Source organism: Stegostoma tigrinum, chromosome 7 (assembly GCF_030684315.1).
Source record: "Stegostoma tigrinum isolate sSteTig4 chromosome 7, sSteTig4.hap1, whole genome shotgun sequence".
In the NCBI taxonomy this organism is placed as follows: domain Eukaryota; kingdom Metazoa; phylum Chordata; class Chondrichthyes; order Orectolobiformes; family Stegostomatidae; genus Stegostoma; species Stegostoma tigrinum.
Genome location: NC_081360.1, coordinates 41,870,515 through 41,992,140, shown reverse-complemented (window position 1 = coordinate 41,992,140; position 121,626 = coordinate 41,870,515). Strand labels below are relative to the sequence as shown.

At 41.4% G+C, this 121,626-nt stretch overlaps 1 protein-coding gene across 4 annotated transcripts; it reads left to right on the top strand.

Annotated features, from left to right (window-relative positions):
* Window positions 1–477: 477 nt before the first annotated feature.
* On the top strand, window positions 478–118,634 carry ppp1r1c (protein phosphatase 1, regulatory (inhibitor) subunit 1C). 4 transcript variants are annotated; one of them, XM_048534613.2, is made up of 8 exons: window positions 483–964; window positions 1,186–1,243; window positions 4,580–4,630; window positions 45,729–45,766; window positions 58,915–58,975; window positions 81,285–81,536; window positions 94,133–94,297; window positions 118,119–118,634. In XM_048534613.2, exons 1-8 carry the CDS (start codon window positions 884–886, stop codon window positions 118,217–118,219), a joined length of 807 nt encoding a protein of 268 aa, XP_048390570.1. In that variant the 5' UTR covers window positions 483–883; the 3' UTR covers window positions 118,220–118,634. The 4 variants fall into 4 exon arrangements, with proteins under 4 accessions (XP_048390572.1, XP_048390570.1, XP_059503646.1 ...); XM_048534615.2 differs by lacking the exon at window positions 4,580–4,630 and having other exon boundaries at window positions 478–964; XM_059647663.1 differs by lacking the exon at window positions 81,285–81,536 and having other exon boundaries at window positions 484–964.
* Window positions 118,635–121,626: the final 2,992 nt, after the last annotated feature.

Below are 121,626 nucleotides of genomic sequence, written 5' to 3'. Positions count from 1 at the left end.
GTTGAAATTTACTTGAGATTGTCAAAGTAAAGTTAATTGTTCACTTTATAATCAAAATAAAACCTTTAGCCGTAGTTAGACTTGCCATAGCCACATTTGATTAAGATTTTCCAGTTTCTACCTGTGGTTGTAGGTGCATGCTATTTGAATAAGTGAGCAGTGTTCTCAGAAGTGAAAGCTTGATAGAGTGCATACACCTGAAGCAAAGAATTGGTTTGAGTGAGTCTGACATTGAATCTGAGCCAAGCTCAAACTAAAAAAGATTCATGTTTGTGTCTAAATTTTGAGGAACAAAAATTATTTAGCTCTTGTACCTCTGCTCATGTCCAAAATACATGATGCAGAATTTAAGTTATGATTCCCCCACTAAGCAGTTAGGTGAATGTGCAGTGAAATCCATTCCATCAAATATAAGAAAAAAGCTTCCTGAGTTGTGCTTATCAATAATTAACAGTACATCAGCAGAGTCCAAAGGGAGCTTATATTGCACATTTGAGTAGACTACTAATAATATATAGTAGATGGATTGGTGTTTTCAAATCCCAGGACACAAAGCCATTCAAATCCAGCATTGCATTTTAAATTAGTCTGTGGATAAATGCCTGGCTATTGTGGAGTTGGGCTAGTGTACAATTAGCTCATTGTTTTCGATGGTTTGTATTGAGGGCACTGTAGGATTGCAAGAGCAAAGGCAAACATGCTCCTGGATGTCTAATGAGGGAGTTGTTCAGTACAGTAGTCGCAGCTCAGAGGACCTTCATTCATTAACTGGGAGACTTTGGGAGAGGCTGCAACAACCACGGTGTCTTTAAGGAGTGACGGTGGATAACAACAGGAGCTCATTTCTGCTTTCAGGATTGTTGGAGTCTCCTGTGCTAACAGTATGGAGCCAAACAGTCCAAAGAAGATTCAGTTTGCAGTGCCTTTATTTCAAAGTCATTTAGACCCTGAGGCAGCTGAACAGGTAAAGAAGAGACTTTCACAAGATATTTGGAAAAAGAAGGCATTAATATCAAATGGGTTTTATGCATGCTGAAGCAAATCTTATTTTAGTTCTTTGTTCTTTCCTCACGATTGCATTCGATTTAAAATCGAAAAGGTAGTTTAAAACATTTGAGGTTGATTTTAAAAGTTTGGGTGTTTGTGGCAAAAACAATGAGTTCTGTTTTGATTGCATTTCTACAGATCAGAAGGCGAAGACCTACTCCAGCTTCACTTGTTATTCTTAATGAGTCATCACCAGGTAATGGATAAATGATCGAAATCACATCGGCTAAGCATGAATTTACAACAACAAGTTAAGCAATAGGTTTTCTTGTGTGCTCTGTTATGGTTGAAATAATGACTGCTGATATTCCTAAATTATTTGCACATAAGCACAAAGAAAGTAACAGGCAATATGACATCAATACCAAAATTTCAGAGAAGGACGGTTTTGTTTGAAACGTATACTTGTAAAATTCATGAAATATGTAAGTTAATTTTCTGTGATTTCCTGAAATTGTTTCCAAATCTCTGCTAGCTCAATGTTACTTTAATAACTCACCAGATCTGCTTTATTGTAATGCTGGAGACACTCAGCTGTCTTTTACTACCAGATAGTGGTGACTTCATAGCACTGATAAAAAGGAAGCACCCTGACAGAGACAGTCAATGCTAAAGATGTATATTTAACCTATCATTATTGAAGATTTCACTTGAGTGGTTATTTGGGATCTGATACAGTACTAGTTTGAAATTATTACATTCATGGTGCATACAGACTGAAAACCCAATGGGACCGAGCAGGAACATGTTTGATCAGCAGGCAGAAAATCTAATGCTTTCGGCTTTTCTGCAGCTGTTTCCCACATTTGTTCCTGCTGGTATCTTTGAGCTTTGTCCTTGTGAAGTGTAAACAGATTACAAGATAAAGAAATCTGACGTACAAAATGGACATTGTAATGACACTGCACACATGCATCTTTTGACCTTGAGATTTTTAAAAAAAATTGGCTATGGGACTTATTATTAGAATGCGTCAGTAAAGTCTGGTTGCACAATTTTATCCTTTAACCTGCCCTTGTGCGCGTAGATATGTATTTATATATATTGCACCGTTCCTTACTTTCCTGAGGAAGATGCATCAGCATATTTTTAAAATTAAATTCACTGAGTGATATAAATAAGATCTGATCAGAAATAAACTGAAACATTCTGGAAGCATACAGTTGTAAAGCAACTCTCAGGAAATGACTCACCAGCCAAGATACTGCAAAAGTCATAGGGCAGCATTGTAGGCTCCAGAAATTACAATATTAGTTTCCGTAGAAATATATATATATAACAAGGACAGACTTTGATGTGTAGAATTCACTAAAGACTTTTACGTACCATGTGAATATGACTTGATGTATTTCAATCAGGTGATTTGTGAATTACAGGATTTCTGCAAAAGCCTTCAATTTTCAACCTAATTATGTGCAGTCTTTTGAGGCAGGTGAATCACTCAGAAGAAACAATGTCAATTTATAAGCAGATTTATTCTGTGCATTTGAAGGGCATTTCAATGAGCATTTACTCAGAGCACATTGGAAGCAATTGTGGTGACCCAACTGTGCTATTTATTGTGGCTTCATCCCAATAAAAATATAGATGTAATTGTTGCACAAATTCAAACAATTAAGTTGATCTTTAACAGAGCTGTCCACTAATTTAAAAATCTGCCATCCCTATGTAACTATTTATGTGTTTACCATTTTCTACCTTTCTCTGCCTTTTTGTCTTTTTGCTTATTTTCCATACTTTCTCTCAATAGCTCTCATTTGCTTTCTGTTATTGTTTTCATTTCTTTTGCCCACAATCCTTTCTCCATTTCTGAGCAGTGTTACTTCACTGTATCTCCACATTTCTTAATACCTTACAGGTCATCCTTCATAGATTGGCTGAACTTTTTTGCATATTTTGAAGGCTAGAGTCTGAAATAAAACGCATGTAAATGGGATTGAAAGAGCAGTCAGAGAGAAATGAGGCTTGGGCTGGCAAGGAGTATGGAAGTGGATCTTCTAAGGATGAACTGTGGATGATTCTCCAGATATTGTGGTGGATAAGTTGATATTACAGATATAATGTATGCCTTCCACCGGTTTAATGGTAATGGTAGTGAGGACAGACAGAAGGCTTTTACCAATAATATGTGAGGCTGGATTCCTGTTCATTTTTGCCTTCTCTGTATTTCAGTCATCACTTCTGTAGCACTTACAATGAAGTAGTAGCAGTAAGTGATCACAAATGCTGTGTTTGGTTTCACTACCATTGCAGCAAAGCTGGCCATTTGGGATTCTAGAATATAATTGGCATCTAGTGCTGCTAGGCAATGTTTAATATGTACTAAATAAAGGATAAAGGACTAAAAAACGTGGAAGATTTTTGTATTTTTATATTGAAAAAATCTTTGATGGAGGCAACAAGGTGTGCCTTTTCCCCCTTTATGCAATTATAGGCATGAAACTCTTGCAGAAAAAGCACTTCCAACATTCCTTCCACTCTGAGCTGTGTGTTAAAGGTGACAACATTTTTAGCAACCCAAGTTAGCTATGTGAATTCAGTTAATACCAATGAATTTGTTAAGGTCAATGCTAAGTAATTCAGGCTGCCCTGGCTGACATCATCATAGAGGATAATGTGGAGTAATATCTTTAATAATGCAGATAAATATTCCGAGTAACAAAGCTGCACAACACACATTTAAAACAAACTGTAGTAAAACATTCATAGCAAAAAAAATTTATAAAAGCGAGGTCCCTCCCACTCTGACACAAAATCTCTTCCTGTTCCAGCTTCAGCCTCTTATAGGCCTTTGTTTCTGTTGATGTCTTTCCCCTGATAGTCTCTGGCGCAAGTTGTTTAGCCCATGTGCCCATCAAAATCGGTCGTCACAATGATACAAGAAATGTAAAGATCACTCAACATATTTGTGTCTTCAAACGAACTATTTCCCCCGAAAGCAGACAATAACTTTCCACAGCATCCATTAAAATCCTGGGAAGTAAGTTACAATTACAGCCAGTCAGGGCAATATGGATGGCAATTCCTCACACAGTGAGTCTCTGCTTTCTCACATTCCAGGCCTCATCCTCAGCCTCTTGTCCAGTTGTCTATGTTACACTTTGTATGTGTTTAATGGCTGGTACATATTACAGTAGAAGCAAGTTACAGCAGAGATAGCGATCACTGGACTCAAGCATGCCAATTAGTATACAATATGTCTGTATATGTAAATGTAACTCGTTCCTCCAAACATATGCTTTTCCACATTTAAAAAAAAATGAAGCTTGCACGGATTATCATTTGCAGTTCTAAGTTACAGAATGTAGATAATCAACAAAGAAACATTATCATTCATGAACTTTAACAATTGTATTCTATCCTACTTTCAATCTATTTTTCTAATCCACCTATTAGAGATGTTATTATATATCTCCAGAGCAGGTGGGACTTGAACCTGGGTTCAATAGTCATTGTTAAGATTTGCCTTTCATCTATTACGTCCAAAGCATTTAGGTCTTTTAATGACACGCCTACATGTTGTTCTTGACAGATTGCCTGGTGTCTGCTCATTCCAGAGATGTTGTTCTTTCCCCGAAGAAAGGTCAGTGCTTGATCAGTGTAAGATGCATGTCTTTCTGATTTATTGTGCAGAACCTTATAGCAGTCAAGTGACATAGGCAATGGCAAATTGCGTGGCATATCCAGTCCCATTTCAGGTCAGGAGCAGCCTCAGGCCATCTTTTATGCTTTTCACAAACAATATTGCAGCCTTCGCATGGTGTAGTGTTGAGTTGCCAATTAAGAGAGTTATTGATTGTTGAAAGCCCAATTTGTCTTATTATATATTCAGCTTCCTATCTTACCAATCACTTTATATGTTGAGAAAACTAGACATGTAAATCAGAATGTAGCTGGCAGATTTAACTGGCCACTTGCTCTGAATGGCTTCCATGCAGCATATGCCAAAACTGTCGCCCGCAACAGGATCCAGCCCACAACATGAGTAAGCCAGATGGCCACATGATTCACTGCACTGCTGAGCAATGGAGGGTCATTGTGTCTCACATAAGTGTTGCTGCTCTGCTCCCTCACTCTGTATGTGGATGAAATCTCTGATTTCCATTGTCACAGTGTTCTCTCCCGTCCCTGGGGCCGAGCAGGTATCTGGAACCTGGAAGTTCTCCGAGTCCTCGTTCTTTGGTCAACAGCAGAGCTGTCAGAATGTGGTACTCACCAGATTGCACTTTCTAAGTCTAATGTTCCCACTGCCATGTTCAGATTCTGTCTGTCAATCAGCAGGGCAGTTTTAGAGTGCCTGTGCTCATCCAGGTACACAGTGGCCTCTCCCCTCTTGGCAGATGTGCTGTCACTGCAGGATTTCTTAAGACTAAGGCCATCTTAATTCTATTGAGATCATCTATCTGTTGTCCAGACTCTCATATTCAACTGAATCCTATCATTGTCATCATATTCTAATCGAAAGTTCCACTTTCCCCACAGTTCTAATGTTGAACACATCTATACATAAGTAATATTAATACACAATTCAGAGTATGTCTTCAAAGATTTCAAATTTTGGCCTGTCCGTGTTCCCTTCTCTTCTATGAGGCTTAGGCTGCGATATGTCTTATAGAATTCTTTCTCCAACAATTTCAGCTGGCCACTCCTGACAGCAATGTTTCAAAGTGTATGCTTAATGGCTTCACAAACTAAATTGAAAGCAAGTCACAGTAAAGATAAAGATTACACGACTAAAGCAAGCTAGCTGGTATATTATGTACAAAAACCTTTCTCCAAAAATGTCACCTACGCTATTTGTCATTGTCCAGCTTTTTGAGCTTCCCACTCTCCAAACCAGGGAAATGTTCTTTCTTTTGGGTTCCACGGCCATTAAAAACTAAAAGAAACTGCAAATTCAATGAATCAATAAAGGAATCAGTAAGGTTATAATATAAAGATGTAGTTCAGAATTTGTTTCCCTCCCTCCCCCTAATTTTAAACTACATTGATTTTAAAATATCCTTTTTAGTATAGTGGTATTAATAGGCAAAGTCAGATATTGGTTCAATCGCCCAGCATTTCCATTTGTCTCCTATTTCTGGGCTGTGTAAAGGCAGAGCTGCCAGAGCAGACACTGGAATAATTTGATGGTCAAACACCTCTGATCAAGATGTCCTGATGCCTAATACTTAATCATTTCATGGTGAGCTAATGAACCATACAGACCAGATCTGATAATTGGTTCATTTTGAGCTGATGTCAGCAAGGATGTACCCAATAAGGAGGCTGCAACTTTGATTTAAGTAGAAAACGTACAGTTGAATCTTTTGCAGAGAAGGAGGTAATTTGGTTGATCACATCTGTGCTGATTCCTCTCACTTCATCACATCCTCTTGCAATTTTGCCCTAATCTTTTGATTTTTCCTTTATCCATTATTTCGCTTAAAAACTATTTCAGGTTTTATTTCCAACACATGGAGTATCCCACAAGTTAATAATGCTGAATTAAAAGAGAAAAAAAAATCCTGACCTCTCTCTTTAGTCTTTGCTAATGATCCTAATTTTATGCTATCCAGTCACTGACCATTGAAAACAATTTCTCTTCATTAAACTACCAAGACTGAAATAAAGCTTAGACTCCTATATTTTGGATAAAGTTCCCTAACATGGAGATTTCAACTCCTGGTATTGTATATTTAAAAATTTATAAGCTGACCATTTATAATCCAACAATGCAAATATTTTATGATTGTGACAGACAATAGACAATAACTGAAATATCAATTAAAGGAGTTTAAGTGATAATCAAGAGCACGAAATTGAAAGGATACATGCAGCCCTTCTAGTGTGAATTATGTTATAAAGGAGAGGGCTCCAAGACAAGAATCTCATTCAGCTATATACTTTCTAGATTCGAACAGCCCGTCGGCACCAACTATCTAGGGCCTCACTTTTAAGATTGTCTGTTCGCTTAAATATTGGATTTCTGCCAATACCTCTGGAACCAAGCTCCTAAGTGAATCAGCAACTTAAGGAGTGGAGATGGAAAATGGAATACAAAAATGTATCTGATCATAATTGTTGTAATTTAAAAATTAATGGAACATAATTTGGAAAATTATTGAACTTTCAATGTGACATTTCCACTGAAGAACAGAAATTCTTTAATATGTTTTTAATACCAGGAATGTGACGAATAATTTGCCCCAGTCTCCACTGAAGCACAATCTCTCATTGAGCACATTTAGCAAAATGTCTTGTACATAATATTCTGAGAAGTGAAACCTATGGAAAAGGGGGTGTTGAGGGTAGGGGATGGGATTTACACGAACATAATCATGTCACTTATTGACAGCAACTAGGCAGAGATCCTTAATGCAAAAGTCCTGCTGTCAGAGTCAAAATCAAGGTTTAAATGAGTAATGGAAAAAGATAGAAAAATAATAATAGTCTTATCAATAGAAAAATAACACTGGCTTTGCAAAGTGTAACAAAATAACCTGAATTATCAACGAAAATAATAATGTGAATATTTAATAGAAGAAAAAATATCCTGGCTGCACACTATGTGTGGTAAAATGGTAAATTGTCTTTCTGAATGTATAATCCATGCAATTGTTTCCCAAAGGATGCTTGTGCATGCTTGACAATGCCCTGCATATATTATTCATTCTAGCTTTTTTGCTCATGGATGTGCATTGATTTTCAAAATTGACACAAGTTTAAATAGTTAAAATAAACACATTTTACAATGACAATTACGTTACAGAATAGAATGATGACAATATGTAAGATTTTAGGTTAGAACACCTGGCATCCGAGTTCTTTCTTTTTTATTGAAAATCAAGGTTTTTGAGGAGACAGTTGTTTAGTGGGTGATGTCACTCTACTAGTAATCCAGTCCACCAGGCTCTGGGGACAAGGGATTAAATCCCACCATGGCAGATGGTGAAAGCTGAAATTAACGGCTAGTCAAATGGCCACAATGATTAGTGGTGAGCATGTAACTATTGCTACTTGTTGTAAAACCTGATTCGCTAAGGTCCTTCAGTGAAGGAAATCAACCTTTCTTACCTAATCTGGCCTACTCGTGAGGCCAGACCTATTGCAATGCAGTTGACTCTTTACAGCCCTCTGAAATGGCTAAGAGAGCCAATCTGTTCAAGGGCAAATAGGGATGGGCAATGGATGCTGGCCTAGCCAGAGATGAAGCATCCCACACAGTTTCCTTTTAATAGGTAGAGTCTCTCAAACTAAATAAATTTATTGTGTTTTTTTCTTTCTCTTTCTCCCTTCATCTCCTATTCAGGCTCAGTTTATTTAGTCTAACATTGAGTGGCAGGAAGCCAAGGGTGATAGATGATTGATATTTTGATGACTTCCTTCCTGCTTCCACTGGGGTTCTGCAAGGATCAAAATTGGGGCCCTCGCTGTTTGTGGAATATGCAAGCAACTTAGAATTGAATATAGTACAATTGATCAGTGAGATCATAGATGATACACAAATTGGTGGCGTAGTAAACAGCAAGGAGTATAACCGTAGATTACAGAAGGATAAAGACAGGCTGGTCAGATAGACTGATCAATGGCAGATGGGTTTTATCCAGATAAATGTGAGATAATGCAACTGGGCAGGGCAAACAAGACAAGGAAATACATGGGGAATGACAGGATCCTGGGAAGCACTGAAAATCAGAGGGACCTTGGTGTGGATGTCTGTCAGAACATAAAGGTAGTAGTACAGGTAAATAAGGTGGGATATGGGATACTTGCCTTTATTAGCCCAGGCACATAGTTGGGAGCACAAAGGTTATGCTGGAACTGTACAAAAAGTCAGTTAGGGCACAACTAGTGGTGCATTTCTGGAATCCACATTATAGGAGGGATGTGATTTTACTGGAGAAGCTGCGGAGAAGATTTACCAGACTGGGAAGTTTCAGTTATGAAGAGATCACATAGACTGGAATTATTTTCCTTGGAGCAGTGGAGAATGAGGGGGCATGACTGAGATGTATAAAATTATGAGGGGAACAGATAGGGTAGACACGAAGAAACTTTTCCCTTTGGTGGAGTGATCAATGATCAGGGAGTATAGATTTAAGGAGGGGCAGGAGGTTAGCAGGGGACACGAGGAAAAATCTTTTCACTCAGAGGGTGGTGGAAATATGAAACTCACTGCTTCGGAGAGCGGTTGAGGCAGAAACCCTCATAACATATAAGAAGTATTTAAAAACATATTTCTGATGCCAAGGCCATGAGTCAAGTGCTTGAAAAAAAGATTTTGAATAGTTAGGTTGCTGTTTGCAAGTGGAGCAGTCCCCATGACCCCTTTCCCAATGAAAAAAGGCCTTTTTCTGTGCTTTGATTTCAATGAGATATAACTGTTTGACACAAAAAATGTCCTAATTCAATATTGTTAACGCTGGTTTGGAAAGTTGAAGAGTCACAAAGATAAGCAATTGAAAAGGTGATATTGGTGAACTTTTATACTTTCTCAGTACAATGAGTTCTGGGTTATGCCTGAAAAGGGAGTGTTGACATTGAGACTGGGTTTAAAGTCTCGGTTGCTGAACAAATTTATTGTTCTTCAGCTTCAGCAAACATTTCTAAAAAGTTTGATAATGAGTTTGTGCTTGATTCAAAAGAAAACGTACAACTAAATGAATTATTACTAGCACAGACCTTGGGAAATACTGTTCTATTTACACTGTTTTACAATCTTTGTCGAATGCATAATTAAATTGTACAGACTTAGAATATGAAAACATCAGAATGATAAAGTTTAAATATTGCTAAATGGAGACACAAAGTCGAAGCTTTTTGTCTAAATGCTCATCAGGATTAAGACACAAGAATACAAACTGGGAAAAAGAAAATGGATTTACATAGCATGAGAAAAAGGTGCTGATTGGTTAGATGATGTTTGGCATGGAGATGCAAAGGAACATTTAGTTCTCAGACCAGGCAGGTAGAATCGGATTGGTTAGTGTGTTGCCATGGCCTGAAACTGAGTGTACCTTGGCAAGTAACAGGGCTACATTAGAAAAACCATTAAAAAAGACCATTTTTAAAGATATAATAATTAATAGTGTAGCCCTGAAGTCAAAATCCTAGTTGAAGCAAAATCTGGTAATGCAGCAGAAATTGACAGTCCCCAAGAACCCTTTTCCAATGAAAAAGATGCATGGTATCTGCAAATTTATGCAGTCAGTTCTGGGACCGTTGCATTTCCTCAATTGTATTAAAGATCTACATCTTGGTCCGTTAGGGACAATTTCAAAGTTAACTGATTAAATGGGATTTGGAAGAATTGCAAACTGTGAGAAGGACAATATAGGACTTCAATAGGACATAGACAAATTGGTTCATAGGCAAATAAGTGGGCAGATGGGACTCAATGCAGCGAGATGTGAGGTAAGGCATTTTGGTAGAATCAACATTGAAAGACAAATTAAAATAGGGAGCACAATCCTAAAGAGGGTGCAATGAGACCTGGGTGTCTATGTGTACAAATCACTTATGGTGGCAGAACAGTTTGAGGGAACAATTAAAACATATAGCATTTTTTGTCTTTTTAATAGAGCAATAGAGTACAAGTATAAGGAAGTGATGTTGAACATGTACAAGATACCTGTTAGACCTCAGCTGGAGTATTGTGTACAGTTTTGCGTGCCAAATTATAGGAAGGATGTAAATGTGCAGAATGGTTCCAATGATGAGATATTTCTAATGTATGGATACATTGAAGAAGTTGGGTGCTGTCCTTCCTGAAGAGTAGAAAGCCGAGAGGAGATTTGATGGAGATTTTCAATATCATGAGGGTGCTGGATAGAGCGGATCATAGAATCGTAGAGTCCCTAAAATGGGGAAGCTGACAATTTGACCCATGAAGTCCACGCTGACCCTCTGAAGAACATCCTACCCAAACCCAGCCCCCCACCCCATTCTTGTGTCCCTGCATTTCCCACAGCTATTCAACCTAGCCTGCAAATCTTTGGACTGTGGGAAGAAACCAGAGCACTTGGAGGAGACCCATATAGTTTAGGGGAGAATGTGCAAACCCCACACAGACAGCCACAGAGGGTGGAATCAAACCAGGGTCCCTGGTGCTGAGAGGCAGCAGTGCTAACCACCGAACCCCCATGCTGTAGATAGAGAGAAATTGTTCTACTTGTGAAAGGACCAAAATCCAAAAGTTATAGATTTAAAATGCTTTGCAGAAGAAGCAAATGTAATGTGAGAAAAAAAGAAACATTTCCACACAGTGAGTTGTTAGGATATGAAATGCAATATCTGGAAGTGCATTGGGGTCAGCTTCAATAGAGACATTCAAAAGACTTTTGGATGATTATTTAGGTAGAATTAATGTGCAGGGGAATGGCAGTCGGTAATGATCCTCGTTTGAAGAGTTAGTACAGACACCATGAGCCACAGGGCCTCCTTCTGCACCATAAAACTTAGTGATTTTGTGAAATTCTCTTTGGGCCCTGTGTTTTAATAAATGTGGGTTCTAGAATGCTTAAATGCACTACCCTGTGAGCCTGGCTGATAATCAACAATTGTTTTCTGGTGTAATTCATGATTGTTGAGTAAATATTGTCCAATAGTAGAATCACAACTCGTGGGGAACGTATTGTTCTGAAGCTTGTATGAATGGGCTGTTTAAACACAATTGGCATGTTGTCTGTTGTGCATGGGAAATAGGATGTGTTGTTTGACACAGCCCACTGGTGGACTGGACATGCAACCTATATACCTAACATTACATCAACATGGAAGTTCATGTATCACATTAGTCTCTTGTCTGATAGGCAAAACAACTTTTTGGCTTGATGGCCTCATCCTGTTAGTGTAGGTAATCACTTGTATGTTTACCCAAAAGAGCAGCATGAGGTAGCTGGTTATGTCTGTCGTTCAAATGAGAAGAGGAGTTTGAAATCCTTTGTTACCAGTATCTCACCACAAACCAATGTGCAACGACAATGCTGAGGCCATGAAAGTACGTCCAACAGATGGAGCCCATGCATATTGTGGAAAACCTAATGACAGATTTTCATTTGCAGTGCAAATATGTTGCATAATCTGATGGCAACCTTTGACACATATATATGTAAACCAGTCAAAGCATCCTACAAATTGAGAGCAACAGCTTGTCCAAGTTTTATTTTTAACTTATCTAGCTTATTTGTCAACATATCATTCAATAAAACCATTAATATTTGCACAATGTCATTACATCACATGAATCTAGGCGTTTTCGGACATCTTGATTCACTCCACATGATACCAAGAAACGATTGAAGGCATTGGATACTGTAAAAGCTATGGACCCTGCCAACATTCTGGCAATAGTACTGAAAAACTAGCCATGGCCCTCTACTATAGCCTGCAGTATAGCTAAAAAACTAGCATTTAACCAACTATGTGGAAAATTGTCCAGGTACGTCTTGAGCCCAAAAAGCAGGACTAATCCAACTCCACTCTACCGTCCTATCAGTCAACTCTCAATCATAGAATTTCTGTGGAAAGAGGCCGTTCAGCCCTCTGATGAGCATCCCACCCAAATGCAGCCCTTCACTCTTTCCCTGTAACCCCTCATTTGCCATGGCCAATCTACCTAGCTATGCATATCCCTGGACACTTTAGTGTGGCCAATCTACCTAAGCTGCATAGCATCAAACTGTAGGAGGAAACTGGAGCACCAGAGGACACTCACACAGACATGAGGAGAATGTGCAAACTCCACATCAACAGTCACCTGAGGCTGGAATTGAACCCAGGTACCTGGCAGTGTTAGGCAGCACAGTGCTGAGGTAGCGCTGAACACTATACCACTGTGCCTCCTTAAAGTAGTTATGTAACCTGCAAAGTAATAGATGGGTTCATTGACAGTGCTATCAAGGGTCACCTGCAAATGAATAATCTGCTCAATTACACACAGTTTTGGTTCTGCCAGGGCACCACTCATCTCCTGACCTCATTAAAGCCTTGGTCCAAACATAGACTGAAGAGCCAAACTCCAGAGGTGAGGTGAGAATGACTGGCCTTGGTATCAAGACAGCATTTAAGCAATAATGGCACCAAGGAGCCATAGAAAAACTGGAGCCAATGTTGACATCAGGAGGATGATCTCCCCTTGTTGGAGTTATGCATGGTACAAAGGAAATTGGTTATGGTTGCTGAAGGTCAATTTTCTCAGTCCAAGGACATTTCTACATGAGTTCTTCAGGATAGCGCCCACGGCCCAACCATCTTCAGCTATTTCAACAATGACACCTCCTTCATCTGGAGATCAGCAGTGGGATGTTCACTGATGATTGCACAATTTTCAGCTTTTTTGACACTGAAACAGTCCATGTCCTTATGCAACAAAATCCAGCTTGAACTGATAAGTGGTAAGTTATATCCACATTGCTAAGTATGAGGCAATGACCAGATCCAACAGAAGAGAATCTAACCATCAGCCTTTGATGACCCCACCACCAAAGACATTTTTCCCTCCCCACCTTATCTGCTTTCCGGAGGGACCACTCTCTCCAGGACTCCCTTGTCTGCTCCACACTCCCCTCCAGCCCCACCACACCCGACACTTTTCCCTGCAACCACAGGAAGTAATACACCTGCCCCTACACCTTCCCCCTCACCCCAATCCCAGGCCATAAAAAGACTGTTCACAAACAGATGTTCACCTGCACATCAGCTAATGTGGTATACTGTATCCGTTGTACCTATTGTGGCTACCTCTACATTGGGGAAACGAAGCAGAGGCTTGAGAACCGCTTTGCAGAACACCTCCACTCGGTTCGCAATAAACAACTGCACCTCCCAGTTGCAAACCATTTCAACTCCCCATCCCATTCCTTAGACAACATGTCCATCCTGGGCCTCCTGCAGTGCCACAATGATGCCACCTGAAGGTTGCAGGAACAGCAACTCATATTCCGCTTGGGAACCCTGCAGCCCAATAGTATCAATGTGGGTTTCACCAGCTTCAAAATCTAGCCCCCCCACTGCATCCCAAAACCAGCTCAGCTCGTCCCGGCCTCCCTAACCTGTTCGTCCGCTCATCTCTCCCCTCTTCCCACCTCAAGCCGCACCTCCATTTCCTATCTACTAACCTCATCCCGCCCCCTTGACCTCTCCGTCCTCCCCTGACTGACCTATCCCCTCCTACCGCCCCACCTATACTCACCTCTACTGGCTCCATCCCCGCCCCTTTAACTTGTCTGTCTCCTCTCCACCTATCTTCTCCTCTATCTATCTTTGATCTGCCTCCCCCTCTCTCCCTATTATTTCAGAATCCTCTCCCCATCCCACTTTTCTGCTGAAGGGGCTAGGCGCGAAATGTCAGCCGTTGTGCTCCTAAGATGCTGCTTGGCCTGCTGTGTTCATCCAGCTCCACACTTTGTTATCATTTGTGAAGTTCCCCTTTATGAACCTTCTCTCCCTCAGGACGCAACGACTCTGACTGCGCAACTTCTCATAATTCCTTTTCTATTGACCAACCAATAATACCTAGTTCACTGATTGGCCGCTTGTTGGAAAGTACCCAGTGTTTTAGATTTCTGAGTCATTCACACAATCTTCTACATGTTTAACCTTTTTAATAGACTTGCACATTGCCTCCAAAAGCTCCTGTCACCTTCCTGTGAAACAGAAAAACTGACCTTTTCCTGAGAGATTAGCTACCTATCCCTACTCACAAGAGTTTGATGTGCTCCTCTGTCTGTCTCTGTTTGAGTTCTGTGTTCAGCACCTGTGTGTGATCACCTTTACTCACCATCTCTCCTGTTTATTGTTCTCCTTTGAGTCTGACAGCCAAAATCTTCATTAAAAGCAGATGCTGAAAATCTGAAATAGAAACAGAAAATGCTAGAGAAATTAGTAGGTGCAGCAGCATCAGGAGACAAAGAAACAGAGTTAACATTTTGAGTCCATGGATTCTTATTTGGAAACAAAGAAGAGTCTTTGGACTGAAAATGGTATATCTATTTCTTTCTCCACAAAGCCTTAACTTCCTTCCTACTGATACTACTTCCAGATCAGAGTCATAGAGATGTACAGCACCGAAATAGACCCTTTGGTCCAGGTCGTGCATGCTAACCAGATAGCCTCAATTAATCTAGTCCCATTTGGCCCATATTGCTCTCAACCTTTCCTATTCGTGTATCCAATCAATATGCCTTTTAAATATTGTAATTGGGCCGGCATCACCACTTGCTCTGGCAGTTTATCCCATAAACTCACTACACTCTGCATGAAAAAGTGGGCCCCTAAGGCCCCCTTTATATCTTTCCCTCTCATCTTAGGCCTGTGCCCTCTAGTTCTAGACTTCCCTACCTTTGGACAAAGACCTTGGCTATTCACCCTATCCATTCCCCTCATGATTTTATAAACCTCTACAAGGTCACCCCTCATTCTCAACGTCCAGGGAAAATAACCCCAGCCTACTCACCCTCTTACACCTCCAATCCTGCCAATATCCTTGAAAATATTTTCTGAACCCTTTCAAATTTAACAACATCCTTCCTGCAACAGGGAGACCAGAATTGAATGCAGCATTCCAAAAATGGCCTAAACAATGTCCCGTACAGCTGCAACATGATCTCCCAACTCCTATAATCAAAGCACTGAATTGCCCAATAAAGGCAAGTGTGTCAAATGCCTTCTTCACTATTCTGTCTACCTGCAACTCCATCTTCAAGGAACTTTGAGCGTGCATCCCAAGGTCTTTGTGTTTGGCAGCATTCCCTGGGACTCTACCATTAAGTGTACAAGTCCTGCCCTGATTTGCCTTTCCAAAATGACAAGGATCATCCTGCCAAATGGGCCAGTATTTCTTATAATTCAAATGCAATTGGACATTTTGCAATTGATGCAAACTCTCAAAAGTACATTTCAAACATTGTCCAAAAATATTACAGTTGTCACAGATCTTTTAAAAAATTTTTCAAAAATCCAAACAGTTCTATTACTTGGTCAAAGGTCTCACCTCCCTTCCATGAACACACAGATTCTTAGGGGTAATCCAATTCCTTTAGCATTAGTCGTGTTCTGGTACCGAGTAAAAGTGGCCATCATTCATCCATGAGTCTTGACTTGTAAGAATGAGCAAACTTTTCATATATAGGAGTCATCACAGCCAAACGCAATCCTATGCCTACATGTCTATGCGCTTCTAAAGAGATTGCTGCAAAGAATTCTACAGAATGAAGTACATCTCATAAACTTACATAAGTTGTCTCTTGCAAGACTATTTTAAAAGCAATTATACTTTGACGCTGCGATCAGAGATAATGGGAACTGCAGATGCTGGAGAATCCAAGATAACAAAGTGTGAAGCTGGATGAACACAGCAGGCCAAGCAGCATCTTAGGAGCACAAAAGCTGACATTTCAGGCCTAGACCCTTCATCAGAAAAGGTTTTCTTTCAGAAAAGAAAACCTTTTCTGATGAAGGGTCTAGGCCCGAAATGTCAGCTTTTGTGCTCCTAAGATGCTGCTTGGCTTGCTGTGTTCATCCGGCCCCATATTTTGTTATCCTATACTTTTACACTGCCACAGGCTGAGATCATCTAATGGGCCAAATATGATGGATTAAGCCTGCTCTTCCATGTTATGCACAAGATAATTTTGCTGAACCAGTTCTTTTAGAATTGATTTTATGTTTGATAAACAGTGATTTTGTGTTCTTCCCCTTTTTGTTACATACTCTTTAGTTAGTGACTAGCTTCTAATTTTGTCCCACACTACTGATTTATAAATCCTCATGTAATAGATTTGCTTAGAAAAATCTTGCTCATGACAACTTAATTCTCCAAATCTAAGATGAAACCTCGATTGTTTTATTTGTTGGATTAGTAACCCTGAAAGATAACGCTTCTTTATCATTTATTCATCTCATAATCAGTAAAACAAATCTAAATCCTGAGTAATTCTTTGGATTACTCACGAGAGTTACAATCGCTCAAACTAATTTGTCCAAAGAACTTCATGTATTCTTTAGCAGATTGCAATGGGGCTGAGTTATTTTGAGCAGAAGTAAAACTATTCTGGATTCACTAACCTTTCCCTGAATTGTGCCTCGTGTCAGCTGAAGGCATAGGAACATTAACAATGCCTCTGTGACGTGGAATTCATGGCTGAAGCATCCTATCCTAGCCTGAAACTGAGTGTACCTTGGCAAGTAACAGGGCTACATTAGAAAAACCATTAAAAAAGACCATTTTTAAAGATATAATAATTAATAGTGTAGCCCTGAAGTCAAAATCCTAGTTGAAGCAAAATCTGCCTGTAATATTTGTAAGTCAACACTTTTCACTTTACTCGTGACAATAATAGAGCAAAGCAAATCAAGTCAAATCAAAAAAAGAAGTTGACAGAAACAACCAGCATTGTTCGTAGTCATTAAATTGGAAGCTAGAAACAGTATAAGATTTCTAAACCTTTTATGCTGTCAATGATTGTTTCAGAATGAAAAGTGCTGCATGGATTAAGAAATTTTTTAAAAAGGAGAAAAATTGAGGTAATTTGTAAGCTGCTCTATCAATTATTTGCAGAGTTGACGAAATGCCTGTCATTCCAGTTTAAATTATGCACCATATTACCCATACAGAAATTAAATTACTTCCCCCAAGGTGTAAAATTGTGGAAAAAAACATGTAAGCACAGTAGGTGCAATCTGCTTTTTTAAAATTTTGCTTCTAAGAGGTCTATAACTTTAATAAATATAAATCAGCTTTACTTTGCTTTGAATTCTGAGGAAGGGTCACCAGACCTGAAACGTTAAATCAGACTTTTATCTTCACAGATGCTGCCAGGCCTGCTGAGCTTTTCCAGCAACTTCAGTTTTTGTTCCTGATTTACGGCAACTGCAGTTCTTTTGGTTTTTTAATGGGAACTGTTCGTGGCCAATGATGGGTTGTGTGTAATAGCAGACCACGTGATTACAAGGCCTGGTCTGTGGACACCAGGGTAAGGACACGAGAGAAGCTTAAAGCCCTAAAGTTTCTGATCTCAATATTGAGCCCAGAGGCTACAGAGTTCCTGAGTGAAAGTGGGTGACAGGTAGTTGATGAAAATGACTGAGAAGGGTGAAATAATTTGTCAATATACATGTATCTCCATGTGTGGTGGCAATATCTTTGTGGAAAAAAAAGGCTGAATTTTTACTCGAAGCAGGAAGTCTTACCACTGAGGATGAAAACAGAACTGCAAGCCCCCTCATACCCACCCCAGCATTTATCAGTGGCGATCAATTCTATGGTCACTGCTGGGCACACCATTCAATTGCCATTAGTGGTCCCTCAGATATTGTCAGATATTGCTGAGGCAGTAAACCTAGAATGAGGGCATCCCAGGGATGAAGTGCTCTGAAATACTTTAAGAGTATCACGGCAGCCAGGCTCTGCAATCACTGTGTTATGCCATTGAGACCAAGGTCAGAAAGATAGCAGTGGTGCCTCGCCTTAGGGGGATCCAGGTGGCCATCGTTGGACCTTTCAATGCCCCATTATGGAGTGTCATCCTGGAAGCTGTTGACAACATTGAGCCTTTAATTGGGTTACTTAAGGGATCGGCCTCCTCCATAATGGGCAGTGGCACCCCTAGAGCTCCCAACACCAGCAATATGTCTCATAATGATTGTGCCATCCTTATGCCACCCCTCAACATACTACCAGCCTTATCATTTTTCTAGTCTGCCTTCAATGAGATGGGAAAATTCAACTCATATTTCTAAGTGCAATGAGAAATGAATCTGATTTGGTACATAAACATCACCTCACCATGTGGAAGGGGTGAAATGGCTGGGCTTATTCCCTGTCTAATATTACTCCTCATTGGTTGTGATAGTGTGAGACCAGCATTGTACGTGATCCTGTAGGTTGCTTTACCAAGGTTGGTGGAGGGGATTAGGAATTAGGTTAAAATTGTTCTTCTTGATTTTAGCCATTAGGTGTTTTTTGCAACACTGAGAAAAGGTTGAACTATAGATGATAGACACTAGTAGATTAATCATATGTTATGATGAATAATCTGCTAAAGTTTCTCCTTTGATTAAATCAAAAACAGATCTTGTATCCACTTGCTAAATCATTTATAACTATATTCACATCCCTTCTGAAGTGGTAAGGGTACATACAACAGGTACAGCAGGACTTTCAGGATTTATAGCAGTTGAATGCTATTAATTCAAGTCACTTTTTCTTATTTTTTAATTCTGGGACTGCTGGAATGTAATTGATGATTGCATGATTGTAATCAATCTCATGCTAAAAAGTTATCTAGAATTGTCATAGTGGCAGGAAACAGCTAAGCAATAGTGGCGTTCTTTGCATTTCTCGTCGCATCTGTTGTGATGATGCCAAGGCCTTTGACAAGGGATCCTCCTAAATGTCCACCTTTTTCCTCAATCGAGGATTCCTCAGCACCGTCATGGACAGGGCCCTCAGCCAGGTTCAACCCAAATCCCACATTTTGGCCCTCATTCCTTCTCTTCCCTCCCACAACAGTGATAGAGTCCCCTCTGTCCTCACCTGCCATTTCACCAGCATCTACATTCAGAGGATCATTAACCACCATTTTTCTGCTTCCAGTGGGATGCCACCACCAGATATGTGTTGCCCTCTCCTCCCTTGTCAGCCTTCCGCAAGGACCGTTCACTCCAGAGCACCCTGATCCATTCCTCCTCCACTCTCAGCAGCACCCCTACAGCCCATGGCACCTTCCCCTGAAACCGCAGACACGTGCCCATTTACTTCCTCCCTCCCCATTATCTGAGGGCCCAAGCACACTATCCAGGTGAAGCAGTGCTCCTGTATACAAAAAAGACCCTGAACTTCCAATTGCTTGTCACTTCAACGCACCACTTTGTTCCTTTGGCCAACATCTGTCTCAGGCTTGCTGCAGTGATCCAGCAAAGCTCAGTGCAAGCTGGAAGAACAGATCCCATTTTCCAAGATAGTAGGAACTGCAGATGCCGAGCTGGATGAACACTGCAGGCCAAGCAGCATCAGAGGAACAGGAAGACTGACGTTTTGGGCCTAGACCCTTCTTCAGAAAGGGTCTAGGCCTGAAAAGACAGCCTTCCTGCTCTTCTGATGCTGCTTGGCCTGCTGTGTTTATCCAGCTCTTCATCTTGGTATCTCAGACCTGGTTTTCTGTTTGGGGACTCTAAAGCCTCTGGATTCAATATGGAGTTCAATAATTTTAAGGTTTCAGGCACCTTGTCCGATGTTCTTACCCCAACACCAACACCCACTTACCAGGCCTGGTTATCAGATGGTTTGCTATTAAACACAGCCTATTGTTAGTCTTAAATACTCCCCATTCATTCTCCTCGGCTGATTGTTATTCACTCCTTTGTCTGCCCAACTGTTCTCTCTCTTTGTGCTCTAACTCTAGTTATTGTTTACTCCCTCGCCCCACTGTTTGATCTTCTGCATTAAAATCAACATTTTCCCCAGCTACTATCAGTCCTGAAGAAGGATCACTGGACCTGAAATGTTAATTCAGATTTCTCTCCGCAGATGCGGCCAGATCTGTTGAGGTTTTCAAGCAACTTCTGTTTTTGTTTCTGATTTTGAGCATCTGCAGTTCTTTCAACATTTTATGGCATTCTTTGTGCCCGTTTTGCTCTGGATGCTGGGCATGACATTTAATACATTTTCGAGGCATTGCCACAAGACTAGAATACCTGCACATAAGTCCATGTAGTCAATGGCTGCTGTCATTACAGGAGGAGGGAATGCATAATGGAAAATCACAGAAAATGGTGATATTGGTGGGGAGACAGCAGAACAGCTCGATGTTTGATTTTTCACACCTACACAGATATGCATGGAATTGGGTGGACAGAGTTTAGAAAGCTAATTTATTTTTTAAAAAATGCCCCGACATGTTGTTAAAATTTGGTCTAAGTATGCCACAAAATTGCAAATTGCTTCTTCTACTACAAATATGTGAATAATAACAAAGTATTTTTTCAAAAAAAGTAATTTCCATATATCCCCTATTTATTTGTCATTGTAACTTTATGCTCTAAGCTCCCTGATTGCTTCCATAGTAATTCCTGGGGAAGCCAAAATATCAGGGAAAAAGGAAACACTGCCAACTTTAGAGAGAACAATCTCGAAACTCCCTCCTCAGCTAACCGAGAAAATCAGGGAAAGTGGCAGTGTGCAGTGATCATTCACCATGCACAGCAGAACATATTTGAGTTAACAGATTGTAAAAATAACCACCCCTCACCTCAATCACCTCCTACACCTTTCTTTAGCAACATGAGACTACTCAAGACTGGTTACTGCCATCAATGAGATACCAAAACTGCAGATGCTGGAGTCAGAGATAACACAATGTGAAGCTGAAGGAACACAGCAGGCCAGGCAGCATCAGAGGTGTGGGAAAGCTGAAATCTGAATTTTTTTGAAGAAGGGTCCAAACTTGAAATCCAGCTTCACACTTTATTATCTTGGATTCTCCAGCATCTGCAGTTCCCATTATCTCTCTCTCCAAACTTGAAATGTCAGTTTTCCTGTTACTCTGATGCTGCCTGGCCTGCTGTGTTCCTTCAGCTCCACACTTTGCTATCGCTTGTTACTGCCATTAATATTCCCTTTAACTTTAATTTGTTATGACAGGGGCAATTTCACTTCCCTTCTTTCTGCATTCAATGTGGCTTATTTTTGAAAAAAAAACAAGAGGAGAAAATTACTTACTTAATTTAAAGGCAATAGCAGCAGAATTTCAAGGAATTAAACAAGGAAGATTGTTTATTCACACACTCACCCTGTACAGTCTAATACTGTATCAATCTCACAACATACACGCTGCAAATGTATAATTAAAGAAGGTAGTAGACTTGTAGCAGTACAAAAACAAAACAAAATAAGTTGCAGTTCAAATGTCTCTGTGGGTACAGTGAAGGAGGGAGCTTTTTCCATTCAGAACGTGTAGGTATGTACACATGGCTGAGGTCAGACCTGAATCAACAGCAAGGTTGCATCAAAATGAAGATTGTTTGGCAAGTCATATAGACAGGCCCTAGTGGCTGTTGTAACTAGAGGCTTGACTTCCTTACAAGTGAGTTGGAGGTTTTGGTAACAGGTTGGAGGTGGCTTTTAAAGTACTTTTAAGATGATAAGAAATAAGAACAGGAATAGACAGTTCTGGCCCTCAAGCTTTAGAACATAGAACATAGAATATAGAACAATACAGCGCAGAACAGGCCCTTCGGCCCTCGATGTTGCGCCGACCCGTGAACTAATCTAAGCCCCTCCCCCTACACTATCCCATCATTATTCAGAGATAATGGGAACTGCAGATGCTGGAGAATCCAAGATAATAAAATGTGAGGCTGGATGAACACAGCAGGCCCAGCAGCATCTCAGGAGCACAAAAGCTGACGTTTCGGGCCTAGACCCTTCATCAGAGAGAGCATCATTATTCATACGCTTATCCAAGGATTGTTTAAATGCCCCTAATGTGGCTGAGTTAATTACATTGGCAGGCAGGGCATTCCACGCCCTTACCACTCTCTGAGTAAATAACCTGCCTCTGACATCTGTTTTAAATCTATCACCCCTCAATTTGCAGCTATGCCCCCTTGTACAAGCTGAACTCATCATCCTCAGAAAAAGACTCTCACTGTCCACCCTATCTAATCCTCTGATCATCTTGTGTGTAATATATTACTCTGCCATTGAATAGGATCATGCTTATCTGACACTCCTCATATGCACTTTCCCACCTTTTCCCTGTAACCTTATATTCCCTGACTGAATAAGAATCTATCTATATCAGCCTTAAACATACACAAGTACTCTGCCCCACACAGCTCTTTGTGGAAAGGAGTTCCCAAAGGCTCACTACCATCTGAGTGAAAAAATTCCCCCTCATCTCAGGCTCACATTGGTACCCCTTAATTCTGAGACTATGCCCTCTGGTCCTAGCCTCTCCCATGAGGTGAAACATTGTCTCGGCATGAAGCATTAAGCCTTGCCATTTTTGAAATGCAAGGATTCACAGGCATTCTCTCCAACTGTGGTATTGTCCACCTTGCTTTGCAGACTGCCTGGTTTGTTTTGGGTTTTGGAATAGAAGATTTTCAATATCAGAGAATAGTTTTGATCTCATGATGAATGACTACAGTTGGGGACAGTGGTTTTATTGATATAAAGATTAGATTTAATCACACTAAAGGTCATTGATAATCACTGGACATGAAATGGTGGTCTTTCACACTTTGCTCATGTATAAATAATCTTGATAGCTTCCCTTTGTTATACAGTGGCAAACCTGCAGTCATAGCCTTTGGGAGCCTGTTGTCTATGTTTTGTAGTGAGCTTCAATAGTGGCAAAGGGGAAATTCCACAGAGCTATGCTGTAAAGTCAACTCCGCTCAAACAAAAGATCCCATCCATTTTAATTTAACACAAACATTTCCACAAACTTGTTATTCTGTGGAAGTTGCAAAAGATCTGATAGCTTTCCAGACGCAACCAGCTTGATAATATTGAATCAATCAGAACTAATGAAGAGAACCCAGACTTGAAACATTGATTCTGTTTTCTTCCCATGGATGCTGTCAGACCTGCTGAGTTTTGCAACATCTGCACTTCTTTGCCTTAGTTTAACAATGTTTAACTTGCTTTGGATGAAGTTTGGATTTGAAGCCAAATGCTGAGGTCAATGCCCTCCCAACTGGTTATTGCTGTTCTGCCACTTTTGATGGATTTGTCTTGACAGTCGAACAGGAAATAGACAGGGCTGGTGGTACAGCAGAAATAATGGGAACTGCAGATGCTGGAGAATCCAAGATAACAAAGTGTGAAGCTGGATGAACACAGCAGGCCAAGCAGCATCTCAGGAGCACAAAAGCTGACGCTTCGAGCCTAGACACTTCATCAGAGAGGGGGATGGGGTGAGGGTTCTGGAATAAATAGGGAGAGAGGGGGAGGCGGACCGAAGATGGAGAGAAAAGAAGATAGGTGGAGAGGAGAGTATAGGTAGGGAGGTAGGGAGGGGACAGGTCAGTCCAGGGAAGACGGACAGGTCAAGGAGGTGGGATGAGGTGAATAGGTAGGAATTGGAGGTGCGGCTTGGGGTGGGAGGAAGGGATGGGTGAGAGGAAGAACCGGTTAGGGAGGCAGAGACAGGTTGGACTGGTTTTGGGATGCAGTGCGTGGGGGGGAAGAGCTGGGCTGGTTGTGTGGTGCAGTGGAGGGAGGGGATGAACTGGGCTGGTTTAGGGATGCAGTAGGGGAAGGGGAGATTTTGAAACTGGTGAAGTCCACATTGATACCATTGGGCTGCAGGGTTCCCAAGCGGAATATGAGTTGCTGTTCCTGCAACCTTCGGGTGGCATCATTGTGGCACTGCAGGAGGCCCATGATGGACATGTCATCTAAAGAATGGGAGGGGGAGTGGAAATGGTTTGCGACTGGGAGGTGCAGTTGTTTGTTGCGAACTGAGCGGAGGTGTTCTGCAAAGCGGTCCCCAAGCCTCCGCTTGGTTTCCCCAATGTAGAGGAAGCCACACCGGGTACAATGGATGCAGTATACCACATTGGCAGATGTGCAGGTGAACCTTTGCTTAATGTGGAATGTCATCTTGGGGCCTTGGATGGGGGTGAGGGAGGAGGTGTGGGGGCAAGTGTAGCATTTCCTGCAGTTGCAGGGGAAGGTGCCGGGTGTGGGGGGGCTGGAGGGCAGTGTGGAGTGAACAAGGGAGTCACGGAGAGAGTGGTCTCTCCGGAAAGCAGACAACGGTGGGAATGGAAAAATGTCTTGGGTGGTGGGGTCGGATTCTAGATGGCGGAAGTGTCGGAGGATGATGCGATGTATCTGGAGGTTGGTGGGGTGGTGTGTGAGAACGAGGGGTATCCTCTTTGGGAGGTTGTGGCGGGGGCGGGGTGTGAGGGATGTGTTGCAGGAAACGCGGGAGATGCGGTCAAGGGCGTTCTCGACCACTGTGGGGGGAAAGTTGCGGTCCTTGATGAACCTGGACATCTGGGATGTGCGGGAGTGGAATGCCTCATCCTGGGAGCAGATGCGGTGGAGGCGGAGGAATTGGGAATATGGAATGGAATTTTTGCAGGAGGTTGGTGGGAGGAGGTGTATTCTAGGTAGCTGTGGGAGTCGGTGGGCTTGAAATGGACATCAGTTACTAGCTGGTTGCCTGAGATGGAGACTGAGAGGTCCGGGAAGGTGAGGGATGTTTTGGAGATGGCCCAGGTGAACTTGACGTTGGGGTGGAAGGTGCTTGTGAAGTGGATGAACTGTTTGAGCTCCTCTGGGGAGCAAGAGGCGGCGCCGATACAGTCATCAATGTTACAGAGGAAGAGGTGGGGCTTGGGGCCTGTGTAGGTGCGGAAGAGGGACTGTTCCACGAAACCTACAAAGAAGCAGGTTTAGCTGGGGCCCGTGCGGGTGCCCATGGCCAACCCCTTTGTCTGTAGGAAGTGGGAGGAATCGAAAGAGAAGTTGTTGAGGGAGAGGACGAGTTCAGTGAGGCGGATGAGGGTGTCGGTGGAGGGGGACTGGTCGGGCCTGCGGGACAGGAAGAAGCGGAGGGCCTTGAGGCCATCTGCATGAGGAATACAGGTGTATAGAGACTGGGCATCCGTGGTGAAAATGAGGTGTTGGGACCAGGGAATTGGAAGTTCTGGAGGAGATGGAGGGCGTGGGTGGCGTCACGGACATAGGTTGGGAGTTCCTGGACCAAAGGGGAGAAAATGGAGTCCAGATAGGTGGAGATGAGTTCAGTGGGGCTGGAACAGGCTGAGACAATGGATTGAACAGGGCAGGCAGGTTTGTGGATTTTGGGAAGGAGATAGAAACGGCCCGTGTGGGTTTGGGGAATAATAAGGTTGGAGGCTGTGGTGGGAGGTCCCCTAAGGTGGTGTGGTCATGAATGGTGTTGGAGATGATGGTTTGGTGCTCGGGTGTGGGGTCATGATCGAGGGGGCGGTAGGAGGAGGTGTCGGAGAGTTGGCGTTTGGCCTCCGCGATGTAGAGGTCAGTGCGCTATACTACCACTGCGCCACCCTTGTCTGCAGGTTTGATGGTGAGGTTGGGGTTGGAGCGGAGGGAGCGGAGGGCTGCCCGTTCTGCGGGGGAGAGGTTGGAGTGGGTGAGACGGGTGGAGAGGTTGAGGCGGTTAATGTCTCAACGGCAGTTGGAGATGAAGAGGTCAAGGGCGGGTAGGAGGCCTGGGGTGGTGTCCAGGAGGAGGACTTGTGTTGGAGGTGGGTGAAGGGGTCAGTGGAGGGAGGGTTAGGCTCGAGGTTGAAGAAGTAAGTGTGGAGGCGAAGGCGGCGGAAAAACTGCCCTATGCCCAAACGTGATAATGAAATGTGAGGCTGGATGAACACAGCAGGCCCAGCAGCATCTCAGGAGCACAAAAGCTGACGTTTCGGGCCTAGACCCTTCATCAGAGATCATTATGTCCAAACGTGACTGATATTCGTTGATGTGTGGTTCCAAACGTTACTGGTATTCGTAGGTTGCAGGAACAGTAACTCATATTCCGCTTCGGAACCCTGCAGCCCAATGGTATCAATGTGGACTTCGCCAGCTTCAAAATCTCCCCTTCCCCCACTGCGTCCCAAAACCAGCCCAGTTCGTCCCCTCCCCCCACTGCATCACACAACCAGCCCAGTTCATCCCCTCCCCCCCACTGCATCACACAACCAGCCCAGCTCTTCCCCTCCCGCCACTGCATCCCAAAACCAGCCCAGCCTGTCTCTGCCTCCCTAACCTGTTCTTCCTCTCACCCATCCCTTCCTCCCACCTCAAGCCGCACCTCCATTTCCTACCTACCCACCTCATCCCACCTCCTTGACCTGTCCGTCTTCCCTGGACAGACCTATCCCCTCCCTACCTCCCCACCTATACTCTCCTCTCCACCTATCTTCTTTTCTCTCCATCTTCGGTCTGCCTCCCCCTCTCTCCCTATTTATTCCAGAACCCTCACCCTATCCCCCTCTCTGATGGAGGGTCTAGGCCCGAAACGTCAGCTTTTGTGCTCCTAAGATGCTGCTTGGCCTGCTGCGTTCATCCAGCTTCACACTGGTGATACAGCAGTCTGGGTAATTGCTCATCCATTGTGTTTTGCTAAGTACGACAATGTCAGGCTATTTTTAAAAGACAGTCTTCCAAAGTCTTTAAAGGTTATCAATGAGGACTGTGCAAACTTGACTGGGCAAGCTATGCCTTTGCAGTTTTTGATACCCCAGTCAATGTCGAATGACACATCCAATTTTATTCAAGTGATACATGTCAACATATTAGTCAATTTCAGAAGCCCAACAATGCCTCCAAAAATCAGGGTCAAGTTATACACTGAGTATAAAGTTGAAGCACTGATATGGGTGTGGGTGTGGATGTGGGTGGTTGCCATACTTGATATCCAGCACGCTAGATTTGCTCTGTGTGGGTATATTTTGAACTCCTGCACATACTTGCACACAAACACATGTTGCCAACTTGACCTCCTGCACCCAGATCTCCAGTAGCAGTTAGTAACACACCTATTTGTGGGTGAAAAGTTGGGACAGACTATTAATACAAGTATCACATGGCTGAACAAGAAAAGGTGGATTATGTGATCTACACCATTTGATTTCTTGTGGTTGTTTGATGCAGAGACTCGTTCAAAAATATCAGACAGCAGTTGAGTATAAATCACATCACTGTTGCCCAGGCCAGGTCAAGATGACAGATTTTGTTTCCTAAAGGGCATTCATGAATAGCACAGATTTCCCTGCTTTCCCTGAGCATTAAAAAAAATTGAAATGTTTGTAAATTACCAGTGTTAGGGGTGCTGATGCTGGATATTTGCTAGATGAAATCATTTTGTAAAGAGAGGAGGAAATAATTTAAATTTTCATCTAAAAGATGGTATTCCTTTGAAGTGTGAAGTGTGGAGGGGGTAGCATTTATGCAATAGTTGGGATGGAGTGCTGGGGAGGAAAGGGTGTTGGTATTTCAGATTAAGTGATCAGAGTGTGTGAATAACAGAACAATGGTGTGTCTAACTGCCGGACTGAGAAGAACAGACAGTCCTGCTGGAATGGGGGAGGGGAGACAGGACATAGTGACAGAAAATGTAACAAGCTAAAAGAAAAGGAAGGAATGGGAAAGGGGAATGCTCTCCCTCACATCGCCCCGCTCCAGTGGTTCTTCACAGGGTGGATCATGGGACCCCACCTGGTGTGCAGGCCACTGGCCTGACTTTGGGAAGCTGCAAGGATCCTAGATGTACCAGACCACAAACCTGCTTAATTGACTATCTTCTACTGGATAACAAGTAGACTTGCCATCCTCTCCCATCACAGCTCTGGGAAATGGCCCACGTACAGAAAGGAAGTAAGGCCTGAAATCCCACCCGTATTCATCCCCATGCCCAGCCTATGACTAAGCCCTGTATCAAAACACAGCTTGATGTCTCACTTAATTAAAGCATTTCCAATTTGCACTCTCTCTCAAAATAAATTGGAAAATTTTTTTTAGCATTGTTAAGTACTTTGTAAGTATAATTACGTCAAATGATTTAAATCCGTTTTAAAGCTGTTTTGCATTCAAATCAATACCAGCCACAATAGGTTGCGACCAATTTATTGGTTGGGACTGACATAGAAAAGTCTGGGAATTTGACCCTGCCAATAGGGTGAATATTTTAACATTTTAGGTTTGAGCTAGGAGAGTATACCTTGTCTCCTCTTGTAATAAGTAAACAGCAAATTACCTGAAATGGTGATCAATTACTTTGTAATGATTTACAATGTTTTTACAAGGTAAAGAATTTTAAATCCAACTCATAGCTGTTTTGAAGTGATCGGCAGTTAATTTCAAAAAGTGAAGATTTCTTCTTCCATGTCTCAATAATTTTCCCACCTTAATCTCTTCATAGACTGCTTGTTGGGCTGTACGTCTGCAAATATTCCATTACCTTACCCTTTTGACCAATTTTTTTACATGTGAGCTGGATCTGAGTGTCTAATACACATAAAGGGCATTGCAACTGAGTCAGAGGCTGTCCTCTAGGACACACACATGTGTACATCCAGCAGAGCCATTGTCTGGACTTTGTTGTATCAGTGATAATGTGAACTGCAGATGCTGGAGAATCCAAGGTAATAAAATGTGAGGCTGGATGAACACAGCAGGCCCAGCAGCACCTCAGGAGCTTTGTTCCCTGTTAAAGGGTTGCAAAAAAATTATGCCACTCCGGCCACTAGGAGTGCTATCACCAAGATGTCAAAGTATTACCTTTCCTTGCTCAAATTGCTTTTTGTAATTAAGCCACATCACTTAATATTTATCATGGGAAGTAGTAGGAACCATGATACAGTAATCTATGAAGTAAGATCATTGGTAGTTGTAGTGTAATATCAGAGAAGTCCAGAGGTGACTTATTCTTGATAACAAAGCGTGAAGCTGGATGAACACAGCAGGCCTAGCAGCATCTCAGGAGCACAAAAGCTGACGTTTCGGGCCTAGACCCTTCATCAGAGAGGTCTAGGCATGAAACGTCAGCTTTTGTGCTCCTGAGATGCTGCTGGGCCTGCTGCGTTCATCCAGCTTCACACTTTGTTATCTTGGATTCTCCAGCATCTGCAGTTCCCATTATCTCCAGTGACTTATTCTTGTCTTTTTTTTTATCATTTGGCATTGCTACAGTTGTTAACATCCTGTTCATTATTCGGTTTTGATATAATTCTGGTGAAGCTCCCTCTCAATTCAGACTAATTTTCTGGTCAAGGTGTGGAGCTGGGTGAACACAGCAGGCGAAGCAGCGTCTTAGGAGCAGGAAAGCTGACGTTTTGGGCCTAGACCCTTCATCAGAAATGGGAGAGGGGAATGTGGTTCTGAAATAAATAGGGATACAGCTGGAGGTGGATCGAAGTGTAAATGCTCCAATGCATGACCTAGGTAAGTTTATTTTCCTCAAGTAGGTAGCTGTTAGCTGAAATATTTCTTCACCAGTTGCATGACTTCGGAACTTCTTACAAAAAGAAAATAAGAATCTCTCTGATGAAGGGTCTAGGCCTGAAACGTCAGCTTTTGTGCTCCTGAGATGCTGCTGGGCCTGCTGTGTTCATCCAGCTCCACACTTTGTTATCTTGGATTCTCCAGCATCTGCAGTTCCCATTATCACTAAGAATCTCCTGAAAGGAGTTTCTATCAATGTACCAAATGTTGGCAAGTTGCTGGTGGTGTCCACATATATCAGTGAATTCATTGAACTCATCAACTGCAATGCAAATTTCCCACTGATAGCTGACCTCTCTTGCAGCACTTCCGCAGTATCAGCTGACATGTCAACAATTCACTGTTTAATTATATCTTCGGAATGAAATTTTGTCAATCTCTTTTGCAGCATCAGCTCCTGTCCACATTCCTACAATGTTTTTACTTACAGACATGATTAAGGTTTTGGCAGCAGTATGGGGCTGCGTTGATTTTGCTCCAAGCTCAGCCACCAGGTAATTAATCACTTGAGATAGAACTGTAGATGCTGGAGTCAGAGATAACACGTGTGAAGCTGGATGAAAGCAGCAGTCCAGGCAGCATCAGAGGAGCAGGAAAGCTGATGTTTCGGGTCAGCACCCCTCTTTAGAAATGGGGAGGGGGTAGGAGCTCAGAAATAAATAGAGGAGGGGTGGGGCTGGTGAAGGTAGGTGGGATGACGATAGGTGAGTGCAGGTAGGAATTGATCAGTGGGATAGAAATTGCCTCAGTGATAATGGGAACTGCAGATGCTGGAGAATCCGAGATAACAAAGTGTGGAGCTGGATGAACACAGCAGGCCAAGCTCCTGAGATGTTGCTTGGCCTGCTGTGTTCATCCAGCTCCACACTTTGTTATCTCGGATAGAAATTGCCGATAGGTGCATCGGGAGCCTACAGCCCGATGGCCTGAATGTGGATTTTACCGGTTTCAAAATTTCTCCAGCCCTGGCCTCATTCTCCGACAAACCCTCCTTCTCATGGCTGCCTCCTCAACCTCACACAACTTGTCCATCTTCTGTCCCACCTGTCCACACTCCCCACCTCACTGACCAATCCCCACCACTCCCTACCTGCATTCACCTATCACCGTTCCACCTACCTGTCCCAGCCCCACCTCTCCTCAGTCTATTTATTCGGAGCTCCTTTCCCAACACCCCACCCACGTCCCCTCCCCATTTCTGAAGAAGGGTCCTAACCTGAAACGTCAACTAATCTCTTGAGCCTTTTTCTGATACCTGCACATGGTCCATCAGATATTGGGTCTGCTTAATGTTTTGTTTTCTCAAGCTGTTGAAGTATTGAATGTGTTTGTTTGTAAGAGATGGATTTTTCTTTGGTAATTGGCATCTTAACTGTATTTGCCAAATTGGCTTTGCAGGTGAGATATTCAGGTAAAGGGCAAATGACATCCTCTATCCCTGAAACTCCAAAGGCCAGATAGCTCTTTCTACCTATAGCTGTCTGAATAGTTTTTGCTTTTTCTTCCTTTAGTTTAAGATGTTTTATCATCTGAATTAGCAGAGAAATTGCCTTGTTCAACAAATAACTTACCTGTTTTTTCCTTAGAAACTTTAGTATGATTTAGATCAGTGGTTTAACTGAAACAAATTCCAAAAATATTCACCTTAAAATCCATGCTAAAGTAGAAATGTGTCCAGGCAGACAGACCAGTTCAACAGTCAGTCAACATTTGCGTACTATTTTACTGTATGCATGGTATCTTCTCTTCCTGGAGCTATGATCCTTGGTCATTGCACATTGAACATGCTTAGACTGAATATTTGGGCTTGTGTGTGCATGAGCAGGCTATATAATGGGAACATAGCCCATCTTTCACTCGTGCACAGAGCTGAGTAACCATGAATGAAAGATATTGGAAGTCTATCTGAAGGATCGTTGTCTCCTAAAGATTTCGCAGCACACGTCTCACCTTGCTATAGCACATTGATTGAAAATCTCTGCCCTAGCTTATCCTGTAGCATTAAGCTAACTGCGGGACCTGTCATGGGCTTCTGGCAGTGTTTTCAGGCCTGCTTGATTAATTACAGTTGGTGGAAGAAGGAGTTAATAAATTGTTCTGGCACTTGCCACAGTGTTAAATTTGGCTCATAGTGGTATTTTATTAATGTAACTAAATGTAGGTTTTTGTTTTAGCTCTGGAGAGAATGCATCTTGCAACTCAGCTGATTGCTTTGCAATTAATTATCTTACTCCATTCTGACGTTTAAATTTTAAATATTGGCTCCCCTACCTTGATGATCCTGGGTACCAAGAATGTTTAGCAATCCTGATGCTCAGGATGGCTAAGGCTTCAATGACAGGAAATACATCATAAGGATATTTGTATCACTCACATTATATTTGGATTAGCCCACCCGACTGCTGTCTGTAATATTTAGCTACAGTTGTCACTAGCCAGAGAGGTGATGGCCTAATGGTATTATCACTGGACTGTTAGTCCAGAGACCCAGATAATATTCTGGGGACCTGGGTTCGAATCCCACCATGGCAGATGATGGATTTTGAATTCAATTAAAATATCTGGAATTAAGAACCTAACAATGTACACAAATTCATTGCCAATCATCAGGGGAAAAAAACCCATCTGGTTCACTGATGTCCTTCAGGGAAGGAAACTGCCATCTTTATCTGGTCTGGCCTATATGTGACTCCAGATGTACAGCAGTGTGGTGGACTCTGAACTGCCCTCTGGGCAGTTAGGGATGGGCAATAAATGCTGTCTGGCCAGTGATGCCCTCATCCCATTAACGAATAAAGGAATAAAATGATTGTGGTGATGGCTGAGCAGCCAAAGGAGGAGCTCCCTTTCAAACTCCATGCACTAATCTTCTGAAACCACCCTAAAATGAGTGTAAATATATCAGAAGGTTTGGATCATTTTGCCAGGCATTTCACTGAAAACTCAGCTCAAAATGGCAATCTAATATAATAAAATGTTAATCAGAATAAAGTGAAAAGTTAAAAATCACGTTTAATCCCAATTTGCATTTAATTGCCAATGCTACATTATGTGTAACCATGATTAAGCTGGAAGGCCAATTACTGTTGAATTTTTGATGTTCTTTAACCTTTGCCACAGATGTACAAAAAATGATTACAAAAGAGTATTCAGATTTTCACAGTGTGAATCATCTGAACAATGCTCAGTTTAAAGATACAAGTTTTTAAGACTGTGCCTATACTTGGAATAGGACATACCTTTTGAGTGGCAATTTTCACCCTCCTCTTTTGACCAGCTCTATGTCCTCTCACAGCAGTAGGACTATAATTTTATTGTCTATCCTGCTGCTATTATTACTACCTGTTCAAAATCATTTTGCACAATGTTTAGAAATTTACCCATCAACTTGAACTCCTGGATTCTTCCTAATCTATTGCACTGCTCTCCCCAATCTGGTGTTAATGTTTCTGCTAATATCATTCACCAGAATCTATTGTTGACTGCACATGTGTATTTGCCAAATCATGTGCATTTTCACAAATTAAAAGCAATTTCTTGACAAAATGGTTTTCATCAAATTACAATAGAGTCTGGATCAGACCTCCTGTCTTTGCTTAATTGCTTCAGTGCCAACCTGTTTCTCTACATGGGCAGGCTAATTCTAATTGGCAAAGACTACATAGAACAGAGTACATCACAGAAACAGGCCATTCGGTCCTCCATGTCTGTGCCAAGCATGCTGTCGTTCTAAACTAACTCCATCTCCTGCACATGGTCCATATCCCTCAATCCACTGCCTGTTCATATCTAAAGTGCCTAACTGCTTACTTACATGCATTATGAAGAAAAGTTTACTTGTATTTACCGGTACTCCTTCCTTATCTCTTTTACAGCCATCCGTTCAGAAAGCTTTTATAACCTTTTCGAAACAAAACAAAGCTGACACAACTGCAGAGGATTATTTGCAAACCCTGTGGGATTTTGGTATTTTTTGCTTCACTCAGTAAAATCTGCAACAATCTGTTATGTAACCTATCACATTGTTAGTAAATGGATAGCCCTTTCTTCAGCAAATAAGGCCCGAACTTGTGTTTCATAGCAGGGCCATTTGCACTTTTGATCACGGCTCATCTTTCCAGGCGAAGATCAATCGGAAAGCACACTTTCGGCTTCATTGTTTCCTTTTATCTTTACCTAACATGAAAGCAAGAGGCACATCTTGAGTGACCGGATAATCAGAACACATTTTTGAGGATAACAAAACATGGGGCTGGATGAACACAGCAGGCCAAGCAGCATCTTAGGAGCACAAAAGCTGACATTTCGGGCCTAGACCCTTCATCAGAAAAGGGGGATGGGGAGAGGGAACTGGAATAAATAGGGAGACAGATGGAGGCGGACTGAAGATGGATAGAGGAGAAGATAGGTGGAGAGGAGAGTATGGGTGGGGAAGTAGGGAGGGGATAGCTCAGTCTTGGGAGGAAGGACAGGTCAATGGGGCAGGATGAGTTTACTAGGTAGGAAATGGAAGTTTGGCTTGAGGTGGGAGGAGGGGATAGGTGAGAGGAAGAACAGGTTAGGCAGGCGGGGTCGAGCTGGACTGGTTTTGGGATGCAATGGGGGGAGGGGGAGATTTTGAAGCTGGTGAAATCCACATTGATACCATTGGGCTGCAGGGTTCCCAAGCGGAATATGAGTTGCTATGCCTGCAACCCAGAGGTGGCATCATTATAGCAATGCAGAAGGCCCAGAATGGACTCAAAATCTCCCCTCCCCCCACTGCATCCCAAAACCAGCCCAGCTCGTCCCCACCTGCCTAACCTGTTCTTCCTCTCACCCATCCCTTCCTCCCACCTCAAGCCGCACCTCCATTTCCTACCTACTAAACTCTTCCCGCCCCCTTGGCCTGTCCATCCTCCCCGGACTGACCTATCCCCTCCCTACATCCCCACCTATACTCTCCTCTGTACCTATCTTCTCCTCTATCCATCTTCAGTCCGCCTCCCCCTCTCCCTATTTATTTCAGAATCCTCTCCCCATCCCCCTTTTCTGATGAAGGGTCCAAGCCTGAAACGTCAGTGATGCTGCTTGGCCTGCTGTGTTCATCCAGCCCCGCACTTTGTTATCCTGGATTCTCCAGCATCTGCAGTTCCCATCATCTTTGATCACATTTTTGAGGAATCCAGTTAAATTATGTCAATATATGACAACCTCAGGGCATATCTTAATATTCATAGAGACCTGGGCTGATGTGCCAGTACCATCACCCAAGAGGAGCTGAGCTTGATTCATGCCCTGACGCCAGTGGTTAAAAATGTAATATCCACGCCATGATATAATTCACGTATCTTGGAGAAGCGAAAATGATCGCCAGAAATGTCTTACTTTGGAATTCGGTTCTGTTTCTGGTGGAGCCAGCACTGTTAAAGAGGTAGAGTGGGCCCTTTGCTGGGGGAACATCAATCTCGTTCTCTTGAGTACAAAACACGGCATTTCATGCACAGATGTGCTGCTGGAATTTTAGACAACCATTTTCCACAAATTACGATAAATTGAGGCCACAGTCACTGGTATCTCTTCTCCATCTGTTCAAGGCGGTAATATTCACACTGCCTGGAGTTTAAATTTAAACAATTAATTCCAAATCACCCAATAAAATAGCAGACATGGACGTTAATGCTAATGCTACAGTGTTCCCTAAAGAAGTTGATAGAAAATGTTCCTGTCCAAATGCTAATTAACAGGTGTTAGTTCAATTTTTTTGTGGGTGACGTCGATGTCTGCCATATTAATTAGTTAATTAAGACCGCAGTGAACATGCTCCACATCTGCGACAGAATTTGATGGCATCAAAGCTTGACATTGGAACTCTGGCATCATTGAATTCTGCCGTTTATAATCTTCAGCACAATCTGATGCAACCACAGGATTGTATTCTGACTATAAACTTTTACTCCTACAACTGTATCATGCTGATATTTCTAAAGTTGCAGTAAAGTTCTCCCAGTCCATTATGTATGCAACTGCCTAATGCAGGTGAAATCAATGTATTATAGAAATGTACAAAAGAAATAGTGCGAATTTTTCTTGGACCTCAATGAAATAACAAGGCACAGAGTTGTTGATCTATGTCATTTATCAATCTATGCTTTTATTGATGTTCTAATCCTCATTGCTACTCAGTTTCATTTTAGTCTCTGAAAGAAAGAAGTTTCTCCAGTCAATAATATTATAAGAGATTAGTCAGTATATAGAATGAGACTTCTTAGAGAACATGTTGGAAATTAAGTTTGATTTTATCTTTGAATATTGAGAGTGCGGGAACTTTGACATAACCAAATTGGGAGAATTTATAGAAGTCGATGGATTGCCTGATTTACAACTCGCCTGTTGATCTCAGAAGAAACTAACACTGTGCTGAGTGTAAAAGATGCAAAGATCTGATTCAGTCAGTCCGCTGCTGAGCTCCAGAGGTTGTTAATATTCATATTTCTAGGGGTTTCCTGATCGTCTGCTACAAATTTCACAGACGATTATTACAGATAAATAGCATAAATGCAGGAGATTGAGAGAATGCCCACAGGAATTACTAGCACTTTCTTCAAATTGCAATTCCTGCTTCTTAATGATATCATTGGTTTCCTGGACAACGGTTGCATTGAAATAAAGACAGAAAATGCTGACGGCGCTCTTTTGGCTAGGTCTGTATCCATGGATAGCGATCTGATGTTAAATTTCAGATCAATAACCTTTCAACAGAACCGAAAGGTGTTGACATAAACCCCTTTTAAACAAATACAGAACCAGGAAAATGCTGGTGGTGAACTACTGCTAGGAGGAGACAAAAGAACAAAAACAGGGATCTGTATTAAAAACAAAAAGCTCTGGAAATACTCAGCAGGTCAGGCAGCATCTGAGGAGAGCGAATCACTTAATATTTCAGGAAGAGATCTACAGTAGGGTGCAGGGTAGGAAAGTTTAAATAACAAAAAGAAACAATGGTTGAATACAGCAGGAGTGGCACTGGGACAAGAATGGAAAGAAACCATTTGTCGGAAATCATTGATCATAGATCATAGAATCCGTGTAGGGTGGAAACAGGCTCTTCGCCCAGCAAGACCACACCGAACCATAGAGCATCCCACCCAGACCCAAATGGAAAGGATTGCAATAGAATATTGAGGGGAAGGGGGGGCATGGAAAATCTGACAAAGTGGAGAGGCTTGGTGTGGGCCAGGAATGTTCCAGAAGGAGGACAGACGGATCTTGTGGGTATGGTACGCACTGCTACGGCTATACCAACTGGGGCATTTCAGAGTAGCACGGATCTAGACACTACTTAGACCTAGTGTCAGAGATAATGGGAACTGCAGATGCTGGAGAATTCCAAGATAATAAAATGTGAGGCTGGATGAACACAGCAGGCCCAGCAGCATCTCAGGAGCACAAAAGCTGACGTTTCGGGCCTAGTCTCTGATGAAGGGTCTAGGCCCGAAACGTCAGCTTTTGTGCTCCTGAGATGCTGCTTGGCCTGCTGTGTTCATCCAGCCTCACATTTTATTATCTTACTACTTAGACCTACCTGCCTTTCTTCCTTCAGCTTGCAACGGTAACAGACCTGGAAGGTAGGTTCATCAGCCTTCAAACATTGTGGGTCATTTGAGAGTGAGTTTGGCACAATATAAATACAGATTTGTTCTTAAGAAACTGTCAAAAAGAGAAAAGTACATACAAAGGTACACAATAGTGTATTTTTGAACTAGCAGTCTTTTCTGTACTCCTGCTCCTGCACTTATAATCATAGAATGCCTGCAGTGTGGAAGCAGGGCATTCAGCCTACCAAGTCTGCCCCAACCCTCTGAAGAGCATCCCAATAGACCCACCCTATCCCCATAACTCTGCGTTTCCTCTGTCCAATCTAACTAACATGCACATCTTTGGACTTTGCGAGAAAACTGGAGCACCCGGAGGAAACCTGAAGAGTTTGCTCGCTGAGCTGGAAGGTTAGTTTTCAGACGTTTCATCACCATTCTAGGTAACATCATCAGTGAGCCTCTGATGAAGCGCTGGTGTTATGTCCTGCTTTCTATTTATCTGTTTAGGTTTCCTTGGGTTGGTGACATAACACCAGCGCTTCATCGGAGGCTCACTGATGATGTTGCCTAGAATGATGATGAAACGTCTGAAAACTAACCTTCCAGCTCAGCGAGCAAACTCACATCCAGAAACTCAACCTGAGCTACAAATCTTCTCAAAACTCGCTGAAACCTGAAGACTCGGGGAGAATATCCAAACTTCACAGAGACAGTCACCTGAAGCTGGAATGAAAGCTGGGTCCCTGGTGCTGTGAGGCAGCAGTGCTAACCACTGAGCCAATGTGCCACCCTGATTGTCTGTGTCGATGATTAATTTTACCAACATCAATGCTACAGTCATAAACTTTCTTTTTGGTCTTACTCAATGAACTTCAAAAGGTTACAAACACTTCATCAGTTCAAAGAAGCATAAAGTGCTTCGTACTTTACGAAAGTTCTTGAAATGCAGAGGGAAAATTCAACAATCATCTTGAGTACAGCAAAACAACACAAAGAGCAATTAGATGAATGTTCCACTTGTCACAGAATCTCTTTAAATGGTGATATGGCTTTTTAACTTGATCCAGCGAAATGGACAGATGGATCTCAGCTTCCTCTAAAACATTGTACCTTTGATACTGCAGGATTTCCAAAATCCTGGGGGTATAAGATGTTACAAATTTAAAGTATTAAAATAGCTTTTGTGTTTCTGACTGTCTTGCTCAGAGGTGAAACTATTATCAACTGAACCAAACTGACATACACAATGGACAAAGCAAATAAACTTTTTACTACATGCTGTAACTCATGGTAAAGGTCAGATTTAGTTGCATTTGTTTTGTTATGGATAGAATGTATTTATGTAACTGCTGCTTATAGTTGTGACCTACATGTAACTCATTAACTCAACTTACATTCTTTTTGGAGCAATTGCTAAGTGTAAAAGTATGATATGTTTGAGAACAGAAAGCAGAATTGGAATTCACATGTTTGTTGTGAAAATGAGACTTGTGTGATAAAGCTGATTTGTAGATGCACAACTGACACACTGTTCCACTGGGATCTAATTAAGCTGTCACTGTATCAGAGACAGTAGGAACTGCAGATGCTGGAGAATCTGAGATAACAAGGTGTAGAGCTGGATGAACACAGCAGGCCAAGAAGCATCTTAGGAGCAGGAAAGCTGACGGTTCGGGCTTAGACCCTTCAGGGGTCTACACGTCGTTATCTAAGCTGTGACTATATTGCTAGTTTATTTGTTTAGTAGCAGTATTGTGAAACTGGTTTTCATGCAGCTCTGTATTTTTGTTCTAAAGGAAGACTGGAACAAAAAGTGATGGATAGAAACAAGTAATACAAACAATAAAAATTTAAAATTAAAATAAAAATTAAAGGTGAAGTGGAATGCCTGACTCTTAAACAACAGCTTATTTTTTTTTAGCTCCTGGAACATATTAAACTGTCCAAGTTGCTTCAGAGGAGCATTTTAAAAATCAACGTGATGCAGAGCTACAGGAGATATGTGCCCGGATCTTGCAGACAGTGGGGAAGCACTGCTGACTTCATTCGTTCACAGAAGTTCACAGAATCCCTACAGCGTGGAAACGGGCTCTTCGGCACAACAAATCCACACCGATCTTCAGAGCATTCCACTCAGACTCATGCCACTATAACCCATCTAATCTGCACATCCCTGAATACTAAGGATAATTTAATATGACCAATCCACCTAACCCGCATATTTGTGGGCTGTGGGAGGAAACCAGAGTTCCTGGAGGAAACCCACGCAGACACAGGAAGAATGTACAAATTCCAGACAATCACCTGAGAGTGAAATCGAACGCGGTTTCCTGGTGCTATGAGGCAGCAATGCTAACCATTGAGCTACCGTGCCACCCCAAATATTTAAAAATATGTTCTTTCCATTTTAGTAGGCTATTGCAAGAACTTGATCTTCTGGCTGCAGCATGGATGCACCATGGATACACTGGGGAGGTAAGGGTCTAGAGATATATTTTGGGGACCCAAGTTTGAATCTTGCCACAGTAGATGGTGGAATTTAGATTCAATGAAATCAACTTTGATTGTCAGAAGAACCCATCTGGCTCACTAATCTCCTTTGGGGAAGGACCAGCCTGCATGTGACTCCAGAGCCACAGAATGTGGTTGACTCTGAAAGGCCCAGCAAGCCAGTTATACACATTATAGCAATGCAGATATATCAGTCGCTACAAAGCCTCAGCAAAGAAGTGAAACTAGATGAACCATCAGATAATTGGCCTAAGCACCAGAAAAGACAACGGTAGGAACAGCCCTGTCTATCCTGCAAAGACCTCCTTACTAGCATTTGGGACCTCACGCCAAAATTGAGAGAGCGGTCTCACAGTCTAGCCAAGCAACAGCCTGACATAGGCGCAGAATCATATCTTGCAGACTTTGTCCCAGTCCCCACCAGCACCATGCATAGATATGTCCTGTCCCGCCAGCAGGACAGACCCAGAAGAGGTTGTGGTGCAGTGATACACAGTCAGGAGGGAGTTGCCTTGGGACTGCTCAACGTTGCCCTGTAGCCTGTGAATTGTCATGCTTTCGGGTTAAACATGGTCAAGGAAACCTTCTGCCATGTTTATCAGCCAAGGGAGGATGGTATCAGTACTCCTCCATTTTCAGCAATACTTGGAGGGGGCAACAAAGTTGGCAAATGTGAAAAGTGTATCCTGGGTAGGGGATGTCAATTCCTACCTCCATGCGTGGCTTCGCAGCAGCACTATGGATTGGGCTAGTCAGATCTTAAGGAACATTGCTGCCAGACTGGCTTTGCAACAAATGCTGAAGGAACCAACAAGTGGGAAAATTGTGAGAATTCTTCTCACTTGCATGGATGGGCAACAACATAAAAGAAATTTTGTACTATCCAGGACAAAGCAGCCCAGAAGCATCCATCCCCTTTACCGATGACACTCAGTAGCATCAGTGTGTACTATTGAGAAGATCAACTGCAGAAATTCACCAAATGACCTCAGGCGGCACCTAAAAACCTATGACCTTTTCCATCTGGAAGGCCAAGGGTAGCAGATACATGGGAACACCATTGCCTGCAAGGTCCCCTCTAAGCCATTCAACATCCTGACTTGGAAACATATTATTGTTTCGTCACTGTCATGGGGCAAAAATCCTGGAATTCCCTCCCTAAGAGTGTTGTGGGTCAACCTACAGCACCCAGGTTGCAGTGGTTCAGGGAAGTAATCACCGCCGTAACCACTTTCTCAAGAGACAGCTAATAAATGCTAGTCAGCCAGCAACACCCATGTCCCACCTCCCACGTCACACAAGCAAATAAAAACTTCTCGTATGTTGCTTTTAACTTTTCTGACCTCGCACTGCCTATATTGAAATTCATTTGCCACAGTTTTTGCCCATTCACTCAATCTTGTTCTCAAAGAAATTCAATAGTGATGATTTGATAATGATTGGGAGTGGATATCTTGATTTATTACACAGGATTGCTGAAGCTAAATCCAGTGCCTCTACCTCCACTGTGGATTCAACATATTTTATTGACCTACCAGCTAAATAAGAAGGTTACTTACTCCAAAGTCTCTCTCATCATTGTCATATAACAGTTATGAGAAAATGCATAAGGAACATGCAGGTTGGAAACCCAAGAAGTCTCAAATTTGTTCAGACATCTCAGGTGCAACTTCAACATCTGATTGTTTGTTTAATTTTATCCCTAATGGCCCAATGGCTCAGTCTGAGATATCAGGTCTGGTTCCTAATTAACTCTATAATACTGGTCTCCAAGGAACCAACTTAGCTCTGGTTCAAGGTATGAAGAATTCAGGAAGGCTTGAACTGTGCAGGATGAAGACAACATGGCAGCTCCCTGAAAATCAGTTGATATTCCTTGTGACCGTACACATGCCTTTTATTGAGACATCGAAGTTCTTGCAGTTGACAAACCCTCTGTGCTGGTGATGTGTGCATTCACATGTCTGTGTTGTCAATGACTCTCTGTTGCTGTGGAAAGTCAGCCATATGGTAAAGCTGTCCTTGCTGAATGCCTAAATTGTGAGCATTAAAACAGTAATGCACAACCAACAAATCATTAACAGGATCATCAGTACTAACAATGCTGCACAATATTTCTTGATGAAATTGCACTTTACTGAACAATGGGCTTTGGAAATTCAAATTTCACTCTCTCACTTTATAATCTGGTGACTGTGCTCTGATTATTTACAATTAATTTTTGAACAACAGAACTTCATCAATCTAGAAAAGTACCCTGCGCACTCTCAACTTGAAAAGAAAACACACAAGCATTAGCTTAGTAATATTTCTGGAGGGCATAACTTTTTCTTTAAAATGTTGAACTGCATGACAAATGAAATTCCAAAAGGAGTAAAAATTGACTGTCAAGCTGGACTATGTGTTTCAAAAAAGAGTTTGTTATTATTCTGTGAATATCGTTGAAAAGAAGAGCAGGCATAGTGAGGCCACTGCTAGTGTGAGCCGTTTTTACCCCAGTGAAACCTGAAAGAATGAATGTTCTGATATCTACACTAGGAGATCGACAACAGGAGGCTGGTTAAATGATTGAGAAGTATTAGAGGATCAAAAATACAAAATTACATTTTTGTTATGCTGGACTTGAGTAAGAAAGAATCTGTACAAGGAAACAAATACATACATCACAGCAAGCAAAAAGAACATTTCCCTGTGGAATTCTTGATTTGGAACTTTGTAAACACACAGACATGTTTGTATGCCTTAAACATTGTTTGTTCTAATGGTCTTGTAAGAGGTAAACCATGCTTGACAAATGTACTTCAGTTCCTTGAGGATGTAAAATGTAGGCTAGGTAATGGGAATCCATTACCTGTAGATATAGTACATTCAGATTCCTATGAGATTTGCAATAAGGTGTCATATAAAAGGTTACCATGCAAACGTAGAGTTCATGGTTTTGGGAGTTATATATTAGCAGTCATAGGGTGTTGGCTAACCTAAAGGAAACTGAAAATTCATTTAATGAGTCTTTTCATGTAGTCAAATAATAGTGTCATAGTGATCAGTACTGGGGCCGCAATGACTTGCAAGCTACATTTATGCCTTAGATGAAGGAACTGAGAGTATTGTAGCTAAATTTGCTGATGGCACAAAAGAAAAGAGATACATAGCAAGTTGTGAGGAGGATGCAAAGAGCCAGAAAAGGGATATAGGTAAGTTAAGTGAATGGGCACAAATTTGGCAGGTGGACAATAATGTGGAAAGTGTAATGTAATCTACTTTGGTAGGGAGATTAGAAAAGCAAAAAAAAACTTTAAATGGAGAGAGCGTGCAGAATTTTCAAGTGCAGGAGGATTGAGATGAATCTGAAGGAATCACACAAAGTGAGTATAAGAGATAACAAGGTGTAGAGCTGGATGAACACAGCTGGCTAAGCAGCATCAGAGGAGCAGGAAGACTAATGTTTTGGGCCTAGACCCTTCCTCAGAAATGGGCAAGGGGAAGGGGATTCTAAAATAAATAGGGAGAGAGGGAGATTCCTTCCCAAAATCCCCAAAACTTACTGTCCTGGTCGACCCATTGTCTCCGCCTGCTCCTGCCCCACCAAATTTATCTCCACCTGTTACAACTCAATTTTCTCCCCCTTGGTCCAGGAACTCCCTACCTATGTCCATGACACCACCCATGCCCTCCACCTCCTCCAGAACTTCCAATTCCCTGGTCCCCAACACCTCGTCTTTACCATGGACATCCAGTCCCTTTACATCTGCATTCCCCATACAGATGGCCGAAAGGCCCTCTGTTCCCTCTCCCCCATATTTATTTCAGAACTCCCTTCCCCTCCCCCATTTCTGATGAAGGGTCTAGGCCCGAAATGTCAGCCTTCCTGGTCCTCTGATGCTGCTTGGCCTGCTATGTTCATCCAGCTATACACCTTGTTACCTCAGATTCTCCAGCACCTGCAGTTCCTACTATCTCTGAAGAAAAGGGCGAGCATGCAAGTGCAGCAAGTAATCTGGAAGGTAAATTAAATGTTGGCCATTATTGGAATGGGGGCAGAATATAACTGCAGAGAAGTCCTGGTGGTGAGACCACACCTGAAGGACTGTGTATGCATTTGGTCTCCTTTTTTAGAAAGTTGGAAGCTGTACAGAGAAGGTTTATTAGGTTGAATCTGGGATGTATGGATTGTCTTATAAAGTAAGGTTGGACCTGCCGGAGTTTAAGACATTGAGGGGCAATCATGTTAAAATATAGAAGATTAGATACCGAGAAAATGTTTCCACTTATGCTGAAATCGGGAATTAAAGGTTTCAGATTTAAAATAAAGATGAGGGGGAATTTCTTGTTTCAGAGAGTTTTGAGTTTTTGGAATTCTCTTCCACAGAGAATACCAGAAGTTGGGTTGTTGAATATATCCATAGAAATAGACTAAATTGTGATCTACAAAAGAATCAATGGTTGTACAGGGCAAATAGGAAAGTGAAATATGAACTACAACTAGCTCAGCCATGAGCTAACTAATTAGTGGAACAGATTTGAGGGGCAGAATGGCCTTTTTCTACACCTAGTTCTTATGTAGGAATGTACATCTGTGGTGGGGAAGAGTTATGAGAAGAATTGATATGCTTTCCTTGGCTGATTTAGAAAATCTTAAACACTTGGAATAAAGGATCAGGTTTGAAATTTCTATTTAGCCTTTTCAAATTCTAACGTTTATAGGTTTTGATGTGCAATTAAAGTGCAGTTTGATGAATCATCCTGATTAATTGTTGAATATTTGGTACTAAATAATCTCTTAAGAGTGAAACTAGTCATGAATTGTGTTAATAGCCCTTCAAAGTGGGATATATTCGTATTTTCTTCATATTGAGTAGAGCCAACAAGAAAGCTGCTTTATATTGAACAATCTGATTTGCTGCCTAGAATAGCTTTTGTTCATAATTATGTTCCACGCCGTGCATAGACAATAATGCAACATGATCTCATTTACTTATGTCATGAAATTTAGGCACAGAAGGGCAAATACTAAGGCACATCAGGGAATGCTTTTAACAACTGATATAGAATGCATCAGCATCACATGCCAACTCATCAATCATAATGGTGACATGTGGGAGCACACAACTCTTTTGCTGAAATGGACATCAGCAAACTGATGACAGCATATAGTAATAAAAGTCACCCATCCTCTGTCTATTAGACAAAGTTCAATTTCACTTGACAATTCAACATCCTGTGAATTGGCTAAACGAGATGATTGTAGATCAGAACCTGTCCTTCCATTTAAATATCGCGGTGACTTCTCAAAATTACCTCCTCATTTTGATCGACTTTAAAATGATTAATCCAAATCACATTTTATTGCAGGATGAAAAATGTGCTGGGTTTGACAGCTAGCAGAATTTAATGTAGTCATTAACTACAGTGTCACTCAAAATAGCCTCGATAGATGCCAAAGCACAGCTATTTGTACTGATTGTGTGCTGTTACGGACAAGACTAAACTAAGATAATTTAGAAGCTCTAGTAATTAATTTAAGACCTATATTAAATGAAACATTAATTACACATGCAATCTTATGTATCTATTGGTCTTTCTGTATTTTAATTTTTTCTTATTTTCTTATTCAGAAGTAGATGAAAAGAGGGAGAACAATCCACAAGGTGAGGTAGGTTGAACAACATTATTTACAATTTCCTGCAAAAATGGGTTGATCAAATTCCTGTTATTAAGTGACAACATTGAAATTCTAAGGCTCCTGTGGATAAACATTTTTATAGCTATTTTAAGAACTCCTTCACAGTGTTGTAAACTGTTAAAATTTGTGTACACTCATTTTACGCAAAGTGACATCTTATTCTAAAGCTATTATTTACCAGCTAAGCAGTAAATGCATAAGATAGAAAAATTACTGGGGGATAAAAAGGGTTTAAAATCAAAAAATATTGTTATGATTAAAATAACAAGCATCTGAAATATGGATTGAGGAGTTGGAAATTGCCGAGAACCAGCAAGTGTGATTGGTGAGGCATGAAAAATCCAACTCTGATGATATTCATGACAGGCCTTTGCTAAATGGGAAAAGATACCTAATTTTAAGATATGTGATGAGCACTCTGCAAACTGTTGATTGGCTGCTAGTTAATTTTTGTATGTGTGTGGATGGGAAAGGGCCAGAGATGTGATTGCCATTTATGTCAGTCAGCACTTCATGGAGCAGAGGTGCAATTAGCCCATTTTGGAATCATTCACTTTCAGGTAAAGGGGAATGTACCAGTTCAATAGCCCCCAGTTCTGTGACGCTGTGCAGGAGTTGTCGATGTCAGGGTGATCAGATTGACGAAGCTACAATCTCATTCCAGTAGGAAAAGAGTGTTTAAGCCATTTGTAGAATCATAATTAGAGGTGGTGTAGCTGGTGAATGCCAACTGCATTACACCTAAGACCTGGTAGCAATATCAAAAGGAATTCAATGGTATCTCCAGTACTGATAAGATTCTTATTCCGCACTCTGATCTGTCACCTTACCTCACACTACTTATTGTTTCAATACTCACAACCCTTACCTTCCCCATTCCCATCACTTTTTTTTCTAGCAGCAGCACCGATATCTTACATTTTGGCAGTGATTTGCGCTTTGTAAAATGTTCCAAGGGGCTTTATAGGAGACTTATCAAATAAAATTTGACATTAAGCTCCATAAGGAGAGATTCGAATAGATAACCTGAAACATCAAAGATAGAGGTTTTAAAGACTGAAAGGAAGTGAGAGATTTAGGGAGGGCATTCCAGAGCTTTGGTTCTAGGCAGCTGATACCGGTGGTGGTGAAATTAATGTTGTAGATGCTCAAGAGGCCAGAATTAGCTGGACGTAGATATCTTTGAGTGTTATGGATCTGATTACAGAGATACGAAGAGAATGGAGGAATGTGAAAACTAGGATCATAATTTTAAAATGAAAGCCCTAGTTGACCAGAAGAAAATGTAGATTAGTGAGCACAGAAATGAAAGGGGAATGATACTGTGGGAGTAAGGACGCAGATAGCAGTGTTTTGGACGATAAGTTAACGTGGCGTAGAGCATAAAAGCAGAGTAGGGTGCTCACTTTACTAATTTCCTTTGGGTGCTGCTGGCAAACTCTAAACCTGATCCTGCCTTTACAATCTACCTTTCCCACCCAATCTTGGCTCTTAGTTCTTCACTGTTCTGCCAAGTTTCCTGCAACATTATTCTGACATGATATCAATACCTTTATAACTTTTCACGAAGCAATAAACTGGTGCACAATATGGAACAGGAACATACTGGAGATATTTCTTCCAAGTCTTTTCCACATTAGGAAGGACTTGCCTTGGTTATTACAAACAGCACACAATGGAACCAGATCATCTGTTCCATCAAAGGTTTGATCATCTTACCCTCTTCTCAATAAATTCTCTCCCACATATACCATGCATGATAATGTGGCCCTGTTTTGCTCTCACATTACCCTCCCTGCCTACCCCTGTGACAAGCTGCTAACTTTTATCCCTCCCTAAACAGAAATAGTGTCCTCTGTTCAAAGTTTCGAAATCTCCCATCCCCCTTCCACATTCCAAAACCAGCCCTGCTTGTCCCCACCCCACTAACCTGTCCTTCCTCCCACCTATCCCCTCCTCCCACTTCCTCTCCCCTCCCCCAAATAGCAGTAGGGAGATCGAAGAACTCATTGGCCGGCAGATTGTTGAAAAGTGCAAACGTAGCAGGGTTGTTGTTATGGGTGACTTCAACTTTCCCAGTATTGATTGGAACCTCCTTCGTGCAGATGGTTTGGATGGAGCCGTTTTTGTCAGGTGTGTTCAGGAGGGTTTCCTTACTCAGTATGTGGACAGGCCAATGAGGGGGGAGGCCATTTTGGATTTGGTGCTCGTCAATGAGCTAGGACAGGTGTCAGATCTCCTGGTGGGAGAACACTTTGGTGACAGTGACCACAACAGCCTCACATTTACCATAGCCATGGAAGGGGAAAGGAGCAGTTACCAGGGGAAGATTTTTAACTGGGGAAAAGGAAACTATGACGCAATCAGGCAGGAGTTGGGAAGTACAGATTGGAGCAATTGTTCCACAGAAAGGGCACAGCAGAAATGTGGAGACTGTTTCAGGAGCAGTTGCTGCGAGTGATGCATAAATTTTCTCCTCTGAGACAGGTAAGAAGGGGTAAGATTAAGGAGTCTTGGATGACGGGAACAGAGGTGCCTCTCGTCAAAAAGAAAAAGGCAGCGTACGTAAGGTGGAGGAAGCAAGGGTCTAGCACAGCTTTAGAGGATTACAGGCTTGCTCGGAAGGAGCTCAAAAGTAGACTGAGGAGGGCCAGGAGGGGGCACGAAAAAGGCTTGGCAGGAAGGATTAGGGAGAACCCGAAGGCATTTTACTCATACGTGAGGAATAAGAGAATGATCAGGGAGAAGGTAGGGCCGATCAGGGATAGCGTAGGGAACTTGTGTGTGGAGTCTGAGTAGATAGAGGAAAGCCTAAATGAGTTTTTTGCTTCGGTTTTCACTAAGGAAAGGGACCTTGTTGTGAATGAGAACTTTGAGGAGCAGGAAAACAGACTTGAACAGATCAAGATTGAGGAAGTTGATGTGCTGGAAATTTTGGCAAACATTAAGATTGATAAGTCCCCAGAGCCAAACCAGATTTATCCGAGGTTGCTCCAGGAAGCGAGAAAGGAGGTTGCTAGGCCGCTGGCGAAGATCTTTGCTTCCTCACTCTCCACGGGAGTCGTACCGGAAGATTGGAGGGAGGCAAATGTTGTTCCTCTTTTCAAGAAAGGGAATAGGGAAATCCCTGGGAATTACAGACCAGTCAGTCTTACATCTGTGGTCAGCAAGGTTTTGGAAAGAATTCTGAGGGATAGGATTTATGACTATTTGGAAAAGCATAACATGATTAAAGGGAGTCAGCATGGCTTTGTGAGGGGCAAGTCATGCCTTACAAATCTTATTGAGTTCTTTGAGGAAATCACGAGACAGGTTGACGAAGGTCGAGCAGTGGATGTGTTGTACATGGACTTCAGCAAGGCATTTGATGAGGTTCCCCATGGCAGGCTCATTCATAAAGTCAGGAAGTATGGGATACAGGGTGATTTGGCTGTCTGGATTCAGAATTAGTTGGCTGACAGGAGGCAGAGAGTGGTTGTAGATGATTAGTATTCTGCCTGGAGGTCAGTGCTGAGTGGTGTCCCGCAGGGCTCTGTTCTTGGGCCTCTGCTCTTTGTAGTTTTTATAAATGACTTGGGTGAGGAGGTTGAGGGGTGGGTTAGTATGTTTGCTGATGACACAAAGGTTGGAGGTACTGTTGATAGTATCGAGGGCTATTGCAGGCTTCAGCGAGACATTGACAGAATGCAGAGCTGGGCTGAGAAATGGCAGATGGAGTTCAACCTGGACAAATGCAAAGTGATGCATTTTGGAAGGGTCGAACTTAAATCCTGAATATAGTATTAAAGGCAGGATTCTCGGCAGTGTGGAGGAACAGCGGGATCTTGGTGTTCAAGTGCATAGCTCCCTCAAAGTTGCCACCCAAGTGGATAAGATTGTTAAGAAAGCATATGGTGTTTTGGCTTTCATTAACAGGGGGAATCGAGTTTAAGAGCCGTGAGATTATGCTGCAGCTCTACAAAACCCTGGTGAGACCACACTTAGAATATTGTGTCCAGTTCTGGTCGCCCTATTATAGGAAAGATGTGGAGGCTTTGGAGAGGGTGCAAAGGAGGTTTACCAGGATGCTGCCTGGATTGGAGGGCTTGTCTTACGAGGAGAGGTTGACTGAGCTCGGACTTTTCTCTCTGGAGAGAAGGAGGAAGAGAGGTGACCTGATCGAGGCGTACAAGGTAATGAGGGGCATGGATAGAGTCGATAGCCAGAAACTTTTCCCCCAGGACAGGATTGACTGCCACAAGGGGTCATAGTTTTAAGGTGTTAGGAGGAAGGTATAGAGGAGACGTCAGAGGGAGGTTCTTCACCCAGAGAGTTGTGAGCGGATGGAATACTTTGCCAGTGGAAGTCGTGGAAGCGGAGTCATTAGTGACATTTAAGCGACTGCTGGACATGCACATGGACAGCAGTGAATTGAGGGGAATGTAGGTTAGGTTATTTTATTTTTGGATTAGGATTATTCCACGGCACAACATCGTGGGCCGAAGGGCCTGTACTGTGCTGTACTTTTCTCTGTTCTATGTAACTGGACTCAATATGGTGACAACTCCTCAAGACTGCTCACCACAGCTGACTTAAGACTTTTTGATCTTTGCACAAGGTTGATCTTTTAGTTTTTAATGAATCATTGCAAACACATTTAAAGTGCTCCAAGATTAACCACCTCACAATAATGGCCATATTTCCTTTGTGGCATTTTGAACACCCCATAGCTGTGTATAAAGATTAACTGTGAAGGCCAGAGGGATTACTGGGGAATTAGAAGGATGGTAGTGGAACAGATCCTTATGAATTAGTTACTGATGCAGAGCTAATACTGATGTAGCACTTCAAACTCATACTCTCCTCATTACCCTTCACCGACTGGCTCCCTCAACTTCTCAGGCTTCTCTATCTTCTTCACGAGTGGCTACAAGGACTGTCTGTTTTGCATGACAATTTGTGGGGAATGGAGGAAAACTAAGATGATTCTGGAGCTCCCTCAGGTATTCTGGAAGGGGCTTTTGATGGCAACATTGCTCAGCCTCTGCATTCAAATTCCTATGAAGCCACAGGAGTTTATATATCCTTGTCTTGAAGCAGCCAATCACTGACCTAATGGAATAGGTAGAAGGAAGAGACAACTGAAGGCTGGCATTGAATGAAAACTGCCAGGAAATGCACATATACCTTTATTTTCTTCATCCACTCATGAGCTGTGGGCATCACTTGCCGATTGCTGATTATCCCCTGATCTGTCTCGAGTTGTTTTCTAGGACTATTGCAGAGAGCAGTTAAGAGTCAACCACATTTCTGTGGGTCTGGAGTTGCATGTAGGCCAGACCAGGTTCCTTTCCTCAAAAGAGCATTAGTGATCCAACTGGGACAACGGACAACGGTTACCATTAGGCCACCTTTCCATTCGGACTCCTTTTATTGAATTCAAATTTCACCCATGCCACGCTGGGATGTGAACCCATTTCCCCAAAGCATTATCCTGGGGTCTTATTTACTAGCCCAATGATCTTGTGACAACACCATTGCCTCCTATGCATTATTTATTGCCTGTTGTCACACACCAGCTGCTCTTTTTGTCCAAGAATATTCTGAGTTCTTTGTACAGAGATTGAGAACAATTTGTCTGTCTTCAATTATTACCTGGACTCTTGCAGAGTCCCAGAGCTTTCTTTGTGGTTTGTTTGCTTTCATGGGGAAGATGACAGAATTATTCCGCTTGCGGAAGAGTATATTTGCTGCATGCTGAATAATGTAAATTCACCAACGTTGCAAGTGTTTTCTGATGCAGCGCACAATGACTCGATCCATTTAAATCTTAATAGTGAGAGGCACTGCTGCGTGTGCCCATCTGTGAGCATTTGCTGCTCAAGGTTAAATGCTCTATTTGTGGAAGTGAAGGCTCTGGGAACATTGTTCCACACTGCAACTAAAGCAATAGATCATATGTGGAAGAATTGAGTGCTGTGAGGGTTCCAGTGCTCAGTTTTTCTTTATATGCATCAGCAGTTGTCATTTTTTACTGTCATGTTCACTGCATCTCCTCTTCCTTTATCTGTAAGTGAGGATGCTGCAAAATATCCATTTTAAAAGCAACACATATGGTTGGCGATCTTGTATGATGTACTGAAGCTGTTAAAGTCTTTTTGCCTCATCAATATTCGGCGTTAGAGGCCAAAACATCTGCTGCAAGCATATTTACAGCATAAGATCATCAAACAGAGACTTAACTGCATACTGCCGAGGACCCCTTTAAAAACAGTGGGATGCAGTCAGTTTGCTGATTGATTGGAAAAAGAATCACAGGGCTGGGCTAGGAAGTTGAAAAAACCCAGCATTCCCACTTCCAGTTTGTGAAAGCTGAAGGACCTTTGTTTATATATTCCACTTAGTTCATTGCTTTGTTCAGAAAGTTGGCTTGTACCGTTTAATGCAAACTGAATCGACATGGTGAACACTAAAGTGCGGAAGACTCTATTGGGTGCAGAGTACTGCTGGCCCCAAATTACAACCCACTGCTTTTACACAGCCCGATCCAGTTTGATTCTTGATCTCTTCCAGTATCACTTTCCCTCACTCCCCATCCCACTCCATCACAACGTGTGCAAGTTTAGACTTAACAATAAAACATTATGTAACACCATCTTGCAATTCACCGTGTAACAGTAACTAAAATATTGATTCCTATGGATCAGAATTGTGCTGAGCCGTATTAATTCTGGAAAAAGTGAAAATGTGAGAGCAGGATTCAAATTTATTCATATTCTTGGAACACTAATATGATTTCTAGGAAGTGTTTATGCGCTAAAATTTATAAAAGGATTTCAAACTGAAAAAGAAATTTCACCATCGAGAACGTGAAGATGGTTCAGGTTTGTGAGATAAATGTGTGATCACAAATAACAGGATGTTTTTAATAGAACCACTGGGGTAGAATATTTCTTGCTTCTCACAGATTCATAGAGATGTACAGCAAGGAAATGGACCCTTTGGTCCAACTTGTCCAAGCTGACCAGCTATCCTAAATTAATCTCATCCCCTTTGCCACCATTTGGCCCTGATCCTCTAAACTCTTGCTATTTGTATATCCATCCAGATGCCTTTTAAAATGTTGTAATTGTACCAGCCTCCACCACTTCCTCTGGCAGCTCATTCCATACATGCACCACCTTCTGTGTGAAAATGTTGCCCCTTAGACCCCTTTTATATCCTTCCGCTCTCAATTTAAACCAATGCCCTCTATTTTTGCCCCCCCCCCCCCCCACCCTAGGAAAAAGGCATTGGCTAGTCACCCTATTCATGCCCCTCATGATTCTATAAACTTCTGTAAGGTCACCTCTCAAGCTTCTGATGCTCCAGAGAAAATAGTTATGGCCTATTCAGCCTCTCCCTATAACCCAGACCGTCCAAACTTGGCAACATCCTTGTGAATCTTTTCTGAATGAATTCAAGTTTTACAACATCCTTCCAATAGCAGGGAGGCCAGAACTGAATGCACTACTCCAAAAGTAGCCTAACCAATGTCATTTACAGCCACAACATAAACCTCCCAAATCCTTGTACCCAATGCACTACCGAATAAAGCAAGCATACCAAATACTTTCTTCACTATCCTGTCTAACTGAAACTCCACTTTCAAGGAACTATGAACCTGGACTCCAAGGTCTCTTTGCTCAGCAGCAGTCACCAGGACCTTGTCATTAAGTGTATAAAGCCTGCCTGATTTGTCTTTCCAAACTGTAGCACCTCACATTTGTCTAAATTAAATTCCATCTCCCACTCCTTGGCCCATCAGCCCATCTGATCAAGGTCCTCTGGAACTCAGAGAACCTTCTTTGCAAACCACCACCCATTTTAGTGCCATCTGCAAAGTTACTAACAACACCTGGAGATAGCAAGGACTACAGATGCTGGAAGTCAGAGTTGATAAAATGTGGAGCTGGCAGAGCACAGCAGTTCAGACAGCATCTGAGAAGCAGGGAATTCGCCGTTTTGGGTCAGGACTGGTGAGGGGGAAAGCAGCTCAGAAATAAATAGAGCGAGGGGGCTGGGGCTGGGCGAAGGTAGGTGGGATGGTGATAGGTGGATGCAAATAAGGGGTTGTAAAGATTGGCCTATGGGAAGGGTGGAGCAGATAGGTGAGAAAGAAGATGGCCAGGTTGTGTGAGGTCAAGGAGGCGACGATGAGGCTGGGGGTGAGGAAATTTTGAAGCTGTTGAGGCCATTGAGCTGCAAGGTCCTGAGGCAGAATATAAAGTGTTGCTCCCCCAGTTTACGAGTGGCCCCATTGTGACAGTGGAGGAGTCCCAGGATGGGCATGTCCCTAAGGGGGCGGGAGGGGGAGTTGAAATGGCTGGAAGCTGGAAGGTGTTATTGATTGGAGCATACAGAGTACAGATGCTCCATATATTGGTCATCAAGTCCGTGCTTTGTCCTTCTGATATAGAGGAGGCCACACCGGCAGCAAAGAATGCAATGGTGCATTACTAACCATACCTCATATTCATATCCAGATCATTGATATAAATGGCGAAAAGCAGGAACCCAGCATCAATTTCTGTGGCACACCGCTGGTCACAGTTCTCTAGTCAGAAGAGCAACCTTCCACCACCAACAAATTTTTTTCTACCTTCAAGCCAGTCCTATATCCAATAGTTAATTCTCCCTGTATTCTATATGATCTAACTTGCTAACCAAAATACCATGCGGAACCTTGTTGAATGCCTTACTGTAGCCCATTTAGATCATATTCACTGGTCAGTCTTCATCAATCCTCTTTGTTACTTCATCAAAAAATTCAATCAAGTTCAGGAGACATGATTTCCCACAGACAAAGCCATGTTGACTATCCCTAATCAGTCTTTACCTTTACAAATACATGTAAATCCTGACCCTCAGGCTCCCTTCCAACAACTTGCCCACCACTGATATCATGCTCACTGGTCTATAGATCTCTGGCTTTTCCATACTACCTTTCTTAAACAGTGGCACCGTGTTATCTAACCTTCAGTCTTCAGGCACCTCAACTGTGACTATCGATTATTCACTATCTCAGCAAGGGGCCCAGCAATCACTTCCCTAGCTTCCCGCAATGTTCTAGGGAACACTTGATCAGGCTTTGGGGCTTTATTCACCTTTATGTGGTTGACGATGTCCAACATCTCCTCCTGTGTAATATGGATATTTTTCAAGATGTCACTATTTATTTCTCCATGTTCCCTAGCTTCCACAACCTTTTCCACAGTTATCACTGATGCAAAATACTCATTTAGTTTCTCCCACATCTCCTATGGTTCCACACATAGATCAGCAAGGCTGTCTTTAAGGAGAAATATTCTCTCTCTAGTTTCCCTTTTGTTCTTAATGTATTTGTAGAATCCCTTTGGATTCTCCTTCACTATATTTGCCAAAGCTATCTCATGTCTGCTTTTTACCCTCCTGATTTCTCTCTTAAGAATATTTCTACTGCCCCTTTATACTCTTCTAGGGATTCACTTGAATTCTTCTGTTTGTGCCTGACATGTTTCCTTCTTTTTTTGAACCAAAACTTCAATTTCACTCATCATCCAGCATTCCCTACACCTACCAGCCTTGCTGTTCACCATAACAGGAACATATTGTATCTGGACTCTCATTATCTCATTTTTTTTTTAAGGCTTCCCACTTCCCAGTCATCCCTTTACCAGCAAATATCAGCCTTCAATCAACTTTTGAAAGTTCTTCGCTAATATCATCGAAATTAGCCTTCCTCCAATTTAGAACTTTAACTTTAAATCCAGTCTATCCTTTTCTATCACGGTTTTGAAACTAATAGAATTATGATCATTGGCCCCAAAGTCCTCCCCCACTGACACCTCAGTCACCTGCCATGCCTTATTTTCTAAGAATAGGCCAAGTTTTACTCCTTCTCTAGTAAGTACATCCACATTCTGAATCAGAAAATTTTCCTGTACACACTTAATTCCTCTCCATCTAAGGCCTTAACACTGTGGTAGTCTCAGTTTATGTTTGGAAAGTTAAAATCCCCTACCGTAACCCCCCTATTATTCTTACAGATAACTGAGATCTCCTCACAAATTTGTTTCTCAATTTCCTGCTGTCTGTTAGAGGATCTATAGTACAATCCCAACAAGGTAATCATCTCTTTCTTATTTCTCAGTTCCACCCAAATAAACATCACTGGATATTCTCCCAGTACTACGTTTCCTAAATCCAAATGTAATGTTATCACTAATCAAAAATATCATTCCCCCTCCTCTTTTGCCCACCCACTTTCTATCCTTTCTTTTACATCTGTACTCTGGAATATTAAGCTGCCAGTCCCGTCTATCCCTGAGCCATGTCTCTGTAATCACTATGATATCCCAATCCTATGTTCCCAACCATGCCCTGAGTTCATCTGCCTTTCTTGTTAGGCCTCCTGCATTGAAGTAAATGCAGTTTATTTTATCAGTCTTACCTCATCCTCTGTTTTGTTCCTGCCTGCTCTGGTTATTGACATCAAATGCCAACTCTCCAACACTTCCTCCTACCGCCCCCTTGATCATGACCTCAACACCGAGCACCAAACCATCATTTCCAACACCATCCATGACCTCATCACCTCAGGTGACCTTCCACCCACAGCCTCCAACCTCATTTCTCCCCAACCCCGCATGGCCCGTTCCCACCTCCTTCCCAAAATCCACAAACCCGCCTGCCCTGTTCGAACGATGATCTCAGCCTGTTCCTGCCCACCGAACTCATCTCCACCTATCTGGACTCCATTTTCTCCCCCTTGGTCCAGGAACTCCCCACTTACATCCGTGACACCACCCATGCCCTCCATCTCCTCCAGAACTTCCAACTCCCTGGCCCCCAACACCTCATTTTCACCATGGACGTCCAGTCCCTATACACCTGCATTCCTCATGCAGATGCCCTTAAGGGTCTCCGCTTCTTCCTGTCCCGCAGGCCCGACCAGTCCCCCTCCACCGACAGCCTCATCCGTCTAGCCGAACATGTCCTCACCCTCAACAACTTCTCTTTCGATTCCTTCCACTGCCTACAGACAAAGGGGGTGGCCATGGGTACCCGCATGGGCCCCAGCTATGCCTGCCTCTTTGTAGGTTACGTGGAACAACCCCTCTTCCGTACCTACACTGGCCCCAAACGCCACCTCTTCCTCCGTTACATTGATGACAGTATCGACGCCGCCTCTTGCTCCCAAGAGGAGCTCAAACAATTCATCCACTTCACTAACACTTTCCTCCCCAACCTCAAATTCACCTGGGCCATCTCCAACACATCCCTCACCTTCCTGGACCTCTCTGTCTCCATCTCAGGCAACCAGCTAGTAACTGATGTCCATTTCAAGCCCACCGACTCCCACAGCTACCTGGACTACACCTCCTCCCACCCACCCCCCTGCAAAAATTCCATCCCCTATTCCCAATTCCTTTGCCTCCGCCACATCTGCTCCCAGGATGAGGCATTCCACTCCCGCACATCCCAGATGTCCAGGTTCATCAAGGACCGCAACTTTCCCCCCACAGTGGTCGCGAACGCCCTTGACCACGTCTCCCGCATTTCCCGCAACACATCCCTCACACCCTGCCCCCGCCACAACCTCCCAAAGAGGATCCCCCTCGTTCTCACACACCACCCCACCAACCTCCAGATACAATGCATCATCCTCCGACACTTCCACCATCTAGAATCCGACCCCACCACCCAAGACATTTTTCTATCCCCACCCTTGTCTGCCTTCCGGAGAGACCACTCTCTCTGTGACTCCCTTGTCCGCTCCACACTCCCCTCCAACCCCACCACACCCGGCACCTTCCCCTGCAACCGCAGGAAATGCTACACTTGTCCCCACACCTCCTCCCTCACCCCCATCCCAGGCCCCAGGATGACTTGCCATATTAAGCAGAGGTTCACCTGCACATCTGCCAATGTAGCATACTGTATCTACTGTACCCGTGTGGCTTCCTCTACATTGGGGGAATCAAGCAGAGGCTTGGGGACCGCTTTGCAGAACACCTCCGCTCAGTTTGCAATAAACAACTGCACCTCCCAGTCGTGAACCATTTTAACTCCCCCTCCCATTCTTTAGATGACATGTCCATCATGGGCCTCCTCCAGTGCCACAATGATGCCACCCGAAGGTTGCAGGAACAGCAACTCATATTCCGCTTGGGAACCCTGCAGCCCAATGGTATCAATGTGGACTTCACCAGCTTCAAAATCTCCCCCTTCCCCCATTGCATCCGAAAACCAGCCCAGCTCGCCCCCACCTCCCTAACCTGTTCTTCCTCTCACCTATCCCCTCCTGCCACCTCAAGCCGCACCTCCATTTCCTACCTACTAACCTCATCCCGCCCCCTTGACCTGTCCGTCCTCCCCGGACTGAACTATCCCCTCCCCACCTATACACTCCTCTCCACCTATCTAACTTCAGTCTGCCTCCCCCTCTCTCCCTATTTATTTCAGTTCCCTCTCCCCATCCCCCTTTTCTGATGAAGGTTCTAGGCCTGAAACGTCAGCTTTTGTGCTCCTGAGATGCTGCTTGGCCTGCCGTGTTCATCCAGCTTCACACTTTGTTATCTTGGATTCTCCAGCATCTGCAGTTCCCATTGTCTCTGGTTATTTGACTTGCTCCTTTTCCCAACTGTACTAGTCTCAGACTGATCTTATTTCTCGCCATCTCCCTGGGTCCCCAAACATGCCCAGCCCCTCACTTGTTTAAATCCTCGGTACAGCTTTAGTAAATTTTCCTGCCAGTATATTAGTCCTCTTCCAATTCAGGCCCTTCTTGTACAGGTTACATCTACCCCAGAAAAGATTCCAATGATACAAAAATGTGAATCCTTCTCTCCAACACCAGCTCCTCAGCCAAGCATTCATCTGTTCCATCCTCCTATTCCTACCCTTAATAGCTTGTCGCATCACATGTTCCCGTTGGTAATAAAAATGGTTTGTCAAAGTAAGCATACATTTTTGCTATTTTGACTAGCTCATAATTTTTAGAAAGGTTTATCACTAATATATTCTGAGTCTTTCCGTATACTCCTCAGGATTGATTAGTAAATCTGTGCAGTCCCACTGACTGAATAACATTGATGTGTTTTTGTTTTAATTTCCAGAATGCTGAGATGTCACCTCAACAAAGAAAGAAGAGTGTATATACACCTCCAACTATGAAAGGTACTGTTCAGGTACTGTTCCAAATTCTGCTTGTGCATATGTACTGCCCATTAGCTAAAGCTGATTGGAGCTCTTCAGTCCTAGCTTACGTCAGCAAGTCCTTCCATTGTGAACTGGGTTGAACTAGTTCTCATCCAAAAAAAAGCAGTGAACAAATTAAAAGATTTGCAATGAATTAGTAATAAGTGATTCATCAACCTATTGGCTTTACACATGCAGCAAATTAACTTACTGGTGATTTTGCCATCCTTATTTTGTCACTTTCACCCAGAATCAGACAGAAATCTAAATTAATTGTAATTAGATCTGGCCACGTGAAAAATCATTATTTTACTTATTTATTACAGATAGCAGGACAAAGGTCACCATTGCGAGAGTCAATTCCGTTTCTCCACATTTAGTGCCTCATGAATATAGAATGGGAAGGTTAAATTAGAATGGAAATTGAAGATTTCTTCTGCCATTGACACCATCACTTAAAGTGCATTTTTTTTTCTGACCGAGCAGCCATGTTTCCCTGCAGTGGATACGCATTCACAAGGGTGGCCAGCAGGAAGTTCTTTTTCACTCATTTTGAACAATCTGTTCGCAGTAAGGGATTTGAAACTAGACATTAAAGGAGAAAAGAAAGCTCTTCCTTTGAGAGGTGTTGGCTAAGGTTGCCACATTTGGATGTTAAAATCAAAATTATTTACAATACTTTCACGAAAATCAACGATTGTGTAAGTGGGTGTTTTTACCAACATAGAACACATTTGATCACTTCACAGTCACTGCCATTCCAAATGACAATACCTGTTGCTACATCAATAAGTATCATAAAGCAAACAGTCAGTTTAGTGCACGACTTTTAATCAAACATAACTTAAGAAAATAACTAATTAAATGTTTAATTACCAGTGCGCACATAGATGCAGACAGATGCACACACACACATACACATACACACAAAATATATATACGTGGGTGTGAGCACACATACACACACCCATTTTTCTCTGCTGCTCCTCTTCATTGCTCTCCTAATAGCTGTCCTTGGAGATCGCTGTTGCATCTAGTACTAGTTCTCATCCAAAACAAAAAGCAGTGAACAAATTAAAAGGTTTGCAATGAATTAGTAATAGGTGATTCATCAACCTATTGGCTTTACACATGTAGCAAATTAACTTACTGGTGATTTTGCCATCATTACTAGCTTCAATGATGCAAAACTATAGAACTGTAAACATCATTAGTTTTCAAAAATTGCTCAGTATCACTACTGCCCAGAAGTTCTGGGTGAGTGTTTTTTAAAGAATTCACTGACAAGGAACTAGTATGGCTGTGAAGGTAACATTTTAGTGACGTGTGCATTTTAAATATTAAAGAAACCTGCCACACACTTACAAAGTTCACTTGAATGTTCTTCATGTGTATACTGCTACCACCAGACCTCAGATCAGGTTCCCCAATTCATTCTGATTGCAGATGGAATAACCCAAGTAGTTAGGCTGCTGGCAGAGCAGGGTTGAACTGGCTCCTCTACTTTATTCAAGCACGCCCTCAATTGGTTGCAACAAGATTCTCTTGTGGCCACCTTCCTTCTGGATCCAAATGAAGATTATGGCTTAAATGAGTCAATTTAAACAGGCGTTCCTGAATTAACAAATGAATGAATTGATTAATTACTGCATGCAAGAAGAAATCTGTGCCTTTACAAATCCAGGGATCATACCAGCGTCAAGTGATGCTAGCTGAACTTTGAAATATCCCAGCCACTTTTCAAAGGCCAAATTTTGAAAGATGCCAACTTAACCAGGACTTTTTGAACTAATAAAAAAAGTGGGCATTAATCAATTACCACACAAGAGAAAAAATACCAACACAAAGAAGTGCACCCATTCATTGTCTGAGCCTTGGTTAACATCATATTTTCATTTCTAACTGGTCTCTTACATTTCTGGACAGGGCATCTGCAATCACACTTGATTTGCCAGCAATGTTGGTGACATATAAGTGGTATGGTTAAAGTACCAAGCACCAATTCAATGACTGAATCATTAACATTTCCATAAAAGTTAACAAGTTATGGCCTTTGCACTCATTTTGAGCATATATTTCAAAGTATTTGAGAGGCAGTAATAAATCAGGGGTTTTCTTCTCCAATTTAGATATTGCTTCAGACATGTTGTTTAGTTTTTCAAAGACGTGTTGACTGTAATGTAAAAACTTCTTCCAAATGTCTAATTTAATAGGTTAAATATGTAACAAGCAATCATTTAAACTCTAAATAAATTTATCCAAGTTTTTATTGCAGTCGGGTTTTAATACAGACTTTCCCAGGATATTCCAAGAACTGAACCTTTTTAATATCAAATCAAACAGGTCATCAATGAGTTTCATGAGTGAAATTATATATAAAGTAAAAGGACTCTTGCCAAATGGATGTTGTACCAATGAAGCAGGTCAATGAGACTTTTCTTTTGGCTGAGCATCCTAGTCTAAATGTTATGTTTGAAGTGGGAATTAAGAGTTGGGAAATTTCTTTGCATCTCAGCACTACCTCCTACCCAGAAGTGCCAATTAACTAGAGGGTAGAGGGATAACAATGGCTTCACATTACATGCTGTGGCCAAGTTAAAGGACTTGCCAACTTTAGCAGAGAAATCAGTTCAGTTCTGCAAATCACTGTGACTCATTCCAACCCTTATATCGCACTCCACTTAACCACTTCAATCTTATTTCAACCCGTGTAACCTCCCCCGCATGATAATCCCTCCAAATACCCTTCACAAAGAATCACAGAATTGTTACAGAATATAAAGAGGCCATTCGGCCCATCAAGCCTGTGTTGGTTCTATCACCTAGAGCACACCCCCTTCCTTCCCTCCATATGCATGCATTCCACTTCTATCTGAATAATCATCCAATTTCTTCTTGTATTGCACCTGCCTTCACCACATGCCATTTCCTAATGACGCACTGTGTGCAAAGGTTTTCTCTCACATCATTCTTATTTTATTTGAGTATCACTAAACATCTATGCCCTTTTGTTAATTTCTTTATAAGCAGAAACAGTTTCTCCCTATCTACTCTATCTAGCCCACTTATGATTTTGAAAACCTCTATCACATCCCCTCTCAGCCTTCTTCTCTCCAAAGAGAACAATTCCAACTTCTTCAGTCTATTTTCATAACTAAGGTTTTTCAGTCCTAACAACCTCCTCACCCAGTAATCAGTATAAACATGACGGCTATAAAAACACTTGAAAACATTTGGAAAGTTTATGCATTAACATTATTTGAAAAGTTTAGACATTAACATTATTTGAAAATACACTGAAAACTGTTGCCCAATTCAGAAGCTCACAAAACTGTCAAAATACCAAGTTTACATTTCCCAGTATAGCTGTATAAAAGCATTCCTCTTGACCAGCATTCAATAGAGGCTTTGAAGATAGCCAAAAGCTCTCACATTTATCAAAACTTTACAACAGCCAAACTAATGGTATCAGTAAAAGAAAAACCATCAAAGTCATGTGGGCATTTTACACAATAAACTCTGAAATTTCAAACTGATCTAGCTTTTCAAAATGTTATAGCTTGTAAAACATTTTATCCTGCAGATAGCCTACCCTAAAGCATTTGAAGACTTTTTGACATTCACAATGGTGGCCTTTGTGTTGACAGCTTGTTATTTGTCAAAAGTAACAACTTTTCAACAGTATTTATAATGGTCACTTACCTTTCCAAGTAAAGGATCATTTTTTTTATTCACTGATAGGATGTGAACAACAATGGCTAGGCCAGCATTTATTGCCCAATCTGAGTTGCCTTGAGAAATAATGGAGAGAAGCCATTTTATACTGATACAGCCTTTGGGCTGTAGAGATTCACAATGCTAATAGGAAAGGAATTCCTGGATTTTGACCAGGGAAGGGAAGGCAATATAATTCCAAGCCAGGATGATGTTTGTTATGGTAGGAATTTTGCAGGTATTAGTACTCCCATGAATCTTTTGCCCTTTTTCTTCTAGGTGGTAGAGGCCATATGTTTGTTGAAAGAGGCTTAGTGAGTTAATGTAGCATATCTTGTAGATTGTATATGGTGCAACTTTTATATGTTTGTGATGAAGAAGGTGAATATTGAAATTGGTAGATATGGTGCCAACCTAGTGGGCTGCTTCGTCCTGGTAGGTGTCAAGCTTCTCAAACTTCTTAAATGGAGCTCCATTCATTCAGGCAACTGGGGAGTGTTACATGACAGTCCTGACTTTTGACTTCCTGCTGATGGACAAGCACTAGGGAAGTCAAAAGGAGGTTCCTCATCTAGAATTCCTAGCCTTTGATCTAATCTTTCAGCCCGGTGTTCATATGATTAGTCTAGCTCAGTTTCTGGTCAGAAGTAACGCTAGTATATTATAATAGGAGATTCAGTATTTGTGATGCTATTGATGCCAAAAAGCAATTAGATTCTCCCTTGTTGGAGATGGTATTCCCTGGAACTTGCATGGCATGAAAGTTATTTGCCAATTATTAATCCAAATGTGGATGCTGTCCAGGTCTTGCTGCTTATAGATACAGACTGCTGCTGCATGTAAGAGGTCATACATGATGCTGAATATGGTGTAATCATCAATGAAAGTCCTCCCACTTCTGACCTTAAAAGGAGGGCAGGCCATTGACGAGCAGTTGGTCTTGGGTTTGGCATAGGACATAATCCTGAGGAACTCCTGCAGCGATGTCCTGGAGCTGAGATGATTAGCTTCTAACAACCACAACAAAATTTCCTTTGTGCTAGGTATTTCTCCAAGCAGTGTGAGTTTTCCAGATTCCATTGACTTCAGTTTTGCTTGGGTTCTTTGATGTCATACTCAGTCTAACACTGTCTTGATATCACTCACTTCAGTAAAAACAGATACAGGTTAGGCTATTGCATGTTATAATGATACTTGAAATAGGTAGCACCTTTTGTAATGACTTTTCATACAGTTCCTAGATGGTTTGTCTGTCATTCACAAGACCTCTCTGCTGAAGTGACTTTCATTGTCTACTGAAACTTGCTTACCCCATCAAAATTGCAGAAGTTCTGAAATGCACACTGTCACATTATTTTTGGCAATGTTGGGACAGCAGTATGTGAGCTTCCAACCCACTTCTTTCCCATGTCATTGAAAATATCTGATGCTGGAAATGGGAATGGGAACCAAGAACATCTGATGCATTTATTCCCAAGTCAACATAGGAAGAACTGGTCCCTGTCTCTGGTGATACTCTCTCTAATATTCCATTTGACAGATACCAACAACTTCAGATTAGAGTCCAGCGACTGTCATTAGCATTGAACACTTCTGAATGAGTGAAAGAATCCATCATTATTTGTCCTTTATGCTGCAATGAGTGTTATTTTCCATGAAGAGAAAGCTGTTTGTCAAGCCAAAAAGACATTCTGCATATGACAAAAATGAGTTAAGTGAATATGGATTTTAGTTCTGATGTGATTCCGCATATGTAGCCATACAATTCAATGGCTAGTGAATCATATCAAACCAGCACATTATTTTGCCTACTTGCAACAGGCTGACGAAGCTCAACCTGCCTATGCTTGCAAAACTTAGAATAGGCTGTCTGGCATTAGCTGTGATTCTGCAATGGGGCAGCCTTTATTGAACAGCTCATGATGTGCTTACACAAGCAATTAATGTAAGATTATCTGATAAGATCACCATCTAACACACTTCTACTTGGTAGAAGCTACATGTATATTATCTCAGAGCCTTCTCTTTGAAAAGAATCCATCTCGGTATGGAACTTTTTATGTTGAACAACATGTTTCTGATGCCTTCCTCATGATAGTGCCTCAACTAAACAGATCTAACTTCTTTTTGGAATTAAAGAAAAGAGCTTGGCACTAACTGTTACCTGGTGCATTTTCTACTGCAATGATGCAACTAATCAGAATTCACATGCCAACAAATCAGTATCCTTTTCCTTGTGCAGAGTAAAGTATCATTCACCTTGGCATTTGGCATTTTTGTCAGACTTAATGTGTGAAAAATGGAAAGCTTCAGCAACATGTCTTTGTTTTCAACAGTACTCAAACGCAGTACTGCCAAACAACAACCTGATATGTAATAAATAAGTGTTTATGAATGCAATCAAATTAACAATTCAGATACAGTTATAATGGCTGTAAGATGAATCTTTAACATTACTAAAACAATACTAAAATACTGAAATAATGTTTAGACTTTGGTCTATCTGCATAATGTTCAGGGTAGTGCACAGGACATGTTTCCACAATGATCCAGTTTCTATAGAGCCGTATTCAAAGTTCTAAGTTGTATCTTGGATCTGTATCCAGTGTGTGCCAGCTGATCCTTGTTTGGTATCTGATATTTCTACACATTGCTTAAGGCGAATGAGATAGGATAGGAGGGGCTGATTCACCCTGGGTTCCTGTGTCTGAATATTACTCAATTAAAAGAATATGCACACAGTAGTCAGATGAAGACTGGACTGGACTGAGCTGCCTTCGAACAGCAAGATTTATACCAATTTGCAGTTATCAAAGAAATGGCTACATGTAAAATATTGTTAAATTGAAGATATGAGGGCACTTGATGCACAAATCAGCACAAGCAAGAGATAAGAGCAGAGTTTTGGAGACAAAACAATCTCCTCTATCTGAAAGAAATGATGGGCTAGATTTTATGGGGCTCAGTGGTCCCTGCACTCACCTACCTCCTTTCACCTTCACTTTCAGGTTGGAGGGCAGTAGTGGGATCCTACCCAGCAAAAGAACAGCTGCCCTGTGACCATTAACTGTTAATAGACTGACAGCTCTCTTGTACCAGTAGTATTACTGAGCCTGTTTCAGAGATAGCAGGAACTGCAGATGTTGGAGACTCTGAGATATCAAGGTGTAGAGCTGGATGAACACAGCAGACCGAGCAGCATTAGAGGAGCAGGAAGGCTGATGTTTTGGACCTAGGCACTTCTTCAGAAAACTTCGGAAGTTGTTATCTCTGTATTACTGAGCCTGGTGGGCAGTGCTGATAATGCACCTATGACTTGAGGAGATGTTCAGCACTAGGTTGGAACTTGGTGAGTGTTTGGGGTTTTGTTGGCAAACCCAGGTGATGGAGATTGAGTGGTCATGGGATTCCAGTTTGAGAGGCCATGGGGAACCTGGTTAGCTAATACTTTGCAAGGACAACCCTCTGCTAGGTCCAGGCATACAGTTGAGGAAGAGGAAGTAAACTTTTCTCATCTATGCCAGACTGTGCAGAGAAATCTGTCAGGTGGCTGTTTAGTTTGAGCATCTCCGTTGCTTAATCTTATAGGTGCCCAGATGAGACCTTTTAAATGAGTTTTAATTGCCCAATTAAAGGCATCAGTTGGTTCATATGATGCCAAACCTGTCACTGGGAAAGTTATTGCGGGTTGAACAGACTGCCCATTGAGTTTTACGTGCCCTCTCCCTTCAAATCTGCTGTAAGGGATGTAAAGCTCAACCCTATATTTGATGGATTTGTGTGATAATATTTTAAAATATTCTTGGCACAGTGCAAGCTTTAAAAACATATTCGAATAATAGCTAAATGGATCAGATTGCTATGCCAAGTACCCATGTAGATGGTTCATATTTTCATTTTTACAGTCTTTTCTTCATGGCTTCCATTAGATGAATTTCAGAAAGATAATTTTAAAGCAGATTTCAGTACTTCTGCTGGCTTTCCACTCTAAAATATTGTCATAATAGGGATGATGGGAATGATAGCTCTCGCTGTAATGAGAAACTTTGTGTTGAGTTAAGTGCAAATATGATCATGGCGCAAAGGAATGTATGAAACAATGTTTTTCAAAGAGAAAATTGAGTGATATAGAGAGAAGGTAAATTTGTGGAAATGAGACCAAAGAAACAGACATAAAACACCTAGTAAAAGTTTCCCGTTTATACCATGAATTTTCTTACATTTTTAATAAATTACTGCATAAGGGTATCTGCGCTGAAGTGGCTTTAATATGTTATTAAGAAAATAAAGGTTATGCAGCATAATGGAATCACAATTGAACTGTCACATAGCGAAGACACTCATATATTTGGCCTTAGCAGTTTATTCATACGAAAATATTTTTTACTCATGCAATATTCAGAAAAAGTGAGTGAAAATGTCATGCGTTAAAGCAAAATTTCACAGAGATGTAACAGTAAACTGAATGATGTAGTTTGACTAATCATGCAAATAAGACAATTCCTGAATCAGCAACATTAAGTAATCTCTTCAGGAAGCAGTTGTATCGCAAATAGCTGTGCAGTTTTCAGCACTTAGCACTAATGTAATCAATGAAGCAAGCATAGCTATAGTGTTTCCCCTTTCCCCTTGTGCATTTGTAGATTACCTAATGGAATCAAGTAGATTTGCTTTGTCTGCTTCTTATGCTTAAAATGCAATACAATCGAAAAGGCCTCCTTCTGTTCTGTGTGTGAAATTCCAAAACTCAAAATATTTCAAAAGATAAATACTTGTCGTTATAAAATTTGTATTGGTATAGTACCTTTGTCAAAACACTGAACACAACCAATTAAACACAGCGATAATGGGAACTGCAGATGCTGGAGAATCCAAGATAATGAAATGTGAGGCTGGATGAACACAGCAGGCCCAGCAGCATCTCAGGGGCACAAAAGCTGACGTTTCGGGCCCAGACCCTTCATCAGAGAGGGGGATGGGGTGAGGGTTCTGGAATAAATAGGGAGAGAGGGGGAGGCGGACCGAAGATGGAGAGAAAAGAAGATAGGTGGAGAGGAGAGTATAGGTGGGGAGGTAGGGAGGGGATAGGTCAGTCCAGGGAAGACGGGCAGGTCAAGGAGGTGGGATGAGGTTAGTAGGTAGGAGATGGAGGTGCGGCTTTGGGTGGGAGGAAGGGATGGGTGAGAGGAAGAACAGGTTAGGGAGGCAGAGACAGGTTGGACTGGTTTTGGGATGCAGTGGGTGGAGGGGAAGAGCTGGGCTGGTTGTGTGGTGCAGTGGGGGGAGGGGACGAACTGGGCTGGTTTTGGGATGCGGTGGGGGAAGGGGTATTTTGAAGCTGGTGAAGTCCACATTGATACCATTGGGCTGCAGGGTTCCCAAGCGGAATATGAGTTGCTGTTCCTGCAACCTTTGGGTGGCATCATTGTGGCACTGCAGGAGGCCCATGATGGACATGTCATCTAAAGAATGGGAGGGGGAGTGGAAATGGTTTGCGACTGGGAGGTGCAGTTGTTTATTGCGAACTGAGCGGAGGTGTTCTGCAATTAAACACAGCAATATCTAAATTAGAACTTATAGTTTAGTTTCATTGTACTTATGTTTGTTGCTTACTGTTTGATTTTTTGGGTGCTGGAAATTTGTTCAACATTAGGTCACTAGGACATAGGACCACTGGACTTAGGATAAGAAATAGACCACTCCATTCTTCAAGGCATTCTGCTGATTTGTCATTCAATCAGATTATAGGTGCTCAGGTTACCATCCCAACTCCAATTATTAGTCCACTTCACATCACTCTTGTGACCCCCTTGTCTGTCAATAATCTGTCTAAGTGTGCCTTGGTAAATTCAATGATCCCAGTTGCTACTCCTTTCTTGTTAGTTAACTAAACCTTTATCCATGCTAATATGTTACCCCTGACACCACGTGCTCTTATTTTATGTGGTAAACTTTTATGTAGTACCTTATCAAATACCTTTTTGGAAATCTAAACTCCCCTTATCGAGCTTGCTTGTTGTTTCTTCAATAAGCCCTTTCATAAAATCATGCTGCCTCTGTCTGACCATGTTATGATCTTCTAAGTATCTTGTTTTAACCACCTTAATAATGGATGCGAGCAATTTCCCTGCGACGGATGTTTCGCTAACTGGCCTATAGTTTTCTGTTTTCTGCCTCTCTCCTTTCTTGAATATAGCTGTTAAGGTAATTATTTTTTAAATCAGGTCCAATCCAGAAGGTAAGGAGTTTTTGTTTTGAAGATTATAACCAAAGCATCTACTATTACTGCAGCCATTGCTTTTAAGATTTTTGGATATAGGCTGTCTGGTCCTGATGACTTGTCAGGCTTTTGGTAAATTGATTTTCCAGACAATTTTTCCATGGTGATGGTGACTGTTTTAAAACCCTTTCTGCTTACTCTTGATTTTCAAATTCTGGGGACATGTTCTAATTATTCTACAGTGAAGACAAACACAAAATGTCTATTCAATACCTCTGCCTCTTCAATTTTTCCTGCTATCAATTCCTCAAACTCATTCTCTAAAGGTAGACAACTAGCTGAAGCCATTCCTTTCCTGTTCAAATGCTTGTAGAAACTCTCACAATCTGTTTTTATATTATTAGTTAGTAATCTCTCATTCTGTACCTTCTCCCTCTACTGTTCTCAGTTATGGATACTGTAGCGATTGTTATGTGGTCAGCCAGATGGACCACATAGACAATGTGTGGGCTGATTGGAGCCATTATTCTGATCCAATCAGGGAGCCCTGGCTGACAGATGTAAGCAGAAGTGTCAGGGGGTCTGCTCACTCTGAGATCTGGCCCTGAGGAAGCTGGACCAGTGCCAAGAACTTTCTAACTATAACTAAAGTGATGACTTGGTGATGGGATACTGGTCTCTATACAGTTATTTCAGATGCTCCGTTCTAAAAATGTCTGTAAAAGTCATAGGGCTGAATCTTATAGACGTCTGATTGATGTGACCTATGGCAAGAGAAATGGCAGAATCAGATGAGACTTCAATTGAGGCCCATATTGACATCCAGAGTAACTTGTTACATCTTTTATGCATGTGCCGAGCAACAAGGTGAATTCCTCACAAGACAGCAGTGAGTTGCCAGTTAAGGTGCGCTATAGGTTGAAAAACAGCTCATTGCAACTGCAACTTACTTCAAACATGCATAAAGAGTTGCCCATTCCAGACATAGATTCCCAAAGATTCCCTGTTGCTCAGTAGTAAACAACACCCCAGGGTGCAATCCACAGGCACCAGCCTCACAAATCACTCATCAATGGATATTGGCATCCAACATTTGGCAACCATCATCGTCCATTTGCAGCCTGCTTAGGTAGCACAGACTTGCATTTCAGGACACACTGGCAATCTGCATTGAAAGGTTGCTGCCAGGTCACTTTGCATACAGGAACAGACATTCAGCTCATGGCTTGAATCAGTCCATATCTCAGGGTTTTTTGCTTGTTTTCTTTTGCTCACTCACTTAGTTCCCATCCTACTTGCTCACAGCATCCATGCCAATTCTATTGGTGCATTGGCCCATCAGCCAGAGCAAAGACTATCACTATTGCTGCATTGACCTGCCCTTTTGCACAGACTCACAGACGGGCCATTTGTCATGTTTACCATGAGGGATCAGTTCAGGGCTGGGACTGAAGGTGTTGGGGGTTCGGGTTGCAAGTTGCTGTACCAGGACATCAATCTTAAAATAATGTGCCGGCTGCCTCCACAGCAACCGCACTGTATCTTTATTTAAACAAATGGCCATGTTGGAAAAAGAATGGGAGCTTGTCTTCAGACCAGTCAATAGGGGCCACACTCAGCCAGGTCCCAGTACTTTCTGTTGTGGGTAAAGTCTAAACTCAGTGCAGGGGTTTGGCCACATTCAATCATCTGCTAGGGGTGTTCGCTGTCAAGTGACCTAACCAACTACAGGGACAGTGCAATCATCAGTCTTGTAGTAGCACCACTAACTCTCTATTGTGTATCATCAATCCGGGAGCTGCAAAGATAGTTATCAGGGATTGGTTACTCAGGTCTAGAGGCTGGTTATTGAGACTGGTCAGAGATTTGGGATAAATATAGTCATGGGATCTGTGCATTGTTGGCTGAGGGGTATGTAAGGGGGCATCTGTACAGGCAGTGGGTAATCACTGTTAAAACAGTTTAGGGGATTCAAGGCAGGGAGTGGGAAGTGGAGGTACATGTAGTAGTGGGAACATGGACAGTGAGAGGGAAAACCCAAGGTATACTGGAGTATACAAAACAGCATCAAAGAGCAGAATATTGGAGTGGATTTATTGCCAATAACCACCACCATGGCCCCCACAGCAGAAGAATAGAGGAGTGGAGTCAGCAACATTAAGGTAAGGTCAGGATACTGGTGCAGGGATGTTCAGGATGGTGATGATGTTTAGTGTGGTGAGTAACTATATTGGGTGGAGGAGGGTGCAGGGAGATGCGTGGAAATGAATTGCTAGGGTAGTATGAGCTAAGAGGAGACTTGGACACTCTGGGAGTTTCCTGGTGAAAGGTAGAGCCTGGTGCTGTCGGTGCCCACCATGGGTTGCATTCCCTGCCATCACTTGCTGTTCTCTAAATGAAAAGTACAACGGCATAATGGCTGAGCCACTCCCCTGTGAGGACATTGAAGGTGTAAATACAAGAAGCATGCATTTCCAAATTGCAGCTACATTTCATTTGCAAATATCTCTTCAAACATTTGCAATGCATGTAGGCTGATTATGTCTAGATGTCAAATGCAAAGTCAAAGACCATGTTATGATGTTTGAAAATCAAACAACGACAGGCCAGTGATGCTGTTGTTAGCAAGAATGACTAAAGGCTAGATAAATGCTGGCCAAAAGCATCCCATCACTTGCGAAAATTCCAAGGCTGCTGCGGTACAAGGGGAATATTGCTGCATCATAAATATGAAGATGCCTGTATTGAATTCAATGATACTATTCATGGTTGATATGGATCTGACGTGAGAAGTTGGAGACTTTAGATTGACTTTGTGGATGGTGACATACAGGTAGCATTTTTAAAGTCACCTGTGATTACTTCTGTTCCATGGAGATGACCATGATCAATTTGTAATGAGCAGTAACGTGGCCACATTTACTTGTGGCCAGGATTTCTATTCCATGAGGTTTGTTACTGCATGTGTTTCACATGCAAATTCTATGATTACAGATAGATTAAATCTATACTGTGTGATTGCCTGATCAAAGTAACTCTCCCGTCAAGGGCTTTGCATCACTCACAGATAGAGCCTGTGTGTTCGTAAAGAAGCCCCTATCTATACTAACCTCTCCAGACGTGTGTCAGCCATTTTACAATTCCATTGCGCATTTGTGATTTCGAGGAGTATGTAAGGCAACACAGGTTATGCTTCACAGAGTGTCTCATAGGCTTGACTGACGAATCTCAAACATTCATGTTTTATTTCCTTACACTCCCTGTTGACTCCATCAGTTCTGAGTTTTTCCTTGTTCCAACATAATTCTTTCATTTAAGTCTTCATCTCCCTACATTGCCCCTGAGTCCTGGGTGTCCAGCTTAGTTATATCAGCTATTTTAATGCTGTGTCCCCCGTTGAAGCCAGTGCTATATTGATCATCAATGACCACATCCTGCAGCAACCCATGTTATGTTCTCCAATGCACTATGATGTCCCACTCTTAAATGCAGAGTTGTCTCCATCGCAATTTTTGCCATTTTGTATCTCAGCATGTTGCCTCCAATCCCACAATTGGCTTCCTCAACTTGTTCATTGCATCAGTGAGCCATCATAAACCTCCTTGACTTACAGTCCCCCACTCAGGACTGACCATTAGACTTCCTTGTAATGACTTGAAACACAGCTTTGAATGATAAGTGACCAGACCCATGACTGATCTCTTGACAGTTCCATTGCTAATGTACTGCAAATCCTCAAACTGGTTGCACTCGACCTGCAAGATTAACAGTGGTCCACTCCCCAGTCTGTGATGATTTTAAACCCCCGACCTGACTGTCCTCAGTGGCTAACTGATCATGTTGAAACCATTAGAATTATATCAGACAACGCCCTTGAATGACTGTGGCAGGAGCTCCTGATGATGACAGTGCTCCTAGACTTGGCTGCGGATTATTCTCCTTGCAATTTGAAATGTAGCCATTTGGATGAAGCATGTTCATTGTGTTTGCCAAATGACACATGCTGCAAGTGTGACATTGGCATAGCATGATGTGATACAACGTTTCTTCCCTTGACTGAGTATTGGTGACAAACATGACAGGCTTTGTACTTGTGCTTAAAAGCAAGGCAAGGCAACGTAGAAGTACTGAGCCTTAGAAGCTCTGAATGAGGCAGCAATGTGCGAAAAGGCAAGACAGAGATGTAAAGACCATCCGAGTAAGTGCAAAGTGAGTGAGCGCTAAAAGACCAAGTTAAGGGGCAAAAAGCTCTGAGACAGACCCTGTTCTGGGATGTGACGTGAATGCCTGTCCTCATGTGCAAAGTGGCCTAGTAGCTGCATCACAATGAGGAGTGTTGATACATTCCAAAGTGCAGTATTGGAAATGGATAACTGTATTCTAAGTGAATCTGGATGAGTTGGGCTGACTGGTCAGATCCATGCAGTGCGATTCAATGATTCATTGAGCCAGAAATATGCAATGGTGGCGTGGTGAGGCTGGTACATATACTATGCCAATCTCTGTGGATGAAAGATGCTGCCCATGGAGTGTGCTCTGAGATGTTACAGACTGCTGGAATGGAAGGAGCAAGTTGTGAGCTGGACCTGCCTGGTACCCACTCAGACTTGCATGTCGGGAATCTAGTTTTTCTCCACTGCTGGAGAAATAGCAAACTACTTGTAAATAAGGAGCAGTGAGATAATAATGAAATGTTAATCATTCAAAGGGGCCACTCACCACTCACAAGCAAAATTCTCATCTCACTGATAATACCTCAGGTACAATATTGGATCTTTCCATTCTCTCCAGGTTATCCCAAATGACTCACCATTGCACACAGTGTTCAAACTCTAGGAAGATTCCACCCATCATTTTTCTGAAATTTTCAACTATGGCAGAATAGTTTAAAAAGGAAACTTATTGGTTGTGAAGGATACAGAAGAGAAAGATATTTTATATTCTATTTGGGGAGTCTGTGACAAGACGTCTTCAATTTAAAATTTACTAAAAGGGTGAAGAAAGGAAATTTCAAAAAAATAATTTTGCATAGAAGGCTTTGGAGCATGGATTGCTTTGCCACCAGGGGTGGCTGAGACAAAGATTATAGCACCTTTAAGACAAGAGTGGCCTGAGAAGGAAGAGGAAGCTGAGGGGCTAAGTTGAAAGAGAGAAAGTGGAATTTGGTTTGACATGACTAAATTTGACCATAGACATAAGGGCAGAATGACCTTCTCTCTGCCCTAAACATGCATGGTAATCAGAAAAGATGTATAACCATTGGCATAGTGCCCAAATGCACTTAGCAAGCCCTGGCCTTATGTGTCCTATCATGATGTGGAGGTGCTGGTGTTGGGTTGGGTTGGACAAAGTCAGAAGTCACATGACACCAGGCTATAGTCTAACAGGTTTATTTGAAATAAACCTGTCGGACTGTAACCTGATGTCATCTAACTTCTGACTGTGTTCTATCATAACTGTGACCTTGCAATGTTTTATCACTGCCAAAATTCTATACTGGCTATGAAACTCCCCATATACACTCTATCTTTTCTAACGTTGTGCATAGCCTTTATACTTTGTACACAATTTAGTTCAACACTTTCTTTCAATCCCCAATTCTTCTTTTACTACAATTATACAATAGGCATGGAAGCAGACAACAGGGACTTGAATGAGTATGGATTTTTAAAATTCCTCTATGTATTTTAGCACTGACCTTCACATCAAATCAGAACAACCAGTGCTAAGGACAAATCATAGACATAAACTTATTCTTATCTCAAAGTAATATAGTAATATAGGGAAAAAAATGAAAAAATAGTGCAGATGCTGTAAGTCAGGAACAAAAACAAAGTTGCTGGAAAAGCTCAGCAGGTCTGGCAACATCTGTGAAGGGAAAAACAGAGTTAACGTTTCAGGCCCAGTGACCGTCTCTCAGAACCTTCTGAGGAATGGTCACTGGGCCCAAAACATTAACTCTGTTTTTTCCTTCACAGATGCTGCCAGACCTGCTGAGCTTTTCCAGCAACTTTGTTTTTGATAGTAATAAAGGAATCACCTTTAGTGATTCTTCACCGTTAAAATAGTGACTTAAGTCATTAAAAGATCATTTAATTACGAATATCTTCAAAAAATTTTTAACTCCAATATGATCTCACTATATAAACAATGATTGACAATGAATTATGTTCATTTATGGGTTAAATGGGATACTTTATGTTGGATTTATACTGCAATTCACATTGTTGCTAAAATACAAATATAAGTATCTGATTTTGATTTCAATGTTCTTAAAATTTTAGCCCTTGGTAGCTTTATGTCTTGCATTTCCTTCTCAGATTACTAATGTTTTAATTTAGGAGGAAAGCCAACAAGTTTGCATTCTGGGAATATTGAGGTTTAATTACATTTCTGTCCATTGGCAGCCACTTACTATCTTTAATTGTACATATACCATTCCACTCCTATGTAGCATTAAAGATCATTTGAATTGCCATTACTATTATTTGTTTTTTTGATGGTGGTGTTCTTCAAATTCTTGCAATGGAATAGTGTAAATGGTCTAGTTAGTAAGATAACATTGATAAGAGTGTAGTCAGACTTCACAGGGTGTGATACTATGTAGCTGACACTGTAGTAATCTCAGATCTTTTGTGGTAGCAGAATATATGAAGCTAAGAGCATATTTTCTAATTAACCGTGCTACCAGCTATCCTTCAGAGTTTACATCACTGATACTCTAGTGTTTAAGCATTTTATGAACGGTCCTATAATGTTTCAAATGTTGGCTTCAACCATTCTTTCAACGTTCAAATTATGAAATAATGACCCACGTGATGATGTTCTTAAAGGACACAACATTTTTTAAAACAAACTTTCTCCCCTACTTTTCTCCTAACTGCATTCCTGTTACATTAAGATTCTATACTTTATTTTGCATCACTGACAGGCTGAGGTTGATTTAGTAGGACTTAATCACATCTCAAAGATGTTTTAGAGAATATATTGCAGTACCCTATTTTGGTCACCATTGCAGTAGGGAATTATGACAAGGTAAGTCATTTGGCAGATTGACCCATTACTTTTCTGCCTTAGTTGGCCAATCTAATATCACTATCTTTGTACAGGAAGTGTGCACACACACCATTGCTTTACTTATTAAGATACACATGAAAATGTAGTTTTTTCCACCTTAGTTTACATTTATTTTCATTCAGTCTTATCCCCTACATTTTCCTAACAGTGTTCCTGTGAGGATAAAGTTATTGATGTTGGTCCAGAGGGCATTCTTCAGGTACAAATATTCTAGATTATTCAGCTATCAAGGCTGATATGTCTGAAATTGATCCAGTTACCACACAGCAACTAAACGTATAGATGTTTGAGTGGTGAGGATGGGAGTTAACTGGACAATGGTAAAGAACAGCAGCCTTGATTGATGTTTCTCTTAATACTTGGATGCTGATGCTAACTGATACACCTCAGATTACTAAATACAAATTACAAATCAGATGTGAAGCTTGAACAAATGTTGTGCATGCTGTCTTTTCAGATTGAATAATCTATGTATATAATTGCTTTTGCCAAAAGACTCCCAAGAACTATCCAGAAAGATGTTCCAGAATTCAAAGCAATTTTGTGCTGCTAAAGTATGCATGAGCTAAGTACAACAATAAAAATTAGCACATTGGTGTGAACATATGAGACAACAAACAGGACAATGTTGATGCAATGATTGATTTCTGTGTCTTGATAGATAGGCCTAAGGCACAGTGTGCTATTGAGTCTCAGGCCTCAAATTGGTGAACTGTGGAAATCTGAAAGATGTCCAGGTATAAGAGGCCAAAAGACGATAAGACATAGGAGTAGAAATTAGGCCATTCAGCCCATCAAGACTGCTCCACCATTCAATCATGGCTGATAAGTTCCTCAACCCCACTCTCCCACATTCTCCCCATAATCCTTGATCTCCTTGACAATTGAGAATCTATCTATCTCGGTCTTAGATATACTCAATGGCCTGGCCTACATAGCCTTCTGTGGCTGTGAATTCCATGGATTCGCCACTCTCTGGCTGAAGAAGTTTTTCCTAATTTCCGTTCTAAAAAGTCTTGCCTTTATTTTAATGCTGTGTCCTCGGGTCCTAGACTTTCCTACCAAAGGAAACATCTTCCCAACATCCACTCTGTGTATGCCATCCAGTATTCTGTAAGGTTCAATTAGATCGCCCCTTACCCTTCTAACTCCATCAAGTTTAGACCCCATCGAATATCTTTCCAAAGCAGGTTGGGGCATAATGTGTTCTCAAGCATGTCAGTAAAAGGAGAGGACACCTGTGAGTATTGGGAGAGGGACGGTATTTGAATTCAGAAAAGGGCATCTGTGAGGATGAATCTTCTGTGAAAATCTGGGAAAGGGCATCCAGGGGGGATTGGGAAGAGGTCATTTGAGGTGGCCAGGAAAGGAACATTGTCAATGAATGACAGAATGAGGTATGTGAAGATCTGGAGAAGGACAAGGATTGAGAGATGAGCATCTGTGGCTGAAACCACAACATAGATCAGCAGACAAACCTTGGATCTTCCTCATGTCATAAGCAATAGCAAGCATTAGCATCAGTTTTGAGGTAGATCTAGGCTGATAATTATGCTAAATTTTTGATTATTGTTAACTCTTCTCTTTGAAACCCTCACAGTTATTTTGAAAGTATTCATATCTCAGAATTGTTTTCTATATATCCATGATAAAACAAATGAAGTTAGTTTGTTTCAAAGGGTCAAGTTCAAATAAACAATGACTGGATCAAACACAGAAGCCAGCAAAACTGGACATTGAAAATTTGTTTCCTGCTGAGTTGACTAATTTAAGTCAGGATGATGGCTGGTGATGGTTTACTCATTCTGGCTTAGGGAGGCTTCTATTCATAATTGGTATTACCTGACAGTGTGGCACGCAGTGGGAATGCACGCACATAAGTGTTAGATGAGGACTGATCAGGCTCCATTGTAGTCCCTAAAGACTGAATAACTTGGAGTTGGATTTTAATTATTGGATTCGCAAGGAGTGATTTTTAATGGCAAGCCATAATCGTGATAATGACAGTTTCTCTGAGTGCCTCCTACCTACTGTGTGATATTACATCAATGAGTCAATGCTGTTCAGAAGGGAAGAGCTAAATAGGCTGGGAAAAATAAACCTTTAAAATGTATGATGTTTGTGCCATTGCTTTTGTTATTTAAGTCAAATAATTTCTTGGTAGTACAGAATTCAAGCATTGCTAAATGGAGACAGGAAGTTGAAGTTTTTTTGACTTGCACCCATCAGAAGTAAGATGCAAGAAACAGACTTGAACAAATAGATGCCACGTCATACAGCATGAGATTGGCTGCACCAGTATTAACATGGGGTTGCAGCAGAACAGTTATTCATTCTCAAAGCAAGCTCGGTAGATCCTCATTGATCAGGATGTTGCCATGGAGAATGCAGCAGAGATTAGCTATCTCCATGGCCTCTTTTTGTTTTGGAAAAGGTGCAATGTGTGTGCAAATTCCTTTTGCCTACATTTCTTCTAACCTAACTTATAGCATGCATCAAATACATCACACTCTAAACCTGGATGGGCAAGCTTAAACATCCTTTTGTCTCATTTTAGCAATATTTGAGTGAAATGGATACTCCAGAATTTAATATTAAAATATTTAAATGATGTGGCAGGAACTTACAGGAGCTTTTAAGTTTAGTTTCTCATGCAATGTATTGAGGTAATGCACGTTATTTGAAAAACATTTTGCGTACGATGTTTTCAGTAAAATAGAGTTAAACAATCCACTGCAAAAAAAGTACCATGGCCTAGTAGGAAACTCATAGTAGCTTCAGTCCACTGTGAAAATTGTGTTGGTTCCAGGTGACAACAGCAATGCACTAGAAGCCTTCAATAGCTTTGGGTGGGTGCTATTGCCATTGTGCAGTTTAACAGATTAAAATCAGCAGTAATGATCGCCTGCTGGCCTCAAGGTAGATAGGTAATGAGAACGACTTTGACTACCCAACCTGTCAATTTGTGACCATCAAGGAGGGTTAAAATCATTCCCAGAAATCCCATAATTCAAGTTCAACAGCATTGTTTTGTTCATAGTATTCAGGTCAGTTAATAGATCCAATAAAATGAAACATGCAAGTTGGGTGGCACATTAGCTCAGTGGTTAGAATTATTGCCCCCCAGGCCCAGAGACCTGGGTTCAATTCCAGCTTTGGTGTCCATTTGTGTGGAGTTTGCATGATCTCCCTGTGTCTGTGCAGGTTTCCACTGGGTGCTCCGTTTTCCTTTCGCAATACAAAGATATTCAGGTTACAGGGATAGGGTGGGAGCTCCATCAGGATGGGATGTTTTATCGAGCACTGTTGCTGACTCGATGTGCTGAATGGCCTTTTTTCACACTGTAGGGATGCCAAGTGCTAATTGTTCCTTCTTTGTTCTGACACAATGCTTTGTTACCTCATGGGTACAGCGACTGGTTTGAATTTGAATGGACCTCACATGCTCACCTGCTGCTGGCAGATGCTAAAGAGGCCACTAACTGAGGAGGTGAAGGGTTAATCTTCTGATCTCTTAAATTAAATATTGAATTAAAATTTATCAAATGGTTTCACCTTTTGGCTATTTGAGGAATGTATTCGTGCCGACTCAAGTCAATGCAAGACATTCAGCGAGCTTGGTGAATGAGAATGTTTAATATGGGAACATTTTACACTGATGATGAGTCTTTTCTTCATTGTACCTATTAAAGTCCATATTTTGTAAAAAAAATCCTCTGGTGCTAGTTGAAGCCAAGAGGTTAAACAGTACTTGAATGAATTCAGTGGACTTTACAGGAAGATAATACTTTGGCTGGTCTGAATAAGAAGGATGTGCTCTGCAGAACGCAGCACTTAGATGTTTTATCTCCGTAAGAACGCCATTTGAGACAGTATTTGAGGCAAATTCACTATGGTTCAGTGTTGAGAATAGGAGTCATGATTTGTTTGACATTTTGAAGGTTGTACATATTGCTATCAGTTACAAAAGTGCTATTATTCTAACTTACCTTTAATTCTTATGATAACTTTTTATCTAGTCTGAAATTATTTACTAGTTGCATACAGCACAGCAGCATAATGTTAATGTTTATTCAGACTACATCTAAGCCTTTAAAATTGGAATACATTGATCGTACTGCCAATGTCTCTGATTGTATTGATCTGCATATTAGGTTAAGAGAGAGGCAGCGTTATGGTTCTGAGAACAATGTCAAGAGGATACCTAGAGATAATGGGAACTGCAGATGCTGGAGAATTCCAAGATAATAAAATGTGAGGCTGGATGAACACAGCAGGCCAAGCAGCATCTCAGGAGCACAAAAGCTGACGTTTCGGGCCCAAAACGTCAGCTTTTGTGCTCCTGAGATGCTGCTTGGCCTGCTGTGTTCATCCAGCCTCACATTTTATTATCAAGAGGATACCTGTTTGACAATGTTGTACATAGGGCTTCTAAATCCTGAATGCTCATTGACTCTATTAGAGCAAATTTTTTTTCTATGTTTTCAGTAAGTGTCCTGAGTGAGTAATTCATTGTTTTCATGAGAAGATGTTGCACTTACATTATGCAGTAGCATATAATTGCTCCTTCTGGACTGCTGCTTAGCTAATTTTTCAGTAGCCAAACATAAACATGATTTGTGCATGTTAAATTTATAATTATGTTACTGTAAAAAAATTAAACCAGCTACAAACAAATAGCCATCCATGTGACTCCTGAAATGATCAGTAAGTCATTTCTTTACATGCCTTCAGAGATTAAATGCCCATTATATGGAAACTGAAAGAACTGCTGATGCTGTAAATCAGGAACAAAAACAGATGTTGCCGGGAAAGCTCAGCAGCATCAGTGAAAAGAAGATCAGAGTTAGTGTTTTGGGTCCAGTGACCCTTCCTCAGAGCATTGCAAGTTCTGAGGAAGGGTCACTGGACCTGAAATGTTAACTCTGATTTTTCTTGACAGATGCTGTCAGATCTGCTGAACTTCTCCAGCAACTGCTGTCTTTGTCCCCATAATAAGGAGACTGTTTGATTAACTGAATCAAGGGTGTGGGAGAAGTTTCTGATCAAAAATATAGAAATTTCCAGTATATTTAATTTGAAAAATGACTACAGATTCCATTGACAGCCATCAATTTTACAGCAATGCAATTTGATTTGGTTGGCTCGCCATTCCCTTTTTAACCGAGATCTGCTGTGACCTTCAAATGTAAATTAATTGATTACACAAATGAAATAAATAACTGCATAATGGATAGCATGAACTAATTATTAAATGAAGTGCTCTTGTTGAAGCAGAACTTCAGTTGCTGGTGGAGCACCATCTTCAGAAACAGGAGCAACCGGAGCAGGATTACTCTGAAAGTGATACCAGCTGTCTAGATGAGCTCAGCCCAATGATGACTGAGTGCTGTCACAGCAATGGAGCCCCTGCTTTCTTGGCAGACACAGACTGGGGCCCTGTCAACTGCTGTGAACACATCAGCAATCAAACAGGCATCAAACTGCTACTAAATGCTGAGGACCACCCAGGCAACAGCTCTATTGGTGGTAAGTCAATGGCAGTTCTAGAATTATTAATCCCATCATCACTTAATGCAAACACCGTGCAAGTTTCTCAATGATTCCATGAGAGACTATGTCATTAGAGAGCTGAAAAACCATTTCTCATTGTAACTGTTAAGCCATCAGAATACACAGGTCTCTCGTTTTGCAGTCGTGCTTCATTTTCAAATGCTCTCAATAACCTGTTCCTATATCAAGGTTAGATTACAGCTTTTTGATTATGCAGGCATTTTTCATTCTTCTTACTTGTGCAAAAGTTTGAGAATAAAAGTTACATTTCAGGGAGATTGTTGACTATCAAAGTGAAGCCATTATTAATAATTAACAATCTTGAAGACAAATATACTGCGAAATATACCCACCAGCCACAGTTCCTAGAATAAAAACCTTTAAAATAATTAATATCCTGAATTATGCAAGTTGCAGTATCAGAAACAAAAAAAAATTCTTTTCTGTGAAGAGTATTATGCACATCTCTAATATGCTCTATAAGATGTCATTGATCTGCCCTGTTATTTTTTAAAAATAAATGATACAAGTTAAATTTCGCTGATGAAAGTGTAACACTGCAGAAATTTTTACAAACAGGTTTAAACTGAGGAGATAATATTCACCTTCACAGCTTGGGAAGTAAACTGGTCAAGCAGTTGACAATGAAAAAGTGAGGATCTCAGGCTAAAATTGCCCCATTTGTTTTAAGACTTCAATAAAAATTGACCAAAGCTGTTCATTACATTTCCAGTAATCTGCAGTAAGTTCAATAAAAATGCAGTCTGGAAATAAATTTTGATGATCCCGTGCTTAAAGGAAGATTGAGACTAAAAAGACGGTAACAGTGGCATATGAGGTGATTGAAGTATTGCACTGTAACAGTAGTACCTGAGGAGGGGAGCAAGGTGGATTTGTATTCAGGGCATCCAACTTTGCGATGCCTTAGAACCAGCAATTTTCATTTCAATTACAAATGAATGAATTTCAACGCCCATGGAATATTTTTCAATTCCTTAAGGATTCCTTATGGCTAGGGCTACGTTTGTGTTTTTTTTTCACTTTTAAAGTGCATCACCAGAATTATTTTTATGCAATTTTTTGCTTTTGCTGTCAGCAGGTATCTCCTGCCAAACTTTAAAACCATGATGTTATTTTTATTATCTTAGGAACAAAACGTTTTTGCATATGTTGATAATGTTCTGGTATTATCTCAAAGTGATATATTTAAGCTGTTGGCACTTAGATCTGACTTACCATGTCTATGTGTAGTTCTTAGTTCTAGTTAATGTTTTCGAGCTTGAATACTAAACCAATCATAATGAGTAATCACTAACATTTATTTTCAGATATTAACTATTCATAACTGATTACCTCCAACAAGATGTGTAGTCATCATTGCTAATCAATTAATCATGGTACATTCAGTCTGTCTGGCTGAACTGTATGTGATCTTGTTCAAGAGAGCGCTGCATAAGTGAGAGAGCTCATGATGGCACTTACTACAAGTCAATGAATCATACTAATAGGAATTAGAATCCACCCAGATCTCTTACAATCTAGTTTCTCCAGACCTGCCTTTGCTGCACTAAGTCACTCTAAACAATAACATCATATCATTGTATAGGCTAATGCATATGTCTTTAAATTTGAGCTTTTGACTGTACGTGCAGCAAGACAAGAAATACTAGTAGGAAACTAAACATGAGTCTGTATGCACACTGATTCAGGTAAGCTTTCATAGTAAATTACCTCAGTATGCAACAAAACGGAAATCCGACTGATTCATACTAGTGTCTGATAGAGGGAATTATAATGCTAAAATACAGATCAATAGCTCAATAATCTTTTACAGTGTTTCATTAAATCCTTGGATTTTTCTGACAAATTAACAGGACTTTCTAATGAAGTAGGTTGTATCTATAATTGTATCTTTTGAAACAGATTTATTACACCAATGATTTTTGGAATTGTTAACGACAAGGACTTTCAGAAAGTCCTTTGAAAACAAATATAATGTTCAAAATTATGACAAAGCATCTGAATACAAATATATATTTGTCTGGCAGAGTTGCTGCTTCATATAAATATGTTCCATGTTAGGTTAATTTATGCAGTAAAGGTACATTTCAACATTTAATTATCAAAAAAGACAGGATTAAAAATTATCAGATTTTTAAAAAATAAAAACTGAAAGAAGTATGGAAGCTGTAAATTAGGAACAAAAACAGAAGTTGCTGGAAAAGCTGAGCAGGTCTGGCAGCACTTGTGAAGGAAAATCAGAGTTAACGTTTCGGGTCCAGAGACCCTTCCTCAGAGGTTCTGTATTTTGTATCATGGGAAAGACAGAAGTATTGGAAAACAAATCAATACCTCTACCTTCTAGACTATCCGATATAACCAGCTTGTTTTTCCCTTGTTAAGTCATAAAGCTGCTTTAACACAATCAACATCAAATACAATGTGGCCAATCCCACTGACTAAGAAAAAGATTGTGTAGCACCTCCTGTTTTGCAAAGTTTTGAAATAAAGCATGAAGATGCTTTTTAAATGTTTCTGCCATTCTTTATTCCAAATCCTACAGCAAACCTTATCTATTCATTGACATTTACTCAGAGTACAGGAATTTGGCATCTTGAAAAACATTTCGAGAAAGAATGAAGAAAGGAAGGTCAATGGGGTAGATTTCAAACCCTCCCACTCTTCTCTTTCTCTCCTCAGTGAGATGCATGCCAGAGGTTCAGTGCTCATAGTTCGCCAAAATTATTCAGTCAAGCTTCATAATGTTCACCTCCTACCCACATGCAAATTAACCGTCCAAGTCGTACATTCATTCAAACGAAGGCATAGTACTGCGGGTGCTAGAAATCTTATACATGGAAAACGCTGTAAATACTCAGCAGGTCAGGCATTATCTGTGGAGAGAGAAGCAGAGTTAAAATGTCACCTTTCAATAGAATTGAATAAAGCCAGAGAGAAGGGCTACTGGACACAAAATGTTGACTCTTTCTTTCCACAGATGCTGCCAGATCTGCTGAGTTTTTGTAGCAATTTCTGTTTTTGTTTCAAAGCTAGAAAAATAATAGGTTTATGGTGGTGACAGACAGGGGTGGAGGTGGGGGAAGGGGATAGGACAAAAAGGAAGATTTTTTATTGTGTGGAAGACAGCAGAGATTAAATGACCAAATGCAATCATAAGAATATGAGAAATTGGAACAAGAATAGACTACATATCCCATCAGATCTGCTCTGCCATTAAATAATATCATGGTTGATCTGATTGAGGTTTTAGCTTCACCTTTCCTGCCTTCTTCCCATAACCTTTGATGCTGTCTTCAACAATCCAGCCTCCAATGTTACCTGTGGAAGAAAATTTCAAAGACTAATGACTCTCTGAGGGAAGAAACTCCTTCTCAACTCCATCTTCAATGAGAAATCCCTTACGTATAAACTGTCCTCTCAAGTTCTAGAATCTTTCAGGAGAGGAAACATTCTCCCAGCCAGTGCATTGTCAAGACACACCAGAAAGAATTATGTTCTTGTAAGATCACCTCTCATTCATGTGAACTCCAGTTACCTGAGGCCCAACCCTGTTCAAACTTTCCCCATAAGACAATCCATTCATACCAGAAACTAGACCTGTCTACTTTCTTGTAACTAATTTCAGTGGAAGAATATCCTTCATAAAATAAGATGACCAGAACTCCAGGTGTGGTATCTCCAAGATCCTGGCCATTTGTGGCATTTATTCTGACCTCTGTTTCTTGTTAATCAGCTTGTCCTTTCTCCATACAAATATATCACTGCAAACATCATGAGCTCTCACCTTGTACGTACATTTTTTATGTGTCAACTTGTTAAATACCTTTTGAAAGTCTCAATACACTACATCTACTAGTGCACCTTTATTTGCCTTACTTGTTATATCCTCAATGAATTTTGATAAATTTGACAAATATGCTACCCCTTTCACATTATGTTTGCTTGATTGTATAATAGTTTTCTAAATATCTTGCTAAGTTTACTTATTAATTTGGAAGGACATTTCATTTCACGGATTCTCATATTTTTTAAATGGCAGATATTAGGCTAACTGAGTATCATTTCCAGCTTTCTGTTTATGTCTCTTTCTTGAATAGTGGTGCTACATTTATGGTTTTCCAATCTGCTGGGATATTTCCTGAATCAAAGGAATTTTAGAAGATTTACAGCCAATTCTTCCATTGATCTCTGCAAACACCCTGAGGGTGAATGCCTTTCAGTCCGGGTAACTTGTCAGCTTTTAGTCCCATTAATTTTCCCTGTACTTTTGCCCAAGTGATCATGATTGACTTAAGTTCCTCCCTCCCTTTGGACCCTTGTTTTTTCACTAATCTTGGGATGTTTTCACTGTCTTCTTCTCCGAAGACAGACACAAAGTATTTATTCAAAGTTTCTCATTTCCTGGAGTTTACATGAATGAGAGATGATTTTACAAGAACACTTTCTGGTGTGTCTTGACAATACAACATTATTAATTCCCCAGTTTCACTTTCTCAAGGATCAACACTGACTTCATCTAATGTAAAATACTGTAGATACTAGAAATCTGAAATAAACTGTTTTCTATATAACAACATTCTGGAATTCACTGCTCTCCATGTGATCTCCACTACATTGGGAAAAGCAACACAAACGGGGGTGTGATTTTCACTCCCTGGAGGTAGCAAGGGAGTGAAATAATTGAGCAGGTTGCCTTGTAGGGAATTTGTCCCTTTCTTGCCACCTCTGCATTAAGTGCTGTGTGAGAAGGTCCATGGGCTAACTTGCGATTGCATTAAATTTAAAAAAAAATCAATATTCACTTAAGAACCTTTATTCATCACCTCCACAGTGACCTTCTTCCACAGTGGTTGAGAAATGTGACTAGTATCCAATGGGACTGGTCTGTTCACCAACTGGCTCTATATAAACTGCAAGAACCTCAAAGCTGAAAGGCAATGTTAAGCCCTGAGACCCTTTCTTCCTACCTTCTGAATTCCCATCACTGGCTTTCTTATAGTCAAATCTTCATATCCTTGACCACAGAACAAATGTGAAGAGCCTAGTCAACGCTCCCTCTCCCTGATGTGTCAGAGTCTGAAGCTCATACTTTAGCTCATCAACACTGAGCCAAAAGCTCAATGAGCTGCAAATGTTTACTGCAGATGTGGCTGCTGCCCCAGTTTAGAAAGAGAAAATGGCTTAAAACTCACCCACCAACCATTCTAGCTGCTCATCTTATTTATGCCTCAGAGCATTAGCTCTCAGTTCTCATGACCTGTGTCCCCTTCTCTAGGACTGCTCCTTTTCCTTCAGAAGATCCATACCTCCCCCTTCATTACAGTGAATTTCCTCATAAAAATTCCCTGGTTCAGCACTCAGTTTTCACTGCACTTCATTTCTAGCTGCCAACTTTGTGTGATTTACTGATGGTACAGTACTAAGGAGATTGTATCAGATGAGTTAGAAGAAAGTCTAAAGAAACTGTGAATGGGACAAGCAGAATCATGATCAATAGTCACTGTCCAAAAAAAAAGCAGGGGCCAGAGCTCGTGATCTGAAATTGTTGAACTTTAGGTTGCATTCAAATGACTGTAAAGGGACTAGTGGAAAGTTAGGACTTGTTAAAATAGGTAGGCACACAATATTATTCAGAAATGAGTTCCACTTACCCCAGTGAAGGAATGATAGTATGTTTCCCAGTCATGTATGGCTTAGAGGGAAACAGGTGGCGATATTCCATGAGCCTCTGTTCTGCTGATTTGGAACACTGCTTGAGGTTGAAGACAGAGAGGTCAGAGAACGGCTGCAATTAAAGGTCAGGCAACCAGAAATTCCTGTTCAGGTTTATTGACTCAGTAAGAGATATTTACAAAACTGATGCCAAGTCTTAGTTTGGTCTCCCCCCCAGGTAATACAGGCCGCATAAATTCAAAGAAGGCAAAATTGTTCCATTGTTTCAGCTGAAAGGAATGTTTCTAGCTTTCAATCGATTAAAAGCAGGTAGAAGGGTAAGTGTTGCATGTGCAGCATTTGCACTGGCACGTGCCATTAGAAGGAGAGTCATACTAGAGACAAGGTCAGGAAGGAATGGTCCTTCTGGAATTCTGAAAGCGAAGAGGAAAATATGTTTGGTGTTGGTACTGCGCCGGGCCGGAGGTGATGGCAATGATGCTAGGTGATCCAATGAATACAGAGGCTGGTGAAATGGAAGATGAGGACAAGGGCACCCCATTGTGCTTCCAGAAGCAAGGGAAAGAAATGATAGCAGAAGTTCAGGGTTTGGGGCAGACGTAGTCAATGGTCCCATCAATCAATGGGAGTGATTCCTGAGCTGAAGAGAATATGGCAAGCATTCTGTCCTATACCAGCTCTGGTAAAGTTGAAGAACAGCACCTCACCTTTCAAACAGGCCTTTACAACCCCTGGAAGGAAAATTAAATTCAATAATTTCAGGTCATGATCAATTCACATTTGCTTTGTGGGTAAAGCTGTTGGTAATGATACTGTCATCACCATTTACACCTCCCTCAAGTTCAACCTTTGGTTCTTTAGTTATCCCATAACCATTTCACTTTTGCCTTTTGCCATCACACGTTTTGCCCAATCAATCTCTCTCTTTTCTTCCAGTCTGTCACAAACCTTCCCCTTTACTCTTCTTCTCACTTCCATGCCTCTGTTCTTCATTAAAGCCTGTTACAACTCTGTTATTTTTAAAAGTTCCTGCAAAACTGTATTCTTGCAATAAAATAAACCTTTCCAACCTGCTTGTAAAGGAAAGTTGACTTAATTCACTGTCCCATTTGTCCAATATTTAGCAGAGCTCTGGAATATAAGCAGACCTCAAAATTCAACTCTATCAGAATGTGGCTGGTCTCACTGAAATATTTTGTTCATCTTGTGATAAAATAATCAGATTTGATCAGATTTATTCTTTGCCACATTTTCATAAGCTGAAAAAAGAATGTAATTATCCTTTACAAAGGTAATTCCAGGGTATAATACCCAGCTAGACACAAACTTGCAGTTTCTCATTTTATAACAGCAGAGTAAAATATTAACAGGAACAGGAATTAAGCCAAACTTTGGAGGATAGGATTTAGTTCAGTTTGGCTAACACTGATTCCTAAATCATCATTTCCCTGCTTCTAACTCAACTTTTTCAGCACATTCTATTTCAACGTGCATTTAAAATTTCTTGTCAGGTTCTGCCCTGTGGCAAAATTCATTTAAAACTATCTGCAAATAACTCTGGGATAGGGTTAAATGCTATTAAATGCTCTAATTTTATACAATGATATCTTTAACAGAATAGAAGTGGAAGTTCAATAACATTAAAAAGACAAATGTAGTGCAGCAATAAATGTTTAGATTTGGGCAGGGTAATATTTTGTAATTGTTTTTAAGGCAAAGACTCTAAATAATTGTTCAAGTGGCCTTTCCCTATCAGGGTAGTTTTATCCCTGCTTCACGCTTTCAATTACATCTTATTTTAATTCCCTATATGCTTCTTCAGCTCTTCTCTGAACTGATATTGTTTGCAGGATGTTCATTGGCCATATCGATGTTATTCGTTAAATGTATTTGGGACTGGGTTTTTAATCATTCATCAAGAAATTGAAATGGAAGCTCATTCCTGATCCCAAAGGCAAGCTTCAGCTACACCAATATCAATTTTCAATGCTTCAACCTGCTAAAGGTCAGCAAGGAGTTCAAGAGGGTAGTTCATTACCACCTTCTTGAGGGCAGTTTTGGATGGGCAGCCGGCATTACTCATACCCAATGAAAGAATTAAAAGGAAAACATGAACCAAACATAAGACATATTTTATTAGCTAAGAAGCTTTTGAGAACAACCTCAGATCTGGAAAGATAGCATGTAAATGAAGGGTCTTTCCTCTTAATATTCCAACAAATGGCCTTGCCCCGCCATCTTCGAGAAACTGTTTCTCCAGTCTCAGTGAAGCTTAGTGTCACAGACTTGCCTACCAGCCACGTCACCATCCTGTCTCAGCCCATCAAGACGATGACTGGGGACATAATCCTTTTCCAAACTGACAGTATTACAAACCCATCAGCACATCTCTAATTTGTTACTGCCCAACCCTTTGCAGTACCACCCACACGCACACCGACCCATCGCTCCATCATGATCCATTAATTGTGTTCCTGTTCTCTAGTAGCTATGAAAATTTTCCCAACTGCCATGAAATTGAACCAGGATTATGGTCCACCAGTTACCAACACTCCTACTGATGTTCATTTTTTGTTCACTCAGAGCAAGTTGCAATTGACAGTAATAGTTAGGTATCTATCACAATATATTACAATGTATGGCCCACAGCTCTAACCTGCAATCCATGCTCACCGAAGATTCAACTGGTCACTCATCCCACATTGGCTAGTCAACATCAATCGCCTGCTTAGTGAATTTACTGAAAGTGATTCCAGTTCCCTTTCAACTAACCAACCAACCAACAACATCCCATTTATCATCTGACCTTCTGATATGAATATTCAGCATTTTAGCATGCCTAAGCTATTTAAGTAGCCTTTAGGATACTGTTGCTTTCAGCGTAGTTTGCATGCTGTATATCAAGATCTTCTGCTATCATATTTACTTCATATTGCTACAAGAAAAACAAGTTTTACGTAGAGAAATAGTTTGACATAGGGGCAGCATGTGTGACTCAGTGGTTGCTTCAGAGTGCCAGGAACCCCTGTTCAATTCCAGTCTTGGCAACTATCTGTGTGGAGCTTATACATTCTCCCTGTGAGTGCATCGGTTTCCTCCCACAGTCCAAAGATGTGCAGTATAGGCGGATTGGCCATGCTAAATTGTCCATAGTGTCCAGGAACGTGTAGGCTAGGTGGATTAGCCTTGGTAATGCAGGTTTATGGGGATAGGGCAGGAGTGTGGGTGGGTTGCTGTTAGGAGGGCTGGCGTGGACTTTACAGGTCAAATGGCCTGCTTCCCCACTCTAGGGATTCTATGATTCTACAAAATGTTTGAATCTCCATGTTTCAGTTCTGTGTTCTATTACTGTGTCCTGCTATTGCAAAACAGGTTAAAACACAACATGCTCTAGGCTTTAGACAGCTACAGTTTTGAACTTTCATTACAGTTGCTATCACAGTAAGCATCTAACTTCTTAGAAGTCTGATGGCTGAAGAGTTAGGAATGCCAATTGCACTTTTTTTTCTAGAATTCTTTCTAGTTTCAGTTTGGATATCTCACAAACAGAAGCTTTTGCAAAGTACAGAGTTAATCACAGAAGATTAGCGGGAAGAGGTGTTTCAGATAAAAACTTTGGAGAAACATTAAATGATTATTCTCTGGTTGTTATCTCCGTGATTTTGTTTGTAAAGTTCAAACTTTGAGTTAATAGTTGAAGAGGATGATGTTGTATGTCACACTCTGGGTTGAAAGAATAGCATCCAATTCAGGGATTTCATTTTAATAAAGATCTAAAAGGCTTCAATGAAAGCTCTGCCTTGCGGCCGTTACTTGAACTCCAGATTAATTGAGTCCCTATAGAAAATATCCTACTGAACCTTATCCAAATACCATATAATATCTAGTTTTCAAGTCAATATTATAACATTACACGTCAAATTACAAGACGATTATTGTAAAAGTTAGACTCAAACCACTATTTACTCTATATTGTATTTGTGGATAACTTATTTCTTAACCAACAAAGCAGAACTTTTCCAGTCCAAACAGATTCCTAGCTCTCAAGGATTTACTTACTTTCCTCCCAGACTAGTAATTGTTAAGCCCAAAACTATATTTCGCAATGAGGGATTTTTGTTCTGCAATTCTCCGTCTAGTCTAGCTAATCAAATCTTCAAAACTTGTTTCAAAACCACATGTTTTTGATCTTTTCAATCCACGTGTGAACCCCAGCTGTGATCCTGTGTAGTGAATTCTACAGACTTTTGGCTTTTGGCAGCTAATTCTCTCCCAGATCCTAACAGACTAACCGTGTCCAAGAGCTTCAGGAGTATCTTTAAAATTCTTCTTTTTTCCCTCATTTCTTCATGGGATGTGAGCATCTCTACCTAAGCCAGCATTTATTGCCCATATCTAACTACCCTTGAGATGTTCATGTTGAGCTGTCTTCTTGAACCTCTACAATCCTTGTGGTGTAAGTACACAGTGTTGTAAGGAAATGAGTTCCAGGGTGTTGGCTGAGCAAAAATGAAGGAACAGCAATACATTTGTTTTGCAAGTCAGGATAGTGTATGGCACAATGGTCTTCCCATGTACCTGCTCCCCATGTTCCTCTAGATGATTGAGGTTGTTGGTTTGGAAGGTACTGACATGAGAACCTTTGAGGTTACTGCAGTGCATCTTATACTTAGTACACTCTGTTGCCACTCTATGTTGATGGTGCAGAGATTGTATGTGGAAACTGGAGATTGAGGTGCCAGTCAAACAGACTAATTTGTCCTGAATGGAGTCGAGCGTCTTTACTGTTTTTTGAACTGCATTCATCCTAGTAAGTGGTTCCAGCAAACATTCTATCACACTCCTCAGTTATACCGTGTAGATGGAGGACAGACAGTGGGGATGCAGGAGAATTTCCACCCTCAGATCTGTTCTTGTGACCACAGTATCTAGCTACTAGTCAACAGTAATCTGCAGGCTGTGATTGTGGAGAATTTAGTAATGCCATTGAATGTCAAGGACCAATTATGAGATTGTTTCTTATTTGAGATGGCCATTGTCTGCCATTTATGTGGTGCAAGTATTATTTATCATTGAATAGTCCGATCCCAGATATTGTCCAGGTCTTGCTGCAAATTAATATGAGTTTCTTCAGTGCCCGAGGAGTCACAATGGTGCTGAACATTGTGCAATCATCAGCGAACATTCCCACTTCTGACTTTACAATGGGGAGAAATCTTTGAAGCAAGTGAAGATGGTTGGCCCTAGAACATATCCTGAGGCACTCCTGCAGTGATGTCCTGGGAGTGAGTTAATGATCTCCAACAACTGCAACCATCTTTCTTTTTGCTAGGTATGATTCTAACCATTGGAGAGTTTTCCATCTCTTTCCCATCGTTTCTCCTTTTGCCAGGGCTCCTTGATGCTCAGTCAAATGTTGCCTTGGTGCCAAGTACACTTGCTCTTGCCTCACCTCTGGAGATCAGCTCTTTTGACAATGTCCTGAAATCCTGACTCATTTTTGTCATAGAATCATAGAGTTATACAGCACGGAAACAGACCCTTCATTCCAACTCATCCATGCCAATCAGATATTCTGAATTAATCTTGTCCCATTTGCTAACGTTTGGCCTTTCTATTCATGTACCCACTCAAATGCCTTTTAAATATTAAGAAAGTAAATTAATAGTTTAAAGCATACCTGTTTATAACCTGACATTTCTCAGCGCCGTTCTGAAACTTTGGAGACTCACAGTCTAATTATTGTCAATATACAGAATGCTTCCATTGTATCTAAGTATATACACCTTATATCCTCTTCCCAATAAAACAATCTGGGCCCCTTAACATCTAACAAACAGACCACCCAGGCTTACTATCAGGCAGATTTTAGAAAAGACCGCATGGCTCTAAAATAAAGAAAAAGTCACAACATATAAATGTCATAACTGTAAAATTGTACATCAGAGAGGAAGCTGAAAGTATTTTGTCAATTACAACCAGCCCCATGGCATGTGGTATGCACAAAATCCACTTGAGACTGCATGTGTATTTTTGTCATACAATGTCAATGGCCAGTTTCATGTGTCCCGTTTCAGGCCTTAGTACATTAGAGGCTGGAGTTGGAGCCTTGACAGTGCTTTAGCCCTGTGCAATTATCAGCCACTGCTCAAAAATCCCAAACAATTTTTTTGACATAAGTGGGTGGGCCCCTCCACATCCATCAGCTGATTGCAATTCTTATGTGCAAATGGATATTGCTGAATAGATGCAGTTACCAAGAGACTTTTTTTGGTTCACTTATCTGAACAATGGGGAATAAAGGTTTCAACAAAATCCCTTTCACAAAAGCTTGCTGGCTGCATTTTTTCAGACCTAACTGAGCATGTGCCTGTAAGGCACCATCTTTACAATTTTCCAAGTTCACTGGGTAGCCTGGGAAATAGTAGCGAGGAGAGGAATGTGTCAGGCAGCTTAAGATAGGATAAAAGTGACATTAAATATTTTAGTTATTGTTCATATTCTAATAAAACAGGAAGGAATTTCCCCTTTCGATAGGAAGAGTTTAATCACTGAGCTTTATGCAGAAAACCTTGGAGTAGCTGGACTCACCTTGTTGCAATAATCTTAGTAAGTAAGAAAAGAACTAAACCCTCGGAAGGGGACAGGCAATGATTCTTTTTTCTCTCTCAGTTGCATGCCTTGATGGCCTATTGATTTATGAACTGTTATCTGGAGAGTAATCACTGGTCTTCCTAAAGGAAAGCAGCTTTTCCTGCACCGGTCACAACTTACTGAAGCAGACATACAATATGATTTGTAATTCAGTGTTGAGAAAATGTGTTGTCATTGCAGTGGCCACTCCATCACATGGCTTTGAACAGTTATTTCTATCACAGTTGCAGGAGCAGAAAAGGTAGTTCCCCTTAAATGTAATGATGAGGTGCCTCATTCGTTCTCAAGAAGTTCACAGCAGCAACAGACAGAAACAGACACAGATGAGCAAATTTTGAAACCACGACGGAAAAACACTCCCTTTCAGCGCCAGCCACCACTCACGACAGGTAGATTTTCTGTTACATGTTAAGAAAGATTATGAATCCTGCTGTTTTATTTTAGAACCTGGGTTCTTTATAACAGAAGGGACACAATCATCTACATGTACTTCACAAATAATACTGTAAGCATTGCCAGAGATGATTTTTTTTGCTAATTTAACATTGCTACTAGCTTGTGAACATGCAAGTTGTAACAGTTTCAAATTAAATTAGTTCTCAGTGAGATAAGCTTAATATCAAATTCACTTCTGATTTATTTTGCTTTCACCACTGACTTAAGCAAAATGAAAACAATCGAAGTAATTATCACTGAAATAATGCGTAAAATTAAGGGACGAAGAATAGAATTGAAGTACAAATAGCCTTCCATTTAAATAGAAGGTAAGAAATTAAAGCTTAGATCTAGCCATCAAACATTTAAAAAATGGAACTTCTTCACAGCAGCTCCTGTCTGGTTCTTATGATTTTGTCAGAAGTGCAGTGGAAACCTGTTTTAGTTTTGTAAACTTCCAGCAAAGTTTACAGCAGTGGAGCAGGAGGAGCTTTCAGTATGTTCCCAAACTCTGTAAATTTAGTCAAAGATAGAAGAAAATTGAATTGAGATAACCTGTACTCCCATCAGGGTGTCATCTTGGTTGCAAAATGTTGTCTACACGATGCACTTCCAACATAGTCCATGCTGTAATAGTGATGACATTAGAGTGGGCATTAGATGCACAAGTAGAAGTGGGCATATTGTGAATTCATTTGGCATTTAGTACTAATTTAACACCAGCTATCATTTTTGACCCATTACTTGGTGCTGGGGAAGCAATCATCTCTCACATCCCCCAACTTGATGTCCACTTAGAACGTAGAACATAGAACTGTACAGCACAGTACTGGCCCTTCGGCCCACAATGTTGTGTCCAACTTTTACCCTAAACCTAAGGTCTTTCTAACCTCTACCCCTACTTATACTATCATCCACATGCCTGTCTATTAGCCACTAGAACAGGCTCTCTTTGCCATGAGACAGCTTTAGATAATATCTCCTCCGGACGAAGAGAAGAAGCTGCAATAACAGTAAAGTTGCCATAGCCTTACTGGACCATAGGGCTGTTCCCCTATTAGAGAGAGACAATTGATAGTTGTTTAATCCAACGGTCACTACACCTCTGATGAGAGGATAGATTGAGAAGAAGAGTCCTCAGCCAGTGCAGGAATTGAACCCATGCTATTGGCTAACTCTGCATCACAAACTAGCCATCCAGCCAACTAAGCTAACCGAGCCACGAAAGTAGAGTGAACATGGGGTGTTGCCAGGGTAGCAGGCTTCCTCATAATGTAGGAGGTTATTAACTGTGCGCACTTAGATTTTCATGCATCACATTTAGTGTTGAGATCCATTGGACTAGCAGAGGGTCCCACCATCTATTGGTACAGTTAATGTGTAATCATGTTCAGCATATGCAGCAAGTGAATGCTCAGTATATTGGCGGCACTGGTAATGCTGTTAAATTGTGCAAGTCCATTGTTCCATCAGTATTTGCGCTGTACGTAAAACTGGAGAGAAACCATTGTCACCAAGGACTATGCACCTTCTGTATGATTCCAGTGCACATCAGAACTGCATCAAATAGACTGTTGGTGCGCTTAAGAAAAATTTTCACTGCCTGGACAGCTCCAGAGGAATCCTGCAAGACTTTCAGGAGCACATGTCATGTTGAATTGTTGTATTTTATGTCCTGCACAGTTGACAATCTATATTCCAAACTGTTACCTCATGTGATGAGTAACTGAGGAGGAGAAGAAAGTAGGAAGAGGAAGAAAGCAGGAGAAAGCCAATATATTAGGAGCAGGAAAACTGATGTTTCAAGCCTAGTCCCCTCATCAGAAATGGGGGAGAGGAAAAGGGTTCTGAAATAAATAGGGAGAGAGGGGGAGGTGGATTGAAGATGGATAGAGGAGAAGGTAGGTGCAGAGGAGATGAAGGCGGAGGAAAAACTGCTCAATGTCCAAACATGAGCGGTATTCGTTGATGTATGGGTGGAGGGGGACAAAGGTGATCCCCTGACTGAGGACTGACCGTTCGTCCTCAGTAAGGGGGAAGTCTGGGGGGATGGTGACGACTCGGTAGGTCTCAGTGTTGCTGTCTCCTCTGGAGCTGCTGGCTGTGGAGGCCGTGGGTGGAGCGACGTCGGTGTCGGCTGTGGGCAGGGTTGCGTAGGCGGTGGGGGTGGGCGGAGGTGGATTGGTGGTGGTGGGCGGAGTTGGATCGGCGATGGTGGGCGGAGTTCTTCCGAATTGTTTTGCTTCTGTTTTTGTTTTTAGATTTCCAACATCCATAGTTCTTTTTTTTTAATTAAATGGGTTCCAATAATTTGTTTTTTTTTAAATGCAGCAGCTCTTTCCATAATCCTTGCTTTAACACAGTCCTTTTCCATTTTAATTTACTGTGCCAACCAATCAGGATGTTTTTGAATCCTTCACCATGAAATCTGCCATATGCAACAAGATTCATGCATGACTTTAGCCTTTGATGGCCTTGTATCTGCTTTACCCCTTATCCCTCCTGTGGCATTTATGCTGAGTAACTCACCCTATGCAGATCCTGGTCCTGCTCTACCTTTTATAGTACGTATAGTGGCTTTACCCAGGCAGTTAGCTCCAAGTGTTAGACCAAATGGCAGTGTTTCATCATCAGTTTCTTCTTTCTCTTGCACTTGAAGCTCCTGCACCATTGCCAGGTCGGGTGCTAATTCCTGGTGACTTGAAAGTGTATATTTTGGCAAAGAAGGAGTTGAAAACAAGAGTTGCATTCTAAATCATCTGCAGCTCATTAATGAGAAGTGATTATGGAATGAGAGAGAAGCATGATGTGAGAAAAAAGGTTATGTAGGAAAATCTCGTAATCTTCAATTGTTTCACTTCTGCTTGTTGTAACCTCAGACATGATTCTTTCATGATGTAATGTGCCATGTCTTCCACTGGGGTTAGGACTTGCAGGCATATCTATTTCATACTTAACCAGCATGACAAAGAAGATTGTATCACTGAATGTGATGTGATCCATTTGAGTAGTACGCCTATGTTTGACAGCTGGTAGTGTGAACAAACATGGAGTTGTGAGTATGAATCTTTTAGCAGTTTTTAGTGTGTAAGGATAAGGTGAATGCATGGATATTAAGTTTGAGATTGGGATTGCTCGTAGTTGACTGAATGGGTAATGGTGAATTAGGCAGTCCTTCAGGCTATTTATTTGATTTACAAGAATATAGTATTTAAAAATATATTTACCAATTTTGACCATTGTTGTGACATCATTGCATTCTTTTAGCACTGCAAACCAGTCTTAGGAGCTTCACTGCTGTTATACTTTCCAGTGGCTATAAGCTCCAATTAACTAGCTGTGTGGATGCAGAACTGGATCACAGAATCACAGATTTGTTACAGTACAGAAAGAGGCAATTTGGCCCATCGTCAGGCCCTTAAATAGCAGATAGGCCACCCCAAGGCTCCACATATTCCTTTTTCTGTTTAATTGCAGGGGTGGACAGGAATGCAAAAGGGCACAGTCCATGCTGAAGTTTGCATGCACAGTCACCTTCAAATCTGTCTAGAGGAGGTGGGAAGAGGCGGGAATGCATAATCCAGCAGCGTCTTTTTCTAACAATAGCTACTTTCAATGCAGATGACAAAACACATATTTTGGTTACCTGATTGCATGTAAAAAGGACCTATTAACAGATTTAGAAACAAGATCTTTCATTCTCTACTTTAACAATACTGCATGCAATGCATCAGTGATAATGGGAACTGCAGATGCTGGAGAATCCAAGATAATAAAATGTGAGGTTGGATGAACACAGCAGGCCCAGCAGCATCTCAGGAGCACAAAAGCTGACGTTTCATCAGAAGGGTCTGATGAAGGGTCTAGGCCCGAAACGTCAGCTTTTGTGCTCCTGAGATGCTGCTGGGCCTGCTGTGTTCATCCAGCCTCACATTTTATTATCTTGCATGCAATGCATGTTGGCTTATAAGAGTTGTACTCTCTCCACCTACATTACCAGATTCTCATGTAGCCAGGCCTACGGTGCCCGTGAAACTAGACAGTGTCAATTACATTTTTGACAGTGTTTGTTTTTAAATTGTCACATTTATGTAATCATATAATTTTCATGCAGATTTTGTGAAAATATTTATCAGTGTATCCATTTCACAATTGCTTTCCCTAAAACATCGCTTTTAGAGACCTCAATTTTCGCCATGATGGCCAAATGCTCTGTTGTGATAAAACAGAGTTGGAAATCCTAAGTCTTGTCCCTGAACTAGGCATTTCTCATTTTCATGGCAGTGGGCCATGGTATATGCATGTGTGGCTCTCCAAGGCAGCAATGCATTTAAATGACCAACTGGCCATAAGGAAGTCTGATTTTGGAGTCCCTGGAATCTGAAATGCATGGTGTGGGGCTGAGGCCTGGTAATTGCAAGTCTATTTGCAATGGATTTCTCTTGAATAGCCATGGTACCTATTGAAGAACGAAGGAACTCCGGTGGATTTGGTTGCAGCAATTAGAGTGGGGATTAGGATCCTTTTGAGGGTCAGATACCAGACTTCCTTTTGGGGCTCTATCAAAGATGTCTTGCCTGGTGGACTCAGGGTTTGTTAATTGAAAAAGATTGTATGTAAACCCTTGTAATTGTCCAGCTTGCTCAGAATGTTAACAGTTGGTTGTTGGTCTGTCTGGACAAGTCAGCAAGTGTCAAAATGCATACCTATGAATAGGAGTCATTTTCTCTGTAGAGTGTAGCACTTAACGTTGACATTTATGTAACAAAACTATATTTTTCTCCTCTCTGCATGAATACTCAAACGTTTGATTGGCAGATGAAAGGAGAAAGGTGGTGGGTGGAATTATATGTAAAGTTAGTACAGGAGTATGAGCATAATGGGGAATGGGTAGAAGATATTAGGTTGCATGGGCCATGGGTGAGGCTGAGGGATTGTGAGGATGTGAAGGGGCTGAGGGATATATGATGTAATGAATGGAGGAAAGTTTTATCTTTCTTTCCTTTTGGGTAAGTAAGGTATACCTTAGGGGCTGAGACCTGAATATATTTGGTGGAAGTAAAGCACCATTTTGAGAGAATTCAAGGCACTTGCATGTTGAGAAAAGATATGAAAGTGCATAGCAAGTGCACAAACTTATTGAGACTGGCAAAATTGTTAAGATGCTGTTCCAACAAAAGAAATGTATTTAAAAACAAAACAATCCTAGCTATTTCAATATGCCTGTTTAAATAAAACCATAATAGGATCTGTGCCGTGACTGTTTTATTATCCTGATGTACTTATGTAAGGTATGATGTGTCTAGATAGAACGCAAAACAATTTTCACTGTATCTCATGCCATGTAACAATAATAAGGCAATACAAATTGAATCAAAATTTTCAATAATAACATAACCAGTAGGTAGGTGACTTTCCATCGAGTAAGGAGTTTGGTAATTAATCCCTATGCTCGGCATTAGGTGAGTTGATTTGGTATGGGAAGGTGAAGAGTTGTAAATAGGATGTATGAGTTGGCATTGAGTTGTATTAAGAGTAGTAAAAGGCCATGAGATGATCATGAGCATTGTCATATGATGGAGCATGGGACATTTGTATTTGCATAGGGAGTATAAGGGACTACTGGGTATGGGTGGATCAACATAAAGTGGCAAGGGGACATGAGGGGCCATGGGTGGTCAGTAATAGGTCATAGGTTGGCTTGGATAAGGTATAGAGAATGAGGGGGTGAACTGCACTGCAAACATTCCTCCAGCCTTAAGAATGTCACTACTGTCTATTTCCTACCAATCAACCAATTTTGTATCTGTGTTGCTACTATTCCTTTTATATCAAGACCTACAACAGTCTTCACAAGTCTGCTGTGCGGCACTGGGCCAAATGCTTTCTGGAACCTTAGTAGACCACATCAATACTCTTTCCCTCATGAATGTTTTCTGTTACCTCTTCAAAAACTCCAGCAAGTTAGTGAAACATAGTTTCCCCTTTAGAAATCCACGTTGACTCTTCCTAATTAGTCCATCTTTTTCCACGTGACTACAAGTTCTATCCTGAATAATTGTTTCCCCTCCACCTAAGTTAAACCACTGGCCTGTAATTGCTGGGATTATTCTTTCTTAAGCAGGGCCATAATATTGGTAATTCTCAAGTTTTTTGTCCTCCCCACCTACCCACCCCTAGTCCAAGGGTCGACTGAAAAATTATGGCCAGTGCTCCTGCAATCTATACCCTAATTTCCTATTTCCTTCAAAATCCTTGGATGTATCTCATTTGGTTTGGGTGCCTTATTAACATAAATAGCAACAATCTATCCAAAATATCTTCCTTATTAATTTTGCACTATTGTAATAATAGTGTTTCGTCTTTCATTCCTCCCCGTGCAAATTCTTCCTCTTTTGTAAAGACGACTGGAAAGTATTAATTTAAAGTCAGAAACGATTTCTGAACAGGGATCACAACCTGAAATGTCAACTTTCCTGCTCCTCTGATGCTGCCTGGCCTGCTGTGTTCTAACAGCTCCATACAATGTTATCTTTAAGTTTGGTCAATTCTTTTTTGCATCCTAATTTGTTGTCTACACAAATTCATCAATAAGACTGGCTGCTTATCCTGCGTGATGACACCCTGTTCACCAGTGATCCCCTATAGTTAATATAGTTCTTTGCTCAGAGAGTAGTAAGGGAATGGAACACTTTGCCTGCAACGGTAGTAGGTTCGCCAACTTTAGCTACATTTAAGTCGTCATTGGACAAGCATATGGACGTACATGAAATAGTGTAGGTTAGATGGGCTTGAGATCGGTATGACAGGTCGGCACAACATCGAGGGCCGAAGGGCCTGTACTGTGCTGTAATGTTCTATGTTCTATGTTCTATGTAATACAATGATGAAATTGACATCAGGAAAGGTGAAATCCACATTAGAGATTGCAAGTTATTTCTGGGCAACTTAGTTCAAAGTAGACCCTGTTGTTTTACCATCGTGTGAGAAGTGCTGATCAAAGAGGTTTTTTTTAACATGAATAAGAATATAGGTTTGAATGTGGTTGGATTTTTTGTTTAGCCTTGGAAAAATGTGAACCCCTCAAGAAACCTGCTACAATCAACCAATTTCTACATTTGTTGCCTATACATTAAGCTGTGTGTGTATGTGCAATCCTTTCCAGAGAAATGAGTTGTCAATTCCAGTATTCCAGCAGACAATAACATGATTTTTGCAATTTTACTTTATATCTAGCTTCCAGGAACTCCTCTTTGAACTCAAGGAAAAAGCATGGCGGTAATTAAAAGGCCATAAGTGATAATTGCGAATTGTGTTGATAATTACTGTCTCCACAACAGTGCTTTCCTCTCTCCTTATGTGAAAGCCTTGTTCATAGAATTGTGCGGAGAAGTTACTTTTCCAAGGTAATAAAATGTGAGGCTGGATGAACACAGCAGGCCAAGCAGCATCTCAGGAGCACAAAAGCTGACGTTTCGGGCCTAGACCCTTCATCAGAGAGGGGGATGGGGGGAGGGAACTGGAATAAATAGGGAGAGAGGGGGAGGCGGACCGAAGATGGAGAGTAAAGAAGATAGGTGGAGAGGGTGTAGGTGGGGAGGTAGGGAGGGGATAGGTCAGTCCAGGGAAGACGGACAGGTCAAGGAGGTGGGATGAGGTTAGTAGGTAGCTGGGGGTGCGGCTTGGGGTGGGAGGAAGGGATGGGTGAGAGGAAGAACCGGTTAGGGAGGCAGAGACAGGTTGGACTGGTTTTGGGATGCAGTGGGTGGGAGGGAAGAGCTGGGCTGGTTGTGTGGTGCAGTGGGGGGAGGGGATGAACTGGGCTGGTTTAGGGATGCAGTAGGGGAAGGGGAGATTTTGAAACTGGTGAAGTCCACATTGATACCATATGGCTGCAGGGTTCCCAGGCGGAATATGAGTTGCTGTTCCTGCAACCTTCGGGTGGCATCATTGTGGCAGTGCAGGAGGCCCATGATGGACATTCAATGTGGACTTCACCAGTTTCAAAATCTCCCCTTCCCCTACTGCATCCCTAAACCAGCCCAGTTCATCCCCTCCCCCCACTGCACCACACAACCAGCCCAGCTCTTCCCCCCCACCCATTGCATCCCAAAACCAGTCCAACCTGTCTCTGCCTCCCTAACCGGTTCTTCCTCTCACCCATCCCTTCCTCCCACCCCAAGCCGCACCCCCAGCTACCTACTAACCTCATCCCACCTCCTTGACCTGTCCGTCTTCCCTGGACTGACCTATCCCCTCCCTACCTCCCCACCTACACCCTCTCCACCTATCTTCTTTACTCTCCATCTTCGGTCCGCCTCCCCCTCTCTCCCTATTTATTCCAGTTCCCTCCCCCCATCCCCCTCTCTGATGAAGGGTCTAGGCCCGAAACGTCAGCTTTTGTGCTCCTGAGATGCTGCTTGGCCTGCTGTGTTCAACCAGCCTCACATTTTATTATCTTGGAATCTCCAGCATCTGCAGTTCCCATTATCTCTGATACTTTTCCATGGTGTTGTCTGCACTTTAGAGGTTTGTACATCTGGCAATTTGAAGCTCTACTCATGTTATTTTACTTTGGACATTTGATGTAGATAAAAATGCCCAGCAGAAGTGGGAGCAGCAACAGGTCTGCTGCTCGGAGATTTGCAGCTCTTGGGAAGAGGTGCAATTAACGAAGATGTGTAGCTAGTAAGAGACTATATTGGTTGAACATGGTAGACAGGTACAGAATAAGACTCCTTAACATGTTGAAACATTAATGTCACAGGGACCTGAGGGTGCCATGCTAGCTGGGAACTGATATTTCCAGCATTCTAGAGCACAGCTGTGTCAAGTAAACCTGGGCTTCATGCTTTACCACTGTCTGCAAAAGTTACTAACATCCTCACTAACTTGTTGGCAGCCTTTGATGTGATTATGACTCAATCCTCCAGCAATGCTTCTCCATTGTTATCCAGCTGAGTGAGATTACCTTGCCCTGGTTCTGTTCTTATTTACCTAGTCATCATCTGCAATGACTTTACGTCCCACTCCCACACTGTAACCTCTGGCTTCCACCAGGACTGATTCTTGACCATATCCTATTTCTAAGCTACATGCTGCCACTTGACAACAGCATTTGAATACACAATGTTAGTTTTCACTTGTATGCTAATGCCACCAAAATCTATCTCACTATCATCTGTCTCAACTCCTCCACTCTTGCTGAATTACAAGACTGCTCATTCCCAACATCCTATATGAAAACAAAACAGATGTAGTTTCCCACTAAGCATTGAGAAGCGCGAAGAAGCCATTGTCTTTGATCGCTACAACAAGCTCCTTTTCCTAATGACTGACTTCATCCCACTAAATTGGCAACTGTCTGATGCTACAAGAAATGGTTGTCATAATTAGTCATGAGATGAATTCTGACCTTGTATCACCTCATTTCGACCTGCTGCTGAAATCCTCATCCATTCCTTTACTCTTTTTACTAGATTTGATTTTCACAGTGCACTCCTAGCACAATTGTTGTAATGTTGAAGGCATCTGAACCTCATTTTTGCTATTCATACTCTTATTTACTTATCAGCACTCTGTCCTCTGGCCTAAACTGGTTCCTAATTGAGCAACAGCCGTCTTCTTATCTTCATAATCTCCTCCAGCCCAAAGACCTCTGTGCTCATCTAATTCTGACCTCTTGATTATCCATAGTTAAAATTGTTCCATCGCTGGTGACCATGGTGTCAACTGCCCAGGTTTTAAGCTTTGGAATTCCCACCCTAAACCTAATTTCGGTCCTTTCAGATGTTCCTTTCTTATGGTAAAATTTTGACCATTTGTCCTGTTATATCTTCATGTGATTTTGTGCCAAATTCTGCTTCATAATGCTCCTGTGAGATACTTTGGGACATTTTAATACATTAAAGACGCTATACAGACGTTGTGTTGTTATTACTATTGGATCTTTCTCGGTGTCGACTGGAGGCATTAATAGGATTTCGCTGTTGCCAACCCCTAAGGTCAAATTTCAGGTGACTGCGAGTGTTTACGCCAGAACAGATGGTTATGTACACTTCCTGTATAATGCTGCCAGTCAGAATGAGCAGGTGTTCAGCTTGGTGGCTATGGATGGCTTCCCACAGGTGCACTGTATCTATCACCCATGCAAATGAGTGGCAGTTAAGGCAGCATGTGTTCAGGAGCATTCATTAACCAAAAAGTCCTACAAAGCATCAATTTGCGGGTTGTGTGCAACTACCGTTTTTTTTAATTTTAATTTTATTGTCATGTGTACTGAAATATAGTGAAAAGCTCTGTTTACGAGTGGTATGGGCAGATCACAGCAAGCAAAGGGTGTACGCATCAAAAAGGCTTGGAGGCATACAGGTTACATTGTGGGTTACATTATTTGAGGCTAGAGTCCATTCAACAGTCTGATAACAGCTAGAAAGAAGCTGCTCCTAAATTTGCTGGTGCATGTGTGCAGGCTTCTATATCTTCTGCCTGACAGAAGAGGTTGTACAAGGTCACTACCAGGGTGAGATGTGTCTTTGATGATGTTGGCAACTTTTCTGCAGCAACAAGCCATGTCAATGGAGCCCTTGGATGAAAGGTTGGCTTCCGTGATCGTCTGGGCTGTGCACACCACCTTCTGTAGTTTCTAATGGTCCTGGGCAGAGCAGTTGCCATGCCAGGCCATTGTCCACCTGGACAGTATGCTTTCAGTGGTGCATCTGTAGAAGTTGTTAAGGGACCTCATGGACATGCCAAATTTCCTGAGCTGCCAGAGGAAGAAGAGGGATTGTTGTGCCTTCTTGACTGTCACATCTACGTGGGAAGTCCAGGACGTGTCATAGCTATCGTCATTCTGAGGAACTCGATGCTCTTCACTCTCTCAATCTTCGTTCCATTGATGTAGATGGGGGCGTGTTCTCCTTCTTCATTTCCCAAGTGGAAGATTAGTTCTTTAGTTTTGCTGACGTTGAGCGACAGATTAGTTTCATTGAACCATGTCACCAAGCCTTCTATCTCCCTTCTGTGTTTTGACTCACCATTGTTAGATATCTGTCCCACTACGGTGGGGTCATCATTAGATGGTGTTCGTTTGGCATTTAGCAACACAGCTGCAGGTGTACAGGAAGAACAGTAGAGGGCTGAGGACCCACCCTTGGAGGGCTCCAGTTGAAGTGTTATTATGGAGGAGGTGCAGTTATCTATCCTCACTGATTGTGATCTATGGGTCAGAAAGCTAAGGATCCAGTTGCAGAGGATGGAGCCGAGACCAAGGTCATGAACTTTTGAGATCAGTCCGGAGGGGATAATGGTTTGGAAGATGGAGCTGTAATCAACAAGCAGGAGTCTGTTGTGGGTGTCTTGTTGTCCAGATGTTCCACGGATGAATGTGGGCCTAGGGATGTGGCATTCTTTGTGGGTCTTTTATGTCGGTAGATAGACTGTAGGAGATCGAGGCAGGTTGGGAGACAGGAGTTGATGTGGGCCATGACAAGCATCTCAAAGCACCTTATGATCATTGAAGTCAGAGCTACTGGGTGGTAGTCATTAAAGGACACAGCATGTGTTTTTTTGGGTACCGCGATGATAGTGGTCTTCTTGAAGCAGGTGGGGACTTCAGCTTGTAGGAGGGAGAGGTAGAAGATGTCGGTGAATACCTCCGCCTGTTAGTCTGCACAGGATCTGAGTGCTTGGACAGGGACACCATCCAGGCCCGTTGCTTTCCTTGGGTTGACTCCCAGCAAGACTGAGCAGTTTCTGAAGCGATGACCAAGGGAACAGGTGTCCCTGGGGCTGTTGGGACAAGCATTGTCACACCGGTGGTATTCTGCTCAAAACGAGGGTAGAAAGTATTGAGCATGTCAGGGAGGGATGTGTCATTGTCCGCTATCTTACACTGTTTCATTTTGTATCCTGTAATGTTGTTTAGGCCTTGCCTAAGTGTCTGTTTGGTAGGCCTGGGCCTCTAACTTAGCCAGGCGTTGTCTCTTGGCCTCCCTGATGGCTTTGAGAAGGTCATATCTGAATTTTCTGTATTGGTCTGGGTCACGCAGCATGAATGCTGCATGTCTAGTCTTCAGTAAGGAGTGGATTTTCTGCTTCATCCAAGGTTTGTGTTTGAGGAATGCACAAGAAGATACACAGAGACCTGAAAGAATAGTGGTGTAGGATACTTGATCGACCAGTGGCTAACCACAGTGATGTTGATGACCTATGACAATCCACCATCCCTCATCCCTTCAGACCTTGAAGCATACTTACTGCTGGCTCCTCAAAGACAAGGAGTATTCAGTTGAAACAAGGCTGCTGATAACTAGGAGGGAACCAAAAATGAATTTCGAGGACCAATACATTGAAAGCCATTTTCTGTGTTTTTCTGTAGGAGGACAAACAAATGCTGGTTAGTGATAATGATAGAACTTGATGAATGGATATATGGAGGGCATTCACTGAGGATGACAATGAGGGGTGGTATGGCATTGCTTAAGGATGTGTGAATATAAACTGATGGGGCTGTGAAAAAGAGTGTTTAGAGATGAATGGGTGTGCGTACAAGGCAAGAAGGAGTGACATGCTGAAGTAGACTTTAAAAAAATGAATGTGAGGTTGCAGTGACACACCCATCAGGATGTATGTGAATATGTAAATTTTCTACTGTTTTCCTGCTTAGCTCAATTAACCACTTTCAACGTTCAATCCATGAGAGTGGTGCCATGCTCTTGCCACTAACTGCATAGGCAGCATATTCTTTCTTTCGCTGGTGTACATCCTCTTTCTGCCAGTAAAGAAGCATACCTGTCTACCTAACTAATCAGAGCATCCAGAGAGGAGATACTAAAATGAGGTTCGACCTTTGAGTATCAGAACTCCCCCTCATTCTCACACACCACCCTACCAACCTCCGGATACAACGCATCATCCTCCGACACTTCCGCCATTTACAATCCGACCCCACCACCCAAGACATTTTTCCATCCCCTCCCCTGTCTGCTTTCCGGAGAGACCACTCTCTCCGTGACTCCCTTGTTCGCTCCACACTGCCCTCCAACCCCACCACACCTGGCACCTTCCCCTGCAACTGCAGGAAATGCTACACTTGCCCCCACACCTCCTCCCTCACCCCTATCCCAGGCCCCAAGATGACATTCCACATTAAGCAGAGGTTCACCTGCACATCTGCCAATGTGGTATACTGCATCCACTGTACCCGGTGCGGCTTCCTCTACATTGGGGAAACCAAGCGGAGGCTTGGGGACCACTTTGCAGAACACCTCCGCTCAGTTCGCAACAAACAACTGCACCTCCCAGTCGCAAACCATTTCCACTCCCCCTCCCATTCTCTAGATGACATGTCCATCATGGGCCTCCTGCACTGCCACAATGATGCCACCCGAAGGTTGCAGGAACAGCAACTCATATTCCGCCTGGGAACCCTGCAGCCATATGGTATCAATGTGGACTTCACCAGTTTCAAAATCTCCCCTTCCCCTACTGCATCCCTAAACCAGCCCAGTTCATCCCCTCCCCCCACTGCACCACACAACCAGCCCAGCTCTTCCCCCCCACCCACTGCATCCCAAAACCAGTCCAACCTGTCTCTGCCTCCCTAACCGGTTCTTCCTCTCACTCATCCCTTCCTCCCACCCCAAGCCGCACCCCCATCTACCTACTAACCTCATCCCACCTCCTTGACATGTCCGTCTTCCCTGGACTGACCTATCCCCTCCCTACCTCCCCACCTATACTGTCTCCACCTATATTCTTTACTCTCCATCTTCGGTCCGCCTCCCCCTCTCTCCCTATTCATTCCAGCTCCCTCTCCCCATCCCCCTCTCTGATGAGGGGTCTAGGCCCGAAACGTCAGCTTTTGTGCTCCTGGGATGCTGCTTGGCCTGCTGTGTTCATCCAGCCTCACATTTTGTTATCTTGGAATTCTCCAGCATCTGCAGTTCCCATTATCTCTCTCTCCATATTTCTTTTGTTGTGTTTCTAGTCAAAATTGTCACGGAAAGTAAATTCCACGCCAATGCATTGCAAAGTTAAAATCCAACACAATGCCTACTCCACAAGCTTGTTAAAATAAATTTCAAAGAGTGTGCTCAGTGTTTTATTGCGCATGCTTTGTTGAGCTTGGCAATTCTACCAATTTACTTTGGATTGTGGCAAGTAAATATATTACTATGTAGTCCATTTTGTCCCAGTAGGAATCTTTATGATAAAGCATTCAAAGAAAACATAAGATTTGATAGCTTTAATAAAATTATTTACCAGTTAATGTTTCACATTAGTTAATATATTAACATTATGAAATGTTTCAGAGCTGTTTCAAATATAAATTCTTATTTGAATAACTATTCCCAGCATTTTAAAACTAACATCTGCCTTATTTTTGTTATGTATGATTTAATGACTGTCGTGATTATAACAAAGTCAGCAAGGTGGACCTCGTAGAATATGAGTACGCTGATTGGGGCAGTTAATCTGGTCCAATCAGGGAGCCCTGGCTGATAGATATAAAGAGGAGTGTTCGCCAGCCTGTGTAATCTGAGAACTGACTCTGAGGGAGCTGAATCAGTGTCAAGGGCTCGACACATGCATGTAAATGTAAATAAAAGGCGATTTGGTGACAGATACCACCTCTGTGAAGTTACTTCAGTGGTGACAAGAGTGGGATTAATGACATTACCCCGCAGAAGCACCTACTAGCTGAAGACCAACTGGACTTCAAACAGGCACTGCAACTGGCTTTATCATTGAAAACTGCAGCAAGTGGAGCACGTGAGTTGCAGGGTATCCCAATGGAAGTGGACACTCTTGTTAGTCTGACTGAGCTTGGGGAACACCATCTGAGTGAAGACAACTGCATAGCCCTAATCAGGACATGTCCTGAACAGAGGAACTCTAGTTCAGCCCACAACAAAACCCCAAATCAAAGCCAAGGCTTGGCCAAATGATTAAAGTTGTCTTAAGGATCCAGGCAGCAATTTGCAGTTGCTGCTGCTATACAGGCTTGAGACAACAAGAGTCACACTGGAAACCAATCTTTAACAAAATTTGCTCTGAACTCCAACCTTTAAGTTTGCATAAGACCTCAGCTAGACAGAGAGGTTATACTGGGGAAGCTTTACACTTCAGTTCTGGTCTCTTATGAAAAGCAGTTGGTTCAGTTGCCACTGATCGTAGTAAAAGGCTTTGGCCCAAGATTGATGGGGTGAATTTGGTTAAGAAAGATTCAGCTAGGTTGGCTCAACATTTTTTGATCAGAAAATGGCTGCCTGAGTGAAGTCCTAATTACATGTCTGGATGTTTTTCAGGAAGGTCTAGGGACTATCAAAGGAACCAAGGCTATCTTGCTTGTTGACCAGGAAGCAATTCCACAATCCTGCAAGGCCTGCCCAGTGCCATTTGCTTTATGGGGAAAAAGTAGAGGCAGAAATCAGGAGGCTGGAAAGTGAAGGAATCATCAAACCAGTCCAGTTTGTGGAATGGGAAGCACTGGTCATACCAATTGTGAAGCCTGATGTGTCTGTTCACCTTTGTGGGGATTTTAAACAAAGGGTAGACCACTTCATGCAGTTGGATAAATACCCAGTCCCCCTCATAGAGGATTTATATGCAAAGCTGGCAGGGGGCTGCTGTCCTTCTCGAAATTGGATGTGAGCCATGCATACTTGCAACTGACATCGATGAGGATTCCCAGAAGTATGCTCCAATTAATATCCATAGGGTTTGTGCCAATGTACAAGGCTGCCATTTGGGGTATTCACAACCTGTGCAATTTTTCACTGAATGCTGGCAAACAAGGTCTACTCCAGTTCACCATTTACCAAAGTGACATGCTAATAACGGTGAAGACAAATAAGGAGCACTTGGAGAAATTGGACATGGTACTTAGATGTTCTTCCAGATGGCATGCGCCTTCGAAGGGAAAGGTGTGCTCCAGGCACCCAAATTGACCTATTTGGGCTACAGAGTCAACATGACCAGGTTACAGCCATTGTAAGATAAAGTGAGGGCCATCAAAGTTACCCCAGCTCCCATGTCTGTAACGGAGCTTAGCTCTTCCTTTGGGCCGGTGAATTAATACAGGAAGTTTATACATAACCTGGCCTCCATCTCAACACTTTTGCATCAACTCCTATGAAGGGGTCGGCTTTCATGGAAATGAAATAACAACTATCATCCTGTTAGGTGTCCGGACACTATGATCCCAAGCAAGATCTGATATTGACATGCGATGTCTTCCCATACAGCATCAGGGTATTATTAGCTCATAGGTGGCCCATTAAAAAGGAACACCCAATAATGTATGCATCCAGGACTTTGGCTAATGCAGAGCATATCTATGCCCAGATAGAGAAGGATGCCAAGTCCATAGTTTGTAGGTTGTAGTTTGTAGCATTTGAGAGTTTGCTATGGTGAGATTTCCTGCCATTATAAGAAATATAAACTTGTTATAAATGCACGATGAATCCTACAGTGTAGCAACATACTCATTTTTTACACTTGAACCTGGTTTTGAAGTGTAAATTAAATAAGATTCATGCCCTTAGTATAGCATGAGAAATGACTCCCCCAACTAGCCCGTGGAATATATTGTTTAATAAGACAAATTTGCACACTGCTGCCAGATTTACAACATTAAATATAAAAGGTATATGATATACTATGAAAGACAACAAGGTGTTTGGAGACAGTGCAGGGGAAAATAGTTGATGTAGATGATCAGCCATGATCTAATTCAATGGTTGTGTGGGCACAAGGGGACAAACAACCTTCTCCTGATCCAATTTCTGATTATCTGTTTCTACAACAAATCTCTTTTGTTTAATTATATTGAAACTGCAATTGATATGTAACAAAAGCCATGAAGTCAAATATAAGTGGCTATGCAACATGCATGATCTCAGTGGTACAGCATTGCATTACTCTAGTGGTAGCTGTAATCAGTAAGCTACAACTGGTCATTTTCTTTCAGGAATTTTGGAGTTCCTTTCAATAGTTAGTACCTGGAGTCAGAATTTAATGGATGCAGAAAATTAGTTATTATTTTGTGATATTAAGGATTGTTTCTTTCTTAAAAAAATTAATATTTGATTTGTTTTTATTTTCGGAGGGTGTTGAATATCACTCGTGAATTAACTAACTGAGGATCAATTATTGCATTCAGTTAGGCTCTATATTGAAAACTGTACGCAGGCAGTAGAAGTTGAATTCAGCACTATGCATAGATACACAGTAGGCAAGATGGGACTTTTTGGTTAAGGATCAGTACTAGGGCAATGTGGTTTTCCTTCCAGTTCCTGCTCTGAGTCTTCTGAGTTTTCTGGGGTAGTAGCATTGGTTGCAAAAGATCACAAAGTTTCTTGATGGTTACAACAACAATGAATAATATTCCTTTGATCATTTATGGTAATCCTGAATTCTAACCCCTGTATATGTGATTTAATCATTTACTACTAGAGCCAAAAAATTACACTAGTTGATAGTAAACATATTAGCCTTTACTAAACTAAGATGCTATAGGATGATTTATTTGACTAGTTTATTGTACCATGATGCATTGTGAAACTTTAAACCTTATTGATCTGCTCAATAGATCCATTGATGTAGTCAGGAAAGAATAGGAGTATGATGATTCTGTCAATAAATAATGACTAACAAATTGTGTTTGTCATAGTCATTGAGTCATAGAGTCTTACAGTATGGAAACATACCCTTTGGTCCAACGAGTCCATGCCGACCATGTACTCAAACTAAACTAGTCTAACTTGCTTGTGTTTAAGCCATATCCCTCCAAACTTCCTTTCCTTTTCATATACTTATCCAAATGCCTTCTAAAGATGGTCACTGTACCCGCATCTGCCACTTTCTCTGGCAGTTCATTCCACACACGAACTGCCACCTGTATAAAACGTTGCCCCTTGTGTCCTTTTTAAATCTTCCTCCTCTCACCTTAACGATACGTTCTCTAGTTTTGAACTCCCTCACCCGAGGGAAAAGGCCTTTGTGATTCATCTTATCTATGCCCCTCATGATCATATCAATCTCAATAAGGTCACCCACAACCTCCTACATGCCAGTGAAAAACGTCCCATCCTATCTTTATACCTCAAACCCTGCAGTACTGACAACATTTTGATAAATCTTTTCTGAACCCTCTCTAATTTAAGTATATCCTTCCTATAATAGGGTGACCAGAATTGTACACAGTGCCCTAGGAGAGGCCTCACCAACATCCTCTACAACCCCAACATAGCATCCCAACTCCTGTACTCAAAAGGTCTGAGCAATGAAGGCAAACACACTAAATGCCTTCTTAATCACCCAGTGTATCTGTGATGCAAATTTCAAAGAATTATGTACCTGAACCCTTAGTTCTCTCTGTTATAAACATAACCCAGGGTCCTACCATTAATTATATAAGCCCGACAATTGTCTGTTTTACCAAAACACAATACCTCACATTTATCCAAATTAAACTCTATCTGCTACTCTTCAGCCTATTGACCCAATTGATCTAGGTCTATTTATAATCTTAGATATCCTACTTCACCATTCACTATACCACCAATTTTGGTATCACTTGCAAGCTTACTAATCACATCTCCTATATTCTCATCCAAAACATTTAAATAAATGAAAAACAAAAGTGGAACGAGTGCTGATCCCTGTGTTACATCACTAGTGACAAAGTTGATATTCTGTATGCCGCCTAGAGAGTCGGCGTTGGTTTAGATTGTGAGCTTTCAGATTTAGTGTTGTTATTTCTTTTAAAAATTCAAATATTGTTAATTCATGTACTGATTTCTCGGATGATAGATCATTGTGTATATATATATATATGATTTAAATCTTCCCTTAGCTTAAGTCAGCATGAAGGTCTAAACAATCTATTTCCAGGATTGCAATAGTTTAAGTCAATGCTTTTGCTTTTGGTGAATGAACTGTTGTTTAGTTATGTTTGGAGTTTTCAGAAAGAAGTCCAAACTAAACAGTTGAAATGATGAAAGACTCAATGAAAGTCGTTAGACAATAAACAGACATTAGATGGTAAAATAACAAATTGGAAATTAACCAAACCTCCATAAAAGTTACAGGGCAGAAAATTTGATTGTGTGGCAACTACCTTGCGACTTTATGGATGGCGTTTTGGATCCGAATAGTGACCATGCTTCATGTGTACATTTCTGTACTGGGTGCCATCTTGGTCCGATCATTAGCTCCAGATATCAGAAGCATGTGTCAGGAGTAGGGGAGGCAAACTGTCAAATGTCAAAGCGTAATGTGTTACGACCCGACCCTCCATGAGTTTCCCAAATTAGTTACAGTTCCAAATTGGCAACCATAACTTCTAGTGAAGAGAACTGAACTGGTTCCCCTTGTTTATTCACCCACTGCATTTTAGGGTTCTGAAGGACAGTAATACTGTATGTGAAACATTAACTTTGTTTCTGTCTCTCTGCAAATGTTGTCAGACTTTAGAATTTATCCAGCATTTTCAGCGTGGATTCAGATTTCCAGCACCCACAGTATCTTGCTTTTAAATTAGAAAGCATCCCTTCACTTTTTGATGCTTTTCTCCTCATTCAAATTAACTTAGGTTTTAAAAGAAGCCAATTTAGCCCGGTCTTTTTGGAGTTAACAAAGTATGGGTAAACTAATGATTAAATGCATGGAGAATCACTAATGTAATGCACATGCAGACAGACTAGAGGCAAAAGGTGAATCTGAATGAATAAAACTTTAGAAAAAAATTGGATCGGTCTATGAATTGGTCTTGAGGAGTGGATAGTAGCCGAGGAGGTCACTGTTAATGTTCATATTTGTAGTTGAACAGTCATTTTTTGGAGATTCTTGGGTTTGTAGGCTAAATGAAACACCTTCGTCCTGATTCCTTTCCTTTTTGGTTTGCAGTAGTCAGAGTGATGGAGAGGCTTTACCTGCAACATGGATTAATAGACACTAGTTCTTCAACCATGGTACTTGCAAAATGTTCATACCCGAGCCTGGGCTGTATGCATTAGAGTGTTCAATCACACAAGTCTACTGCAGTCGGGTTGAAATTGGATTTTTAACTCCCAACCTTATGTATTCTTCAAAAGGAAAGACAAAAACTGTGCCTGCAACTTGGGACATAATCTGCAGTAGTGGCTTGTTTTGAAAGTGGGGTCATCAGCTCCCCATTACCTTAGTCGTCACAAGAGAGCACAGTTCGGTCTATTTGAATTTTGTTTGACATTTTAGATGTTATACTACATTGGCCTCTCTCTCCAGATGGTCACTAATTTACGTCTGCAGTGATTTGTGAATGTATCAGCCACTTTAAAAAAACACACTTTGGAATTACAAGTTAAAACTCTCCACAGCACTTGGGATTCTGACCTATCATTGTAATAAATGCCAATTTGACTCTAGAGCTGCTATTTTTGATGTATATGCTCCAGCTAGTTCTTAGTTTTACCTTCTCATAAGCTGAAGAGGTATTCAGAAATAGAAGAACCATCCAATGAAAATGATTTAAAGAAATCGCCCACCAATTACAATCAAATTACAAATTGATTTCTGCTGGTTGTCACTGAGTTCATAGAAGCTATTGGTTTTTAAAGTTGGTAAAACCTACAGGGTAATGGTGTAGAATGCAATGAATTCTTTCTTAAAGGGTCTGCTCACAATACACGCTCTGAGACATCTTCGGTCCGCCACCCCCTCTCTCCCTATTTATTTCGGAACCCTCTCCCCATCCCCCTCTCTGATGAAGGGCCTAGGCCCAAAATGTCGGCTTTTGTGTGCCTAAGATGCTGTTCGGCCTGCTGTGTTCATCCAGCTTCACACTTTGTTATCTTGGATTCTCCAGCATCTGCAGTTCCCATCACCTCTGACATTTCTATTCCTTTGATTTGCAGCATGGCTAGGCATATGAATAAAGGTGACATGGAAAAAGACAAGCTGTTAGAACAGGGCGGGGGAGGAAGGAGAGAAATGTTATACTTACACAGTGCCTTCAGGCAACAATTATTTTATTTCAACATCAGTGAAGAATAGTGTATCAGCACCTCTGTCTCATGAAGGAACTGTTCACTGAAATTATCTGCCTGTTGTTTACTGACCTGCAAACACATAGCAAGGTGCAAATGGCATTACCCATGGTTTAAAGGTGACCATGGGCTTTAATTACTTGATTCTAGTTGCTTTCGAGCTGTTCACCAATACTATAATATACAGGAGGTCACTGATGTTCTGTGTGGAAAAGAGAGGAATATATTGCATTCTTCCTTATCCAAGAGAAGTATTTAAAGTGAGTAGGTTGCTTTAGTAGGATATTTGGCTGCCCATGGTGTGGAGTGCTATTGGCAGGTGCTGTACAGAGACTGGATATAAATTCACACATGCACAATGAGTGCAAAATGTTCCACATCCTCAATCTAGAGTTTGAGATATGACAACCCTGGACAAAACTATCATGATTACGGTACAATCCAATTTGGGATCAGTGACAGCTTCGTCTAAAGTCAATGAAATTTCAGATCGCAGGTTCTTATAAAAGAACAAGGTCAAAAATTCTGCAAATTTAAGTAACCAAATGGAAGTTTCATGTGCACATTTAGAAAACAATCCACTAAAGCTTATACTTTCTCTGCCAGAACAAACTTGAAGTAAAAATACACTGACAAATAAACTGTTAACACCCTAGAGACACAGCAAATAGTGAGTGCAGTCAAAACAGATCTCATTAGTTTCTCAGTTCCACTGATGACACCTTAATGATACTGTGAGCATACTAAATCCCATCAAAACTTTGCTTCCTCTGTGAAGGAATAATGAATCTGCACTTGAAAAGGTCTAGCCTCTGAAATTCCTGAAAAGTTGGTCTGACTCGGACTGCTTCAAAGATTGTTCATCTTTCAGTGGTTCTCTTCCTAAGTTTGCACTCCCCTGGATTCTCAAGTTTGAATTCTACCATCTACTCATGGCACAAATCCAACTCTTTCACAGTCAGACAGCTCTTTTCACTAAGCTGGCACTGGCCCTGGGTTTTGCTGAGCCACACTCTGTCAGCTGCAAATGCACTCATGGACTCCCATGAACTTTAACCCTCAGCTGCACTGAATAGCACTTTATTGTCAATGAGTGCCCAATATTGCAGAACTAACCGCGATCCTTCGGCTATATGGAGCTATCTGTATTGCTTGTGCCTTTCCCTGAGCCCCAATCCTTTCAGCTTCACCAGGCAAATAGTGCATAGAGGCTTTCTAAACCCCATTCTCACCTGCATTGAAATATCAATGCAGAGCTGGAAGCAACATTTTTAACTGGATACCATGGGACTGGGTCAGGTGTACCCTAGAACTTTGTGAGAAGCTAGGGAGGTGATTGCTGGGCCCCTTGCTGAGATATTTATACCATTGACAGCTACAGGTATGGTGCCAGAAGACCAGAGATTGACTAACATGGTGCCATTATTTGAGAGGTAGAATGTTAATCCCAGGGGACTATAGGCCGATGTCCCTGACATCAGTGGTGGGCAAGTTATCAGAGGGGATTCTGAGGGATGGGATTTATGTGGACTGATTAGGGATAGTCAACATGGCTTTGTGCATGGGAGATCATGTCTCACTAACTTGATTCAGTTTTTTGAAGAAGTTACGAAGAGGATTGATGAGGGAAGAGCGGTAGACATTGCCTATATGGACTTTGGTAAAGGCTTCGACAAGCTTCCGCATAGTGGACTGGTTAGCAAAGTTAGGTCTTGAGGAATACAAGGAGAACTAGCAATTTGGATACAAAACTGGCTAGAAGGTAGGCGCTAGAGGGTAATGGTGGAGGGATGCTTTTCAGACTGGAGGCCTGTGGCCAGCAGTGTGCCAAGGATTGGTGCTGGGTCCACTGCTTTTTGTCATCTATATAAATGGTTTGAAAGGAAATATAGGAGGTATGGTTAGTAAATTTCTAGATGACACCAAAATTGGTGGTGCAGTTGACAGCAAAGGCTACCTCGGAGGAATAGCAAATTGAGTTCAATCTAGATAAATGTGAGGTGCTGCATTTTGGAAAGGCAAATCAGGGCAGGACTTGTACACTCTAGGGTAAGGTCCTGGGGAGTCTTGCTGAACAAAGAGACATTGGAGTACAGGTTCATAGTTCCTTGAAAGTAGAGCCAGTATACAAGATAGTAAAGAAGGCTTTTGGTTTGCTTAGTCACTACATTGAGTACAGGAGTTGGGAGGTCACGTTGCGTCTGTACAGGAGATTGGTGAAAACGGCAACTTCCCTGCTCCTCTGATTCTGCCTGGCCTGCTGTGTTCCTCCAGCTCCACACTGTGTTGTCTCTATTCTGCTAATCCTTATTTTCTCAACGTAAGGAATGCATGATGTTGTAGTTGAAAATGACTTCTTTTCAACCAAGAAACACAAAACTTCAAAGTACATTTTGAGCAGCATGCCACCACTATCCTCGTATTAACTTAGTCAAACATTTGGAATTTTGATATTTTCAACTTTGTTGCCAGGCATGATGAAATTTTAAGGAATGCATACATACTTCACTGAAAGATTTGCAAGTCAAATTAGGACACATTTAATATATTTGTTTTGTTGTACCTTCACATTGCCATTTCAATGGAACTTTGCATTGTAAAATAACCATTGTTAAGTTGCTCTGAAGCCCAATCATAAAAGCTTGACATTGCCTAGCAAAAAGGATAAACAAACATTGTTGTGCTTTAAGATTTAGATGTATCTGGCTGTCTGTAAGTAATATCATTTTCATGTTTCCAGGGGTGAAACATCTAAGGAGTCATAATGAGACACCATTCCTTGAGGAGGAGGAGCCAACAACTGAAAGAGAAGAGGACTGGTCGCAAAAAAACAATTTGTGAGCAGTTGAAAGGGAGGTTTAATGTATCTGAACTGAGAAACTTTTCAAATGAGATCATCCTGCTTCAAATCTTATGGGTGTTCAGGCCTTCTGCACATTACATGAAAAGTGCTGAATGCTTACAAATCTAATAGTAGGAATCCATGTTTGGTCCAGGACATAATTCTTTCATGTCTCACAGAATCTGAGGAATACATGTGATATGATGTATAGAACCAAAGACCAAATCTCTGTCTCACAAGTAAATTCACTTTGTAGTCACTTGCCAATAGAAATAGAAATAATATTGATATTATTGGTATTGTAAAATGATTAATGTTTAATATTCTACTACTTAATGTGTGATGTGAATCTCTAACCTAGTGTAAATAATGCTTAATTGAAAAGTTATAAATAAAGACAACAAAATAAAACAATTTGTGTTTGTTTTTTAAGATATCCAAAAATGTAAATTTGCAACTTTATAGAGATAAATTAAGAACCAGATTTTGCCATTGTGCTCCATAAATGAGACTTCCCCGCACACTTTTAGGTCTCAAAACCTTTTGCCCAAAGTTGTTAGAATTGTGAACTGATAATAGTAGAATGAGGGAAATGAGAACCTTGTTAAGTAATGGGACAATAATGTACTTTCTCAAACAGTGATGTTTAAGCATGTGGAAATAAACAGAAGAGGACCAACAGTGAATAGTGATCAGTAAATTCAACATTGAATCAAATAAGGAAAGTGAAATATTTAGAGGAAAAGATATATTGAATTATAAACGAAAAAAGAGATGAAAAGTTAAATTAAGTTTTTCAAACTATATATATTTTTTAAAAATCTCTTAAAACAAATGAGACCCTGAAGTCATAAGAGTTCTTTCAGAGATTATGAGTGTAATTTTTTACTTTCTGAACAAGAGAGTTCAATTGGCAGTCATTGACAATTATCTCAATATTTACAGGATACTTTTATATTATTCATAAGATTTAATTTTCTGTAGTGAATGAGTTTAATGGATAATATGCAATTGCAGCACACATGAAAATCACAGCGAGGTTAAAATAAGATGCTGTGTTTGTGAAGCTAGCATTAAAGAATCGCAAATCACCTGACAACCCATGGCGAATAACATTTCATGGGTTTTTTCTTCCAGCCTGCAACTGCAATTTAATTTACGCATTAACATGAATGCATTGATACAATGATCAATTGAATTTAGGCCACTTATCAGAAACAAACACAGGCAGACTGATGTAAATCTAATTACTTAAACGCATAATTGTTTAGTTTCTGTGCACGAGAGGTTTGCTTAGCAGTTGTTAGCAATGATCTTTTCATGAAAAGATGCACTTATTATAAGAAACTTTTTGTGTTGTATTTTGATTTGATTTGCTTTATTTTCAGTCACATGTACCTAAGTACAGTGAAAAGCTTTGTTTTGCAAGCAGTACAGGCAGATCATAGCAAACAGATTACAAAATAGTCGTAAGAAATGTTCTAATAAGATCTGCCAGGGAGTTTGCAAAGAACTGCTCAGTGTCGATGCCATCTTGAATCAGTTCATCAGTTCAACTGCAGCACTCATGAGTTGGACTGCAATTAGGAAAGTTAAAGGTGACACAGCTTACAAATACAAGCTCTTCCTTTTTCTCTTAAAAATATATTTCCCCTTATATTATCTCTTGGCGGCATGGTGGCTCAGTGGTTAGCACTGCAGCCTCACAGCACTAGGGACCTGGGTTCGATTCCAGCCTTGGGCGACTGTCTGTGTGGAGTTTGCATGTTCTCCCCGTGTCTGCATGTGTTTCCTCCGGGTGCTTCGGTTTCCTCCCACAGTCGAAAGATGTGCAAGCTAGGTGGATCGGCCATGCTAAATTGCCCATAGTGTTCAGGGGTGTGTGGGTTATAGGTCTTGGTGGGATGCTTCAAGGGGCGGCTTGGACTTGTTGGGCCGAAGGGCCAGTTTCCACACTGTAGGGAATCTAATCTAATTAGCAGTTGGCACTTAAATAAGAATACCTTTTTGTATGTTCTTGTGCACGGGCCTCTTGCAGTTAGGGATATTTGTAAATATTCATACACAATAAAGACACCTGTTCCACATGACAAAAGCCGAAATGAGCTCATTATCAAAAAAACTGTAGTCATTGCAAGAAAGGATTTATGTTGTTATATAATAAAAAAAATTTAGTAGTAAGTCAAAAATGGAGCCCCCACAGGATTCCTTTGATCTCAAGGTGCTCATTCACAAAACATATGATGAAATAAAGTCAAACAAGAAAATGATTTAATCTCTATGGCACTTCACATACAATTAGCATGCATTAATATTCAATTTTCACATAACAATAGGATAAATTGACAGCATATTGACAAATCTGTAGCAGAAACCAACCATTTCAGAGGAAACGCCTAGGATTTACATTTTTAAATGTGACATTGGATTTGGGAAGAATATGAGGGATGCTTGTCCTTTTATTGCGTAGTTCCATGGACGTTTTTTTCATCCACTTCGAAAGGATGTAATCCTAGTCAGTCATTTCATCTGAAGATCACATCTCTAACAATTGTGTATTCTCATTACCGCAAAGTGTGGCTTTAAACCTGGATTATTGAAAGCCCTCAGGTGAGTTTCAATTTAATATCTTGTATGCTTAGAGGCAAGTGCATTACTATTTGAGACAGGGTGATGGGATAATGAAATTCTGAGTGAACTATAGATCAAGGTTCGTGTTGCTCATTTAATGAAACAAAGAATGTTGTCAGATATTATTGGGAGAGAAGGAAGCAAAAATCACCCTTGCTTCCCTTGTGAGATTACAGAATGCATCATGACCTTGATAGAGACCACTAACCTTTAAAACTGGATTTGAATTAATTTAACTAAAAGAATTATGCCACAAGGTTTCATATTTCAAACAAAATCTTTTTACTATGCAAGAGCTAAATAATGCAAGCCCCACTAACTTAGCACTATATTTTGTAAACAACAATTCTTTAAAACTAAAGTTTCACTAGCACAGAGATAATGGGAACTGCAGATACTGGAGAATCCAAGATAATAAAATGTGAGGCTGGATGAACACAGCAGGCCCAGCAGCATCTCAGGAGCACAAAAGCTGACGTTTCGGGCCTAGACCCTTCATCAGAGAGGGGGATGGAGTGAGGGTTCTGGAATAAATAGGGAGAGAGGGGGAGGCGGACCGAAGATGGAGAGAAAAGAATATAGGTGGAGAGAGTATAGGTGGGGAGGTAGGGAGGGGATAGGAACAGCAACTCATATTCCGCCTGGGAACCCTGCAGCCTAATGGTATCAATGTGGACTTCACCAGTTTCAAAATCTCCCCTTCCCCCACTGCATCCCGAAACCAGCCCAGTTCTTCCCCCCCCCCCCCCGCCACACTGCACCACACAACCAGCCC

Excerpts from the sequence above, each read along its gene's own strand:
- ppp1r1c (XM_048534613.2), top strand. The coding sequence starts at position 884 with ATGGAGCCAAACAGTCCAAAGAAGATTCAGTTTGCAGTGCCTTTATTT. Across the intron at positions 4,631-45,728 it reads TGTTCTTTCCCCGAAGAAAG|AAGTAGATGAAAAGAGGGAG; the intron begins GTCAGTGCTTGA and ends TTTCTTATTCAG. Across the intron at positions 58,976-81,284 it reads TACACCTCCAACTATGAAAG|AACTTCAGTTGCTGGTGGAG; the intron begins GTACTGTTCAGG and ends TTGTTGAAGCAG.